General features: G+C 41.2%; 1 protein-coding gene and 1 pseudogene across 1 annotated transcript; both read right to left on the minus strand.

Annotated features, from left to right (window-relative positions):
- Positions 1 to 19,459: 19,459 nt before the first annotated feature.
- Positions 19,460 to 119,696, minus strand: LOC134575205 (gastrula zinc finger protein XlCGF26.1-like; annotated as a pseudogene).
- LOC134575268 (oocyte zinc finger protein XlCOF6.1-like) lies at positions 99,837 to 101,280 on the minus strand. Its single transcript, XM_063434530.1, has one exon. The coding sequence runs from the start codon at positions 101,231 to 101,233 to the stop codon at positions 100,040 to 100,042; it is 1,194 nt and encodes a 397-aa protein (XP_063290600.1). The 5' UTR covers positions 101,234 to 101,280; the 3' UTR covers positions 99,837 to 100,039.
- Positions 119,697 to 144,179: the final 24,483 nt, after the last annotated feature.

Genomic DNA, 144,179 nt, shown 5'->3' on the forward strand with positions numbered 1-144,179 from the left:
CTACCGCAGACCACGCCCCCAATCCCGTTTTTTTTTTTTTAAAAACCCCTGCCTACTCCACTACATTTAACTGACCCCCTAGTGACTCCCAAATGCCCCTAAGCCCTCCAATATTACCTCTTTTTTTTAATCTTTATTTTCTGCCCCGATCTATTTTCTGGGCACCGCCATCTTTGTGTGGGTAGATGATGTCCCTGTGGGACACGTCATCTGCCCACACTAGACAGACTGTGAGATTCCCGCACATGCCCAGTGAAACATTTGGACATGCGAACAGGAATTTCAACTATTCATTCATTCGTCAGAAAGATGAATGAATGAATAGAAATATCAGACGAACAAACAAACACTGTGTATCAGTGTTCGTTCAGTTTATTACAAGGAGGGAGCTACTGGCACGCAGCTCCCTCCTTGTAATATGTAAAGATAGAAACGGCAGGGAGCAGTGCTCCCCACCACTTCAAAAGCCCCCCAGGTCCTCCCCTCACTCTATGGGGGTCAATATGACCCCCATTATAGCATAAGGGAGATTAAAATCTCCCCAATGCCCCTACTCGCTATACCGCGAGGAGGGTCATGTCAACTAAACAGTGAGCAGCCTGTGGCTGCTCACTGTTTAAAAAATAACCTACGAAATAACAATAAGGAGGGGGGTACCTACTGTCCTCCCCCCCGGCCCCTACCCCTGAGCGGTGGGTGGGGGCCCTAAAAAACAATAAGGGGGGGGACATACTGTCCTTCCCCCGTGGCTCCCACCCCTGAGCGGTGGGTGGGGGCCCTAAAAAACACCCCTGAGCTCTGTGTCATTTTACACAGCGTGGGAAAATTCCAAAGAACTTTCCCACGCTGTGTAAAATGACAAAGAGCACTCTGATTGGCTTAAACCAACCAGAGTGTTCTTAGCCTAATTGCAGGACGGGGAAAGGCAGTAAGCAATAAGCCTTGCCCCGACCGGCAGAGCTCAGTCTGCGCGGAGCCCTCCATGGGTGAAGACGGATTATTTTTTTAGCGTCGGGTTTTTTCTTTTTCCGCTGGATTTTTTTTTGCGCTCGGGTTTTTATTTTAAGTTCGACGGGTATGATGGCTTTTTATTTTACCTTTTTTGGGGCTGGAAGATGAAGATTTTAGAAAAAAGATGTCAAATGGTAAGTTTAACTTTTGTTTACAGGTTAGTTATTTTATTCCCCCTCACTATTTTTAGCGTGAGGGGGGTAGGTAGGGGTAGTTTTATTTGGGTGGGGGGTGACTAGGGGCTTGGGACCTCTAGTCACCTTGATTGGGGGGAGGGGCGGAATTTTTATTTAGGGCCCCCACCCGCCGTGCAACCGTAAAGTTGGCTTAAAGACCAATTTAGGTCTTTCAGCCTTTTAGTAGATAGCTCCCTAATACCGTGGGAATTAGGGAGTTATCTACTAAGCGGCTGCAAGATGCAGCCACAGCACGAATAGGATCGGAGTTTCATTCATTCGAATGAAATTGCGATCCGAACAAAGTCCCGAATTGCATCCTAACACGAATGGAGAAACTCTTCTCATTCTGTTAGGATGCAATTCGGCAGTTTTGCTGGCGTTCTGTCTAAGTGACAGGACGTTCGGCAATACTGACAGGAAGCATTGTGGGAAGAGGGAGGAAAGGTAAGAATTATGTGAAAATTCCTCTGACCAGTGGAAATTAAGCACACTTTGCTCCTCCGCTGGTCAAGCGGAGGAAACCTCCATAAGGAAAAGAGTCCATATTTTGTCTTGTGATTTTAAAGAAAACTAAAGAAGACAGGAAGAAAAGAAGAACAGATCCTGAGAGAGGGGGAGAAGAGGAAGAGATTGAGGGAAGGTAAGTTCGGCATGACAGTACCGCTTTAACCAATCCTTCTATTCCAAAATGTAAGTACAGTATACTCACCTTATTGCATGTTTTTAGCTTTATTGATTATGGGGCCACATACAGGGGCCATCCTGATAGGACTCATACAGCACCTACAAAAATAATTAAACCAATGTATGTTATGGTGCAGCATGTTAAAATGGAAGTGAATGTGTATTTTGACATGTAGTGTTTTTGGAGTGAATTAATAATAAAACACAGGTTTCCGGTGCAATGATTTAATCAGTGTGGATTGAGTATGAAGACAATTTTTCAAGACAAAGCTTTCATGTATTGTGTGATAGACCTGACATTTATGCTGGAGTAGGGCACAAGCTATTTCCAGTCGTGCATCCGTTATATATTCCGCAGATGTCTTCACTTCAGAGATTGTTCTTGTCCGTAGGAACTCCTTGGCAAACTGTACAATAACAATTCACATTTGTTATCACTGGCTTTCACTATGTTTGAAAACTAAAAAATCATCCAGATTAAAACTCCACAGCTACTGGAACCCAGCTGGTTGCTGTAAAACATTATCCATGTGCTCCATTGTGCGGCCTGTTCTTCCGGCTTGTACATCCTCAAGAAGATACTATAAAAAAAAAATAATACATTCAAAAATATACATATAAAAAAATGGATCACTTTTTAATTGAAGCTTGTGCCAAGTTAAAAGTGTTTACAGAGGCACACTTACTTCCACTTCCGTTGCACTTTTGGAACATAGCGGTTTTCATTTCCCAACGGATCCATCAATGCAACGACCTTCTTGGACATCATGACTGTAACGGACCGTTTTGCACACAAGAGGTTAAAAGCCGTTTAGGCGATATTCCCCTTTCAGATGCACAGGCAGCTACTGCAATTACCAATCTCCCGAACTGCAAACACGAATTCTCCGACTCCCGAACACACAAATTCTCCGACTCCCTAACACACAAATGCTGTAAAACAGCCAAACAGGAAAAACTATACGAACACTCCTGGCAGTCGCACTGTAACAGCATGCAATCAAATCCCCCCAAAAACGAGACGACACTTCGTTTGAGGATCAAGCAGAACTGATTTATTGGGGCTACCTGCCCGGCTTTTATGCAGGTCTCCCACCTGGTGGACACTCCCCTAGGGGACCAGATGGGAAACTAGGACACAAAGGGTAAAAGGACCAATCACAAGTTTACACATTTAAACAAATCCCACAATGCATTGCAATCCCTCCACTCTGTCCTGAAGATAATTGGGAAGTAATCCAATTATCTCCAAGGACAGAGGCAAACTCCATTAAGCACATGTTCCCAAAAAGACATAAAAATATAGAGCCTTGCAAATATTACACAAAACATATACATTCAACATATCCCAAATTGCCATAATACAGACTATTGACTCGAGTATAAGCCGAGTTGGGTTTTTTTAGCACAAAAAATGTGCTAAAAAACTCGGCTTATACTCGAGTATATACGGTATGTGTATTTTATTGCAGTAAAAGCAAACAGTATTATGACATTGACAGTTAAAATGTCATGCAATGTAATTGCTGCCTATACAAGGCCACGCAACACTACAAGGGGTATTAATTCACGGGGGCTTGATTCCTGCCTTGCCTCGTCAGGCCACGGCTTCACCCGACTCGTAATACGTTTTCATCAATTTTGTTTCACAACAAACGTCCCAAATTCCATCAACATCGTTTTCATTCTTTCACCGTTTTTTCTTCTCTCTTTCTCTCTCTCTCCTTTTCCTTTACTATCAAGACCACGCTAAACACCAAAACTCAAGGTTCTCCTTATATAGGAATTAAGCATTTTTTTCTCTCTCTCTCTTGGTTCCTACACAACACTCAGGGCCTATGGTGTCATTCTTTCTACGTTGTCATTAAAAAGAATAAAAAACAACAACATTTTTTCCTCTCCCTCTGATCACTCTCTGACCCCTTCACCTTCTTCTCCCTCCTCTCTATCTTGGGTAATAGGTCTCTTACAGAATTTCCTCACTGGAACCTCGCTTCTGTTTCACTACGTACGCAATTCATTCATCAAGCCCCCGTACAGGGACACAGAACTGGCTGTATAGGGCTAGGTGCTGGCCTTAATTGTACAATAGCTGGTCCCGCGAGGACAACTCCCCAATCTCAACACGGAGATTTCGGCCCTCGGCCCAAACCATAGTTAGAGCCTCGCATTCACCCACGTATTGGGTTTATATTCAGGGCCTCACCTGTCACGGCCACACGTTTTAATCTTTTTACCGTCACCGAGAGGCCAACACCCCGCCACCACGCTAGTGGCTCGAGCCCCACGCCCAAATCATAGGTAGAGCCTCTCACCTGCCACTTGGCAATTAGCAGGGCCTCACCTATCACGGGGTAGACAGCTTTTCGCTTCGGCACTAGTTAGCCAGCCAGTTCTACAGGGAGTGCAGAATTATTAGGCAAGTTGTATTTTTGAGGATTAATTTTATTATTGAACAACAACCATGTTCTCAATGAACCCAAAAAACTCATTAATATCAAAGCTGAATATTTTTGGAAGTACGTAGTTTTTAGTTTGTTTTTAGTTTTAGCTATTTTAGGGGGATATCTGTGTGTGCAGGTGACTATTACTGTGCATAATTATTAGGCAACTTAACAAAACACAAATATATACCCATTTCAATTATTTATTTTTACCAGTGAAACCAATATAACATCTCAACATTCACAAATATACATTTCTGACATTCAAAAACAAAACAAAAACAAATCAGTGACCAATATAGCCACCTTTCTTTGCAAGGACACTCAAAAGCCTGCCATCCATGGATTCTGTCAGTGTTTTGATCTGTTCACCATCAACATTGCGTGCAGCAGCAACCACAGTCTCCCAGACACTGTTCAGAGAGGTGTACTGTTTTCCCTCCTTGTAAATCTCACATTTGATGATGGACCACAGTTTCTCAATGGGGTTCAGATCAGGTGAACAAGGAGGCCATGTCATTAGATTTTCTTCTTTTATACCCTTTCTTGCCAGCCACGCTGTGGAGTACTTGGACGCATGTGATGGAGCATTGTCCTGCATGAAAATCATGTTTTTCTTGAAGGATGCAGACTTCTTCCTGTACCACTGCTTGAAGAAGGTGTCTTCCAGAAACTGGCAGTAGGACTGGGAGCTGAGCTTGACTCCATCCTCAACCCGAAAAGGCCCCACAAGCTCATCTTTGATGATACCAGCCCAAACCAGTACTCCACCTCCACCTTGCTGGCGTCTGAGTCGGACTGGAGCTCTCTGCCCTTAACCAATCCAGCCACGGGCCCATCCATCTGGCCCATCAAGACTCACTCTCATTTCATCAGTCCATAAAACCTTAGAAAAATCAGTCTTGAGATATTTCTTGGCCCAGTCTTGACGTTTCAGCTTGTGTGTCTTGTTCAGTGGTGGTCGTCTTTCAGCCTTTCTTACCTTGGCCATGTCTCTGAGTATTGCACACCTTGTGCTTTTGGGCACTCCAGTGATGTTGCAGCTCTGAAATATGGCCAAACTGGTGGCAAGTGGCATCTTGGCAGCTGCACGCTTGACTTTTCTCAGTTCATGGGCAGTTATTTTGCGCCTTGATCTTTCCACACGCTTCTTGAGACCCTGTTGTCTATTTTGAATGAAACGCTTGATTGTTCGATGATCACGCTTCAGAAGCTTTGCAATTTTAAGAGTGCTGCATCCCTCTGCAAGATATCTCACTATTTTTGATTTTTCTGAGCCTGTCAAGTCCTTCTTTTGACCCATTTTGCCAAAGGAAAGGAAGTTGTCTAATAATTATGCACACCTGATATAGGGTGTTGATGTCATTAGACCACACCCCTTCTCATTACAGAGATGCACATCACCTAATATGCTTAATTGGTAGTAGGCTTTCGAGCCTATACAGCTTGGAGTAAGACAACATGCATAAAGAGGATGATGTGGTCAAAATACTCATTTGCCTAATAATTCTGCACTCCCTGTAATTATACTTAACAATATCTTATTAACCAGGCTATTGTTGTTGTTGTTGTTTGTTTTTCCCTTTCTCCCCAGTATGTCACAAGAAGCAAATACACGCGAAGAGTCTTTTCCCCCTAGCACAACAGCTAGGCCTACCACCCCTGTTAGAGTGGGAACCCCCGGGGAATTCCAAGAACCATCCACGCCAGGCTCTTTAAGGTCCCAAAGACAATCCCAAAGATATCAGCGGAATTACGCCGTAGGGGTATTCCTTTCCCAGCGACTGCAAGGAAAGCTGAACTTTTCAAGCTCCTCACAGCACACCCAGAGGATCCAGGGCTGGGTACCAGCTGGCAGGGGCATAGCCCAGACATACAAGGGACACTAAACACCATCCTGTCATCTTTGCAATCTATCAACGATAGACTAATCAAATTGGAGAACGCTAACTCCACTGTCACGGGCCCTCCTCCCATGGGTTCACTTCAAGCACCCACATCTGGCGTCTTACAGGGTAGGCCCCCAGTCTCGCCATTCTCCTCCCTCTCTAATACACAAGTCATAACCCCAGCACACATGGTCCCTCCAGCCCTCCGTAAGGACATTTTAGATGGGAAAGACGTGAATTTGGTGTCTTTGCTAATTGCCTCCCAGGACATGGTGGAAAACAAAGTATACAGCTATGGAGATTTGGCTGTCATTATGAAGGCTAGAGACCCTAGACTTAATAAAAAACTCACAATACCGGAATTTGTCCTAGCCGTCGGTATTTACAGAGATGTTGTATGCTCAGTTTATCCACAGCGCCGGGAGGAATTAGACTTGTATTTACATAAGGTGGTAGACTTAGGTCACAAGTACAGGGGGTTTATGTTCTATGATTTTCACAAATCTGTGTCAGCAATGGCAGCCGCTACCTTCGCCCAGTTTAATATCCGCACTGACTCGAGTCTCTTGGACACGGAACTATTTTGCAGGCATTTTACGGGCTTAGTGCCTCCATCTTGTGCAGTATGCTCTTCCACCTCTCATACCTCCAACTTATGCCCCTCAGAGGCCATACCCTCCAATCTCAGGTGCAGCTAGCAAGACCGATCAGCACAGTCAAAAAGACAAGATCGGTCGTCCTATCATCTATTTAGGCAAAGCTCAAATATGTAACAATTTTAATGCATGACCGTCTTCCAAAGCCATGACCGTCTTCCAAAGATTCTTGGTAGAATTCGACTTGCACGACTTTTCAATTCAAACAATGGTCGCGTTTGCTGCCTTTTGCCACTTTCAACTCAAACTCTCATACAATATGATTAAACTTTACCTGTCTGGTATACAACACCACGTCCTGACCACCATTCCCAACCATTCTCCTTTTCTCAGCACTTACCTGATCAAAAATATATTAAAAAGGCATAAATAAACTTGATCGACATACTATAATCAAACGCTTACCCATGGGATGGGGAGAAATTCCAGGCATTGTCTTATATGCTAGACACACTACCGTTTGAACCTCACACAAATATGGTTATAAAAACCTCCATGCATATAGCATTTTATGGGTTCCTGAAACCTGGGGAATTTACAATCACAAAACAATCAGACAGTCATTTATGTCTCGTTAAAAAGGACTTAAAAAGGGTAAATGACCATTACATCCTATCACTCCGGCATTCAAAGACCAGACAAACAGGCCCTCCAGTTGAGATACCTTTCTACCCGACAAAGAATAACTGGTGCCCGGTTAAAGTCTTAGACACTTACTTAACACAGATTAAAGATAATCCCAGCAACTCTCCGCTTTTTACACTACTAGGCAATCCCCTAACAACTACCAAGTTCATGTTGTACATTCGTACTCTATGCATTAAATTAGGCTGGGACCCTTCATCTCATTCAGGACATTCCTTCAGGATAGTGGCCGCATCAGCCGCATCCAGCACTAACACGCCAGTTCACATAATTAAGAAATTAGGACGTTGGGAATCTGCAATATACAACAGATATATACCACACCCAGAAAAAGAGTTGAGACAAGCATTCAAGAATCTTGTATCATAAAAATGTTAAGAATAAAGTGTGTTTTTTTTGCAATCTCCTTTTGCCCTATTTTTTACAGGCCTACCCCCTACGTCGGTTCTGGCACACCTCACCGACTTTTAACCAAATCTTGTAATATATCAGTCTATAATTAACCGACCACAAATAATATATATATATATATTTAATTTATTTTTACACTTTTTTTTTTTACTTTCCTACCAGCAGGGGGACTGTCTGATATTTCAAACAGTCCCCCTGCTGGCAGATCCATAGCCAGCTATAGGGGGCCATGTGATCGCTCTTTGAGAGCGATCACATGGCCCCCGGGGGCCTCATTTGCCGGAGGGGGGCTGCCTGGGCTGTCAGGCAGCCCCCCAGAAGAGGATCGCGGCGGAGGTGAGTACACCTCTCCAACAGGGGCTTAAAGCCGTTACGACGTACCATGCCGCCGCAACGGCTTTAAAGCCCACTTAAAGCGGGACGGCATGGTACGTCGTAACGGCGTTAAAGGGTTAACTCATGGATGGCATTGTGTCTCAGGGCTCTTTTGATCACTGAAAACAATCTCTGACACCTGTGATAATTAGATTGCCAGGTGAGCCCAATTTAAGGAAAAACTACTAAAGGAAGGTGTTCCACATTATTAAGCAGAGCACCATTTTCATGCAATATGGGGAAGAAAAAGGATCTCTCTGCTGCCGAAAAGAGTGAAATAGTACAATGTCTTGTACATTAGATATTTCACGAAAACGTAAGCGTGATCATCACACTATTAAGAGATTTGAGGCCGATTCAGAGCACAGACGGGTTCGGGCAGATAAAGGCACATTTAGGAAGATTTCTGCCAGATCCATGCATCAAATCAAGAGAGCAGCTGCTAAAATACTATTACATACCATTGCAGCAAACAGATATTTGAAGCTGCTGGTGCCTCTGGAGTCCCACAGACATAAACCTTCTATTCGGCCACCACTAACCAATGCTCACAAACAGAAACAGCTGCATTGGGCAGAAAAATACATGGAGACTAATTTTCAAACCGTCCTTTTCACTGATGAGTGCCGTGCAACCCTGGATGGTCCAGATGGATGGAGTAGTGGATGGTTGGTGGACGGCCACCCTGTTCCAACAAGGCTGCTGTAAGGGTAATATACCCCAACTCGCAGGATTCAGCTCAACAATGACAACACAGAGCAGAGATACGTCTACCGGACCTTAGAATGGCCAGACTCAACGTAAAGGAGAGAAATACAGAGTCAGGAACGATCCGAGGTCAAGAGCACAAAGAGACAGCATAAACTAGGACTAGCCGAGGTCTGGTACACAGTAATCAGCAAGCCGGCAAACAGAACAGATAAGGATCAGGAGATAACGGAGTCAGAAACAAAGCCAAGGTCAAGTACGAAGAAACACAACTGAACACAACAAGCGCTTTAGGGAACTGTAGCAGAAACCACGATAGGGCAAGGTACTAAGGGAAAAAAGTGAGTATAAATACCCTAGCATTTAATTCGATTGGCCCCTGTCATATCCACGCCCCCAAAACGTGAGTGTATGGGGAATGTGGCATGACAGGGGCCAATGGGAGACCGTTTCCAATTTTGGCTCCCACTGTCTCTTTAAGAGCGCGCCCGAGACAAGCGGCACGCTCTTAGAGTCAGGCGGGACACGTGACTGCTTCTCGCGGTCACTGCCCGCCTTTCCAGTATTGCCGTCAGATGAGCCGCGTGCGGCTCGAACAGCAGCAGGACCGCGCGCGGCGCGAACAGAGGACCTCAGCCGGCCCCTGGAGAGGGTAAGTACCACTACAGCTGCAACGTCAGCAAGGCGGTGGTGGAGTCATGTTTTGGGCCGGAATCATGGGAAGAGAGCTGGTCGGCCCCTTTAGGGTCCCCGAAGGTGTAAAGATGACCTCTGTAAAGTATGTGGAGTTTCTGACTGACCACTTTCTTCCCTGGTACGGAAGGAAGAACTATGCTTTCCGTAATAAAATGATCTTCATGCATGACAATGCACCATCTCATGCTGCAAAGAATACCTCTGCATCAATGGCTGCTATGGGGATAAAAGGAGAGAAAGTCATGGTGTGGCCTCCATCCTCCCCTGACCTCAATCCTATTGAGAACCTTTGGAGCATCCTCAAGCAAAAGATCTATGAGGGTGGGAGGCAGTTTACACCCAAGCAGCAACTCTGGGAGGCTATTCTGACATCTTGCAAACAAATTCAAGCAGAAACTGTCCAAAAACTCACAAGTTCAATGGATGCAAGACTTGTGAAGCTGCTATCAAATAAGGGGTCCTATGTTAAAATGTAACGTTATCTGTTAACATGTTTAAAAAGTTAATGTTGTTATAAGTTTGATTGAAATAGCTTTTGATTTCAGTAAATATGCTGCAAACACAACAAATGACAATTTTCAGTTCTTTACAACCTATAAAGTGTTTTGAAACTTACTGTGCATAATAATTTGGAACAGTGCATTGTACATTTTTTATGTTTAAAAAAAATACTGTTATCATTATGAGGTTTGTTCAATAAAATTTGAATTGTATTCTTAATAGTTAACCCCTTAAGGACGCTGGACGGAAATTTTCCATCATTGCAGCACTCCCCTTAAGGACGCTGGATGGAAAATTTCCGTCCAAAATGAAAATTAACCCCCGATTGCCACAATCGCGGGGTTAATCTTCCTGTAGTGTGTCTCCATATCGGAGGCACACTACCATGGGCAGTTTCACTGATTCAGCCCATGTGATCGCTCTGACCGGGAGTCAGAGTGATCACACGTGCTGCAGTGAAACCCGATCTGTTTCCCTGCAGCTCCATGTGAGCTGTGAACAGCAGAGAGACAGATCGGTGCTGATCTGTCTCTGGCTGTAAGAAAGTTAGTTACAAAATCCCACTCCCCTCACCTCTTTCAAATAAACTTTAACCCCTTCCCTGCCCTTTGATCACGGCCTGCAGTGATCAAAATACAGATCACAATAGTTCACTGTGATCTGATTTTTTTTTTCCTTTTAACCCCTGAGGGTTAACTTTTATTTTTTTTTTAATCCTAAGGTGTTAAATGTATTTAATTAATTATTTTAAAATATTTATTTATTTAGCTAAGGTGGGTAGAAGTTATGGGGAAATTGGGGGATTTACGGTTAGGCTAGTTAGGGGTTAAAAGTTAAAAAAACAATAAAAAGTGAAAAAAAACTTTTGAAAAGTTTAAACAAAGTTTTAAAATAGTAAAATTAGTTGTTAAAAGCTAAATAAAACTTTTTAAAAGTTAAAAAAAACTTTTAAAAAGTAAAAAAAATGTTTTAAAAAGGGGGGAAATGCGTATTACCGCTACACTTGGTACAGGCTAACGGAAAAATTATCCCACGCTAAGGTTCAAAATTTGCCATTTGAAATACCCTTGGGCGTCTTCTTTAAGAAATAATATGCCTTTTTGGGGTAATTGGAAAAAGCAGCCTGCTAACATATTTAAAAATAGAATACGGATCCATTAAAACTCTCCATGTAAATTCACACTTAAAAACCTGAACTTATCACATCTCTTTCACAGCACTGTAACTTCACAAAATGTCTGGGTCATACATTGGGCATATTGTTTTACTCAGAAGAGGTAACTGAGCATACTTTGGGGGAATTTATGACAGTGGCACTTATCAAATGTAAGAAATACCCAGCGAAAATGCAACATGTATGTAAAAAAAAATAATTATTTTTTCTCACCACAAAATTTGAAATAAATTGGTGTAAACATGGTGGCAAGTTAAGGTATAATATATGCCTAATAACATACCCTGGAGTGTCTGCTTTCTCAAATGGAAGGCCTTTATGGGGTTATTTGAACAGTCAAATGGCTATAATGCCACAAATTCAGACATATGACCATCTATGAAAATTCCAACTATAGAAACTGAAATAGCATGGTCTCCTATATGGCACTGTAGCTTCACAGAATAGGGGCAAAGGTATACAATGGGGGCATCGTTGTACTCAGCAGATGTAGCTGAACACAACATGGGGTTCTGTACAGGGATAGCACACACTAGGTTTTGCGAAATACACATTACAAAAACCTTGTGATATGTGAATATGCCAAAATAGAGAAAAAAAACACAATTTTACTCCAATATTTAGCAGAGATTGGCGGTGAAATGGCTACGCAAAAAGTGTCAAACTAACCTTAGGTAAATAGCCTGTGATGTCTACTTTATATAAATATATACTTTTGTGTGGCAATTTTGTTTCCTGTAATGGGTATTAAACTTCCAAGACAAACATACCAACTTCTAAAATTGTTTCACATTGAAATTTTATTTTAGACCTTGTAGCTTGTGACCTGTAACTTTCAAAATAAACTGAAATCCTACACATATTATGTACTTTGTAAATCAAGACACATAAATGAATTGATTTTGAATTACTTTTCCTAAGCTGGACATATTATGCACACATTATTATTGCCAAAACGTGGGGGAAAAAGCGTTGGACAGCAGTGGCTTCCTCTGTGGTATCCTCCCATGAAATCCATTCTTGCTTAGTGTTCTACGTATTGTAGATTCGCTAACAGGGATGTTAGCATTTGCCAGTGACTTTTGTAAGTCTTTCGCTGACACCTCATTGAGCAGTCTGCGCTGTGCTCTTGCAGTCATCTTTACAGGACAGCCACTTCTAGGGAGAGTAGCAGCAGTGCTGAACTTTCTCCATTTATACACAATTTGCCTTACCGTGGACTGATGAACAGCAAGGCTTTTGGAGATACTTTTATAACCCTTTCCAGCTTTATGCAAGTCAACAATTCTTAATCGTAGGTCTTCTGAGAGCTCTTTTGTGCGAGGCATCATTCACATCAGGCAATGCTTCTTGTGAAAAGCAAACCCAGAACTGGTGTGTGTTTTTTATAGGGCAGGGCAGCTGTAACCAACACCTCCAATCTCATCTCATTGATTGGACTCTAGTTGGCTGACATCTCACTCCAATTAGCTCTTGGAGATGTTATTAGTCTAGGGGTCCACATACTTTTTCCACCTGCACTGTGAATGTTTACATGGTATGTTCAATAAAAACATGGCAACATTTCATTCTTTGTGTGTTATTAGTTTAAGCAGACTGTGATTGTCTATTGTTGTGACTTAGATGATGATCAGATCACATTTTATGACCAATGTGTGCAGAAATCCATATCATTCCAAAGGGTTCACATAATTTTTCTTGCAACTGTGTATATATATATATATATATATATATATATATATATATATATATATATATATATATATATATATATATATATATATATATATATAAGCCGTCTTCACAGCAACTCGTCATAGCATATAGTGGGTACATATACTGCTCACAGCCACTTTTCATAGAGCATATAGAGGGTACATATACTTTTTTTATTACCACTCTCTACAAGGTTATAAACTTCTTTCTTCATAGTCTTTATCTTTTCCTTGTAACTTACGAGTATAAACTTTACAGAAATAATTTGAAAGTAAAGATGAGTTAATCTTACCTTAAAATACCTCTGAGTCGTGTGGGGTTGGTGACACGGAGTAACTCTTCTGACAAGCATCCCTGCTGTCAGTGGGTAACTGCACAGCTTGGACAAGAAAGGAAACTGGGGTAGGTTTTGCCGGATAGCCCTTAGGGCAAGGGGTAGGGGTTTGTTGATTTAATTAATCCTATTAGATGCTTGTCCACAGGAAAGGAGCAAAACCCACATGTACTGCCACCATATGACAGAAAAATACCCTATTTGGAATACCCTGGGTTGTCTACATTTAAAAATGGTATGCCATGATGGGGTTATTTCACATTCCTGGGCTACCATATGGTCTCAAAAGGCAACAAAGGTCCAGCAAACAAATCTGGCAAACTAGATCGGGCAAGCCCTATATTGACCCTGTAACTTTCCAAAACACCATAAAACCTGTACATGGGGGGTATTGTTATACTCGGGAGACTTTGTTGAACACAAATATGAGTGTTCTAAATCAGTAAAACTTATTCCGATGATGAAATCACCAGTAAAAGTGCAGTTTGTGTGTAAAGAAAAAAAACGAAACAAACTAAGAAAAATGCTAACTTTGGCCAGCGTTTGTGACTAAGTGGCTACTACAAAAGACTGGACATACCCCATTTTTAATACCCTGGGTTGTCTACTTTTACAAATGGTATGCCATGATGGAGTTAATTCGAATTCCTGGGCTGCTATATGGTCTCAAAGGCAACATAAGCCCAGCAAACCAATCTGGCAAATTTAAATGTGCAAACATGGAATAGGAGAAAGCCCTACATTTGACCCCTGTAAGTTTGCAAAAGCCCATAAAATCTGTACATTGGGGGCACTATTGTACTCGGGAGATGTTGCTGAACACATATTGCATTTTTAAACATATATGGTTTGATGGGGGTAAATTATATTGTCCGGCTTCAAAAATTTCCCAAATGGGACATGGGTGCATGATGACTAACTTAAATTTCCAAGTTGGAAAACTGGAATGCGCACCCTCCAAATAAGGTCTTTTAGTCCCCATAGAACACAACACACCTATACATGGGTGGTATCACTGTACTCAGGAGATGTTGCTGAACACATATTGGGGTGTTCTTTGGCAGAAACCCTTAAAGTTCTCAGTACATATATTCTTAAATTCCTATGTGTCTCAAAAAAAATCTCCAATTATTATTTTTATTTTTTTATTTGGCATAGATTGTGGTAAAATGGCTGCATGAGAAGATTCAAAATACCCCAGGTTTAATACCTTAGGTTGTCTTCTTTTAAAAAATATATACATGTGAAGGGTTATTTGGGGATTCCTGACAGATAGTGTTACAATAGAACGCGTTAATTTTGAAAAAAAATTGGTTTGGAAATAGCAAAGTGCTACTTCTCCTTATAGCCCTATAACTTTCCAAAAAAAGCTAAGAACATGTTAGAAAAATGTTCTGATTCTATTACACCCAAATTCAGTAGGCCTATCCACAGAAGAATAGGTAAATTTATAGTCATTTATACTTAGGGCTACCTTCCTATTCGATTTTAATCCATGAATAAGGGGTACTTAAGCTAAGAACATGCTAACATTGGGCATTTCTAAACTCAGGACACATTTTAGAAACTATTTAGCACGGGTATTTTTTGGCAGTTGTAGATGCGTAACAGATTTTGGGGGTCAAAGTACGAAAAAGTGTGGTTTTTTTTTTCAATTTTTTCATCATATTTTATAATTTTTTTATAGTAAATTATATGAAATGATGAAAATAATGGTAACTTTAGAAAGACCATTTAATGGCGAGAAAAACAGTATACAATATGTGTGGGTACAGTAAATGAGTAAGAGGAAAATTACAGCTAAACACAAACAGCACAGAAATGTAAAAACAGCCTTGGTCCCAACGGCAAGAATTTTGAAAAACAGCCTGGTCACTAAGGGGTTAAAGGTAGATAGCGCTCCATTGATTTTTATTGAAATAACAATAGAAAGTGTCTGCTGACTGCAGCTTTATACCATACAATACATCATATAACAGGGAGCCTGAGAGAGCCTTTTTGGGAGAAAGGAAAGTGTAACCGCGGCTGGTTCCCTATTTACCACTATAACGTCTTAAAGCATAGAACTTGGCAGGGCTAACCATACAGATATCTTAGCCATAATTTTATATAGTTAGTAACGAGATCCTCTATTTAACATATATAAATAATTGAGAATACAATATAAAATAAGGATTGGCTTGGAAGCAATAAAGTTTTGCCTTTTAGATATTTATTAAATATAAATATAGACATATAAAATCCATTATAGCAGAGTTTATAAGATTAAACTAAATGCTTGAAAATATCATTAAAGGGACACTATAGTTTACATATAAAAACAAGAAAGACAGGTCCCCCAGCCTTCCTTCTTGCTTTTATATGAACTTTATTTAAAACTAATTTTCGAGGCTTTTATATAATAAAAACTAACCTCCGTTCCAGCGCCGAGCTCCCAGCCATGCCGCGCCCCCTTTTTTGCCAAAATGACGAAATCGCGGGGCTCAGACGCGTCTCTCAAAGAAGCGTCACCGCGATCTGGTGCGCATGCATTGGATGCCGCCCTACGAATAAACTCAGCGCCTCTACCACGCATGTGCGCGTTCGCAAGCTGAGCCGTCTGACTGACAGCTCAGCTCGCTTTCTATACCCGCCCCCCTCCTCAGCCAAACTGTGTATTTGCATAGAAACACTATATATAAAGATCTCTCTATATATAGTGTTTCTATGCAGACACACAAGTAGTAAAAAAATTTAAGACATACACACACTCTCCTTCCAATCCCAATCCATATCCATCCACTCCCATCATCCATATCCATCCCCAAATCCATATTCACCTTCAGCTCCCTGGGATACACACTGCCGCTGGGGAGGAAGGACGGCACCTTCAGCTCCCTGGGACACACACTGCCGCTGGGGATGAAGGACGGCACCTTCAGCTCCCTGGGATATACACTGCCGCTGGGGAGGAAGGACGGCACCTTCAGCTCCCTGTAACTCCTTTTTGGCCAAATCTGCTAGGAATTGCAGGTACTCTCCTACTAGTGTCCTGGCGAGCTGCACGTCCCTTTCCATGGGGTTGGGTCCATAGACAGACAGCACCGCATTAACCTCTCTGTCAAACTCCTCCTGAGTGTAGCCAGGCGCCATGCTTGCTCTGCTGAAATTGGTTCCTTTTGTAGATAGGGTCGCTGTACGGGTACCAACGTTGCCCTCAATTTGTAAATCTAGGGAATGGTGTTACCTTGTAGCTGTCCTTCTGGGCTGTGGGAATGATCCCGCCGCTTGCCACCAATTGTAACGGACCGTTTTGCTCACCAGAGGTTAAATAACCGTTTAGGCGATATTCCCCTTTCCAGATGCACAGGCAGCAACTGTAAGCACCCATCTCCCGAACTGCAAACTACACGAATCCTGGAAACAGCTTAACAGGAAAAACCATACGAAAGGTTTACACTCCTGGCAGTCAGCATACAATCCAATTCCCCAATAACGAGACGACACTTCGTTTTGAGGGTTAAGCAGAATCTGGCTGTACTGGCACATATAGTCTCTTTTATTCCCAATCCACAAACATAGTACAGCCCACAGGGTTTTACAGAACAACCAATCAATCCGTACAATGCACACAGACACTCCCACACAAATTCCTCCCCTCTGCCTGTGATATGATTACTGAACACAATGGGTAATCTCATTATCACAGGAAGAGGAATACAGTTTTTACACATTACTTATTACATAACTTTGAAAGTATGCATCGCATTCACATAAAACTTACATTTTCCGAATCAGCATACTCCAAATACAAATATGTCAAAATCATCCAAATTGGTCCATTGGTTCAAAAGATAGATCGAAGTCCTTTGTGACCAAATGAAGCATGGCTTTTCTGCCCAAAACCAGTTCCACAGAGTCTTCTATCCTGGAGATAATTGAGAAGTAATCCAATTATCTCCAAGGACAGAGGCAAAACTCCATTAAGCACATGGCTGTAAAAAGACAGTAAAATACAATAAAATACACACGGTTACATTTATTACATAAAATACAGACATTCTACCTATCCCCAGATAGCTTAGATCTGAGCGCACATTATTACCGGATGGCGCTCAGATCACATACATACAGTTCAATCGCCATGGAGACAAAGTCTTTCATACAGTCTTTAAGTATACGGCTGGGCTCCATGGCATAGCTATCTGGGGTAGCATGGCTTTAACAGTCCGCAGAAAGGTACAAACCAGCCTTTCTGCAGGGAAAAAGAACAAGGGCCATAGTCTAAAGGCAAGAGGGGGGCCAGAAGCCCCCTCCAAGGACACATGGCGAGGTCGGTTTCGCCACACATATACATATTGCACTAGTGGATATTCCAATTGTTGTCTTCACAAATTCGAGACACAGATAAAGTCTGCCACCACTGAAGCTGAAAATATATCCAGTGATGGGGATTGTACCGTCTACGCCCTACACAGCAGAGCTCTTTGTAGCTCTATAAATTGTGAGTTTTTGCTATAGCACTCTACTTCACTGTGTTAAAGACATACTGAACTATTATTGTGTCTTTTTCCTTTTTCTATGAGATACCATGCACTGTATATCAACTGAAGACTTCATAGACTTATCAAAAAAGTATGTACATATGATTTATATTTGACTTCATTTTTGTACATTACTGTGCTTTAAGGCGCGGTTATTTGTTTTATGTATTTGTACACTGGGAGAATGAGACATATAGGGACCATTGAAGGTATGAGAAACATACACACACTAGGGGTATGAGACACATGAGAAAACTGGGGGGCTGTATCATGCATAGACATGCTTGCCTAACCGGTTTATTATAAAAATGAGGCTGCCTATGCAAGAGTATACCTCAGTACTCCAACTACTGCATTAGTGACATATGTACTATTGCTGTGACTCCTTTATTTATGCATTGTATTCCACTATTATAGAACAAACTGAAATCAACAAAACAAAATTAATAAGTGAGAACAAAAGCAATAAATGAATAATCACAATGCCTCAAAAGAAAGATTGGCAAAAATACAATAAAAAAAAATATATATACGTTTAGTGATTTTATTCTCACTTATTAATTTCTCTTGATTTTTTTTTTGTATATTGTATATACTCGAGTATAAGCAGAGTTTTTCGGCACATTTTTTGTGATGAAAAAGCCCCCCTCGACTTATACTCGAGTCAGTGTGTCTGTATTATGGCAACTTACATTGCCATAATACTGATCAGGACCGCCGGGCTCATTATAAGCCCGGTGGTCCTGTTGGGGGCCAAAGCAAGCTGTTACTTACCTTTGTAGCAGCTCCGGTCAGCTCACAGTGTAAGTCTTGCGACACCCGCGGCCGTCAGAGGGTTTCCACGGCTTACCGTGGCAACGCTCCGCGCGGCACGCATACCGTAAGACTTACACTGTGAGTTGAACAGGGGAATGGTAAGTAACAGCTTGCTGCCAGCCCCCCTGCACAAGCCCATGCCACTGGACCACCAGGGAATGTTACAGCCCCCCTCCCTGGCCAGGTATCAAGCAGGGAGGGGGGACTAAAAAAAAATACCAAATAATAAACATATTCAAATAAAAAAAAAAAAAAATGCCCTCCCCCCACCCAGTTTACACACACTACACAAACACACACTCTGCATTACATACACACACTGCATTCACACAAACTATATACACACACACACTCTGCATTCATTACATACACACACTACACAAACACACACTGCATTCATTATATTTACACTGTAAATAAATATTCAATTAATGTAATTTTATTGGGATCTAATTTTATTTAGAAATTTACCAGTAGCTGCTGCATTTCCCACCCTAGGCTTATACTCACGTCAATACGTTTTCCCAGTTATTTGTGGTAAAATTAGGAGCCTCGGCTTTTATTCGGGTCAACTTATACTCAAGTATATACGGTAATTAATAAATCATATAAAAAAAAATTTAATTCAAATATAATTTTTATGTGGAATAATCCATTAAACTTTCTATGTGACTCTTGAATATTTCTAAATTTTACCATGAGGCTCTTACAGGTATGAAGTTTGGCCACCCCTGGTATTTTGTTTTACCCCCTGCTCTTCTGAAGGCAAATTTATAGGTGGACGGGCACACGGCGCAGTAGTGCAGGGTAGAATTCAATGGCTCTTATTTCCAAATAATGTATTAATTGGAGTGTTTCATTGAACAATGAAACATTTCAGACATTCTTAACAAGAAAATGGTTTCTCTCCTGTGTGAATCCTCATATGTGTCTTTAGCTCTGCCTTTTGAGTGAAGCGTTTCCCACATTCAGAACATGAAAATGGTTTCTCTCCTGTGTGAATCCTTTGATGTTTGTTAAGAGCGGAAGAGTCACTGAAACATTTCCCACATTCAGAACATGAATATGATTTCTCTCCTGTGTGAGACCTTTGATGTGTCTTAAGAGCTGACAAGTGAGCAAAACATTTCCCACATTCAGAACATGAATATGATTTCTCTCCTGTGTGAGTCCTTTGATGTCTCTTAAGAGTTGACAAGTGAGCAAAACATTTCCCACATTCAGAACATGAATATGGTTTCTCTCCTGTGTGAATCCTTTGATGTCTGTTAAGAGCGGAAGAGTCACTGAAACATTTCCCACATTCAGAACATGAATATGATTTCTCTCCTGTGTGAGACCTTTGATGTGTCTTAAGAGCTGACAAGTGAGCAAAACATTTCCCACATTCAGAACATGAATATGATTTCTCTCCTGTGTGAGTCCTTTGATGTCTCTTAAGAGTTGACAAGTGAGCAAAACATTTCCCACATTCAGAACATGAATATGGTTTCTCTCCTGTGTGAATCCTTTGATGTCTGTTAAGAGCGGAAGAGTCACTGAAACTTTTTCCACATTCTGCACATGAAAATAATTTCTCTCCTGTGTGAATCCTGTGATGTGACTTAAGATGTACCATTTGAGAAAAACATTTCCCACATTCAGAACATGAATATGATTTCTCTCCGGTGTGAATCCTTTGATGTCTCTTAAGAGTTGACAAGCGAGCAAAACATTTCCCACATTCAGAACATGAATATGATTTGTCTCCGGTGTGAATCTTTAGATGAAACTTAAGACTATAAGAGCGACTGAAACTTTTTCCGCATTCTGAACAGGAAAACGATTTATCTCCCGTGTGAATCTTCATAAGTTTATTGTGATTTGATGTTTCTTCTCCTGTATGAATCCTTACATGTTTCTTCATATCTGAAGTTTCAGTGAAGACTTTTCTACATTCAAAAGAGTTTTGTATTTCAGTATGACAAGTGGGGGTGAGAAGGTCTAAGGTGGTGAAATGTCCATCCTCATATGATGCTGATTCCTCCTTAATAAGAGTGGATGGATATTCTGTCTGTGTATGTTCTGTGGGTGCATAAATGTCTATGTCTCCGGGAATTTCTTCTTTGTTTGATACGGATTCATTATTTGATGTATAGTCCATCTGTTTATCTCCTGTGGGTGTATAAACCTTGATACTGGAGAGAGTGCCGATTTCACATGAGGCTGATTCTACCTTAATAAGGTCAGGTGGATATTCTGTCTGTCTATGGTCTGTGCCTGTATAAATATCAGTGTTTATAGGAATTTGTTTTTCATTTGATGCAGATTCACATTTTGTTGTATAGTTCATTTGTGCATCTCCCTTGGTTGTGCAAATGGAAGCTTCAACAAGATTTCCATCTTGCCATGGGACCGATTCCTCCTTAATATGAGTAGATGGATCTTCAGTCTGTATATGTTCTATGGGGGTATTACTGTCTCGGAGATTTACTTCCTCGGATTCTGTAGTTTCACGACTCAAAGATTTACTGCTTGGTGTACTGACTGCCACACAGTTTATTTTTCGATTACTTGTGATTTCGTTATCTTTGATTACATAATCCGGAGAAGAAACTGAAGTGTACAATCCACTGATTTCATTTCTGTTTATGGGACCATCTACTGGAAAGAAAACACTTAAAATTAGAACATTTTCTTAATTGCAGTAGACTTACCAGGCTAGCTATAGATGACTCAGGTGGTTACTTAAGCAGTGATCTCTTTTCCTGTTTTGTTTTATAAATGTTATTTTAATGAGACAATATAATGCATCACAATGGCATTGTGAATGAAAAGCAGGTACAATAACATGCAATAAGGACATTACGCATGTGTAACGTAACTTTCTAATCTAAGACTGGATATATAGAAAAGGGAACTGCATCGGGGGTCTCTACACTGGAAAAAGGAGAACTTTTTTTTTCCTAACAATTTTTATTGCAGGTGGGGTGCCGTACAATTTAAATATGATCTAGGGCATCCATGACGGAATACATAGGACATCCATGATGGAATAATTCCGTCATAAATGGTTAAGGAATAATAAAGTTGTCATTGTTATCCCAGGTCCTGTTTCTGTAACGTATTGTTAAGTTATGCAATGTTTTGCTCTCCACTTGTGTTTTACTATATCAACTGATGGACTTATATAAACTGAAGACATGCATAGCCCTGGATCATGCAGATGCACAGGTTAGATATGTAACGGAATTCTCCGATACATTGGTACTTGGAGAGGTCAGCCTTCTTCCCACAGACTAGAGGCCTGGTCTGGAATGGGGTTCTTCTTTGGGGAGGCAGGTACATGGGGGCCATTTGGGCTACTTCCTCCCTGGTTTGTGTTTTCAAGTAAGGACATCCTCGTTTTAAAAGGTGATTCTTTCAGACTCTCCATTGCCCTCTGTTGGTGGAAACTGGGAAATGAAATGATTGTAGAATTACAATATGCAAATAGGAAAGTGCAAAAAAAAATTTTTGTCCCCCTCCTCCCCCCCAGTAATTTGGAAATTTGTAATTGTTATATATTTGAGAAATTATGTTGTTTGTTCTTCACTTTATGTATGTTTATATGTTTATGGTTGTCATCACATGTTTAAGGACCAATTCCAGTAGGCTATTCCTAGTTCAAAATAAATTATTGTATGTTCGTTCCAAAAGGAAGAGAGTGTCCCATGTGGATTTTTAGGGATTCCAGTAACAGAGTCTTCGGACCTGTTGGCTGGCTGCACGATCCCTCTAGCCTGGGACAAGTCAAAAAGAGAACTAGACCTGAGGACCGCAAGTATCTTTGTAAAGTCAGGAGCAATCACTATAAGCAGAGCTGTTGATACCGGCTTGTGGAACTAAAGAAGCAGAGGGGACAATACCTGCCTGGAAGAAGAGAGCTGCAGTCTGGTTGTGTGGAAGAGAGCTCAATCAAGCTTCAGCAACAGGGGCTGAAACGTTCCAGGCAGCAAGGAAGTGAACCTGGCAAAGGTATTGGTCAGATTAGGGGAGCTCCAGCTCAAGATACATTTTCAGCAGAACCCCAGTTTGAAGTGTGATAGAATTTATCTTGATTCCAAGCCTCAAGCTTATAGGTGTCATATAATGATATCCTGTATTAAAATTGGCTAATTTGGACTGAGGAAATGCTTGATGCTTAACATGACACTTAAGACCAGATATGTCTAGTTCCGGGAGCAGAGAGCCCCCACCTGAGATGTCTCTTCTCTAATCTTTTGTCTCTTTCTTACCTTGGAACTTATTTGTTATGTGTACATGACGTTCATCCCTATGTCTTATCTGTACTCCCTTCCTATTACTGTTCTATGAGTATTTGCACATAAGCACTTAATTTTTAATGTATAAAACCAAGCTGATGAATAAAACGGCAGAGGCTTATTTTGAATACCAACAGGTGCCTGGTGTCTAATTCTCGCTTCTCCAAGTGCACTTGTAATAATAATTTGGGCTTCCTGTGAAAATAACAAAGATCATTATTTGGATCCACAACAAAGGTATGAAGGAAGGTACATGACAAGAAGGTACATGACCCTATTTGTATGTTACATTTTATGTTTTTATAGGGTCACAACCTTTCATGTACCTTCGTGCTTCAAACTGGGTTTCTGCTTTAAATATATCTAACCTGTGCGTCTGCATGATCCAGGGCTATGCTTTAGTCTTCCCACTGTTTATTTTCTATAACTTTGCAGCCTGTAAATACTTTTGTGAATTAATGTAATTATATTAAATGAATGATTTATGATATAAAATAAAGCATAATGAGGTTAATGCTTTAGAGGCACCACTAGGGGCAGAGTGTAGGCCATTCTACGGTTTCCTTAAGCCATGTGCTTCTGGCAGTGACGTCACAGGCCAGCCTACTTTAGGAATACAATGAATAAAAACCAGATGTAGGAGGGATTCAGTCTCTCTTTTGCTCTCCCCATGACTGCCTAAGAATGTAGTAGCGGAATGTTTAGCCCCAGCCCCACAGGCCGGAGCCTGTGTAAGTTTGTTCAGGTTCTGTATTGTGCACACAATGTTATAGTGAATGCACTACTGTCATGGGCTAGTTTGGGGAGGCATGCAGTTTCAGAAAAATAGGGTGCTAGCAGGGAAAAACCTGTTTCCCCCACCAGGTATATATGACATAAAGTAATATCCAAGCACACCAATAGTTAGTGCAGAAAAAGGATTTTAATGCTGTTATATGCTTGATAACAAAGTGCAAAACATAGACACAAGAAAGTATCAATAGACATGTTTTGCATTGTACCATATTAATCCATTGTTACATCTAGCATTATAGCCTTTTGTAAGCAATTTGTTGTTTTGTATAATTATTGTAGTAAATTGATATCCTCTAAGTCACGGCCCCAATATTTAACGTTAGCACTTCATGTGGATTATTTCTGCATTTCACTCAGGGGTTCACTAGCTCTGTCTAGCTATCCCTGGGGTTATCTGAATACACTTCCCTTCCGGCTATCTCTGCCCTATTTCTCTAACCATTTTAGCAATATTTAGTGAATCAGACACTATTCAGGTGTTGCGCATAATTTTATGCAATTAGTTGCATGATCACTTCCTGTTTTACACCCTATATAATTTGCTTTATGTTTATGTATGGCTGTCTTGAAAAAAAGTCCATGAGGGACTGAAACGTTGTCCTTAACGTGTGCCACTGTTACACAATTAATGACACCTTTTCACAATAAAAGAATATTGATTGCACACATTAGTTCAGTATTGAGTGCACTTTTCTGGGAAAGTATATATATTCCTCCTTTCACAACAACTCCTGGCGTAAATGCTGACGTACCCACCAATAGTCCATCAGAGAATATGCAGCCGTTACTGCAGAATAATATTTTAGGTGAGTGTGGCAAAACCAACTTCGCCACTGTGAACTGGAGAAGCCTGGTTGCCCACCTGCTGCCTTTGGACTATGGACCAGACTTCATGGGAATGTGATACCCCAGATAGCTATACCATGGAGCCTATTCATATAATGAAAGACTATGGGAAAGACTTTAGCTCCATGGCAATTGTACTGTGTGAATAGGATCTGCGCGCTATTCGGTAGTTTTGTGCGCTCAGATCCCAGCTATCTGGGGATATGTGAAATGTCTGTGGGTTATGGATAAAAAGTAACTTTCTGTATTTTAAAGTGTTTTATGTCTTTCTGTAACCATGTGGTTAATGGAGTCTGTCTCTGTGCTGGGAGGTAATTGGATTACTTCTCCAGCACAGAGAAGGAAGCTGGAAAGCTAGGGGTTTTAAAAGATACTTTACTAACTTTTGAACCCCTGGTCTGATCCATGCCATTTTTTAATATGTTGTTCCCCTGAATGGATTGATTGTGGATATGTATTTTTATGTGAATGTGATGTATGGTTTTAAAGTTATGAAAGTTGTGTAAAAGTATATTTTAAACTGTATGCATAATGGGATTATGTGTCACACTAAGGGGAGGGGATGTGTGGGAGGTAACATCTATGTCATTGGTTCTTTTATGCCTCCCCCTGGGTGTGGCCTGTATGTGTGAGTTGGAAATAAAAGCCAGGCTGGATGAGCCAGTCCTGAGTTCCTGTTTAACCCTCAAAATGAAGTGTCGTCTCGTTCTTGGGGGGAATTGGATTGTAAGCTGACTGCCAAGAGTGTAAGCGGATTGTATGCTTTTCTTGTTCAGCTGTTCCAGTTCGGAGTGTTATCTTGTATCCAGTTCGGGAGTTTGGTGTTCTGCAGTAGCTGTGCTTGTCTCTCAAAAAGGGGATTATCGCCTAAACGGAGTTTATTCCCTTTTATGCTGAAACGGTCCGTTACAGTGAGACTGTCAACCAGACAATCGATTAGACGGAGCAATATCTCAGCCAATATCCAGAGTGTTTTATAACCAGAAAAGAGACATGGTATCCCACCAGGTGTCCCTGAATTAAAACAATTCTGCCCATTTATAATTCGAATGAGGATTATAAAGAAGACGAATATTAGTCAATAAAATCCTATATGCAATACCCTAATTAATCCAATGGAGAGTCCTAATTAATCCATAACAATGAAACGACCCAGATAGGAAATGCTGCTATAGTTTATGGACTTCAATGACAACACTAAGTGCCTGTAGGAAGGTCATCCGCAGTATGATATTTAAAAAGGAACACTATAGCATTAGGTATACAAACCTAACGATAAAGTGCCCCCGTTTTTGGTATATATAGGTCTCCCCCTTTTTCCAATAAATGTAATAAAATAAAGCTTTTCTCCAGCGATTAAACTACCTCTGCGCTGCACTAGAAGAAATAGGGGAAGGCTTAACCCATTCACAAACATAGCAGTTTCTCTGAAACTGCTATGTTTATGAAAAAATGGGTTAACCCTAGAAGGACCTGGCAGGGCCGGACTGGGAATTAAAAGCAGCCCTGGAAAAAAATTATTTACCAGCCCCATAATGCGTCGCGCCAGCATAGTGTGCAGATACAGAGTTAGAAAAGATAACTTAAAATTAAAATTATTACTCCAACGTGAAAAAAAGCACATATAGGCTTAAAAAAAAAAGAGTGCAGATTTATTTTAAGCAGACGTGCCTTTGCATATAGCCAATGTTTCAGTCCAACTACCATGACATATTAAGGAAAGCTTGGTAATGGGACTGAAATGGTGAATGTATGTAGGGCACAACTGTAAAAAATGACGTTATCTTGTTTATTTTGAGGTCCTGTGGGTGCACTCTTCACTTTAAATATGTTATTGTGCTGGATTATGCACCTAGCAACAAGACTGGGCCAATATCTGCTTATTACATATTGTACATATCAATGAAATTTCTTAGTGTATTATGCATATATAAATGTACATTAATATATGTGTAAATATAATAGGCATAATTATATATATATATACACACATTGCACCCCTCACACATTGCACCACTGCTCCTATACCCTACTACAGCCCCATATCCCAGCAGACCCCAGGTAAGTTGTCAAACTGTACTTAAACGGTTTGACTACTTACTCTGGGAGCGGGTCCCGGCACTCCTGGCACCATACCCACTACACAGAGCAGTAGTGGTTATTGTGCATGGATTATTTCTTTAAATAAATAATCTATAGGTGCCCCTCCTGAGATCAGGCTCTGGATCCGCCACTGATTTATATTATAAATATATATATATTATAAATATATATATTATATATTATAAATATATAATATAATATAATATATATATTATATATTATATATTAAATATATAATATATATAATATATATTATATATTATACTATAAATCAGTGGCAGATCCAGAGCCTGATCTCAGGAGGGGCACCTATAGATTATTTAAAGAAATAATCCATGCACAATAACCACTACTGCTCTGTGTAGTGGGTATGGTGCCAGGAGTGCCGGGACCCGCTCCCAGAGTAAGTAGTCAAACCGTTTAAGTACAGTTTGACAACTTACCTGGGGTCTGCTGGGATATGGGGCTGTAGTAGGGTATAGGAGCAGTGGTGCAATGTGTGAGGGGTGCAATGTGTGTGAAAGGTTCAGTGTGTAGGGTGCGTGGGGCAATGTGTGTATGGGTGGCTGTGTGTGTAGGGGAATGTGTGTATGGGGGTCTGTGTGTGTGTATGGGGGGGCAGTGTGTGAATGTGTATGGTGTGTGTGGGCAGTGTTTGTATGGGGCTAGAGTTCACTCTCACCACTTGGACCACCAGGAATCCCTGGTGGTCGCAGTGGTGAGAGTGAACTCTAGCCCGTAGCTCCAGGGCTAGAGTTTCCCTGTGGCACTCTCCCTCCCCCTCTGTCTCTCTCTATTTACGCCTCTTTCTCCCCTTGTGTCTCACTCTCCCCCCTCTGTCTCTTTCTCCCTCCTTTCCCTGTGGCACTCTCCCTCCCCCTCTGTCTCTCTCTATTCGCCCCTCTCTCCCCCCTTGTGTCTCACTCTCCCCCCTCTCCCTGTGGCACTCTCCCCCCCTCTGTCTCTCTCTCTATTCACCCCCCCTGTCTCTCTCTCTCTCTCTATTCACCCCCCCACTGTCTCTCTCTATTCACCCCCCCACTGTCTCTCTCTATTCACCCCCCCACTGTCTCTCTCTCTATTCACCCCCTCTGTCTCTCTCTCTATTCACCCCCCCCTGTCTCTCTCTCTATTCACCCCCCCTGTCTCTCTCTCTCTATTCCCCCCCCTCTGTCACTCTCTCTCTATTCACCCCCTCTGCCTCTCTCTCTCTCCACCTACCTCTGTCTCTCTCTCTATTCACCCCACCTCTGTCTCGCTCTCTCTTTTCACCCCCCCCGTCTCTCTTTTCACCCCCCCCCCCTCTGTCTCTCTTTTCACCCCCCCTCTGTCTCTCTTTTCACCCCCCCCTCTATCTCTCTTTTCAACCCCCCCTCTGTCTCTCTTTTCATCCCCCCCCTTGTCTCTCTTTTCACCCCCCCCCCTTGTCTCTCTTTTCACCCCCCCCCCCCTTTGTCTCTCTCTCTATTCACCCCCCCCCACCCACCTGAGAGGAGTCAGGGGGCCGGCCGCATTGCACGCTGCAGCCTCGCCGGTCCGGCAGCACTGTTAACGCTGAGGGCTGAAGGAGGAGGGAGGAGCATATCTCTACCATGCTCCCTCGCGGTTCCCACAATCCCCAGCACGGATGCTGCTGGGGATTGTGGGAACCGCGAGGGAGCATGGTAGAGAGACATGCTCCTCCCTCAGCCCTCAGCATTAGGTGTGCCGCCGGACCGGTGAGGCTGCAGCGTGCAATGCGGCCGCCTGCCTGCCGGCCGGCCGGCCGGCCCCCTCAAAGTGTGTGCCACCGGACCGGCCACCCGGTGGCACATATTGCCAGAGCAGCCCCCAGGAGCCGCGGCCCACCGGGAAATTTCCCGGTATCCCGGTGGGCCAGTCCGGCCCTGGGACCTGGCACCCAGACCACTTCATTAAGCTGAAGTGGTCTGGGTGCCTAGAGTGGTCCTTTAACTTTATTCCTGAATATGTGGAACCACACAATAGTAGTAAGTGATTAATTGAGTATCCAATAGCTATGTTTAACTAGGATGGCAGACAAGTGTTTTAAATCCACTAATTGTATTTGTAATTGGATCACCAGTTATTTGCACTTGACGTTGTGATTTTTTTCACTGGTTTTATTTGGATGTGATTATATAAATATGAACTACTCACTTGTTATTTAGACTTGACAAAGGCACATAAGAGTGCTGAGACACGGTCTGTTTTGGGCTCCTTCAATAAAGACTGCCTTATGAGAAAACCATGGGTGGGCCCAGACATTGTATACTTTGTTCGTATTCAGTGTCCTGTTGCTGTTGTGTTATTTGTTTTGAGCGCTTTGCCTTTCTACACCTCTCTGGTTGTCCTTTCAGCCATTTTTCCCTACTTTAAAAAAAAAAATAAAAATTTTAACTTTCTTTTCTGCCTTGTCACCTGGTGTTATGGAACACCCCCTCCCGCGGGGCTGCCCCCACCCTCAGGGACCCCCTCCCGCCGGGCTCTGGAGAGAGGAAGGGGTTAAACTTACCTCTTTTTCCAGCGCCGGGTGGGGAGCTTTCCTCCTCCTCTCCTTCTTCCTTGCGACGTCATCGGCTGAATGCGCATGCTCGGCAGGAGCCGCGCGCGCATTCAGCCTGTCGCATAGGAAAGCATTTACAATGTTTCCCTATGGACGCTTGCGTGCTCTCACTGTGATTTTCACAGTGAGAATCACGCAAGCGTCTCTAGCGGCTGTCAATGAGACAGCCACTAGAGGTTTTGGAGGCTGGATTAACCCTCAGTATAAACATAGCAGTTTCTCTGAAACTGCTATGTTTATAAAAAAAAAGGGTTAATCCTAGAGGGACCTGGCACCCAGACCACCTAATTAAGCTGAAGTGGTTTGGGTGCCTAGAGTGGTCCTTTAAGGCGTACCTACAGAAATAATAACGGACCACCTCCTTTGTTCCAGACCCACATCAATCCAAATGGAAACATTTGGTTCTATCTTCTTTTTTGTACCTGCCACAGAAATAATAATTGCATCTACAAATTTGTTATTATTTTCCCATTCCATAGACATGTTGCACGTCCCACCCACGATCCAATAGGATGGACATCACAATTCCTTTCCCTAGGGTCAATTTAGGCCACCCATGTTTGGACTTGGTTAGAAGATGACGCTTGTCACATTCCAAATATAACAAAAATGAGGCTTTATTATTATTCTTTGGGGGTAAATATGAATGTTTTTGTAATTCCTTTGGATATGATACTGGAACAAAGCTGATGGCATTTACATATCAAAGAGATTTACTCATCACTTACAATGTACATGCCAAATGGATGAAGAGACATTCAGACTTTTTCCAAGTGTAGAACCTCACACCTTACAGAGCCTTGATTACTTCACATCCCTATAGTAAAATCATTTTCACATTGCTATGCCATTCACACTACCCCTTTTGTCATCTGACATCTGTGGGGGTCCCAGCTTCAAAAGATGTAACTCCCCTTTTGACCTCAGCAATACCATCTCTGTAATTTGTGCCATTTACTACACAAATGACATCACAGGATAATATTCCATAGTGTAATAATAAAGTATGCACCCTTGCTGTGACAGGGTGTTTTTATATTTTGTGTTGGGCTCTCTGTTCCTGGGAGATAATTAGCTTACATGTCTTTAACGCAATTATCTCTCAGCCCCAGAGATTCGCGGGAGGGGATTGTGTTTAATACAATGGAGACCCCTGCTGGGGTCTGTGCATAAAAGGCTGAGTTTGGCCCATTAAAAAACAGTTGACTCCCAGAACTATGTGTCGTCTAGTTGCTGGGGGGAAAGGGTCTTTATTAATACAATGCTTCTTTCAGCTTCGAGGAAGGAATAGCGGAGATACCTAGTCGTGGTATCTCCCTCTACAAATACTGCTACTCACTGGCATTATTTTACAGTTTTATTTAGCTCTGTCACACAGCCATTGAATACAGGGGTGAGCCACCTTTTGTTTCTGACAATTTGCTCTGTAATTTAAGGATATGAGTGACCCCCCTGGTGTAAAACTTTAGTTTGCCCTCAAGTTACTACTGCACAGTTATCCATACTATAAATATCCTGGGTATTTGGGTTGAGCTCCCTAAATCACAAATAGCTTAATCCAGCCCCAGGCTAAGTTAAGTAAAACTTATTTTAAAATGTGCTTTTGAGTGTCGTTTAGCATGTGGGTAGGAAAGGGGGTTAAAGAATAATGTCAATAGTACATTATTCAAAGGGAAAAAAGGGTTGGAGAAACCCTTTATATTCATGCATTTTGGAATAAGGATACACCAAGCAACTTATACATTAAATGGTGATGAGTTAGGGATAACATTAAATGAAAAAGACTTGGGAACCATTATAGATCACAAGCTAGCAATGCATGTCTGCCATTGCATAAGCTACTAAGGTGCTTTCGTACAAAAAAAAAAAAAAAAAAAACTAGTAAGGGGGATGGAAAACATTAGTTATGGAATTCTCAGCCTAAAGAAGTTGTTGATGATTAATGATTAAGTTCTATAATACTGCTGTATTTAACCTTACTATTTCCATTTTTTCCCTTATGAATTTTATATTATGGAAACTCTTGTGTAATGAATGTTACTTATGACTGATTTGTATGATGGACTACTAATATGCTTATTTTGCACAAACAAAAATCCATATAATTTACCAGTTACTGTGTAGGATTATGATCAATGTGTATGATGGATATTTAATGTGCTTATTTTAGCACAAACAATACTGGATGAAATTTACCAGCTATTTATGAGCGGTTTAATAACGGTTATTAGAGTTGCAACAGAATGGACTGTATATATAATGACATTATGGAAAAAGCCCTACGCAATACGTACCCAGGTGGGCGGAGCTTAAACAGCTGTGGCAGCCGGGAAAGACGAACAGTACCGTGCGAGAGCTGGTAGAGCTGGGAGCGCAACCTGACTGCACATGAGAAGGCAGACCGCAGAGACGCCAACACTTTGATGGGAGATTCCTCATTGATTAAGCGTGGGGTTGTGAGTAGCGGGTACATGTACCATAGTACTCACCACTTTATCTTGTAAGCTGCTGTGCATCTCTATTGTGTCTTACATGAACATGATTGTTTTTACTTTTTAAAGATTTGTTTAATAAATGCATTAACTCTTTGCTAAAAATACTGGTATAGTTATACTTCTATGTGTGACATAAAGCAAGTCTTCATTGATCTGCGAAGTGTATTTCTACCTAACACACAGAAGAACTTGCCGAGGCTGGATAAACCAGGATGGCTTCTAGTCCAGTAGGCCTCAACTTTCCTGAAACGGGCAGCACTGTCCAGGAAGAATACCACATGACTGAACTAGTAGCTAAATCCATCAGAATTCCCAGTGTCTTCAGAGAACAGCCTAACTGGAGCGGAGGAATTGCAAACATTCAGTGGCCACCACATGCGACTTGTAGAACATCATCTCTGTGATCCATATAAAAGATAATAAACCAAATCATTTTGTCCTTTCAGCTTACAAAATAATAACTGTAATAGCTACAGATCTCACACTGTGTACCAGGTGTTTGATGATATAAGTGAATGATATCTGCTCTATAACCAAACACATTGCTGATTAAACATCGTCTCACCCAAGGAGATGAGGGGGTGGTGACTCTCCATCATCACTTCCTTGTAAGTTTGCTTTTTCCCTTTTAAATGCTTCCAAACCTACAAGAAATAACAGACAGTAAGATCCCAACATCTTTATCCAGTCACCATCCAGACACACCCTTGGTTTTACTCTATGATGTCCCATTCCCAGCAGCCTCACCTCTCCAGTCAGCAGGTGAATGATCTGACTGGTCAGTTCCAAGATCTTCTGCTCATTGTTTCCCTCATGTATCAGTGAGTGAGGTGGACACACCGTGTTGGGGCTCTGGGTCTGGCAGGATCCTCTAAACACACCGGGACTGCTTCTCTGTATTGTAGGATCATCAGATCTCTTCACAACAATGTAATCCTGCACATAAAGAAACATGTATCAAAATCTCTCTCCTATAAGCCTATACTTCACTGGTTACACAGAACGTCACTTTGCTACCTTGGAGTTATTTATAATGTTGTTTTATTATCTTTTTCCTGGAAGGGGAATCACCTTAATCCTGCTAGTATGTGCTTCTACCACCCACCTCTGTCACTGCTACCCCTGTCTGTGTGTGCGATGCCGGCCTTCTCCATCATAAAGTCCTGTATAGTGCACAGGGCTGAGAAATGCTGTGCTAGGGCTACCTGTTTATAATCATGTCTTATAATCATCACAATCCCCACATTTATACCGTGACCAAACTTTAACACCAACAGAAAAAAATTCCACAAATCTCAGTAAGGCAATCCATCACCGCTAATGACCCACAATCCTATATGTTTTATTTCTACATTCACACAGGGTCTACCTGACTACTGTAACCTCAGCTGGTTCCCTTATTTACCACTATAATGTCTTGAAGCATAGAACTTAGTAGGGCTAACCATACAGATAATTTAATATAGTTAGTGTAAGAGATCCTCTATTTAACATATATAAATAATTGAGAATACAATATAAAATAAGGATTGTCTTGGAAGCAATAGTTTTGTCTTTTAGATATTTATTTTATAAAAAATATAAATATAGACATATAAAATCCATTATAGCAGAGTTTAAACGATGAAATTAAATGCTTGCAAATATCATTAGTAGGTTAACATACCCTTCTGAACATGTCATCATGTCAGCCTCTCTGTCATTTTAAGATGGACCAGCGTCTGTCTCCAAGTCTCCCCTCTGTCCCTTAACATTTAAAAGTACACCTATTTAAACCTTAGGTGTCTCCATTTTAGGGTCACCATAGTTTATATATGAAAAAGTAACTTGTCTACTTTAAATCAATTTAGGACCTCCCTTTATTTGGCAAAGATACAAGGCCATAAACAAAGGCAAGTGCCTTCCACCAACTTGAGACAAGATGGCTTCCCAAAGTCTGAATAGCTTATCTGTTGTTTATACTAAGACGTAAGTGCACAGTCGTGGGAGATTCCCGGATTTGGGGAAGTTCTATTAACTTGGGGTTACCACAGTATATTGTGAACTGAAAGAGTCATAGGATAGCCTTGAAGCTTGTATATGCATTATTGTTATTGTAATTCGTCTGGGACAAAATGTCGTAAACCTAATATGCACTGAGGTTATTGCTTAAAGAAACATCTATGAAAAACAATATGTTCCATTTCTAACACCTTGTCTGTTTGCAATATCTCTTAAAGACAAAGTACACAGTTTAAGAAATACAACATTTCATTCTAAAACGTGTAATATTTGCATTTGCCCATAACACCCTCTCCATTAAACTGTGGGCATTGTAGAGCATTTCTTCCTTAAATTAGTAAACCAAAAGTTCTCCTACAGTCTTTCGTTTTTTGTGTTTGTGGCAGCAGCAGCAGCTCTTTTAAAACTGTATTTTCTTTAATATGTATGTACCACTTTAAGAACCAAGTGTACGCGGGTGTAATGTATTGCAGGTCTATAGCGTTCGTATGCTGGCGGCATAAAAATCCGTCGGCATTCAGGTAATAGTTCCACGAACAGTGATTTTCATCTCTGTTCATGAAACGAACAAACTGCCGAATGGAGACCACCCTCAGGAGGTCGTGTGGCTCTTGTTAAAGATTGCAACATTGTTGCAAACGGTAAATTAAGAGGATTCAGGGTGGCCGTCGTTCGGCTACCGACCACGCGGCGGTCGGCCATCTTGGATCCTTTGTTAGCCTAGCGGTATTTGGTCGTCGAGCGCCTGGAACTAAAATCGGCTACTCGGCGGCACGAATACCGCTGGACTTCCAAGCCATTCGGGAGCCCCGGTCCTTCGGTAATAGGTTTCTATGGAATCCTTCGGTAGTTTGAGGGGAACTTAGAAAATAAGTTTCATGCGGCGTTCGGCGATTTAAGCTGGGATCGGAGCGGCACTTCCACGAAATGTGCGCTCCGACCCCAGCTATCTACCGAACGCCCGTTCGTCTAAATCTGACGAACAATATTCAACTTATGCATTTTAATGTAAAATATTGTTTCTGCTGCACGAGGGGATAATCCACTTAACGGTATATGCTGGTGGGAGTGTCCCTCTCGTGCAGCAGTGTATTATGGGAGAAATGTCCCTCTTATTCAGTTTCCCACGTAGTCCCCTATTGCCTAACCCCTGAATTGTCTGTAGGGAAGCCCCTTGCATGGGAAATCGCATAAATACTGTAAGTTTGTGAATAAAACCTCAGTTGACCTCCAAGCTATGTGTCGTCTAGTTCTTGGAGGGAAGGGATTGTAACTACGCTACCTGTCTTGTACCTGTCTTGGATTACCTTTCCTGTCTACCAGCAGAGATACCTTGGATAATACCTCTACTCCGCTACAGTGTTCCCAGCATCTTTGATCATTGTTGTAACAGTAAAATATCTGTAGTGTGATCTTTCAATGTAAAGGTGGTTGATTAAAATGAGCAAAGCCTTTGTCTGGGAAAGAATTGAACAGAACACCAAGTTCCAGAGTAAGATATTCTTGGATGGATCCGGATACAAATTGTAATCCAAAGTTAAAAGTAGTAATTGTATTTGTAATCCAAAGTCTTTAAAGGCCTGTAGAAGTTTACATTCCTTAGATACATTGCTGGAGGTTGTGTTTGTAGAATACCCGGGTATTTGTTGTAGAGTATAGGTTGTAGAGTCCAGCTTTCCAAATATTTGGCTAGAATTGGTTGCAGATATTGAATCAGCATCATCTGTTATCACTGTGGTGATGGCGTTGGTATTTGTCTTTTGTCTTTTTTTTAATTTTGTTTTTTCCATGGAACAGTTTTACACCGTTTATGATGTGTATAGATTGGATACTCTCCGATATTCTTTTACGGAATAAATTAATTGACAGCATTTCCAAGACATTGTCTTAAGTGACATGGATCCCATTATAGTAAATGTTATGTTGATACAGCAATCGAAGTGGATTCTCAAGAACGCCTTTTTTTGCGGTAATGGTATCTTTGTAACATTTCTACATCTCAATGACATAACGACATCAGGTGCTGTTGTGCTAAAAATGTTAACAGGTAAAATCTGTGGAAAAATCTTTACATTTGCTATACTTTGTATAATAATGATAGATGAAATAGTAACATAGTTAATCTTTCTAGTGTTTTGTATTAAAGACAAACACCCTTGATTTAGCTATATAAGGATAATTTGAAGCAGCAAAGTATTTACCGCCTTTGTTCACAATGATATGTAAAATTACATTCTCTTTAAATGTTAAAAATACTCCTTTATTCAAAATCTATCAATATATTTAGAATAGTTGCTTATTGGAAATTATTACATTATTCATCTTTCTTTGTCCTGTTATGGAGAAGACAACTTATTCCCTAAGTTATAATTAGTAAATATAATAACTACAGCTATTAGTGGCTTAAAATACCAGAAACACCCAAAAATAGTCTTAAAAACATTTTTTACCGGGGCGGAGCTTGACCGCTGAGCCGTGGAGAGGCGTCTGCCATGAGCTCCGATCCGGCGGGCTGAAACCGGGGTGACAGCGACGAATCCTAAGCCCAAAAGTAACGGAGGGTGCACTACCCACGTTGGGTGTGCCCCACTGAGCCTACAGACACCACCCCGGTGCCTGTCAATGACGGGAACACGGAGTTCCTCATGCGGCCTACTGGGGCTGAAACAGGGGGGAGGCGGCCGCTCCCCTCAGCGGAAGACCCCACAAGCTACTACACCGCAGCAGACCCCCCCCCCAGGACCGGTGGGGGACATCCCGGTCTCCAAAGCACATACGGACCAGCATGGAACAAGTCCACACCAACTACCAGAAATGGCGGGACATAAGACCACAGAGGTACAGCCAAAATGGCCGACCAGCCTGAGCTGTGCAGGCGGAATACCCGCTCAGGGACGCACACATCCCCCTTGACAATACTGGACCGGACCTGCGCTGGTCTCAGGGCAGCACTGCGAAACCGGGGAGCAACTCACCGCCAAGCTGAGCAGATGGTGGCCTCATGGTTGCGACCAACAACGCGACGCAGGCACTATGTACAGGCACCCCTCGCATCCAAGATGGCTGTCAGACACAGTAGATACCGAAGGGCATCGAGACGGGACCCAGCGCCAGGCCTATCGGACACACTCTCTCACCCACAAGCCAACAGAGCCAAGACCTCCAATCCAACAACGGTGCCCAATACTAAAATACACTACCTGAATCTCGGCTTCCAACGCAGTAACGTGCGCCACCCCATAACCAACACTGTGATACAAGGGAAGGGGACACTGCTCAACGTAATGCGACGGCCTGGAACTAACCCCCGAAGTGGAGACACCGAGCCCGGCGACCACTACGACAAAAAGAACAGCGACATCCTGCGGATCCTACCAGCGCTGGGCATAGGATGAAGTGCCTACCACACTGCTTCACACGGGTGACAAATGCTAGACTGTTCAGAGCACATGATCCAGCTGAGTACCCGGACCCTGAAGCATAACTCAAGCCACGACTGGACTCTAAATCTGATGACAACCGTTCCTGAGGGTGCTATGAACACTGAAACTTGACAAAGCAGTTAATCTGGAGAGAATAGTGTTCTTTATTATTATTATAGGCAAGTTATATTAGTTATTATTATAGGCATATTATGGGCAAGTTATTAGCAATGTTAAAGATACTAAGAAGCCTCCTCAGGTAAATACCCATAGCATAACGTCCAGCCCTTAACTATCACACAAGCCGAATAATAACTTGTGAAAAGCCTGTATTTGATACCATGAAAAGTTATGCATGTCTGCCAAACCTTCGCACAACAAAAATGTATATGTTATACCTTTCTCCCACACAATGTCACAGAAGCACACTTAACACTTAACATATCTCACACGTATCCATGACAATCACATACTTACACCAGCTCGCAATCACGCATGTTCCAACCACAACGTTATTTCAAGATACGAAATGTCTAACTTTGAATCGCATGTATACCCAGGGGTCCCACAGCCCACTGGTATACAGCTGTTATTTAGCTTGTTCCTAACACTGCAAACATTAACGGGTACTATTAGCCTAACTTAAAATGCCTCTGCTATGAATCTTTGTTTAAAGCTGTTAAACCTTATAAGTTTGACTTTACCTAAAATGCTTAGCCTACCCTCACGTAACTATAAGCCTGATTGAAACTACTGTTTAAGACGATTATATCTAGTCTGATTCCTTTTAAAAAAAAAAAATTGTGCTGTCAATGTTCGCCATGAAAATGTTAATTCTTTGTTATACCATTAACTTGTATCTGCTGTCGTGGCGATATAAGCATGTCTGTTACTCTAAGCACTACAAAAATAAAGAATTAAAAAAAAAAAAAAAAATCATTTTTTACCAAGATCTGGCAGCCATTGTGGAAAGTTACGTTCGTGAGATTGGATGCTTAACAATGAGAATCTTAATTGTTTAAGTATATTTTTCAGTGGCTGTTGGGTGTAGCTTAAGATGATTTGAATTTTTTTATTATTTCGAAAAGTGAGTTAAGAAAGCACTCAGATACAATATTGAAGGTATTTATATATATATTTTTTTGACAATCTTTATTTAGTTACATTTCCATGTCAAAGGTGGGTAATAACAATAGGGGTATAACGTTTGCTTTCATCCACACGCAGGTGGTATAATTGGTGAACAAAGTGGGAGGATCAGAACAACAACTGTAACTGTCTGGTATATTCCAGAGTGGTGTCATGCATCGTTGCTTAGCAGAAAGACAGTCATCGGCCCGCTAAACAGTCTACATGTATTTGTATTATAAACTATTATTATTGTTATACATTTTATATATATATATATTTTTTTTTTTTCTAAATTATTTTCTGTCGTACAAAAGGTAGTGTGAGTTTCGTCAGTCACGGAAAATTCATTTTGCATGAGCAGGTAGCACAACCCGTACAAGGCTGAACCCCTGACATAGCCCCGACCCGGCGGCAAGAGCCTTCCCGTTGGGTCCCCAAGCTTGTGAGGTGTGTGCCCGCATTTTCTCAGCCCTCTAACGAAGTCCGGGTAGTGTCCCAGGTCTGTGCGGTGGTTATCCGTCAGGGGCTATCCCTCCGGTGGTCTGAGCTGTTTGGGGTGTCCAGTTAACGTTTGGGCCAGGTTATCTAGTTTCCCGGCGTCCCTATAAGGATCTGTCGTCTTAAAGTGTACCTTCCCCTCAGCAGACTTCTGAGAAACGTGTCAAGGTAGGCTTATGGGAGGTCATCTGAGTAACCCAATGTCTGGGGAGAGCTTCAGTTTTACGCAGTGTCATTCTGCCTGCTGTGCATGCGCTATGTAGGGCAAGTCACGGGAGCATCGGGATCCGGCTACGTGCCGGGGACCTAGTGGTTCTGTTTCTCAAAGCCTGTGCTGTGCTACCGGTTGATTCAGGTTGTCAGTCCTGGACAGTTCCAGGTCTCTGCAATATGGGTGAGTAGGTCAGGTGGGAGTTAAGTCGTCTCGTTATCAGTCTAGGTCGTGGGGAGGACTGTCGGTTGTCAGACAGGGATTGGTGGTGGGTGTCTATGTCCTTGAAAGGCAGGGTGGGTGTTGTGGTGTACTGCAGGTTTCAACTAAGTTGGTGTGAGGGCCACCGTTCTGTCAGCCACGTACGTGGTCCATGGATACCAGGTCAATGCACACTGCTCCGGTCTCCCGTGTAGGTCATCTGTCAGGGACTCCATTGTGTGTATGTCTTCTACAGTCGCTACCCACTGCCTCAGGGTGGGCGCAGTTGGCTGTTTCCACATCCTAGGGATGAGGGATTTGGAGGCGTTGAGGAGGGGCAATTCCAGGGATTTTTTGTATGCTTTTAGTGGGCTACGGGTGTGATGCAAGAGCATCGGTAAGGGTGCCAGGGGAATGTCGGAGCCTGTGATGTTGTTGATCTCCCTTCTAATTTGTTCCCAGTAGGGGGCGATTACTGGGCATGACCACCACAAATGGATGTAGGTGCCAGGGTGTGTACCGGGTATTTATATTTTAACTCTACCTTTGTATAGGTGGCTTTATGTACCTTTAACCATCACAAACCAAATAAAATTTTCTTGGTATTTGAAAAACCGATAAAATATTTGATTACGTGTATTTTAATATATATACATAGAGTGGTATGGATGTTGAATTTATATCTTTGACATCTTTTCACCAGTTTGCAATAGGTGACCTAAATGATCAATTTCCAAAATCATCATGTATATCACCTGGACGGGTTAATCCATAATACTCTTACTTTCCATTGACTGGCCTTAGCTATGGCAGACTGAATATGTTGATCATTGTAAATAAACTTTATGATAGGTGAAGTAAAGTTTCTGCCTGTCTTTCAGTTACATTTTAACTGTTGAAGTACTTCACTTATATTAATTAGATTATATTAATTATACCACTCTGCAAACTTAAACGAATATCGAGTAGTTTCTGATTTAATAAAAACCGTTCACATTTTATTTTAAGGTTAAAACATTCATTATTGCAGTTGTTATTGTAATCATATGATCTTTAACGATCATGGTTCAATTATTCATTTGGGTAATTTAGCTGTTATACTCTTATACTTTATGTCTAATATATTTGTTTGTAGGCCAGACTGCAGCTGCATATGGCATTTTAGCAATAATCTTTAATTACGTTTCAGATATTCACAAAGTCTATCCACCTTTGTAATTAACACATTATGTGTTTATTTTATACCATTAATTATAGTATCTGTATTATATTACGCATTGTCACTGACACATTTCTGATACAGGGGAAAAAAATACCATGATTGCTTTAGTAATTTTATTTTTTCTGTCCATGCACCACATTCCTGGAAGTCCAGAATATAGCAAGAATCCTTTGTCGTTTGATTCTATGGAGCCATTTAACGTTTTGATTGGTATAGTTATACCAAATGAGCAAGGAGTACATCGGTAGATCACATCTGCAACAGAACCGTTACAGATTCCTTGTTGTATCAATGTCTCTGTGTTTATGCTTACAGGAGTTCCTTGCTTTGCAGGTATGTACATAATATGTAGAGTTTAGGAAAAGCTGCAAATCGTTCTTTAGTACAAGTGTCCCGTGATGTCAGGTTTCTGAAAGATTTTGCTGGCCTTTTATATTCCATTCTCTTGGCAGGGCATCTGCTCTTAGTAGGCCGGTATGGTTATTATTTATTAATTGCGGTGTTTCTTCCGAATTCAAATTCATATGCCACCAAATGTCATTGTAAAGTTCATTGTTACAGAATATTGTTCCAGGATGGTTTTTCAGGAAATCTAGATTCCTTTTCTTCTGCTCCTTCCTATTAACCACTTTTTCTGAGTTGTAGTTAACCTGTGTCTTGTACTGTGAGGCGCTTTGATAGTCAATCAGATTTTCTCAGTAGCATGTTTCATCTTGAGAAATAGCTGGGTGTTGACAGTTATCAGCCTTTATTTCTTTTCCGGTCATCTTCTGTCTGGATAATAGCAATGTCCAGAATTAGCATAGCACTTCTTTTCAGCATAAGAAGGCTGTTTGCGGTAGTCATTCAATGATAAACTATATGGCTTAGTCTTTTCTTACATCACCTTCATAGGTGCATCCAAAGTCTTTCACAAGCATCTGTCTCGTCTTTTTCTGATTTCAGCATGCTTTGCCATCATCGTTGAGTCCATTATTAGGATTTGTAATAGTCCAATCACATCTTTCCCATGTATAATCGGTTTTTGGAATGATCTCAATAGGTTCCTTGTGAAATACCAGTGTAGGAATCATTTCACTGTGAGCTGTGTCTCGCCTTTTGAGATGGTTCTTGGAGGTAGTCCTCACGATCAAAGAACTTGTATAGTGTGCAGTCCAATTCAGTTCAGGTGCTTCCTGCTTGTTAACATAATCCCAATGCAGTTTTAAAACGACAGCTAGTGTTGATGTTATGATAATGCTGCAGATTGTAAGAAGGAGACACCATAACCAATTTTCTCACATCCTTTTGCTTCCATCTTTGCATTTATTTCTTACTGTACAAGATAATTCAGGTTCAGTCTGTTTTCTCCAGAGTATTTCTTATAATGATGTTGTGGCGGAACCAACCTCGCCACTGGGCATTGGAGAAGCCTGTTTGCCCGCCTCCTGCCTGCTGACTATGGCCCCTGTGAGATTTGACCCTTTAAATACAGGATATGGGCATGTTGTATTGTATTATGCTGCTACTGGCCCTTTAAGAACCATCTGAGGACATACTGTGGAGTTACTGGGTGGCCACCATTTCATGTATCAGAGGCACATGGTGAGAACAATGGATGAAGCACATGGTGAGAACAATGGATGGCGGCCATTTTAACTCACAGACATTGTTGTGACTTTTCTACACGGTGCCATCTCGCCGGTATTTGGTGCACAAAGACATTGTGCAGTAGTTTTAAACTATACAACAGGGGACACATTATACAGTAATTATTTTTTATATAATCTGTATATGTTCTGCGGAATCTGCATTAAACTGTATCTTCCAAACTACTGAACGGATATGGGTGAATTTTGGATATGTGGTTCACCCAGATCCCCCTGTTCTGAGGATATACTTTATATGGGGTTATTGCATGTTTTGGGGTCCCTGCAGGGGCGTATTAGCCGCGAGGCAAACAAGGCATTTGCCTTGGGCGGCATTTTCCAGGGGGCGGCAAAAAAGCCGCCCCCAAATGCCCAAGGCAAATGTCTTGTTAGCCTTGCGGCTAACAGACCTGCTGGGCTGCTGCTGGGCGATCGGGCGGTACTGCCGGGCGGGCGGCCGGCGAGGGAGCACTTCCCCTGAGCTGTCTGCTCAGCTCCCTCGCCAGCCGCAGAGTGAGGCTGGGAGGCGGAGCCGGAATATGACGTCATATTCCGGCTCCCAGCCTCACTCTGAGGCGCGCGAGGGAGCTGAGCAGACAGCTCAGGGGAAGTGCTCCCTCGCCGGCCGCCCGCCCGCCCGCCAGGCAGTACCGCCCGATCGCCCAGCAGCCACTGGACCACCAGGGAGGAAGAGACACCCCCCCTCCCCAGCATTCCCAAAGGTAAGGAGGCTGGGGGGGGGGGTGTTAAATTAAAAAAAAAAAAAAATGTGTTAAAAATAAATTTTAAAAAAAAGTGTTACAAATAAATTTAAAAAAAAAAACGTGTTAAAAAAATAAATAAAAAAAAAGTGTTAAAAAAAATAAAAAAAAAATTAAAACAAATGTGTTAAAAATAAATTTAAAAAAATGTGTTAATGTGGGTGGGTGAGTGTGTGTCTGTGTCTGTTAGTGTGTGTGTGTGTGTGTGTCAGTGTTTGTGTCTGTTAGTGTGTGTGTGTGTCAGTGTGTGTGTGTCTGTTAGTGTTTGTGTCTGTTAGTGTGTGTGTGTTTCTGTTAGCGAGTGTGTGTGTATTTAGAATGCGGGGCGGGGGGAAAGGTTGGCTGTGGGTGGCGCGGGGGGAAGGGGGGGCGCCTGAGTTTTGTCCTGCCTAGGGTAGCACAAAACCAGGATACACCACTGGGTCCCTGTGATATGTTTTATAAAACTGTATTTCTCTGTCTGTGATAATTATATTTCCCATTGTGTTCAGTAATCATATCACAGGCAGAGGGGAGGATTTTGTGTAGGAGTGTCTGTGTGTATTGTACGTATTGATTGGTTGTTCTGTAAAACCCTGTGGGCAGTACTATGTTTGTGGATTGGGAATAAAAGAGGCTGTATGTGCCAGTACAGTTAGTTCTGCTTGACCTCAAAACTAAGTGTCGTCTCATTATTGGGGGAATTGGATTGTATGCTGATTGCCAGGAGTGTAAGCTGATTGTATGCTTTTCCTGTTCAGCTGTTTACAGCATTCATATGCTTGAGAGCATTTGTATGCTGCTCCGGTTCGGTGGTTGTGGCGTCTGCTGCAGTGCTTGCAGTCCTCAGGAAGCGCTAGGAGCATCCTTCAACAGATGTACCCAGTCGGGGTGCCCGTCGATCCGTTACAGATGTTGATTCATTTTTCATACATTTCATGTTAACTGTGAATGTATCACGTCTGTCTGTTCATCCTTCTTCACATTTGCAGGTTCAGATGTCAGATCATGATTCAGTCTGTTACGTGGCTAGGATTCTGGTGGCTGTGTTCTGGTGGCATTTCTGTCGTCCTCTGTTTGTTTTATCTTGTCATCTTTAACAGCATCCATTGTATCAGTCAGTGGTTCTGTAAACGTCCTGGAAGTATTTAGCAGGTTGTAAAATATCAAAACTCACTGTTCTCTGTTGGCTCTGATTGTTCTCTGTAGTAAAAGTTCTCAGAGTCACCCTCTCCAGGACAAGCTGGCCAACAGTAGGAAATAGGTGGTGGTGCAATGCGAGGTGGGCTGGGAAAAAAAAATCCCTAAATTTCTCCAATAGAACCAATGGTTCTAAGCTCTCCCTGGTGCAGAAATATGATTGTCAGTGGAAAATGTGTAACATTTCATATGGTGTCTCACCATTTGTATCATCAGGTATGTTGTGAATGCTCATCTGTACCATAGGAATAAATAGATACCACTGCGTGGGGCAAGCAACTAGTAACTTGGTTAATAATCATTTAACCTCAGCATTTTCCTAGACCACACTTTAGGGTGGTTGACGCATTAAACTCCAAAAGTAACCCAAATGTGATTGCCCAGTTTTAGGTTTCCTTTGCAGTAACTGCAGGACCACCATCCAAAGGATGGTCCTGGGATTATCAAATGCATACTAAGGAAGTGAGACTTGCAAACGTGGTATCAGAGGTTGCACTTCGCACAGGATATATCCAAGTAAACCTGGTACATGCATCAACACATACAAAAACATATTTATAACCATGAGATGTTGGCAAACTTCCAATATATAGTAATTCAAAAAGTACGTTGGATATTAATATTTCAATGAACAGTACATCAGTAATGTGGCAATAAGCAAATGCTTATGATTACTAAACACATGCATTACAGTATTTCCCATATTGGACCACCAATATTCCTTTTCAGGAGTCAGAAGTACATTACCTCTCTCTATAAGAGCTTGTCCTAGCCATGAAAAAGCTTTTGGGCAAGTCTATCTTTCCTCTATAGGAAGAACAACCAACATATTACCTTCAATGGTTATTATGTAATTAACCCCTCTAAACGATAGGAGTATTTATGCGGATACCAGGTGGATAAGGTCTGGATATCCTTGCAAGCATAAACTCTGCATCGTGGCTGAGAGATAGGGTATGCTTTTGTGATCCAGTGACCACAGAAAAGCGTTGGTCAAAGTGCCTGTTAATAACCAACTACATGCAGAGAGGGACCATGCTTTGTTATAAGCATGTCCATACACATATTACAATGCCAGGCTTTCAATTTGTTACCACAAAGCAAAATGCAGTTGTGGATATAAACTCACGACGTATCGTAAGAAAAACTGTTTGAACACCAGACTGAGACTCGAGATCAGTGGACCAAAATAGATAAATTAAATCCTATCAATTAATATACTTTCAATATATTTTCTTTAAATTACTTTATCCTCTGTATTAACTATGAAATATTAAAGTTAAAACAATAACATTTAAAAGCCAACTTTTAGTGTGCATAGGAATTACAAGGCCGTTCATAATGTGAGATAAAGAACAGCTTTTTTAAAATCCGAACAGTCTGAACACAAAATGACTTTGCGCTGAAAATTCACTTGCAGGGGGAAAAAAACAAAAACCTTTTTTTTTTCTTTAGTAATGAATTCATTAAACATAGTTAGAACCCCCCTCCCTTAAATACTGGGTAAGTCTATTAAAAAGTGAAATAGTATTTTTACCCTGTATATCATGTCACGGCTATAATGTGCAGTATAACAAACTATTTTATAAGTGTTGTGCAAAATGTTCATTAAAAGCCAGTGGTCTAGCGAGCTATAGAATATTTATTTATTTATTCTTTAAAGCTCTGACCTCAATCGGCAAAGCAATATTGTAATGGTGTCCATTGCAATCTGCTGTCTTACTTGCTGCTCTCAAAAATTCAGAATATATGTTCAGAGGTTTCTCGGGCAATAATAAATCCCCCACTTTGCATTTATGCTAAACCTGCCTGTTGTAAACGGATTCTGTATATTTCTTGACATAAGTACTAGTACTTAAATCTGTTTAACAAAGCTGTTTACATTGGGGTAAAAAATAAAAAATACATATATTGATTTACCTTTAAGTTAAGTTTAGATAACTGCATTTTAATTAAATAGCCTTTATATGTCTTTAAGGAATAAAATATCTGCAAATTAAGGGGCGTGGTTCCGGCTCTGACCAACATGGCCACTTGAACGGAGAGCTCCGCTCCGCAACACCCCAAATAAGCTTCCACAAAGCTCTGCACTCTGCTTCATGGGGCGCACTAAACGCCCGGAGCAACCCCAGACCCCAAAGAACCCCCAGCAGGGCCCGCTGGACGGGTTCCTGCAACCCCAGCCAGGATCGAGCGGTGACCCGGCCGACCCTAAGATGGCACCGCCACTCACGCCAGGGCCGGAGAAAACGGCCCTGGAAAGGATTGACCGCAAGCTACAAGACCTGACCACCAACATGGTCACGACATCCGACCTCCAAACCTTGACAGCCTCCATCCAGGAGACACTGCGGTCGGAGGTGGCAGGGATCCACGCAGACATCACGGCGCAGGCAGGCCGCATCACCGCGACTGAGGCCCTCGCCACCCGTGTGGCGTCTAACGACACGGCGGTGTCACGCCAGGGCGAAATGCTGCTTTCCATTCGCCGCCACCTGGAAGATGTGGATAATAGGGGCAGGAGATGCAACATCCGCGTGCGCGGAATCCCTGAAGCTGAAGGAACCTAAAACGCAGAAGAGGTACTCAAAGAGCTTTTTCAATGCCTCTTACAATCCCCTCAGCCACGTCAAATTGAGTTTGAAAGGGCACACAGGGCCCTGAGGCCCCGAGCGCTGGAAGACGGGCCGCGGGACCTCATATGCCACTTGCACTCCTTCCCAATGAAGAACGCTATTATGGCCAAAACACGTGAACGCCCAACATGGCCCTTCAGGGGGGCCCAGGTCTCACTATACAATGACCTGACACGCACTCAGCCCTGTGACAGCCTTACTGAGAGAACACAACATATCCTATAAATGGGGATTCCCTTTTGCCCTAGTGGCACGGCGACACAACACCTGGTTCACCTTGAGATGGCCAGAGGAGGTACCACGGTTCATCGGGGACCTGGGACTCCCCTCACCAACAGTCACCAACTGGATCCTGGGAACCCTGGGTCCACCACCGAGACCGCAAAGAGGGCCCAGGCGACAACTTCTGGACCCACCTTCACCACGACACCCTGGGCGCCGCGATGACCTGGCATCCCCAGAAGAATAATTACTAAGATTCACGCGCAACAACGACCTCCACCCTAAGCTCCGTGCCGATGCCATCACCCCGGCTCCAAGCGGATCAACTGTTGACCCCTGATCCCCGCGGCTGGTCGCCCGCCTGAGTACACTGCATATCTCTACCCCCTGTGATGGACGCTCTGACCACCCTACGCACCAACAGGTACTTTGGGACAGCATAAGGGGGACTTGGGAGGGGGGAACATGGGTCCCACAATTGCCTGGGGGGGGGGGGCTGCACACCTATGGAACTGTCCCAACTTGTACTCCCTCCTATCCGTACCCCGGCCCTCAATACCACAAGGGGTGGGCGAAAAACCACTTTGGGTGGGGGCACCAGGGAATCAGCAGGAGGAGAGTCCATCAGCACCCTCGGTCCCTCTAGATTTCCCCAGAGGCATCTGTCTTCACCCCCTCTATTTGAAATTTTTATATTCATTCCTAAAGTGAACTTTCAGCCATACCAGATTGGCAGGGACGCACTGACCATCCTATGCACCACTAGGCACTCTAGGACAGCTTAAGGGGGACTTTGGAGGGGGGAAAACGGGTCCCATTGCTACCTGGGGAGGGCTGCACACCAGTGGAACTGCCATATTATATATTCCATACTGCCCGCGCCCCGGGCCTTCAACGCTACAAGGGATGGGAGGCAACCCCCCTTTGGGAGGCGGCACCAGGGGATCAACGCGAGGGGAGTTCATCAGCACCCTTGGTCCCTCTGTATCTCCCCAGAGACACCTGGCTTCACCCCCACTATCTGGACTCTTTATACCTGTTACTAACGTGAACTCTCAATCACACTGGTCTATTGTGGTGGGGCTCGTGGATATCATACCACTGTGGGTGAGAGGAGGGAGGAGGGGGGGGGAATGAGGGGGCAGCCATGTCTCTTAAGATCAGGGTTCCATCGCCAGACACCTCCCAACGGCACACTATGACTATCGACCCCTGAATAGGACTCCAGACCTGATAGCCTTACACGCTTACACACCTTGATTCCCATGCTCCGTCATGTGATGGCGATCCCCACTAACGAATCCAGCGGCAGGCCTCCCTACGACACACTGCACCGCATCATTGACCAACAGTTACAGATCTATTGCCTTAGAGCGCTAAAATTGCAACACTAGCCAACCCTGAATTATTTTTTTTGGCGCCAAATTCAAACTAGTTATGCTCTTATATAACACTTATTAGCCAGGTAATTCTTGTTATTCCATTTGAAAAAGTCTTTGACGAAACGCGTTATGGAAATCTAACTCTTGTGTTTTTATAATATATTAAAGTATTTTTTGGACATTTGTTTGTGCCAAATTATCTTTTTTTTATAGAAACTAAATTATTTTACCCTGGCTTTTTAATCCTTATTGGTTTTATTAACACCTGGGAAAAAAAAACCTGGAAGTTTCCTGCACTTAAAGAAATCCTAGGTGGGGATCAATCCACCAAAGCTGTCTACATAGAGCAGTCGGTCTGCTCTTGGTTTGTAAGTACACTCTTTTATTATTTTATCCACTTTGCTATACAGTGAGCACTATCGGATGTTTCTTTTATCTTTTTGAGAATTGGACACCAAGAACACAGAGAGGAACCCATTTAAATCCCACAAGCGGGGATCAAACCGCTGTATGCGCTTTATTCCAGAGCTAGGACATTAGCTCTGGTAAATGTGAGTTCTATATTATTACTATTATTTTCGTTCACATCAGTATTGTGCATACTACACTATTGGTTGTCCGTCTCTTCCCTTCTGTCTTTCATATGAGAGGAACCACTACATTGGTAGAGGACATCACCAACAAAGACCTCCTGTAAGGATACACCAGTTGGACTTCTCCTCCCTTTGGACTTTAAATTGAGTCTGTTTTTATTGTAAGCGCAGCCTTTTTCTTATTATTTTTATTTAACTAGCCAACCCTGACCTCATCGACAGCCATCACTAGCGCACATAGGCCTACTCACGAAACGGGACCGGCACGAGACGAATTATCCCATGGCCACCTTATTACCCGGTGTTATCCCTATTCACCACACCACTGCCCGCCCCACCGCGACATACATACCCACGACCTCACGTTAGCCCACCTACGAGGGACGGAAGGGGTAATGAGGCTGAACAAATACACACTTGACGGTACCGACGGTACAAACAGATGACAAACGGACCCCAGGTAAAAGGGACTGTATAAACTTTGGCCTCAGGGCCGTTTAGCTAATCACACTTTTAGGGATACCGGACCCCGGTTCTCCGAGTCAGACTCACTGCCATTCACCCTCTTCTCTCATCCCCCTCTCTCTCTTTTTCTCCTTCTTCTCCCCCCTCACCGTACCGCTCTCCCCGCCCGGTACCATTAGGTACCGTAGATACGGGACCCCCTCCCGAAACCACAGGAGCGCAGAGCGCACTCCAGACTCCGCCTGAATTCGGAGCTTTATACCACATACGAACACGACATGGCATACCAGAAGACACCCCTGAAGATCATCACGCAAAATTGCAGAGGTCTTAACATTCCTGAACGCAGGACACACTTGCTAAGGGAACTCAAGAAAAAACATGTTGCCGTAGCTCTGCTACAGGAGACGCATTTCCAGGAAGGGAAATCTCCCACACTACACAACCGACATTACCCCAACAACTATTTCTGCAATCATCCGACGGCCCATAAAGCTGGAGTGGCCATACTACTAGCAGCTGACCTGGAATTCAGAGAACTAGACCATGTGCAGGACTCACAAGGAAGATATTTATTCCTCAAAGGCACCATCGCGGACAGATTATATACCATAGCATCTATTTACGTGCCCAACCGGCGGCAAGCTCCCTTCCTCCGAAACGCTCTACACCAACTGGAAGATTTCACGGAAGGGGTACTATTGGTAGGGGGTGACTTCAACGCCCCACTCTTGATTCGTCCACGGGCCATAGTTGCCTTCCGCAGCATAGCATCAGATCTACCCGGCAGATGATCGAATCCTTGAGACTGGTGGACTGCTGGAGAACACTTAATCCCGCGGTAAAGGACTTCACTTATTACTCTGCCCTCCATAATCGCTACTCTCGCATCGATTACCTCTTCATAACACAGGAGGGCCTCTCCTACCTACTCAAAGCCGGGATCACTCCGGCCACGTGGTCGGACCATGGTTCGGTCGAGATGGAACTGAAGTCCCCACTATTGAGACCCACGGTTTGGACCTGGAGGCTTAACGAAGCTCTGCTACTGGATCCGGACACCAAAGAACAAGTTACCCAGGCGCTGGAACATTACTTCTCCATCTGAAACGTCTCCAATCTCTATCTGGGAAGCCCACAAAAGTTTTATTCGAGGCACACTCATACACATTGCCTCACAGAAACGGAAGATGCTCATGAGTGAGATGGCCACTTTATACCATTCGATCTGGACCCTTGAACAACAACACAAACGTTCCCAACTGAATGAAGTTTACGGGGAACTAATGGAACAAAGAAGAAAACTCAGGGACCTCTTCACGAAGCGACATCTCCGTGCCATTCAACGTACGAGAGGCTTTTACTCCACACACGCTAACAAGGGAGGCAAATACCTGGCGAGGCTACTGAGGGGTCCTACGCCCCGCAGGCAAATACGTCAAATTTGCCTGGCCTCGGGGGAAGTGACCCCCTTCCCACAGAAGATCGCGGAGGAGTTTAGAAGTTTCTATGAGAAACTCTATAACATTCATATACGGGCGGGAGATGCTAGAACCACGGGTGTCCACACGATGACACAGACATACTTGTCCGACACAATCACCTGTCGGATAGATCACTCTTGGACACCCCTATCAGTGTAGAGGACCTAGCAGCGGCCCTTAAAGTAACAAAAACTGGCAAGGCACCGGGCCCAGATGGCTTTACCACGGGCTACTATAAAAAATTCTCAGAAACTTTACTACCGTGGCTGACTAAAGCACTCAACGCTGTGGGCGAGGGTGGAACCCTGGGACCGGAATCTCTAGCTGCCACCATTACGGATCTACTTAAACCGGGGAAGGACTCGCTGCAATGCAGAAGCTACAGGCCAATTTCACTACTGAATGTTGATACCAAGTTGTTCACGAAAGTCCTCGCGACCAGGCTTAACCAACTCCTCCCCGACCTAATCCACGAAGACCAGACGGGATTTATCCCAGGTCGAGAGGCCAGGGACAGTACCTTGCGGCTCTTCTCCATTCAACACCATGCGAGGAAAACAGGGACCAGGTTATTATTGCTTTCCACCGATGCGGAGAAGGCATTTGACCGAGTCAACTGGGCATATATGCCAACAGCATTGGGGCACATGGGATGCGGTCAGAGACTCCTCAGGTGGATAACCACTCTGTATACTAGATCACGTGCTAACGTGAGGGTTAACGGGGCCACGACTTCCGACTTTGCGATCAGCAACGGAACACGACAGGGCTGCCCCCTCTCGCCGTTGCTGTTCGCAATAACCTTAGAACCATTGCTACAAGCAATTCGGCAGAATCCAGACATTCAGGGATTCGAAAGCCAAGGGGAACATCATAAAGTTGCAGCCTATGCAGATGACCTCCTCTTCTTTGTTCGCAACCCCAGGACCACATTGCCATGCCTCCTCTCGGAATTCGAAAAATTTGGACGACTATCCGGATTTAAACTTAACATCTCTAAATGCGAGGTTCTGAATGTCACTCTACCCACGGAGGAATTCCTATCTCTAGAATCGCAATTCGCGTTCCACTGGTGCCACGGCAAGATGAAATATCTGGGCGTGTGGGTAACCACGAATCCGAGGGACCTACTACGACACAACTTCATGCCCCTGCTGAATACTATCCTAGCCGACTTATCCAGATGGTCCTACCCGCACGTGACTTGGAATTGTAGAATCGCAGTGATCAAGATGAACGTACTCCCACGGATTCTGTATCTCATGCAGTACCAATCGCCATACCAGCGACCTTTTTCTACATCTTGAAAACAGCGATAACTAGATTTGTTTGGCAGGAGAACGAGCCAGGATCCGACATGATGTCCTCTGCCGACCAAAGAACTATGGAGGGCTGGCACTGCCGGACTGCGGAGCGTGGCCTATCCCTAGTACCGGTACATATATACCCATACGTAAAGTTCTGACGAATGGGAGCCTGCGAGATTTCCCGTCATTCCAGGGGGAAAAACCCCGGACCCCTCTCCTCCTGCTCAGATACTTACAACGAAAACATTTCTACGACACCTTAACGCATAAAGATCGCTTACATAGAGACCTCACGTGGTTTGAAAATCTCTGCGATCAGGGTGCGCCAATTGAACATGCTATCTCAGCGTTCTATCAACACCTGATGATAGGGGATATACCTACAGCCACCACGTTTAAGCGCCAATGGGAGGACCAACTGGGTAGACCGCCAACGAACCAGCAATGGGACAAAGCAATGGTGTGGCATCACAAGAGTTCCATGTGCTCCTCATACCAGGAGATGAACTACAAACTGCTCTAACTATGGTACAGAACACCTTCCTTACTGCACTGCATCTTCCCTTCGATCCCCCCGGTGTGCTGGAGGTGCCAGGAGGCACGCGGTACAGTGCTACACATCTGGTGGGAATGTAAGGACATCGTCCCGTACTGGGAAACGATCAGAGATACGGTGACACATATCTTGGGAGATATACCGGAGTGGAACGCGGAATTGGCACTATTACACATCTCGTCACAACCCATACCGTCATATAAGAAATCTATACTGCGACACCTGCTCAACGCGGCTAAACCTAATATACCAGCTCTCTGGAAAAAACGTGAAATACCCACTAAAAAGGAATGGATCCGCAGAGTAGAGGATATTCAGAGAGCGGAAGAAACACATGCCTTTCTATCAGGTAGAGGAACCAGACACACTGAAATGTGGACACCGTGGATCCTGTACATTGCCCGCTACCGGCAGGAGGGGGATACCACTGTTGCCGGGACGAGGACAGTAGGGAACACACACCCCACTTAATCTTCCATACTCTTAACCCCCACCTTACCCTCTCTGGCTGGATCGCCGAAACTCGGGGAAACGGGTTACGGATTCATAAAGACTCTAAGCAGGATCATTACCTGTCACTAAATAAATAGGGGAGACATACACAACCACACCAACAGAAGGGGAGGGGACCCGACTCAAAGTCAGGGACACCCACCGGATACCACGGGGTACCTGGGACGTCCCAGGACCTGGAACCCGGGCACCTAGGAAGTCGAAAGGAACACACACAATTAAGCACACTCTAGATAAACACACACCCCCAATGCGTTCACACACAATGTTAGATCATTTGACTTGATCTCACACATAGCGACCGATATAGAGATGGCACACCTTGGGGACAATGTATTGAGACCTAAGCAACGCTCGAGCTCTGTCGTAAGTAATTCTAGTGGTGATAGCACCCATATAAAAACACAAAGCGGCAACCCGCCGACCCCCACGAAATAGAGTTAGAACGTAACAGAGCACTAACGTATGATCCCTAATTTAGAAGGTAACCGCGTCCTATGCCTCCTCATGCTGACGTAACCAGACTTACGAACCCTACCCCTGAATAGGTATGCTTGCCGTTGATCCTATATTCCATACACTACAAATGTCTCCTATTGAAGTACTTCCTTTTTATCTTGTTGCTTTACACATGCTACACTAATCATCTGGATCTGCGCATCCACCAATGCTTTTTCATACTCTACGAACGTTGTTTTAGGGGCCTGCGAGCCTCATACTCTGATTTCTACATTTCTACCTCTAAATAAAAAGAGATTTACAAAAAAAAAAAAATATATATATATATATATATATATATATATATATATATATATCTGCAAATTAAGATTATATACAAAAATGCATGTTCTGGGTGTTCCCATGATTCCTTTTCTATAATTTAATTTATTTATTGATTTATTTTTCTTAAGTCTGGAATCTGATTCCTTTTGAGATAAGCCCCCCAGTTTTAGAGGCTTCTTTGGAGGTGACCACAGAAAAGTATAGATTCTATAAAATAGATGTGAGGGGGCTTTGGACAGTAAAGTTACCTTAATTATACTTTTCATATAGCAGATATGTGATATGCAATGTGATTTAATATAACACAGTATTATCACTTTAATTGACACTGCATTTTTTTATGCATTATTCTTTATGCATTATTATTTTTCTTTCTTTCTTAAATTTTAATGTCTGTTTAGAATATTGCAGGCTTTGCAATATCACATTAATTTTGCAGTATATATATTCACAATGCTCTTACAACATATTATTATTAATAATAAAATCAGCCTCTTTCAGCATTAGCACTATCTACCACTGGAATTCGTGTAGGATACACCAATATTTGGGGTACGGTAGAATATGTAGTGGAACTGAATCCCCATATATGAGATTTGAAACTGTATTTATATTTCTATGCTGTGCCCTAATCTGTATTGATATACAAAATTATGGCAGCATTTAGCTTTTAAAGAAGCCATTATTTCACCCTGCATGTGTGGTTGACTGTGGACTTTTTAAAACTTTTTTTTTTTTATAAATCCGTTTCTGGCTCTGAGAGAGCAGGCTGTTGAATGCTCTGATTGCTGGTCTATATACATTTATTTATAAACAACATTGATATATTTATATATAAACAAGTTTGATATCTAATCTTATTTTATGTTATTTTATGAAAACCTAGTTTATGACATTCACTGAGATTACATGTCTGATCTGATTACAGTCAGTAGTTGTGGCGGAACCTACCTCGCCACTGGGCATTGGAGGGGCCTGGCTGCCTGCCTCTTACCTGCTGACTATGGCCCCTGGAAAATTGGTACACTTAAAGATTTATATTTGGGCATATTGTACTGTATATTGCTGCTACTGGCCCTTTTAACAGCATCTATGGACACATTGGGACTTTTGGGACTACTGTCCCTTTAAGACTGTGAAGCATGTTCTAGTGTGCTGCCTGTAATATTGTATATGTATTCATGTGTTAAGTTTAGCCTGGGTGATATGTATGCAGCATTCATCTGATTGTTCGGTAGAATCACTCCATTCATTATATTGAGTGAAACTACCGAACAACCAGACCACCCAGGAATAAGTGTGCCTCCAATTACAGTTTGCAACAATGTTGCAAACGGGTAATTGGCAATCAGTGTAATGTATCCTTTGTCCTCTGGGTGGCCGCCATTCGGGAAACAAACACGTGGCGGCGGCCATCTTAAACTACCGAACAGCGGTGTTTTGCCATCGAGTGTCTGGAACTAAAATCGGACACTTGACTAGGCAAACACCGCTGAGACCTCCAGACTTCCAGGATTTCGTATAGAAACTACCGAATGGCCCGCCGTTCGGTAGAAAGAACCCCTCAAACAAGGGAATTCATTCAAACCCTCTCCAGGCTCTATAACACAGGCAATTCGCCTGTTTTCATTCCCTTGTTTGTGACCGACCGCAGGGCCAAAATGCATGGAACTGTTTTCGGATACTTTACCCATGCGGTCGGTCAAAACTTTGCCTGCTCATAACTCCCGAACCCCTGGTCCAATCTGGGTGATTTTCGAGTATGTTGCTCACCCAGATCAGGGCTATCAGGGGATACCTGTTTTAGGGGTGTATCATATGTATTTGGGGTACATCCAGGAATTGGGGAAAAGTGTGTACTATATAATTGGATTAAGTGTTAATCTAAGGGGAGGAAAGGTGTGGGAGGTACATCCATGTGATTGGTCAATTTCATCCTCCCCCTGGGAGTGTCCTGTATGTACCTGTTTGTGAATAAAAGCCGGGCTGGATGAGCCAGTCCAGAGTTCCTGTTTTAACCTCAAAGTGATGTGTCGTCTCATTATTGGGGGAAGGATTTATTGTATGCTGTTCCAGTTGACTGCTAGGGGTACAAGCCTATTCGTATGGTTCCTATTCAATGGTCTACAGCATTCATACGCTTGGGAGAATTTAAAGGTTTCTCGGATTCGGTGATTGTGGTGTCTGCCAGAGTGCTTGGAGTCCTCAGGAAGCGCTAGGAGCATCTTTCAACGGAGGTACCCGGTAGGGGTGCCAGGCGATCCGTTACAGTAGTACAATATCATTGTTCTAATTTCCTTACTGCTAGCACTACAGGTACAGTGGGATAGTAACAATGATTTAAGTAAGCTTTCCCTTTTAAAATTGGTGGATTTTAATCCTGCCATTGCAATAGACTAAAGACTGTACCTGAGTAAGCAAAGTCATTATGTGCAGGAATTGTGCACTTTAAATAGTAGAATACTTATGCTATTCTAGTGAATTGATCTGGCTGCTTAACACATCATTTAGTATCTTTTGGTCACATTTAAAGCTGTAAATGTATATAACATTTTATTTAAATACGCTTTTATTAATTTCAGTTTAAAAGTTATCAGAGATCCTGTATAGTTACAATTTTATTTTGCCCTGATTTATTTTACATATATTATTTTTAATCATTTTATAAATATTTATTTTTGCAGAGCAAAGGATGTATAACCACTTGTTGCCCTTATTTCTAGGAGGGTAGTATAATTTCAACTCTGTTAAGGAAAAAATATGAGCTAGTTATCATATATTATATAATATATATGCTGCAGTGTACTCATTGTACTGCACTGAATGTATTTAAAAGCCATGACTTTCTTTTTATGGCTGTATGTAATAATGTTGTTCATAATTTGGAATATAAAACGACTTCTCAATTCCTTGGAATGTTTACATGTCTCATATCTCCCCAACCTTGGCTGGAAACTCCAGACTCCAAAAATAGTTATGCTGTTATAATTCCTGATTTTCAATCAACAGCTAGCGTAACTGACAATATGGAAATTATCACGGTTTTATAAAGCTTTTCATATATAGTGGACATTAGAATCCAGAATGCAGTAATTCAATAATTAAACATTCTGTCTGTTGCATGAATGTTTTCATTAAGCCATATCGCAATTTTCTTTGCATTCTTGGAATTAGACTTGGAATTCTATTAGTAATATAATAGCAAGTATTGCTATCATCGCTCTGTCTTATCACTTTTCTTTTGACAACATTTGGCATTAATCTTTTTCCTGCGCATGCATACTAAGCAGCTACAAAGAGAACATATCCACCTGCCTGCAATCCACTGTCCTGGAACTAATGGACCATGCTGTGCTGGTGTATTAGGCATATCAGGGAGTTTACCAAATATGTATATTTGTTCTCTTATGATATTAATTAAGATCCACAATTTCAGCATTGTATGCTAATGACAATGTACCTGGCACCTGAACTCAAAGTGCCTTGTACAAGTTCACATTAAAATCATCTCTCCATGATTAAGATCTCTCTCTGAGTCTGGGCTACAAATAGCTTAATAGATTCTTGATATTTCAAGACTTGTGCCATGACAAAGTATTGTGTCTTCTCTTACGTATAAGAGGTTACGTAGGTATTTATTATTTTATAATTAAAGCTTCCAAGTACGGGGGGCGGCGCCTGACTTCCGGTGCGGATGGCTGCTTTCTGCTAGAGCTCCGTACCGGCAGGCTTCTTAAGCACAATTAACCGCGAGTATACCCGACGAAATTCCCCCACACTCGGTCCACAACATCCCCACAACGCCCCTGACCGACCTAACATGGGTGGAGGACGAAAATCGAAACACGGCGCGGAGGTGGCGCCGATATTCCGCGCCCGCAGGGCAGAGAGCTCCACACGCGGGGAAGATGGCCGCGATGAGGACTCTGACTCCGCGGCAAGTGATACAAGCCGCACAGCAGCCGCAAAACCCCTCACAAAGGACGACCTCCGGCACCTGCTACAGGAGATCAAAACTAACATGGCCGCTGAGTTCACCAGGCACCTGGCACCTATCACTGCGAGCCTCAATGACTTGACACACAGAACCACAGCCATTGAAGATCAAATGGACCGCACATCCTCGCGGACCCAGGCGAACGAGACCGCCATTGCTGCACTACAAGAGCAGGTACACCAATTAGAAGAGGCCCAAGAAGACCTTAATAACCGCTCCCGCCGTAATAACATACGGATTAGAGGGGTGCCAGAGTCAGTGGGAATTGACACGCTAGCATCCACGCTACGGGAACTATTCTGCGGCCTACTACCCGAAGCCTCACCAGCCGAACTCCTGCTAGACAGGGCACACAGGGCCCTCAAAGCCCCCCTCCCCAATGCAACCCAGCCCAGGGACATTATTATCCGCATGCATTACTTCCACATCAAGGAAGCACTCATGAGGGCGGCTAGAGACAACCCACTGCAGATAGAGGGGCATCAGATATCCTTCTACCAAGATCTAGCCCCGAGCACTCTACGCAAAAGGCGGGAACTGCGGCCCCTCACCCTGGAACTGGCCAGAAGACATATTAGGTATACCTGGGGACACCCCTTCAAGCTGCAGGTCAGGCGGAATGACAGAACCCACACCTTGCACAACATTTCGGAGGCCGCTGAATTCGCAGAACGTCTGGGCCTACCCGCCATTGACTTCTCTGCGGAACCGACAGACAGGCGACCCTCTGGAAGGCCAGCAGCCAGAGGCCCACACCCAAATCTAGCAGGAAACCCAGCGCCCGGAGGACCTCGTCCCCCAACCACCAACTAACCACGATTATATGCGAGAGACATCAAGGACTAGACAACCACTTCCTCCACAAACCTCACCATAAATAAGCCACCAGGACTATAAGGACTGTATCCGTGAGATTGCCGAACCCACGGACACGCTCACCAGAAGACAACATTTTCCCGGCCAATTGTCGACAAGAACCAGATAAGATATAACTTTATCCTGAACATGTACACCTAGCCCTTGCCCCTATGACAGGCTAGAGGGGCACGATAAAACACCAGCCTCGACCTTAGCCGCTGGCCCTGAGCGCAACCCGCTACACTCCCCCCCCCCCCCACATTTAGAAACCGGAAAAAAAACAAAGGGAAAAGATAAAAAAAAAAAAAAAAAAAAAAAAATGCTAAAATACTAATAAGATATAAAAAACAAAAAAAACAAACAAAAAAAAAAAGTATTCATGATTGCCTAACCCTATAGCTTAGATCCTCACCTATAGCCGCTCGCGCTGACTTTAAACCCCTCTGACAGCATCACAGGGAATAGGTGATGTAGGGGATGCTCAAGAAAGGATAGGCAAGCAACTTTCCATTGCCCCTGGGGGGGGACATACGAGCAATCCAAGACCCATGGCCACCCCGCTTTATCCCACGCTCACTGGATGCCACCTCGCCTGACCTCGGAGGCGCGAAATACAGGGAAACCGTCACCAAATGAATGGCATCCCCTTCTCACCATACCTGCAACCCCCGCGCAGGGTCTCATAGAGATCAGGACTTCGTGTATATGAAGCTAAACCGCATTAGGGAACATTCAAGCTGTTTATGTTATGCATGCCATGTTTTCAATGTTTTAAATGTTTTGATTGTTATATGTCTTATTCACTGTGATGCTGCCTCCCCTCTAGACTTAGCGTAAGCAACATGGAAGACTGGACCCACCGACGCACAAAGGACGACACGGACAGCTACCTGATCGACAACTCCAAGATACTGTACCAACTTCCCAACGACCTGACAGCACTGACCTACGACACTTACGCCTTGGCATAAGGTAAGACATTACAGACCATACGGAACCACCAGTGACACGGACCGACCACCACACACTAAGGTATACGCATCACCAGCTTACATGCCTGCCGGCGACTCTGTTAGAGAGACCGCCAACCCCAGACGACACAACACCACCAGGGTAAGAATACCCACGGAGCGGCTAGACGCTCACCCCCATTCCCTACTGGCCACACTATAAGCCCAGTAGCTCACCCCCCCCGACTTTTCGCTTACCCTTTACCGTCCCTTCCTCCCCGGCTTCCCCCCCTCTACCTTTTCCCCTTTCGGGAACCGAGGACTAGAGTCCCCCCCCATCTTTCCCTCTCTCCCTTCCCCTCAGCCCCACAGCCTTGGACCGCCTTGGACCGCCCACGCCCGTTCACACTCCACACCTAGCTACCGTTCACGAGCACCACTAGCACAATGCCCACACACCTACGCTGCGTATCCATTAACGCAAAAGGCCTAAACTCACCCACCAAACGCCACAGCATACTCAGATGGGCACATAAACAAAACATAGACATCCTGCTTATTCAAGAAACTCATTTCACAACCCAACGAGCCTTCCCCTTAACAAATAGATACTACACGAAAAGCTATATGGCTACGTCCCCAGACTCCAAAACAAAAGGAGTTGCCATTTTACTAAAAGCCAATTGCCCCCTCTCTGATATAGTATGCAACAGGGACCCACAGGGACGCTACGTCACGATACAAGGGAGGGTGGGCACCACGGCCTATGCCTTCTCTTCAGTTTATGCACCTACAATACCAGATACATCATTTTGGCAACAATTAACGACACACTTCAACACCTATTCCACTGCACGCCTCATCGTGGGAGGAGACTGCAATGCAGTCCATACTCCGGCCATCGACAGGACGCATCCCCATAACACGCGCACCCGCCCATCACAAAATGACGCTTTATTCCACCAATTCCTAACGTCACAAAACCTGATCGACATATGGAGGGCACAACACCCAACAATCAGGGACTACACATTTTACTCCCACCCACATGGCACGTATTCCCGTATAGACCACTTCTTAGTGACCCCTAACCTAGTACCCCAGGTCACTAGATCGGAAATAGGCTCCATATCATGGTCAGACCATGCTGAGATCGCTATTACTTTGACCCTGCCGACCATCCACAAACATTGGACATGGAGGCTAAACCCTCTCCTCTTACACGACGACCTAATCAAAGACAAAATCACAAAGGAATTAAAGGACTACTTCGACCTCAATACACGGGCAGACACCACTCCCGCGATGATATGGGCCGCGCACAAAACGGTCATTAGAGGCACCCTTATTAGCTTAGCTTCACATAAGAAAAAACGATCGCAACAACAAATCACCGACGCAATGACGGAGCTCCGTCACCTAGAAACCATACACAAAAAGAACCCACACCCCAACACGCTAACTAAATTAACAGCACTTCGGGACTTACTCAAAAGCCTTACGCAGAAAGACACCGCCAAAGCCTTGATGTGGCTAAAACGCACTTTTTACGAAAAAGGGAACAAGGCGGACACAATGCTGGCCCGCCGCCTTAAGCAACGAATCGAAGCTAAACGGATTTCCGCTATACGCACTGAAAAAGGTGATACAAGCGATTGCCCGACACACATAGGTCGTATCTTCCAGGACTACTACACTGACCTCTATAACCACTCCCGACATTCCCAGAACAACCTAGACTCCTTACACGCCCGTATAGATAAATTCCTGAACGACGTGTCCCTACCCACGATGACCCAGGAGGCAAAGGCCTCAATGGGGCAAGATGTGACGGTGGAAGAGATGGCGTTAGCCCTAGGCTCCTTCAAGCCCAACAAAAGCCCGGGCCCAGATGGCTACTCTGCCTTATATTATAAGGAATTTAGCCCACTACTGCTCCCCCACCTGTGCAGGGTATTTAACGCTACACTTAGGGGAGAAACCCTCCCACCGGATATGACTAGCGCGAACATCTGCCTCCTGCCCAAACCCGGTAAGGACCACCTAGAGCCCTCTCACTATAGGCCAATATCTCTACTTAACGTGGACCTCAAACTCATGACTAAGGTCATGGCAAATAGACTGAACCCGTACCTAGAATCCCTGATCCACCCATATCAAGTGGGATTTATCCCCCACAGACAGGCCGCGGACAACACTCGACGAGCGGTGGACCTTATATGGCTCGCTAACCATAGACAGATTCCAACTGCAGTAATATCACTCGACGCCGAAAAGGCCTTTGACCGCCTGACATGGCCCTTTTTACACCACACCCTAACGCACATAGGACTACCACCGGAATTCACCTCATTCTTGCAGGCGGTATACCACGATCCTCAAGGGGCACTCCTACTGCCCCACATACCGCCCCCGCGCTTTCCCATCACCAACGGCACACGCCAGGGGTGCCCTCTATCACCCCTGTTGTTTGCCCTCTCCCTGGAACCCTTACTCCAGGCGGTGCGAGCCAGCGGGGAGGTGGAGGGGATCACTGTAAGGGGGGAGACATTCAAGATCTCGGCGTACGCCGACGACATTCTCCTGACGCTGACCAACCCGGAACACTCCCTAGGGCACTTTCTAAGCATCGTACAGGAATACTCCGACATCTCGGGCTACAAGCTCAATTTAAACAAATCTGAACTCCTTCCCGTGCAGTTAGACCCCGCGAGCCTAGAAAGGTTACGCCAAACATTCCCACTTAGGATCTGCCACCTGGCTATTTCCTACCTCGGAATCCAATTGCCAGCTGACGTCTCCTCCCTATATGCCAAGAACTACACCCCCATACTCCTTAAAGCACATGAGGACCTCATCAAATGGAGACCCCTGGGGATATCATGGATAGGGCGCGTGACCTCCATTAAAATGAATCTCCTCCCTAGGTTCCTCTACCTCTTCCAAACCCTACCCATCCCGCTACATAAACCAGACTTCAAAGCCCTCCAATCAGCTATTGACACGTTCATATGGAACGGACGTAGACCAAGGGTGCGAAGGAGCACACTATACGTGCCAAAGAAAACAGGAGGTCTGGGCCTACCTAACTTTTTACACTACCATACGGCAGCACATTTAGCCCAGATCCAGCAATGGCATATCCCGCCTGGAAAGAAAAGATGGGTGGACCTGGAACACCTGATCTTTGGACGCGACCACCCGTCCCTATACATGTGGACACCCAGACCTCATAGACCCCTACCACCGCCAACAGCACCCGCGATTAACCACGCACTGGACCTGTGGGACAAGACGAGGGACAAATATGACCTCTCCTCTTTCCTATCCCCGATGACCCCCATCTGGAGGAACAAACTGTTCCCCCCAGGTCTCACCCCCAAACACTTTGCCAACTTTGAGCAAAGAGATATATCCAGAATAGGACACCTCTATCAGGGCACCGAAACCATCCAATTCGCGGACATCCCAGAATCTTCTTCCCTAACAACATTTGACCACTTCAGGTATATCCAACTGCGAAGCTTCGCGGCTACACCGAGCATCAAGCAAGCGGGGACAGCTCCGCTCACCAAATTCGAACGTGACTGCACAACCCGCCCAAACAGAAAAGGCCAAATATCAGACCTATACATGACCATCGCCAACCACCCCACACAACGCTCCCTCCCATACATTTTAGCATGGGAAAGAGACCTAGGCCCACCAACTGAGTCGACGGACTGGCCCGACATCTGGGAGGCAATAGCCTCAGTGTCCATATGCGTAACCCACTCAGAACAAGCATATAAAATGCTATTCCGGTGGTACCTCACACCACAACGCCTAGCCACCATGCACCAGACGCCGACTAACACATGCTGGAAACAGTGCGGGGAAACGGGGACATTCCTACACTGCTGGTGGACGTGCCCGAAACTCCGCCCGCTGTGGCAAAGCGCCACCCAATTAATCACCAAACTGTTACACAAACCGTGCCCGGTGGACCCTTGGGCCCTGTTGCTATCCAAACCCATAGAACCATTCACAAGATCAGAAAACAAACTAATTGCCCGTATCGCACTGGCCATCCGCAGATCCATTGCAGAACTCTGGTCCACGCCCCGTATCCCACCACAAGACATGATCACACGAAAAATAGTAGAGTGCTCGCAAATGGACAAATTGACGGCACTAATTCGAGACACCCCTAAACAGTTCCACAAAATATGGGACCCATGGCTGGAGGGGGACACGACTATCCCCTGGTGACTCGCACACACAGACAGGGACACGATCAACATCATCAGTAAAGACTGAACCGCCAACACTCCACCACAACACTGGCTCACCACAAAACTCATACTCCACATTACACACTCTAGGCCCTCCCGGGGCCCGGGCGGGGGGGCCCGACGCCCCGGGCGGTCCACAGGCTGTAACCCCTTCCTATATCCCAACTCACCCATATAAGACCACCTGCAGGGATATCAACCCACCTATCTAAACCCACCGTCATGACGTCCCCTAACACAACACAAACAGACACACAGCACACCCACGCATCAGAGGGACGCACAGACGACCACCCCACCAACATACACATTACCGAACCCGACAAATACAGACCATTACTGTGACCCTACAGAGGGGGCACTGTAGAGACCACGCACAGCCTATCACAAACGACAAGAGATGGACAAACCCGACATCTAGATCTACAGCAGGACTACCCAACACCCTCACCACCCAATACCAACTGGGCGATCAACCAGGCAAGCCCCCTGACGAAACCCTAAACGAATCACCCCCGACGGACACGACAGATAGGAACCAAAAAACGTCCCCGACGGGACTAGACACTCTAACCCTGGCTAGACTCACGACCTGACCAGACCCCCACCCCCCCCCCCCCTTAACCTAAAGGCAACCCCCCACCGCGACGATATTGGTATACACAATTACTGGCTCCCAAAAGAGCGAGAATGAACGCATGGATTCCTGACCACCAATCAATACCGATACATCACTGTATACCATTGCTTGCTTTATAATATTCTTATGCGTACCCTGCGATGGTACAAATCTGAACGGATGCAAATGTTATACCCCCACCCCAACCCTTTCCCCGCTTTTCTTTTCTGTACCCCCTCTCCCGAATATTGATATGTTTACTTAAATACACAAAAAATCCGACAAATAAAGAATGATTAAAAAAAAAAAAAAAAAAAAAAAAAAAGCTTCCAAGTACAATGTCCCTTCGTGGTCGCCAATTGTAACCGCGGCTGGTTCCCTTATTAACCACTATAATGTCTTAAAGCATAGAACTTAGTAGGGCTAACCATACAGATATTTTAGCCATAATTTTATATAGTTGGTATAAGAGATCCTCTATTTAACATATATAAATAATTGAGAATACAATATAAAATAAGGATTGTCTTGGAAGCAATAGTTTTGTCTTTTAGATATTGTATAGAAATATAAATATAGACATATAAAATCCATTATAGCAGAGTTTATAAGATTAAACTAAATACTTGCAAATATCATTAATAGGTTAACATACCCTTCTGAACATGTCATCATGTCAGCCTCTGTGTCATTTTAAGATGGAGCCGCGTCTGTCTCAACATTTAAAAGTACACCTATTTATACCTTAGGTGTCTTCATTTTAGGGTCACCATAGTTCATTATTGAAAAAGTAACTTGTCTACTTTAAATCAATTTAGGACCTCCCTTAGATTGGCAAAGATACAAGGCCATAACTAAAAGCAGGTGCACACGTCATGGGAAACTCCCGGACCTGGGGAACTTCCACACACTTGGGACAAGATGGCTTCCCAAAGTCTGAATAGCTTATCTGTTGTTTATACTAAGACGTAAGTGCACAGTCGTGGGAGATTCGCGGATTTGGGGAAGTTCCATTAACTTGGGGTTACCCCAGTATATTGTGTACTGAAAGAGTCGTAGTATAGCCTTGAAGCTTGTTTATGCATTATTGTTATTGTAATTCGTCTGGGACAAAATGGCGTAAACATATTTTGCACTGAAGGTACGTAAGAGGTTATTGCTTAAAGAAACATCTATGAAAAACAATATGTTCCATTTCTAACACCTTGTCAGTTTGCAATATCTCTTAAAGACAAAGTACACAGTTTAAGAAATACAACATTTCATTCTAAAACTTGTAATATTTGCATTTGCCCATAAGACTACTATAATAGATTTATTAAATCACATGTGTATTAAATATCTACCCAGTATCTACTTTACAAATTTCTCCATAATAAGTCTCAGAATATCCATGTTAAAGCACAGGATAAAAGTGTGTAGTTGCTGTGACACTCACAGAATCCCTCACCTCTCCAGTCAGCAGGTAGTTGACCTCCAGGGTCAGATCCAGGAACCTCTCGGTCATCGGATTCCTTTTTGTGTTTGTCATCATTAAGCCAATCAGGCAGCCCGAGAACAGGAATTAGAATATTCTGTAATTACAGGTACATAGTGTATTTCAATGGATACAATAAATACAATATATACACAGCATATACCTGGGGCTGTATATTTACCTATACATTTTATATACATCATAATTTATTATTTATAAAGCGCCAGCATATTCAGCAGCCTTGCACAATGGGTGGACTAACAAACAGGATTTTATAACCAGGTGAATTGGATGCACAGGAAGACGTGCTCCAGCGATCTTACATTCTACAGGGAGTGGGATAACGTGACACAAAGTAATGGTAGGATATATAAGTAGGTTGTTAGAATAGTTTATGATGAATGTCTAATTATTATTATATTTTTTGGATGACTTGCAGGAGACCAAGGTGGGTTACCAGGGGGCCGGGAGGGAAAGCTTTTATGATTCTCTTGTTTAATTTGCTTTTTATTGATCGAGATTTAACAGAAAGTAAAGAGAGAAGAAATACATGCCACAGCAAAATATAGCATGTTCATACCAATAATAATTGGAGAAAAAGAGAGTATACCGCGCCTAGAGGTATTGGTATAAAAAATTATACATACATATATTTGATGGATAATTCAACAGTAGATGGTAACCTCAAAATAAAAAGTAAAACATAATAGTGCAGTACAGTAAGTAAATGCAAAGGACAAATAAAGCTATACACAGTCCACTCACATAGGGATGAGCTATAACAGAGCTCAGCTGTGATGCGCCTGGACGGTATAATCCCCGTCTCGGGATGTATGGTGGTGTTGCTTCAGGGTTTTCCAAGGTGCAGTAGTACGTAGATCATAAAATAAAAATATAGCAGCAAATGGTGAAGTAAGTACTAATAGGAGGATAAAAGTATAAATAGTATTGTACTTACAATTTCTAGAGCATAAAACCTGCTCTAGTGTGAACAGCCTAGGTGGTATAATCCCCACCAGGGATATGCAGGATCCAGGGAGTAAAAAATAATAATAATTGAATATAAAAAAGTATACTATAAAAAGTACTTTAATATATATAACAATCAAATATAATAACAGGTATAAAAAGTCCACTTTACGCGTTTCGCCTCACAGGGCTTCTTCAGAAGTGTGGATCATCTCCCTCATGGATCCGTTTATATAAGGCTGTAGATTGGAAGATTCGTTAATGGTGTGGTGGTTCCAATTTCCGGGTTGTTTGTGTTTCTCTTTCCGGGTAGTCTGTATGGAACGCAAATGTCGCCAAACTGATGACGCGGCACTCTCGTCGCACCGGAAGTGACGTGATATGCGCGTCATTCCGGAACGGCATCTTGGCGTAATTGATAATGACGACGCTCAGGTGGAACGCACGTATCGCTAGGGAAACAGCGTGCGTTGCGTTCCAAAAGCGTGTATGCTAGTTCATAGCTGAAATAGATAAATATAAGTGAGCTTGGTTCTTTGAGTGCATAACCACCATCTTCGATGTGGGCACCGAATATGCTTAGCCTAAGGTCATATTAGTAGCACTTCGATATATATATATATATTACACTTTGCTTTGAAAAGATATAGGTATAACATAAGGATGGTATATAATTAAATTTAGGGGTGATATATTAAAAACGATATGTACATAGCAATATATGGGTAACATAAGCATATGAAGCAATATATCTTACAATAAATATAGTGAGGGAGTTTAGATTATAAACATTGTGCATATGTAGTACATAAGTAAGTAAAACATTATATCTTACAGAAAATATCGTGCATAGCGTTACATGGAGGTCAAGGCTATCCCATAATGTATTACTCCAGGTGTAACAAGGCAGAGAGAGGTATATAAAACCAATAAAAACATTCAAAACAAGTGAATTATAAGAGGGGGGCTAATAAATGTAAAAAAGATCGGAAGAAATGAAAAATAAAAAATACGTAAAAATAATAAGCAGATCTGTAAAAAATCTATAAAAAAAAACTTTACAATAAATATGATAAAAAAAAGGGTAAAAAACTCTAAAAGTCTTAGGCTCATAGAAAATTAAAAAGGTCGAAATCTGCATTCAGCCCATTAGGGTGTAGGGTGTCTAGCTGGTACACCCACTTCATTTCTATCTGACCGATCGTTTTGACGATATCTCCTCCCCTCCAGTTGTTTTTCACTACAGCTATCCCAGTAAATGAAAGGTGCTTGGGGTCGTTATTGTGCAAGCAAAAATGTGTAGGTATAGAGTGAGTTTTTAAACCTTTTTCGACATTTCTACAATGCTCCGCTATTCTTGTTTTTAGGGATCTAATGGTTCTGCCCACATACTGGAGGCCGCATGGGCACTCCAGTAGATAAATAACATTCTTGCTGTTGCAGGTGATGACATCCTTTATATTGTATAACTTGCCTGTGTTGTTAGATTTAAATTCTGTCACCATTCTTTTTGTCTGTTTGGTCAATCGTGATAAATATGATTATGCACATAAGCAAGTCCGCTCTTATAATATAAAAAAACCTAATACACAGAATAGATGGAAAAATGCTGAAATGCACACTAACACTAATACACGTGTAGGTCATCAATTTAGACCCAAAAGATTTCAAAGTAAAGAATTTCACGAGAGAAAATACTCTCACAATTATCGCCACAGATCACCAATTAAATCCCCTGTAAGATACAACACTAGATATGAAAAATTTCACACTAAACACCACCAAAACACCTATAAAATATGTGATACTAAACCCACTCACCACTTAGAAAAAACTGAAGATTTAGCCAAACATAAATATGCCACACATCACGATGCCCTTGATTCCCCTCTCATAGTGAGACCCAAAACACACAGGTATACCAGATTCTCCCAAACCTCAACGCATTAACAAACACTCCTGGGAAAATCCAAAGAAATTTTATAAAAGACAAGAAGAAACTAAACAACCATCCCCACATGACCTAACTAGAAATAACAGATATCACGCCTTATCCTTTTGCGAACAGTTTGATGAAACCTCTTTTTTAGAGATCGCATCCAACAGAGAGAGACAAACCCACCGCCTCAGCATCTCCCCTATAAAAAATTGCAAGAGAGACTTAGAGGAAGGAGGTCAGGAAAAAGACAACAAAAAAGGAAGATTAGAAAGCTTTTAAACATTGAACCACCATCACCCCCTACAGGTATTTTTAACCTGTCTGATAAAATATTAAATACTACAGAGATAAACATTTTAAAACGAGGCCTCAAATTTGCCCCAACCTGACACTACAATTCATTTCTTACTTATATAGATGTAAATAAGTTTGTAAGAAATGCAACCCTAAAACGTTTTTATTTAAGCAAACCTAATGACCACCAAGTAATGACTGCAAAAGATACAAATACAAAAGAATATAGATGCAGCGATCTTAAGAATAAATCCACATTTTACCCCGCTTACTTTAAGTCTAGCGCTTTAGACATATTTGAAAAAAAGGTATGCAAAGACATAAAAATCCTAGACACTAGACACAAAGATAACACATCGAATTTGAATAGAAGAGAAATGAAAGTCATAAGAGACCTATATAATGACACTTCCATTGTAATTAAACCCGCCGATAAAGGCGGAGGTCTTGTAATACAATCGAAAGAAAAATATGAAACAGAAGCCTTGAGACAATTAAATGATTATAATACATACGTTAAACTTAACAGAGACCCCACAACAGATATAAAGAATAAATTAAACGTGTTTCTAAATAAAGGTAAAGATATGGGGATTCTAAATAATAAGGAATACAACTACATAAACAATCCGTCTCCTAAGATTCCGGTCATATATTTCTTGCCTAAAATTCACAAAAACTTAAATAATCCCCCTGGCCGCCCAATTGTATCCGGTGTAGGATCACCCCTCTCTAAACCTTTCCGAATACATTGATATTATGCTACAACCATATGTGAAACAAACAAAATCATATTTAAAAGACACAATAGACCTTTTAAAAAAACTGGAAAATGTTGTCTGGGATACAGACTATATACTGATCACCTGTGATGTACAGTCTTTGTATACAATTATAAAACATGATAGAGGTTGCAAAGCAATTAGATCCATCCTGGAAAGGGATGACTCTATGCCCCAAGAACATACTGAATTTTTAATAGAGGGCATAGACTTAATTTTAAAGCACTATTACTTCTGGTTTAAAGATGGTTTTTATTTACAAAAAACAGGAACAACTATGGGTACCAGGTTTGCACCCAGTTATGCCAATCTCTACATGGCGGAGTGGGAAGACCAGTCCATCTGGAGAGGGCATGACTGGGTGGACTGCCTGGTATCCTATTCCCGATACATAGATGATTTATTTTTTATCTGGAAGGGATCTGAAAGTTCAGCTAAAGATTTTATTTCTCTTTTAAACAGGAATGAAGATGGTATTATTTTAACTGCAGATTTTAGCAATTCGATGGTAACTTTTTTAGATTTAAATATTTACATTAAGAACAATAAAATACACACCAAAACTCATTTTAAAGATGTAAATGTGAACAATTATATAAGTACAGACAGTTGTCACAACAAGATATGGTTAGACAGCATCCCCAAGAGCCAAATTATGCGACTTAAAAGGAACTGTTCAGATACATCAACTTTTCTCAAACAAGCAAATACATTAAAAGACAGCTTTACACAAAAAGGATACGATGCAAAAAACATAGATTTAACAATTAAACAAACAGCTACAATAGATAGAAATCAGCTAATACATAAAACAAAACTTCGACCAAGCCAAGGAAACCCAGATTTTACTTTACCCATTGTTTTAGACTATAACAATAAAAATAAACAACTGAAAATTTTTTTAACTAAGCACTGGCACTTACTAAAGGAAGACGAGATTCTGGGAAAAGTAATCCCAGAGAAACCGAAAATAGTATTTAGAGGTGCTCCAAATTTAAAGATGCATCTAACTAAGAATTTTACAAAGAATAGCCCTAATAAAACCAATAACTTTATGGATAAAAAAGGTTTTTATAAATGCAATTGTTGCATAGCGTGCAAAAAAACCAAACAGACAAAAAGAATGGTGACAGAATTTAAATCTAACAACACAGGCAAGTTATACAATATAAAGGATGTCATCACCTGCAACAGCAAGAATGTTATTTATCTACTGGAGTGCCCATGCGGCCTCCAGTATGTGGGCAGAACCATTAGATCCCTAAAAACAAGAATAGCGGAGCATTGTAGAAATGTCGAAAAAGGTTTAAAAACTCACTCTATACCTACACATTTTTGCTTGCACAATAACGACCCCAAGCACCTTTCATTTACTGGGATAGCTGTAGTGAAAAACAACTGGAGGGGAGGAGATATCGTCAAAACGATCGGTCAGATAGAAATGAAGTGGGTGTACCAGCTAGACACCCTACACCCTAATGGGCTGAATGCAGATTTCGACCTTTTTAATTTTCTATGAGCCTAAGACTTTTAGAGTTTTTTACCCTTTTTTTTATCATATTTATTGTAAAGTTTTTTTTTTATAGATTTTTTACAGATCTGCTTATTATTTTTACGTATTTTTTTTTTTCATTTCTTCCGATCTTTTTTACATTTATTAGCCCCCCTCTTATAATTCACTTGTTTTGAATGTTTTTATTGGTTTTATATACCTCTCTCTGCCTTGTTACACCTGGAGTAATACATTATGGGATAGCCTTGACCTCCATGTAACGCTATGCACGATATTTTCTGTAAGATATAATGTTTTACTTACTTATGTACTACATATGCACAATGTTTATAATCTAAACTCCCTCACTATATTTATTGTAAGATATATTGCTTCATATGCTTATGTTACCCATATATTGCTATGTACATATCGTTTTTAATATATCACCCCTAAATTTAATTATATACCATCCTTATGTTATACCTATATCTTTTCAAAGCAAAGTGTAATATATATATATATATCGAAGTGCTACTAATATGACCTTAGGCTAAGCATATTCGGTGCCCACATCGAAGATGGTGGTTATGCACTCAAAGAACCAAGCTCACTTATATTTATCTATTTCAGCTATGAACTAGCATACACGCTTTTGGAACGCAACGCACGCTGTTTCCCTAGCGATACGTGCGTTCCACCTGAGCGTCGTCATTATCAATTACGCCAAGATGCCGTTCCGGAATGACGCGCATATCACGTCACTTCCGGTGCGACGAGAGTGCCGCGTCATCAGTTTGGCGACATTTGCGTTCCATACAGACTACCCGGAAAGAGAAACACAAACAACCCGGAAATTGGAACCACCACACCATTAACGAATCTTCCAATCTACAGCCTTATATAAACGGATCCATGAGGGAGATGATCCACACTTCTGAAGAAGCCCTGTGAGGCGAAACGCGTAAAGTGGACTTTTTATACCTGTTATTATATTTGATTGTTATATATATTAAAGTACTTTTTATAGTATACTTTTTTATATTCAATTATTATTATTTTTTACTCCCTGGATCCATGCATATCCCGGGTGGGATTATACCACCTAGGCTGTTCACACTAGAGCAGGTTTTATGCTCTAGAAATTGTAAGTACAATACTATTTATACTTTTATCCTCCTATTAGTACTTACTTCACCATTTGCTGCTATATTTTTATTTTATGATCTACGTACTACTGCACCTTGGAAAACCCCTGAAGCAACACCACCATACATCCCGAGACGGGGATTATACCGCCCAGGCGCATCACAGCTGAGCTCTGTTATAGCTCATCCCTATGTGAGTGGACTGTGTATAGCTTTGTCCTTTGCATTTACTTACTGTACTGCACTATTATGTTTTACTTTTTATTTTGAGGTTACCATCTACTGTTGAATTATCCATCAAATATATGTATGTATAATTTTTTATACCAATACCTCTAGGCGCGGTATACTCTCTTTTTCTCCAATTTCTATTCACATACAAGGTTTTGGGAATCCTTGTTTTGTACACTGCTGCCTGCTCACCATTTACTATAGCGAGCGCCTATTACCCTCTTGTTTTGTCATACCAATAATAGAAGTATACAGTTATTGTAGATATTACACGGTATTTCACTAAATCCAATGGTATTTGAATGTAGTATGGTAGGAATGCTACAAATGAATATTATGACTCATACAAGTAATGCAAAGCAATAACATGATGGAAAAAGACAGAGTAAGATAACATTAGGTACCAGTGGTGTTGGTTCAGTAATCTCCTAGAAGGTGCATCTCATAGAACGTTGCATAATATAAGGCCTAGGATGAGACCGACAGTAGCGCTGTAGATAGGGCAGAAGCGTCTTGTTTGAGTGGTAGTACGTTGGGTGCTGTCAGAGTATGGTTGACTCAGTGTGGGTGTAGCAGATTGAAATAGACATGGGGACCTATGATGGGTTATTATTACGATTAGGTGACCAATGATCTAAACAGGGTTTCCATGGCCACAGCCACCCACACGTCCAGTGCAGTTCTGCTAGATTGTCAGAGAAAAGGCAGTGTCTACATTGCTGCCTAGTAACACCTCTAGCGACAGTCACAGACGGCCACTAGAGAGATCGGTGTCAGTGCTCTGCATGGAGGCGCTGAATGTGACCCATAGAGAACATACGCCATATCCTCCCAATGCATTCCTATGGGAAAGCATTGGTTTAGCGGAGATCATAAAGAATGATACATTATATACACAGTATATACAGGGGGTGTATATTTACCCCATACATTATATACACAGTATATACAGGGGGTGTATATTTACCCCATACATTATATACACAGTATATACAGGGGGTGTATATTTACCCCATACATTATATACACAGTATATACAGGGGGTGTATATTTACCCCCCCATACATTATATACACAGTATATACAGGGGGTGTATATTTACCCCCCCCATACATTATATACACAGTATATACAGGGGGTGTATATTTACCCCCCCATACATTATATACAGGGGGGGTATATTTACCCCCCATACATTATATACACAGTATATACAGGGGGTGTATATTTACCCCCCCCCCCATACATTATATACACAGTATATACATGGGGGGTGTATATTTACCCCCCCATACATTATATACACAGTATATACAGGGGGTGTATATTTACCCCCCCATACATTATATACACAGTATATACAGGGGGTGTATATTTACCCCCCCATACATTATATACACAGTATATACAGGGGGTGTATATTTACCCCCCCCATACATTATATACAGGGGGTGTATATTTACCCCCCCCCCCCATACATTATATACACAGTATATACAGGGGGTGTATATTTACCCCCCCCCCATACATTATATACACAGTATATACAGGGGGTGTATATTTACCCCCCCCCCCCATACATTATATACACAGTATATACAGGGGGTGTATATTTACCCCCCCCCCCCCCGTACATTATATACACAGTATATACAGGGGGTGTATATTTACCCCCCATACATTATATACACAGTATATACAGGGGGTGTATATTTACCCCCCCATACATTATATACACAGTATATACAGGGGGTGAATATTTACCCCCCCATACATTATATACAGGGGGTGTATATTTACCCCCCCATACATTATATACACAGTATATACAGGGGGTGTATATTTACCCACCCATACATTATATACACAGTATATACAGGGGGTGTATATTTACCCACCCATACATTATATACACAGTATATACAGGGGGTGTATATTTACCCCCCCATACATTATATACACAGTATATACAGGGGGTGTATATTTACCCCCCCCCCATACATTATATACACAGTATATACAGGGGGTGTATATTTACCCCCCCATACATTATATACAGGGGGGGTATATTTACCCCCCCATACATTATATACACAGTATATACAGGGGGTGTATATTTACCCCCCCCCCATACATTATATACACAGTATATACATGGGGGGTGTATATTCCCCCCCCCCATACATTATATACACAGTATATACAGGGGGTGTATATTTACCCCCCCATACATTATATACACAGTATATACAGGGGGTGTATATTTACCCCCCCCAAAACATTATATACACAGTATATACATGGGGTGTATATTTACCCCCCCATACATTATATACACAGTATATACAGGGGGTGTATATTTACCCCCCCCCCATACATTATATACAGGGGGTGTATATTTACCCCCCCCCCATACATTATATACACAGTATATACAGGGGGTGTATATTTACCCCCCTATACATTATATACAGGGGGTGTATATTTACCCCCCCCCCCATACATTATATACACAGTATATACAGGGGGTGTATATTTACCCCCCATACATTATATACACAGTATATACAGGGGGTGTATATTTACCCCCCCCATACATTATATACACAGTATATACAGGGGGTGAATATTTACCCCCCCATACATTATATACAGGGGGTGTATATTTACCCCCCCATACATTATATACAGGGGGTGTATATTTACCCCCCCATACATTATATACACAGTATATACAGGGGTGTATATTTACCCCCCCATACATTATATACACAGTATATACAGGGGTGTATATTTACCCCCCCCATACATTATATACACAGTATATACAGGGGGTGTATATTTACCCCCCCATACATTATATACACAGTATATACAGGGGGTGTATATTTACCCACCCATACATTATATACACAGTATATACAGGGGGTGTATATTTACCCACCCATACATTATATATACATTATATACAGGGGGTGTATATTTACCCTTCCCATACATTATATACACAGTATATACAGGGGGTGTATATTTACCCTCCCCATACATTATATACAGGGGGTGTATATTTACCCCCCATACATTATATACACAGTATATACAGGGGGTGTATATTTACCCCCCCATACATTATATACAGAGTATATACAGGGGGTGTATATTTACCCTCCCCCCCATACATTATACACACAGTATATACAGGGGGTGTATATTTACCCCCCCATACATTATATACAGGGGGTGTATATTTACCCCCCATACATTATATACAGGGGGTGTATATTTACCCCCCCATACATTATATACAGGGGGTGTATATTTACCCCCCCCATACATTATATACAGGGGGTGTATATTTACCCCCCCATACATTATATACACAGTATATACAGGGGGTGTATATTTACCCCCCCATACATTATATACATAGTATATACAGGGGGTGTATATTTACCCCCCATACATTATATACATAGTATATACAGGGGGTGTATATTTACCCCCCATACATTATATACATAGTATATACAGGGGGTGTATATTTACCCCCCATACATTATATACATAGTATATACAGGGGGTGTATATTTACCCCCCACCATACATTATATACAGGGGGTGTATATTTACCCCCCATACATTATATACACAGTATATACAGGGGGTGTATATTTACCCCCCATACATTATATACACAGTATATACAGGGGGTGTATATTTACCCCCCCCATACATTATATACACAGTATATACAGGGGGTGTATATTTACCCCCCCCATACATTATATACACAGTATATACAGGGGGTGTATATTTACCCCCCATACATTATATACAGGGGGTGTATATTTACCCCCCCCCCCATACATTATATACACAGTATATACAGGGGGTGTATATTTACCCTCCCCATACATTATATACAGGGGGTGTATATTTACCCCCCCATACATTATATACACAGTATATACAGGGGGTGTATATTTACCCCCCCCCCCCATACATTATATACACAGTATATACAGGGGGTGTATATTTACCCCCCCCCCCATACATTATATACAGGGGGTGTATATTTACCCCCCCCCCATACATTATATACAGGGGGTGTATATTTACCCCCCCCCATACATTATATACAGGGGGTGTATATTTACCCCCCCATACATTATATACACAGTATATACAGGGGGTGTAAATTTACCCTCCCCATACATTATATACAGGGGGTGTATATTTACCCCCCCCCCCCATACATTATATACACAGTATATACAGGAGGTGTATATTTACCCCCCATACATTATATACACAGTATATACAGGGGTGTATATTTACCCCCCATACATTATATAAACAGTATATACAGTATATACAGGGGGTGTAAATATACACCCCCCCATACATTATATACACAGTATATACAGGGGGTGTATATTTACCCCATACATTATATATATATTTCCCACATACATTACAGGTAGTTCCCATTGATCTCACATTAGATACATAGAACATTATATTTGAACATTTCCTTTGTGTAACTGTATAGGAAGCTCATCATATAACAATAGTCACCTGACTGGCAGCTCCTCCCTGTGTTTCCCAGCACTATATCCACTACCCATACATTATATACACAGTATATACAGGGGGGTGTATATTTACCCCATACATTATATACACAGTATATACAGGGGGTGTATATTTACCCCCATACATTATATACACAGTATATACAGGGGGTGTATATTTACCCCCATACGTTATATACACAGTATATACAGGGGGTGTATATTTACCCCATACGTTATATACACAGTATATACAGGGGGTGTATATTTACCCCATACGTTATATACACAGTATATACAGGGGGTGTATATTTACCCCATACATTATATACACAGTATATGCAGGGGGTGTATATTTACCCCATACATTATATACACAGTATATGCAGGGGGTGTATATCTACCCCATACATTATATACACAGTATATGCAGGGGGGTGTATATTTACCCCATACATTATATACACAGTATATGCAGGGGGGTGTATATTTACCCCATACATTATATACACAGTATATGCAGGGGGGTGTATATTTACCCCATACATTATATACACAGTATATGCAGGGGGGTGTATATTTACCCCATACATTATATACACAGTATATGCAGGGGGGTGTATATTTACCCCATACATTATATACACAGTATATACAGGGGGTGTATATTTACCCCATACATTATATACACAGTATATACAGGGGGGTGTATATTTACCCCATACATTATATACACAGTATATACAGGGGGGTGTATATTTACCCCATACATTATATACACAGTATATACAGGGGGGTGTATATTTACCCCATACATTATATACACAGTATATACAGGGGGGTGTATATTTACCCCATACATTATATACACAGTATATACAGGGGGGTGTATATTTACCCCATACATTATATACACAGTATATACAGGGGGGTGTATATTTACCCCATACATTATATACACAGTATATACAGGGGGGTGTATATTTACCCCATACATTATATACACAGTATATACAGGGGGGTGTATATTTACCCCATACATTATATACACAGTATATACAGGGGGGTGTATATTTACCCCATACATTATATACACAGTATATACAGGGGGGTGTATATTTACCCCATACATTATATACACAGTATATACAGGGGGGTGTATATTTACCCCATACATTATATACACAGTATATACAGGGGGGTGTATATTTACCCCATACATTATATACACAGTATATACAGGGGGGTGTATATTTACCCCATACATTATATACACAGTATATACAGGGGGGTGTATATTTACCCCATACATTATATACACAGTATATACAGGGGGGTGTATATTTACCCCATACATTATATACACAGTATATACAGGGGGGTGTATATTTACCCCATACATTATATACACAGTATATACAGGGGGGTGTATATTTACCCCATACATTATATACACAGTATATACAGGGGGGTGTATATTTACCCCATACATTATATACACAGTATATACAGGGGGGTGTATATTTACCCCATACATTATATACACAGTATATACAGGGGGGTGTATATTTACCCCATACATTATATACACAGTATATACAGGGGGGTGTATATTTACCCCATACATTATATACACAGTATATACAGGGGGGTGTATATTTACCCCATACATTATATACACAGTATATACAGGGGGGTGTATATTTACCCCATACATTATATACACAGTATATACAGGGGGGTGTATATTTACCCCATACATTATATACACAGTATATACAGGGGGTGTATATTTACCCCATACATTATATACACAGTATATACAGGGGGGTGTATATTTACCCCATACATTATATACACAGTATATACAGGGGGGTGTATATTTACCCCATACATTATATACACAGTATATACAGGGGGGTGTATATTTACCCCATACATTATATACACAGTATATACAGGGGGGTGTATATTTACCCCATACATTATATACACAGTATATACAGGGGGGTGTATATTTACCCCATACATTATATACACAGTATATACAGGGGGGTGTATATTTACCCCATACATTATATACACAGTATATACAGGGGGGTGTATATTTACCCCATACATTATATACACAGTATATACAGGGGGGTGTATATTTACCCCATACATTATATACACAGTATATACAGGGGGGTGTATATTTACCCCATACATTATATACACAGTATATACAGGGGGGTGTATATTTACCCCATACATTATATACACAGTATATACAGGGGGGTGTATATTTACCCCATACATTATATACACAGTATATACAGGGGGGTGTATATTTACCCCATACATTATATACACAGTATATACAGGGGGTGTATATTTACCCCATACATTATATACACAGTATATACAGGGGGTGTATATTTACCCCATACATTATATACACAGTATATACAGGGGGTGTATATTTACCCCATACATTATATACACAGTATATACAGGGGGTGTATATTTACCCCATACATTATATACACAGTATATACAGGGGGTGTATATTTACCCCATACATTATATACACAGTATATACAGGGGGTGTATATTTACCCCATACATTATATACACATTATATACAGGGGGTGTATATTTACCCCATACATTATATACACAGTATATACAGGGGGTGTATATTTACCCCATACATTATATACACAGTATATACAGGGGGTGTATATTTACCCCATACATTATATACACAGTATATACAGGGGGTGTATATTTACCCCATACATTATATACACAGTATATACAGGGGGTGTATATTTACCCCATACATTATATACACAGTATATGCAGGGGGTGTATATTTACCCCATACATTATATACACAGTATATGCAGGGGGTGTATATTTACCCCATACATTATATACACAGTATATGCAGGGGGTGTATATTTACCCCATACATTATATACACAGTATATGCAGGGGGTGTATATTTACCCCATACATTATATACACAGTATATGCAGGGGGTGTATATTTACCCCATACATTATATACACAGTATATACAGGGGGGTGTATATTTACCCCATGCATTATATACACAGTATATACAGGGGGGTGTATATTTACCCCATGCATTATATACACAGTATATACAGGGGGTGTATATTTACCCCATACATTATATACACAGTATATACAGGGGGGTGTGTATTTACCCCCATACATTATATACACAGTATATGCAGGGGGTGTATATTTACCCCATACATTATATACACAGTATATGCAGGGGGTGTATATTTACCCCATACATTATATACACAGTATATGCAGGGGGTGTATATTTACCCCATACATTATATACACAGTATATACAGGGGGTGTATATTTATCCCCCATACATTATATACACAGTATATACAGGGGGTGTATATTTACCCCATACATTATATACACAGTATATACAGGGGGTGTATATTTACCCCATACATTATATACACAGTATATACAGGGGGTGTATATTTACCCCCCATACATTATATATATATATTTCCCACATACATTACAGGCAGTTCCCATTGATCTCACATTAGATACATAGAACATTATATTTGAACATTTCCTTTGTGTAACTGTATAGGAAGCTCATCATATAACAATAGTCACCTGACTGGCAGCTCCTCCCTGTGTCTCCCAGCACTGTATCCACTACCTCTGCACGATCTCACAGTAATGGGGCTTCTCAGGATAAACACACAGCAGCTGCTCAAACCTCCAAACACAGATACTGGGAGCTAGAATGTAATGGGCGCTCTAATATGACGTCACTGGGAAACACACTACTGTGCGGCCATCTTTGTTTAGGGCAAATCTCCTATTAATCCTGATACAAAGTGAGGGCAGAGCCATGTGTCATGGGATTATTAGAGGGAAAAGTAATGAGATAATTTAGGACATAATGTGTGAGAATAATTCCCTGTGTATATGTGAATATAATATGTAAATAGTGTAAGAGGAGCATATTAATGACTATACTGTCTCCCAGGTTGGATGTGGGATTAGCTTTCTGCATTGAGTTGGACATGGCTTTAGAGTGTACCTGCCATCCCCAATCTATGCATGTTCCTTTCAAAGAGCATTCATTATTACCCTTGGCGAGGGATATGATAGTAAAAAAAATTAATGAAAGAAATTAATGAAAGAAAATAAATAAACACAAATAAGCACGCTAGGAACCCCTGACGCGCACGTTTCGCCTGACCTGGCTCATCAGAAGGGACCCTGTTTCTATAATTCAGTAACAAGCACTAGAATTTGCGACCGAGCTATTTGATTTATTCGTTTATTTATTTTCTTTCATTAATTCATCTTTATTGTTTTTTTTCTACTATCATATCGGCACTTGCTTAGTGGGAATAGTGGCAGGTGCCCTTGAAGGCACAGGGGGAGCGCTAGCTGTAGGATTTGAAGTATAGCTAGTTGATTGAGCAGCTATCAGCATCCTGACACGTCTCCGTTTATATCTTGAAGAGTTAGCACGAACAGATATTCTATACACGGAGTACTTAGAGATCTGCTATAGGACCCATTAGCAACTTCAACCCCCCCCTCCCCCCCACTTATGAGTCTTTAGACTGCCTGGTGGCAACTAGTCTAGTATCTCTCAGATTTGACAGTCAGTCATAATTTCTGATTTCTATTTCAGACTGTGTAGGTACACTATTTTTCTTTTTTGATAATTTCTACCTGGGGTTACCCCCCATTTTCTTAGTGTACCTAATTGTTGGCTCTACCTCTGCTCTTTTTCTTATGAATACAGTAAGATTTTTACTATATTTATGGAGGCATGAGGGGCCCAGGGGGGCTAGATGGTGGTGTTAACACTATAGGGTCAGGAATACATGTAGTTGCACTGGTGACTATAGTGTCCCTTTAAATACCCTTTTGATAATTTTTATGAAAACATTTTTTATATTTTTCACTCCATAAATATCCTCACAACCCAATTAGAACGTTCACAACTGCAACTCAAGTGCGAAACCACAAGGGAAGTAATTAATTGTTTCCCCTGGGTTGCAGCCATTTCGTAAAACTGAATGCATGTGGTCGACAAAGGAGTGGCGGCCATTTTGTCTCCCGAACGTGGGCAGCTGCACTTGGTAGTACTTGTTACATAGTTACATAGCTGAAAAGAGACTTGCGTCCATCAAGTTCAGACTTCCTCACATTTGTTTTTTGCTGTTGATCCAAAAGAAGGCAAAAAAAAAAAAAAAAAACAGTTTGAAGCACTTCCAATTTTGCAACAAACTAGGAAAAAAAATTCCTTCTTGACCCCAGAATGGCAGTCAGATTAATCCCTGGATCAAGAAGCTATTACCCTACATTGAAAGATTATATCCTTGAATATTCTGTTTTTTCAAGTATGTATCTAGTTGCTGTTTGAACATGTGTACGGACTCTGATAAAACCACTTCATCAGGCAGATAATTCAACATCTTTATTGTTCTTACGGTTAAAAAAACAACAACTTTTCTTTACCCTAGACGAAATCCTCTTTCTTCCAGTCTAAATGCCGATGTAAAGTCCAGTTTGTGAATAGATTTCCACACAATGGTTTGTATTGACCCCGAATAGATTTGTATAATGTTATCATATACCCTCTGAGGTGACGTTTTTCTAAACTAAATAGGTTTACATTTGTTAATATTTTTTCATAGCTGATATGTTCTATTCCTTTTATTAATTTTGTAGCCCGCCTCTGCACTTTTTCTAGTGCCATAATATCCTTCTTTAGAACAGGTGCCCAGAATTGCAAAGCATATTCAATATGTGGTCTTACCAGCTATTTATAAAGAGGCAAACAGATATAACAGAGTTTTGTGTCATCTGCAAACACTGAAACATGACTTTCAATGCTTTTTTCAAGATCATTTATAAACATGTTAAATAGAAGGAGACCCAGAACAGAACCCTGAGGGACACCACTTGCCACCACTGTCCAGCTTGAAAATTTACCATTAATGACAACTCTCTGTAATCTATTTTTAAGCCTGTGTTCTACCCAAGAACAAGAATTTTCATCTAGACTGAGTTTGAACATTAATCTATTGTGTGGAACTGAATCAAACTCCTTGGCAAAATCCAAATAGATCACATCCACTGCAACACCCTGATCTATATTCTACTTACTTCTTTCTTGGAATGCAATCAAGTTAGTTTGACATGACCTGTGATTCATAAAATCATGCTGATTTTTGCTGATAACTACGTTCTTCTCAAGGAATTCTTGAATATTATCCCTTAATAACCTTTCAAATACGTTTCCAGCCACAAAAATTAAGCTCACGGGTCTATAATTTCCAGACATGGATTTTGAACCCTTTTTGAATATAGGAACCACATCTGCCTTCCTCCATTCCTCTGGAACACTTCCTGAAAGTGTACCTGGAACTTGTTTCGATTAGGCATTGCACAAAACCCGGTAAAGCTTAGACCGCTGCCCTTCTACTTCCTGACAAACTGTGCGGACAACGTTCGGGAGCATGGGCGTCCGTAGGAATTTTTCCAGGTGGGGGGGGGGGGGGCATAATTGTAATGACATCCATGCTTGGCCCCTTTTTGGCAGTGTCATGAAAGGGAAGGAGCATAGTCATTATCACATAAAGCCATAATGTTGGTGAATAGCGTTTTCACAACTCTAGTGTCAGGAATACATGTTTGTTTTCCTGACACTACAGTGTTCCTTTAATCAAATTAAAGGAACATTCTGGTCACCATACCAACTTAATCTAAATGAAAATGCTATGATGCCAGGAAGCCCCTGGGTGCTCTTTCCTTTAAGGGGTGAAACCGCTCTCAAATGGTTTAACCCCAAAGGCTTCCTCCAGCTCCAGATCGCTCACTGGTATTCGGCTTCTGAAACTGAGTGTCAGGAAGTGCAGATTGATGTCACACATGGGTGACGCTGATTGGCTAGAGTGGTCAGCTGATGCTCTAGGCCAGTCGCTAGTTCCCAATTCATAAAAATGTTTTACGTTTTTATGAATGGGAAGCTACTAATAGCTTAGAGTGCCAGCTGACCCTCTAGTCAATCAGTGGCACCCCAGTGGTCCTCTGTGTTTCCTGACACTCAGTAAATAAAATTTAACACATTAACACTGATTTTTTTTATCTGGGGAGATGAGAAGGTTCACAGTTTCCCTGCCAAGCCCAGGTACCAACGCCTTATGATGGGGTGTCCAGAATGAAGTGGAGGGATCACTTCACTTGTCTTTCCTGCTCCTTCATTTGACTCAGTCTTCTTTTTCTGCTGACATTGTCTTCTCTCCTCCTTTGCTTTTTTACCTTTATGCTAATTTCTGTTTATTTTGCGCCCTTCTGCTCCTTTCTCTTCCGGATCGCTTTCTGCTCCTTGCAGACCCTTCCTGCTCCTTGTTGCACCTTTCTGCTCCTTGCCGCTCCCTTCTGCTTCTTGCCGACCCTTCCTGCTCCTTGCTGCTCATTTCTGTTCCTTTTCCTGCTTTACCTTTGTGCTCCTTCTGCCCCTTCCAGATCATTGTTGACCCTTTCTGCTCCTTGAGTTCCCTTCCTGCTTGTAACGGACCGTTTCAGCAGACAAGGGGTAAAAATCCGTTTAGGCGATAATCCCCTTTTCACAGACAGGCACAGCTACACCAAACCTCACAAATTGGATATAGGTGAATGCATCAAACTCCCGAACTGCATACAAGGGAATAAGGTAGCACTCCAAACTGGAACCTCACGAATAGCTGCTAGCAGACGAACAGGAAAAGCATACATCAGCTTACACTCCTAGCAATCAATCTCCAACAGCATACAGTGAATCCCCCCAAGAACGAGACAAGGCTCCGTGTTGAGGGTCAAGCAGTGGTCTGTTTATTGAGGGCTACCTGCCCCTGTATTTATGCAGGTCTCCCACCTGGTGGACACTCCCCTAGGGGACCAAATGGAAGACTGTAACTAAAGACAGACATTTAGCATTTCAGGACAAACAGAAGTAAAACATCCCCACAATGCATCCTGGCTTCCTCCCTTCTGCCCTGGAGATAATTGAAGAAGTAATCCAATTATCTCCCAGGACAAAGACAAGACTCCATTACACATGTGGGGACCCAAATACAGTATTATGCTTTAAAATATATAAAGTTACTGGTTATAAATTAAACATAGACATTTCACATATCCCCAGATAGCTCAGGTCTGAGTGCACATTATTAGGTGAATGGCACTCAGACCAACCGAATACAGTTTAATCGCCATGGAGCCAAAGTCTTTAATCACACGAATAGGCTCCATGGCATAGCTATCTGGGTTACCACAGTTCACATGAAACAACTACCGTATGAACGGCTGTTCGGCTACATCCCCACGAATAGGAACCAGGAGACGGACGGCTCAGCGGTGTTCGTGCAAATAAGTGTCCGTTTATAGTTCCATAGTTTAGGTGCCGAACACCGCTGGCCGTACGGTACTTGTAAAATGGCCGCCGCCACGTGTTCGGTCGCCGAACAAAGACCACCATGCCTTCGTCAATTAAGCTGCGGTTAACCGCAGCTTCAGGGTGGTCAATTGGCGGCACACTCCAGCTCCCAGGGGGTCGTGCAATCGGTAGTTTGTTCGGTAGATAAATTCTACCGAACACCCCGGCAGAAAAGGCACGAATAAGCCTTTCTGCAGGGAAAATAAGTCTATTAATGTCTGGTCCAAAGGCAGCAGGCGGACAACCAGGCTCCTCCAATGCAATGTGGCGAGATTGGTCTCGTCACACTGCTCATTTCTGTACCTTCTCCTTTCTGCTCCTTCTGATTATTTCTGCTCCTCTACTTTTGTGCTCCTCCTGTCCCTTCCTGTTCCTTGCTGACGTCTTCCTGCTCCTTGCAGACCCTTCCTACTCCTTGCAGACCCCTCCTGCTCCTTGCAGACCCCTCCTGCTCCTTCCTGCTTCTTGCTGCCCCTTCGTACTCCTTGCTGACCCCTCCTGCCCCTTGCAGACCATTGCTACTCCTTGCTGACCCCTCCTGCTTCTTGCTGACCCTTCTGCTCCTTGCTGCCCCTTCTGCTCCTTGCTGCCCCTTCTTGCTCATTTCTGCTCCTTCTACTTAACCCTCCTGCTCCTTGCAAACCTTTCCTACCCCTTCCTGCTTCTTGCTGCCCCTTCCTATTCCTTGCTGACCCCTCCTGCCCCTTGCAGAACATTTCTGCTCCTTCTACTTTACCTTCCTCTATGCTGTCCCCCCCACCCCTCACTTACCTGATCTGTAGGCTGCCCCACCCACCCTCACTTACCTGATCTGTAGTCTTCACCCCATGCCTCACTTACTTGATCTGTAGTCTTCCCCCCATGCCTCACTTACCTGATCTGTAGTCTTCCCCCCATGCCTCACTTACCTGATCTGTAGTCTTCCCCCCATGCCTCACTTACCTGATCTGTAGTCTTCCCCCCCATGCCTCACTTACCTGATCTGTAGTCTTCCCCCCATGCCTCACTTACCTGATCTGTAGCCTGCCCCTCCATCCCTCACTTATCTGATCTTTGCAGGCTAGGGGTTGCTGGTTGTACTCTATGCTGTTCCCCTGCGGTTTCAGTCATGAGAGAGAAGCAGGGATAAAGCTGTAGCTTCCTATCCCTGCCTTTCTCCATTCACCAGCGCCAGTATTGCAGTTTATTATCACACAAACGGAAATATAGCAGCACAAGCTGAAAAATCCAGGGGGGTGCAAGTGTCCCCCTTGCCTCCCCCCGTAGATGCCCATGTTCGGGAGATTGAAACTACCGAACATGGGGAGCATTCGTACATTGATATTAAGACAATCCCTTCACTGGTGTTTGCACAGGAACCCCCAAACAGAGACCGGCCAGGACCCTGGAACTGTTTTGGGCTAGCGCCTCGTGTCCGGATCTGAGTGACGGGAGGGGAGAGAACCAAGGGATGGGAGAGCACCAAGGGACAGTGGGTAGGGGAGAGCACCATGGGCCAGTGGGGCAGGGAAGATAACTAAGGGACAGCAGGCAGGGGAGAGCCCTTAGGAGCCGGGGCGCAGGGGAGATCACTAAGGGACAGGAGAGCAGGGAAGAGCACTAAGGGACAGGCGAGCAGGGAAGAGCACTAAGTGACAGGGAAGCAGGGAAGAGCACTAAGGGACAGGGGAGCAGGGAAGAGCACTAAGCGACAGGGGAGAGATCACTAAGAGACAAGGGGCAGGGGAGAGCACTAAGTGACAGGGGAGAAGAGGAGACCGCTAAGGGACAGGGGATGGAGTGAATGAAATCATTAAGGGATGGGGGGGTGGAAGAGACACACAAAGAGGGTGAATGAGAAACATTGAGGGGGTTGGTAGGGGAGAAAGAGACACACAGAGTCGCTTGTGAGGGAGACACACAGAAGGGCCTGGGGAGGAGAAAGACACACAGATGAGCCTGGGGTTAAAAAAGACACACACATAGGAGTTTGGAAGAGTAAAAGACACAAAAGGGCTAGGGGGAGTAAGACATGCAAAGAAGTTGTTAAGATGTAGGAGACATGCAAAGAGGAGGGATAAGAGACACACAAGGGGCTTTTACACTAAAGACACAAAACTTAAAAAAAATACAAAACAAATTATTTTAACAAAATAAATATAATATTAAAAATAAAGAGTTGCTCTCCTCTACGCGCCGGGAAGACTCAGTTCTATTCTACCCCACAAACTCTCTCTTTCACACTACACACACACACATACACAATGCATCCCAACACAGAAACAAACAATGCATCCCTATACACTCACAGAGAAACACCCAATGCATCCATCCCTACAAACACAGACACACAAACATAAACATACAATGCATCCCTACACACACACACACACACACGAAAAGAAACATACAATGCATCTCTACACACAGAAAAACACAATCGCTACACACACACACACACACAAAGAAACATACAATGCATCTCTACACACACACATAAACAAACGCACAGAAACATACAACACAATCCTATTCACACACAGAAACTCACCATGCTTCCCTTACACACACAGAAACAAACAATGCATCCCTATACATACACAGAGAAACACCCAATGCATCCATCCCTACAAACACAGACACACAAACATAAACATACAATGCATCCTTACACACACACACACAGACGAAAAGAAACACCCAATGCATCTCTACACACAGAAAAACACAATCGCTACACACAAACACAGAAATCCATTACACACTGTAGAGGACCCTGGGTAACCCGGACTGGTTACCTCCGCTATCAGCAAATGAAGATACCCATTTCCACCACCCCTCCCCCCAACTGGACAACACACAGTTCCAGGGGTACAACAACACTTTATTGGCCACACTCGGCTTTATACTTTCCCCATCCAAGGGGTGGATCACACATTAAGACAATGTCCCCTCCCCAGGTACTCCCAGGGGTTCATATAACGGATCTGGAACCCAAGGATGTACCCACCAATCTCAGGGATCCCCCAGAACGGCAACTGCCATGAACAGTCTCCATTTGTGGGGTCCCTATGTGAAACTAGGCAAGGGAAGCATCTCCTTTCAGGACACGAATGCTCCCCCTGGCCGGTGCCCGTCTATATGAATGGCGGCCACCCGGGGAAGCACTCAATTGTTTCCCTTGCGGTTTCACACTTATGAATTGATTGGTGTGAACATTCCAGTGGGCGCTGGGGAGGTCCTCTTTCAGGAACCGAACAAGGTGGGAAGCAATCCGCGTATGCCCTCCCTGGATGGCGTTCGTCTAATGAGCAGGCTGCAACCCAGGGGATGCATGTGCCAAGGCTTCCCCTGCGGTTTGCGCTTTTGACACCTCATTATGAGGTGTGAACGTTCTAGATCAACATTCTAAATGAGATTTCGTGGGATACCTTTCGTGGTGGCACTCCCAAACAGGGAGGAGGCCATTATACGAACACAAAGAATGAAACACAGGGTCAAGATAGGGAAAACACACGAAAGGGATGTCAGGACAGTAACACACATTGCAGGATAACCGGGGCAAGTCACAGTTTAGCGGGGGTCCCACTACACACACACTAAAAGCATCCTTTGCACACAGAAACACACAATGCATTCCTTGCCCAGACACAGAAACACAATCCATCTTTTACAAACACTCAATACACCCCTTACAGACACACACTGCATCCCTTACAAACACAGAAAGACAGATTGCATTCCTTAAACATACAAACAGAATCACACAATGCATCACTTACACATACAGAAACACACTAATTCGATAATTTCGGAACCTCGGTAATTCGGCACTTCGGCTATTCGGAAGTGTCCGAATTGCCCGAAATTCGTCTGAATACATATTCGGCCCGAAACGAATTGCACATCTCTAATTTTTATATAATTCTATACTGGTATAATTATCAACCCATAGCTTGTAACCATTATTTAACAAGGGAAGGATGAGATTCCACATAATCTTGCTATTTGTACCCACATAATCAGAGAATCCTGCAGGGTCATGATTGTTATCCTTCCCCTTGATAAATGTAAAACGCATATGTGTAACTAGTACAGGACTTACATGAATTGTAAAATTTTATGCCATATCGGGACCACTTATATGTTATATATTGCTTAAAAAGAAGCCTACCTTTGAATTTTATTAGGGTAAAAAAATTTCTGACAGTAGTTGGATACAGGGCTGAATTTTATAGAGCCTGTCAAACAATGGGTCATTTTTAGGGGTGGACAGTTCGTTAAAATTAAGGAATTGTCAACATAGAGGAGGCTATGAAATTACATGACCCCAAAGGAGTGTACCAATGGGAGAACGCAAAATCCACCAACACACCCCTGGTGGCAAATCAGTCTTTGGACCCATCCAATCGCCTACGTCAACATTAACCAAAGAAATGGGGCGATAGTTACTCACTTCATAGGGGATTTTACCTTGTTTCAAAATCGGAGTGACATGTGCCCTTAATAGGTCTAAAGAGGCAGACCCTTTAGTCGCCATTTCATTAAAGGTGTTTGTTAACAACGGGAGGAGTTGTTTTTTAAAAACCTTGTAAAACAAGTTCGTATACCCGTCCGGACCAGGGGCTTTTCTATTAACAAGCTTATCAATTGCTGATTCAACTTCAACTTTCCTTTTGGTCATACGATATTTTTAACAAATTAGATTTTTCTAAGTATTTCTCCAACAAACCTATATCAGGAGACTTATTCAGATTATACAATTTTTCATAAAAATACCCAAATTTACTGGCAATTTCATCTGGTTTATGGATAAAGTTTGTTCCATCTCCTAATTTGGAGATCTTTTGCTCAGTCCTTTTTTTCTTTAATTTATTTGTTAACATTAAGTCAACACGATTATTCTTATAATAATATTTAATATTAAGTTTATTTAGATTACGTTCTATCCTGTTTTTGATCTGTGCATTTATTTTTCTTGGCAGATTTTAATAGCTGATGCTCTCATCTCAGAAAAAAATTGCTTATTGGCTTTAGCAAGATTGTAAAATTCTATATAAAGATCGGACAGACTCTTGTCTACATTCTTTTTTTGATGGCTTGCTAATTTTATCCAGTGTCCCCTAATAACTACTTTACAAGAACACCATAGACATTCCTTAGATAACTCCTCAGAAGTGTTCTCCTTAATAAAAAAAACAAATTAACTTCTCTATATGTTCTACATTTGTTTTATCTTTTAACAGATAATCTGCCAATCTCCAAATCATGGGGGGGTCTTCTAGTTCCCACCAGATCTGCAATTACCATATCGTGGTCTGACCAAGTGTTTTCAACAATAGAAATTGTAGACATCGCCTGTACTAAATTTAGGTTACCCATGATCATATCTATCCTAACTGCTGAGTTATGAGGGATTGATCTATGCGTAACATTATTTTCATTAGGATGGAATAATCTCCAGCAGTCAAACAAATCCGCTTTCTTTATCACTCTATTTAATGATGCTGCCTGTCTTTTCAGGGATTTGTCTATTTTTTTTATTTTTAGCCAGTTGTTTGTCCAATAAAGTATCAAAAATACAGTTAAAATCACCCGCAATCATAACTGTGCCTTTTTTTAACTTGCTCCACCAGATCCAAAATTTTAACCAATGTTTTAATTGGCTTTGTTAGGTAGATACACATTGACCAAAGTGTAATCCACCCCCATTCAATTGACCAACCATGATGATAAACCTCCCGTCTGGGTCTAAATAATTAAAACAACAATCAAAGGTAACTTCTCTAGAGAAAATTATTGAGACACCACACTTCTTTTTTCCTTGTAAGGAAGCAGAATAGATCAGAGGATATTTTTTATAGAACCAAAATTTCTTAGAGTCCGCCATACAGTGGGTTTCCTGAATAAACCCTACTTGTATATGTTGATTAACAAGGGCATTATATAAATAGCCTCGTTTAACAGGAGAATTAAGACCTTGAGCATTAATAGTTAAAACTCTAACCATATCTCAATCTAATCTTCTTCTTCGGGTTCCCTGACCATATGTACAATATATCTGACCAGTTAAACATGTTACAAGACTGACAAAACAACATTAAAACATTCATATTTACATATAAACCTGGAATACAGAAAAGTATTCCACGTACTGGGAATCCCATAGAGTCCCACAGGGAGGGGTATATAGATTCAGAGTATCTTATTGGGAGAGAGAGAGAAAGAGAGAGAGAAAAGATAAAAAAAAAAATCATAATAACCCAGGCAAACCAGTATGTCGTTAAATTTTCAAAAGCACTATAACACTCCAAATCATTTACTATTTTACTTGTTATTTTTCCCATTATCCTATTTAGAACTTTGTGAGTAAACTCTCAACGTATCCGCTATATAAGTGTAGGGTTAATTATATCATAATTACTAAGGATATTAAGTGTGCGATTGATTATCGTGTCATAATTAATAGGAATAAGAAGTGATTTGACTGAAAATCTTAAGTCAATGCATCAATTTAGTTATAGAGTAAAGTGACAAAATGAAACTGAACTAATAAAACTACAAATATTTTATAATATCTCGAGCCAGCCCATATATCCTTAACTTCTCAAAAACGAAGCACCCATCTGAATCGTTTGCTATTGAAATTCTAATTCCCTTACTTATTACAAAAAAATAAATAAATGGCATAACACCCCGCTAGCTAAAGTGATAATAAAATGGCTACATATCATTATCTTTCAGCCAGGCATGGACAAGCTCCGCTGTCTTAAAAGACTTCCATATGTCTTTGTAACAAATTAGTAAAGCTGTTTGCGAGTTCCATTTGAACTTTAAATTATATTTCTTCAGGCATGGAAAAATCGTAGAAAAGAGGTTTCTTCTTTGCCTCGTTATAAAAGAAACGTCTGTTAGGACTCTTATTTCTTTATATTTTTCATCATTTATCCTTGTCTTCCTTGCTGCTTGGAGAATCTGTGCCCTGAATTCAAACGTTGTAAACGCCGCAATTACATCTCGTGGGTATAATTGATCCTGCTTTCTATGGGAAAGACGATGATAACGTAACATCTTGAGATCTTGCTGTGTAATAGGAATCCCCAAGCAATTAATATATTTTATTAAAAAGTCATGTAATTGGACATCTGATATTTCCTCTGATATATTTCTAAATCTCAAGTTCATTCTTCTTGATCTGTCTTCGAGATCACATACTTTAATAATCTTCCAATTCTTTCAATTTCAATGCCATCTTAGTTTGGGTCTCCTTCGTCTCTTGAAGCTGAAATTCTAAAGCCTCTTCCTTTTCTTCTATTTTTTGGATACGTCCATTTAGCGTAGCTAAATCCGTTTTTAGATCTAAAAATGTGTCACTCAGCTCCATTTTGATATCAGAGATATCTTCCAAGCATTTCTTTAACCCCTTAAGGACTGGACTTTTTTTGCGATGTTGTACATTTGCGACCAGGCATCTTTTTGACACTTTTGTGGTGTTTGTGTTTAGCTGTAATTTTCCGCTCTCTCATTTACTGTTCCCATACAAATTATATATTGTTTTTTTCAGGACAAAAGGGGCTTTCTTTACATACCATTATTTATATAATCTCATCTAATTTAATTTAAAAAAAATGAAAAAATATGATGAAAAATTGAAAAAAATACACGTTTTTTGAATTTTATGTGAAAAATATTTTACTCATCTACAAAAGCGAATGAAAAAAACTGCTAAATAGATTCAAAATGTTGTCCTGAGTTCAAAAATACCCAGTGTTTACATGCTTTTTGCTTTTTTTTTTGCATGTTATAGGGGTATAAGTACAAGTAGGATATTGCGGTTTCAAAACATACATTTTTAAAATGTATCAATAGTGACATTGTAACACTGTTATCTGTCATAAATTGCTAAATAACACCCCACATGTACATATTTTTTTAAAAGAAGACAACCCAGGGTATTCAATATGGGGTATGTCCAGACTTTTTTAGTAGCCACTTAGTCGCAAACACTGGCCAAAGTTAGCGTTCATATTTGTTTGTGTGTGAAAAAAGTAAAAAACTAAATTGAACGCTAATTTTGGCCAGTGTTTGTGACTAAGTGGTTACTAAAAACGACTGGACTTACCCCATTTGCAATACCTTGGGTTGTCTTCTTTTGCAAATGGTATGCCATCATGGGGGTAATTCTCATTCCTGGGCTACCATACGCTCTCAAAGGCAACGTAACCAACCTGGCCATTTTCAATGTAAAAATATTTGACCTATATATTTGACCCTGTAACTTTCAAAAACGCTATAAAACCTGTACATGGGGGGTCCTGTTCTACTCAGGAGACTTTGCTGAACACAAATATTAGTGTTTCAAAACTGGAAAATGTATCACAACAATTATATCATCAGTAAAAGTGCTGTTTGTGTGTGAAAAATGCAAAAAAAGTCACTTTCACTGACAATATCATCGCTGTGATATGTTTTACTGTTTTGAATCACTAATATTTGTGTTCAGCGAAGTCTCCCGAGTAAAACAGTACCCCCCATGTACATGTTTTAGGGTGTCGTAGAACGTTACAGGGTAAAATACAGTGATAGCAAATTAAATTCTCTGGTCTTTCGGCCTGGGTTTGCAGGCAGGTCCCTTAAATTGCAATCAATAAAATAACTTAATTATGTAAAAATATTACCTAAATACGCACGTATAATTTAAATATATATGCATATTTATATATTTGAAGTCTACGTGTATATTTATATAATTATTTATGCAATTTTGTATATCGACATATGATTAGTTCGCATTCTTTTTATTTATTTAAATATACATAGATATATATACAATTTCATTCTAAGTGTATTTTGATATAAATATATATATATTAATATCAAAATACAGTTAGAATAAAATTTCGTATAGATATATAATTTTTTTTCAATTTTTTATTATTATTTTTACTTTTTTTAATTTAATTTAAATTATTTATTATTCGTATTTTATAATAATATATATATATACAATATATATAGTTATTATATATATTATATATATACGTGTGCAAATTAATTATAAGTGTATTTTTATATTAATATATGTACATATTAATATAAAAATACACTTAGCATGACATTATATATATGATATATAGACATATATTATATAGGTATAATATATGTCTATATATCATATATATACACATATATAATAATATATTTTTTTTTTATTAACTATAACTTTATTTTTTTTTATGATTTTACACATGCAGGGAGACTGCCTGTCAGCACAGACAGTCCCCCTGCAGGCAGAGACTAGGACACCTATTGTGACCATGTGGTCGCCCTGTTGGGCGATCACATGGCCCCAGGGGTCCTAAACCGCCATGGGGAGACTGTCTGGGCTGCAGGCAGTCTCCCCACACCCGGAGCACCGCCGATCACCGCCGGGGGAATGACGGCGATCGGGTAAGTACATTTTAAATTTAGGACGGTTCAGGACCGTCGTCGGTCGGCAACGCAAAAATGCCGATGACGGTCCTGAACCGTCCTGCGTCCTCAAGGGGTTAAAAGAATAGGAGTAACTTCCTCTTTATCTAAAGTCTTGGTGGGGGAGGGTAAAACCCCTGTATGTAAAGACTCCAAAGAGGATTGTTCCAAACCTTCTTGATTGTCTTGTGGAACAAAAAAAGCCGAGTCTCTTTTCATGTTTCTGGCCTTTTTTATCTGACCTTGTTGAGGTTTTATCTGGTATTTTTTTAGATTACATTTCTCTTTGAGAAATAGATATATATTCTAATGGTAAATAATTTTTCAGAGTAACTAGATTGAGTTAAATTAATTTAGAGCATAGGGAAATGTCTGGATCCCTTCAGTGAAAGCAGGTATTCCAAGGCACACATGGAAGTTTAACATATGATCCACTAATTGCGGTCACCTCCATATTTATATTCAAAAGTAACTGAGTCTAGAGAATGTCTAAAAAAATGTCTGCAAAACGTCTTGAGAGTTAGTTGAGAGGAAAATAAGTCAAAATCCGGACTTGGTTTAGTTCTTTGTGCTATGTCCCATTCCATTAATCAGAATTTTTTTTTTATAAAATAATAAGACCAACTTGCTCCTTTCTTTCTCTTTTCCTCTCCCCCTCCTCTCTCTTCCTTTCCCTCCAATAGTTATTGTCTCAGTGTCGTTAAGGGAAAAGGGAACAACTCCTTTTTCTTTTTCTTCCCCTCTCTTTTTCTCTTTCCCACTATCTTGCCCCTTGGGAGAATGCTTCACCAGAAGGTTTAAACATCCTCATAATCTTCAGGAGCTTCAGAAGCTTATCAGCTATTATCCCAGGTATCAGGCTGGTTCAGGCTGACTCATCCCAACAGAGGAAGGAATAATCCGGTACAGATCCGGTAAAATAGTATCGTTACTCTCGCTATCTTAGCGTCTCAACACATCCTCCTGATGCTCCGTGCCTGTCTGGATTGTGCACATGCGGATACATTCAAGGTCTCTCCTCAGTCTCCTCGATCTCTCTCGTCTCCTCGCGGCAATGGCGGCATCGGCGTCTCAGCTTCTCTCCAATCACAGCCCCTCCCCTCCCGGCGTGAGCGTCATTACGTTATCACGCCAAAAACCATTTAATGGAAAGACCATTTAATGGCGAGAAAAACAGTATACAATATGTGTGGGTACAGTAAATGAGTAAGAGGAAAATTACAGCTAAACACAAACACCACAGAAATGTAAAAAGAGCCTTGGTCCCAGCAGCAAGAATTTTTAAAAACAGCCTGGTCACTAAGGGGTTAAAGGTAGATAGCGCTCCATTGATTTTTATTGAAATAACAATAGAAAGTGTCTGCTGACTGCAGCTTTATACCATACAATACATCATATAACAGGGAGCCTGAGAGAGCCTTTTTGGGAGAAAGGAAAGCGTATATAATTATTACAAGGACAGTCAGACCTCACTATTCATCCATACTACACACATCCTGCAGTCATTCTTCACATCAATTCTCTTAGTAATATTATTAACCTGTTATTTTTCTTTCTGTAATATTCATTCATTACACGTGTTTTTATATTAATTTTGGGGCATCATTTTATTTAGTACAATATTTTTATATTTATTTTGGGCACTGAATTATATTAGTGATAGTCAAGTTATCAACAAAAATAATTTATCAAAACAGTTTCTAATAATTAACTTGCAAATGGGATCTCTGCTTCCTTAACGCTATAATCCCGTTAAGAGAAAAATGATCGGAAACAGATGTCTGTCGACAAATTAAATCAAATTTTAATTGAGCCATTCTGACCAGTATCAAATGGTCATAGTAGACGGACATGAGAAATATGGACACACTGGGGGTATTAGACACATGAATGGAGGTGGTGGGGGAATGAGAGACATGGAAGAAGGTGCTAGAGGGAAACACATGGGAACACTGGGGGAATGAGACATAGGGGGACCCTGGAAGGTATGAGAAACATGCGCACACTGGGGGGCATGAGACACATGAATGGAGGTGGTGGGGGAAGGAGAGACATGGAAGAAGGTGCTAGAGGGAAACACATGGGAACACTGGGGGAATGAGACATAGGGGGACCCTGGAAGGTATGAGAAACATGCGCACACTGGGGGGCATGAGACACATGAATGGAGGTGGTGGGGGAAGGAGAGACATGGAAGAAGGTGCTAGAGGGAATGAAACACATGGGGACACTGGGGGAATGATCTTATAATAAAAACACAAAAATTAGGTGCTCACTATGTAAGAAATTACAGTATACCCTTCCACACAGGATCCCTGTTCTTTGAGGAAGTTGCAACAAATAAAACACACGAACAAGTGTAATAAAAGAAATGTATTAGGTGTAAAGATAATAAATTCACTGATAATACATCAGGTTTAATAAAAGAGTATTAAACATAGAAACATCAACAATTGATAACATACAAGTCACAGTGTATCACAGAAGGATGGAATAATCACAACACTTGCTAGAAATAAAATCTCAAATATCAATCAATTAAAGCATATGGTGATGCAAGTGATTAATCAATATGCATATATTGATTAATCACTTGCATCAACCAAGTATCACAGTCAAATATAGTTACCAACAGAGTGTAGATCTGTATATTGAAGTCTCCTCTGGACCTCTGCTTGGTAGTCACTCCTTGAAGTTCCTACCAGAACTGCCGTGTCACTAGCCATTTTGTGCCTACATTTATACAGCCTCTCTTTGAAGTTTTTCCCTCCATTTACGACTATTTGCCGTCTAAATATAAGTTGGGAAAACTCAAACACATTATTGATAAAACGAAACTCAGGATGAAAAAACTGGTCCAATATCCTGTTCTAAGGTATGCTTTGTTAACAGTTAGACAAAAGGCCTTTGATTTTGGAATAACCCCAACTGCCCCATCTACATTAACAGTTAGATCAAAGACGGTTTGTCCTGGAAATTACACCACCGTGTTTTCCCTGATTTACATGGCACTTGTAACATCTCCTTTTGATATGAAAGGCCCAAAGGTCAATCATACAGATCTACATTCTATTTCTTACATTTTATTTACCTTCTAATTTGATTTATATTCTACTATTTCTTACATTTAATTTGTCATTTCTTACAACTATATACTTTAAGCAGCAGTAAATCGTACAAGGATTCCCCAAAACCTTGTAGGAATAGAGAGACAGAAGACAAATACAAAAAATAGATAACCGCGCCTTAAAACACAGTAATGTACAAAAATGAAGTCAAATATAAATCATATGTACAGACATTTTTGTTACAAGTCTATGCAGTCTTTGGCTGTTATACATATACATATTGCACTACTGGATATTCCAATTGTTATCTTCACATATTCGAGACACAGATAAAGTCTACCACCACTGTAGCGGAAAATATATCCAGTGATGGGGATTGTACCGTCTACGCCCTACACAGCAGAGCTCATTGTAGCTCTATAAATTGTGAGTGAGTTTTTGCTATATCACTCTACTTCACTGTGTTAAAAAGACATACTGCACTATTATTGTCTCTTTTTCCTTTTTCTATGAGATACCATGCACTGTATATCAACTGAAGACTTCATAGACTTATCAAAAAAGTATGTACATATGATTTATATTTGACTTCATTTTTGTACATTACTGTGTTTTAAGGCGTGGTTATCTGTTTTATGTATTTGTACACTGGGAGAATGAGACATATAGGGACCATTGAAGGTATGAGAAACATGCACATACTAGGGGTAGGAGACACATGAGGACACTGGAGCTGAGACACATGGGAACCCTGGGGGGCTGTATTATGCTTAGACATGCTTGCCTAACCTGTATATTATAAAAATGAGGTTGCCTATGCAAGAGTATACCTCAGTACTCCAACTACTGCATTAGTGACATATGTACTATTGCTGTGACTCCTTTTTTCTGCAATATATTCCACTATTAGAGAACAAACTGAAATCAACAAAACAAAATTAATAAGTGAGAACAAAAGCAATAAATGAATAATCAATGTGCCTCAATAAAAGATTGGCAAAAATACAGTAAAAAAAAAAAAAAAATCACGTTTAATGATTTTATTCTCACTAATTTATTCTCTTTATTTTTTTGTATAATTAACAAATCATATTTATAAAAATTATAATTCAAATATATTTTTTAAGTGAAATAATCCATTAAACTTTCTATCTGGCTCTTGAATATTTCTAAATGTTACCATGAGGCTCTAACAAGTATGAAGTTTGGCCACCCCTGGTATTTTGTTTTACCCCCTTCTCTTCCGAAGGCAAATTTGTAGGTGGACGGGCACACGGCGCAGTAGTGCAGGGTAGCATTCAATGGTTCTTATTTCTAAATAATGTATTAATTGGAGTGTAGCATTGAACAATGAAACATTTCAGACATTCTTAACAAGAAATAGTTTTTTCTCTTGTGTGAATCATCTGATGGGTCTTAAGATTTGCCATTTGTCTAAAACATTTCCCACATTCTGAACATGAAAATGGTTTCTCTCCAGTGTGAATCATTTGATGTGTGTTACGAGAGGAAGAGTCACTGAAACGTTTTCCACATTCTGAACATGAAAATGGTTTCTCTCCTGTGTGAGTCCTTTGATGTGTCTTAAGACTGGAAGGGTCACTGAAACATTTTCCACATTCTGAACATGAAAATGATTTCTCTCCTGTGTGAATCCTTTGATGTTTGTTACGAGCGGAAGAGACACTGAAACGTTTTCCACATTCTGAACATGAAAATGGTTTCTCTCCTGTGTGAGTCCTTTGATGTGTCTTAAGATTAGAAGGGTCACTGAAACATTTTCCACATTCTGAACATGAAAATGATTTCTCTCCTGTGTGAATCCTTTGATGTTTGTTACGAGCGGAAGAGTAACTGAAACATTTCCCACATTCTGAACATGAATATGGTTTCTCTCCTGTGTGAGTCATTTGATGTTTCTTAAGATTTGACATGCGAGCAAAACATTTCCCACATACAGAACATGAAAACGGTTTCTCTCCTGTGTGAATCTTTAGATGAGCCTTAAGATTATAAGAGTGATTGAAACTTTTTCCGCATTCTGAACAGGAAAATGATTTATCTCCCATGTGAATATTCATAAGTTTATTGTGATTTGATGTTTCTTCTCCTGTATGAATCCTTACATGTTTATTAATATCTGAAGTTTCAGTGAAGCATTTTCTACATTCAGAATAGTTTTGTATTTCAGTATGACAAGTGGGGGTAAGAAGGTCTAAGGTGGTGAAATTTCCATCCTCATATGATGTCAAATCCTCCTTAATAAGAGTGGATGAATATTCTGTCTGCGTATGTTCTCTGGGTGCATAAATGTCTATGTCTCCTGAATTTTCTTCTTTGTTTAATACGGATTCATTATTTGATGTATAGTCCATCTGTTGATTTCCTGTAGGTGTATAAACCTTGATACTGGAGAGAGTGCCGATTTCACATGAGTCTGATTCTACCTTAATAAGGTCAGGTACATATTCTGTCTGTGTATGGTCTGTGCTTGTACAACTATCAGTGTTTATAGGAATTTGTTTTTCATTTGATGTAGATTCACATTTTGTTGTATAGTTCATTTGTGCATCTCCCTTGGTTGTGCAAATGGAAGCTTCAACAAGATGTCCTTCTTCACATGAGACAGATTCCTCCTTAATATTAGTAGATGTATATTCTATCTCTGCATCTTCTGTGGGTGTATAGACGACTGTGTGAGTTACTTCTTCCCATGAGACGGATTCCTCCGTAATATGAGTAGATGGATCTTCAGTCTGTATATGTTCTATGGGGATATTAATGTCTCTGAGATTTACTTTCTCGGATTCTGTAGTTTCATGACTCAAAGATTTACTGCTTGGTGTACTGACTGCCACACAGTTTATTTTTTGATCACTTGTGATTTCGTTATCTTTGGTTACATAATCCGGAGAAGAAACTGAAGTGTACAATGCACTGATTTCATTTCTGTTTATGGAACCATCTACTGGAAAGAAAACACTTAAAATTAGAACATTTACTGAATTGCAGTGGACTTACCAGGCTAGCTATAGATGTCTCAGGTGGTTACTAAAGCAGTGATCTCTCTTCCGGTTTTGTTTTATTACTGTTATTTTACGGAGATGATATAAAGCATCACAATGGCATTGTGAATGAAAAGCAGGAACAATAACATCCAATAATAACATAACACATGTGTAACGTTACTATGGCTTTATAATTTAAAACTAGATATATAGGGTACTGCATAGGTAGTCTCTACACTGGATAAAAAGAGAAATATTACTTTTTTTCCTTACAATTTTTATTGCAGGTTGGGTGCCGTACAATTTAAATAGGATCCTGGGCATCCATGACGGAATACATAGGACAATCATGATGGAAAAATTCCGTCATAAATGGTTAAGGATTTAATAAAGTTGTCATTGTTATCCCAGGTCCTGTTTCTGTAACGGGTTGTTATGTTTTGCTCTCAATTTGTGTTTTAATATATCAACTGATGGACTTCTATAAACTGAAGACAGACATAGCCCTGGATCATGCAGAGGCACAGGTTAGATATGTAACGGAATCCTCCGATACATTGGTACTTGGAGAGGTCAGCCTTCTTCCCAACGACTAGAGGCCTGGTCTGGACTATGGTTCTGCTTTGGGGAAGCAGGCACATGGGGGCCATTTGGGCTACTTCCTCCCTGGTTTGGGTTTTCAAGTTGGGATATCCTTGTTTTAAAAGGTGATTATTTCAGACTCTCCATTGCCCTCTGTTGGTGGAAACTGGGAAATTAAATGATTTGTAGAATTACAATATGCAAATTAGGAAAGTGCAAAGAAGTTTTTGTCCACTTCCCCCCCCCCCCCTCCCCAGTAATTTGGAAAATTATAATTTTTTTAAATATTTGAGAAATTATTATGTTGCTTGTTCTTCATTTTATGTATGCTTATATTTTCATGGTTGTCATCACATGTTTAAGGACAACTTCCCAAAGGCTATTCCTAGTTCCAAATAAATTATTGTATGTTCGTTCCAAAAGGAAGAGTGTCCCGTGTGGATTTTTAGGGATTTCAGTAACAGAGTCTTCGGACCTGTTGGCTGGCTGCACGATCCCTCTAGCCTGGGACAAGTCAAAAAGAGAACTAGACCTGAGGACCGCAAGTGTCTTTGTAAAGTCAGGAGCAATCACTATAAGCAGAGCTGTTGATACCGGCTTGTGGAACTGAAAAGGGCAGAGGGGATAATACCTGCCTGGAAGAAGAGAGCTGCAGTCTGGTCGTGTGGAACAGTTTTAGAGAGACCATAGTCAAGCTTCAGCAACAAGGGCTGAAACGTTCCAGGGTCCCCTGCGGCAGAACCGAAGCAAACTTGGCGAAGGTATTGTTCAGAGTAGGGGAGCTCCATCACAAGATACATTTGAAGCAGAACCCCAGTTTGAAGTATGAAGGAAGGTACATGAAAATTTGTGAAGTTATTTGTATGTAACATTTTATGTTTTTATAGGGTCACAACTTGTACCATGTACCTTCGTGATTCGAACTGGGTTTCTGCTTCAAATATATCTAACCTGTGCGTCTGCATGATCCAGGGCTATGCTTTAGTCTTCCCACTGTTTATTTTCTATAACTTTGCAGCCTGTAAATACTTTTGTGAATTAATGTAATTATATTAAATGAATGATTTATGATATAAAATAAAGCATAATGAGGTTAATGCTTTAGAGGCAACACCAGGGGCAGTGTGTAGGCCATTCTATGGTTTCCTTAAGCCATGTGCTTCTGGCAGTGACGTCACAGGCCAGCCTACTTTAGGAATACAATGAATAAAAACCAGATGTAGGAGGGATTCAGTCTCTATTTTGCTCTCCCCATGACTGCCTAAGAATGTAGTAGCGGAATGTTTAGCTCCAGCCCCACAGGCCGCAGCCTGTGTAAGTTTGTTCAGGTTCTGTATTGTGCACACAATGTTATAGTGAATGCTTCACTGCCATGGGCTAGTTTGATGAGGCATGCAGTTTTAGAAAAATAGGGTGCTACCAGAGAAAAACCTGTTTCCCCCACCAGGTATATATGACATTGTAACGGACCGTTTATCTTACAAGAGGATAAAAACCATTTAGGCGATAATCCCCTTTAGATAGACCAGCAGCTACTGCAATCACTAACCTCCCGAACTCCAAACTGCACGTATTCACCAACTCTCGAACAGCAGACACACGAACCCTGGAAGCAGCCAAACAGGAAAAGCAATACGAACAGCTTACACTTCTGGCAATCGGCATATAGTCAAATTCCCCCCAAAGAAAGAGACAACACTTCAGCTTCAGGGTTAAACAGCAACAACACTGATTTATTCACACAACAGGCTTATAAAGGCTTCTCCCATGCAAGGGAGGGGTTTACAACAATTACACAATACACCAATCACACATGAGTTACCTCCCACAATGCCTCACAATCCCTCCCCTCTGGCCTGGAGATAATTGGGGAAGGAATCTAATTATCTCCCAGGACAGAGGCAAAACTCCATTACCCACATGGCAGACAAAAAGACAGTAAAAGACATAAAATTACATACTGATACATTTAGTACATAAAACACACATTTCTACATATCCCCAGATGGCTTTGATCTGAGTGCACATTATTAGATGAATGGCACTCAGATCACACGAATAAGCCTTTCTGCAGGGCCATAGTCCAAAGGGAGCAGGCGAGCAACCAGGCTTCTCCAGTTCACAGTGGCGAGGTTGGTTTCGCCACAGACATAAAGTAACATCCAAGCACACCAATAGTTAGTGCAGAAAAAGGATTTTAATGCTGTGTTATATGCTTGATAACAAAGTGCAAAACAGAGACACAAGAAAATATCAATAGACATGTTTTGTATTGTACCATATTAATCCATTCTTACATCTAGCATTATAGCCTTTTGTAAGCAATTTGTTTTGTATAAATTATTGTAGTAAATTGATATCCGGATAGCATCTGCTTACTTGTTATTATATTAAATATACACTTAATATCACAACGTTTCGTGTATTTTCTATCCACATATTCAACTATAATACCAAGAACTTTAAAAAAAAATATTAGTGTTATTTATTGCTTAATTATATATTAATAAAAAGATTAATATTCATCTTTAAGTCACGGCCCCAATATTTAACGTTAGCACTTCATGTGGATTATTTCTGCATTTCACTCAGGGGTTCACTAGCTCTGTCTAGCTATCCCTGGGTTATCTGAATACACTTGCCTTCCAGCTATCTCTGCCCTATTTCTCTTACCATTTTAGCAATATTTAGTGAATCAGACACTATTCAGGTGTTGCGCAGAATTCATGCAATTAGTTATGCAAATCTATGAAACTTTGTTGCATGATCACTTCCTGTTTTACACCCTATATAATTTGCTTTATGTTTATGTATGGCTGTCTTGAAAAAAGTCCACGAGGGACTGAAACGTTGTCCTTAACGTGTGCCACTGTTACACAATAAATGACACCTTTTCCCAATAGAAGAATATTGATTGCACAAAATACAAAGTCATCTGAGTGCACTTTTGTGGGAAAGTATATATATTCCTCCTTTCACAACGACTCCTGGCGTAAATGCTGACGTGCCCACCTATAGTCCATCAGAGAATATGCAGCCGTTACTGCAGAATAATATTTTAGGTGAGACGGTCAACCAGAAAATCGATTAGACGGAGCAATATCTCAGCCAATATCCAGAGTGTTTTATAACCAGAAAAGAGACATGGTATCCCACCAGTGTCCCTGAATTAAAACAATTCTGTCCATTTATAATTCGAATGAGGATTATAAAGAAGCCAAGTATTAGTCAATAAAATCCTATATGCAATACCCTAATTAATTTCCCCAAACAATGAAACGACCCAGATAGGAAATGCTGCTATAGTTTATGGACTTCAATGACAACACTAAGTGTCTGTAGGAAGGTCATCCACAGTATGATATTTAAAAAGGAACACTTTAGCATTAGGTATACAAACCTAACGATAAAGTGCCCCCGTTTTTGGTATATATAGGTCTCCCCCATTTTTCCAATAAATGTAATAAAATAAAGCCTTTCTCCAGCGATTAAACTCACTCTGCGCTGCTCATCTCTCCACTTCGTCATCGAGGAGGCATGGCCTTCTCCAGCAATGACCCAGTACAATATTTCTAATAGAGGAGTATTGGAGACGCGATGCGCATGCACACACAGTTACACACAAGCATTTATTTCTTCATAGGACAAAAAAGTTCACAATTAACTTGATTAATTCAGTATCCAATAGCTATGTTTAACTAGGATGGCAGACAAGTGTTTTAAATCCACTAATTGTATTTGTAATTGGATCACCAGTTATTTGCACTTGACGTTGTGATTTTTTTCACTGGTTTTATTTGGATGTGATTATATAAATATGAACTACTCACTTGTTATTTAGACTTGACAAAGGCACATAAGAGTGCCGAAACACTGTCTGTTTTTTGCTCCTTCAATAAAGACTGCCTTATGAGAAAACCACGGGTGGGCCCAGACATTGTATACTTTGTTCGTATTTAGTGTCCCGTTGCTGTTGTGTTATTTGTTTTGAGCTCTTTGCCTTTCTACACCTCTCTGGTTGTCCTTTCAGAAGTTTTTCCCTACTTTTTATTTTTATTTTTATTTTTTTAAACTTTCTTTTCTGCCTTGTCACCTGGTGTCCCATTACTTCTACTTTGTGTCCGCGCGATTGGTTATTGCCATTCCGGTATTCTTTTCTTCCTGCCCAGGCTGTCTAGCGGAACAGGTAGAACCATTTGTTTCTATATTTTTCCATGCTGGTCAGTCTGCGTGAATTTATTTCGGCCAACTTGAACACGTTGCAGCTGCGACAAACTTACCAAACACAATGGGTAATCTCATTATCACAGGCAGAGGAATACAGTTTTTACACAATATTTATAACTTCTAAAATATACATGTCATAAACATAAAACATACATTTTCATAATCAGTATGCGAGAAATAAACACATACTCAAAAATCAGGGCAATCGGTTCAGGGGTTAAAAAAAAGTTAGATGGAAGTCCTTTATGACCGACCACAAGCACATTTTCCTGCCCAAAACAGTTCCATACATTTGGGCTGTGCGGTCGGTCTATTTCAGGCTGAAAAAATGACTAAGTCCCATTCGAACGAGCGTTTGAATCTTCGAACGGGACTTAGTCTCTGCGGCTGCAAAATCATTGTGGGAGAAGGTTATGCTCAGGGGTGTTCGCGGAACTGTGTAGCCAATTTCAGTTCCATGAATTTGGCTACACATACCGTTGACCGCATGGAATGAACCAAGATGGCCGCCGCCACGTGTTCATTTTTCGAATGGCGGCCACTTCGACGGCATTCGAAGTGCCAATTTAAAAGTACAAACCCTTTCTCTGGGAGTTAAAGGGCCAGCAGCAGCACAACAAAAATCCATTATGCCCAAATCTGCTGTTTCAAGGGCCAAACCTCCCAGGGACCATAAGCACAGGGCAAGAAGCTGGCAAGCAGTCCTCTCCAGACACAAGTGGCGGGGTTGGTTCCGCCACAGGCATTATTTTACAGTTTTATTTACCTCTGTCACACAGCCATTGAATACAGGGGTGAGCCACCTTTTTTTTTTATTATTTTTTTAGCATGCAAAGATTAGTACAGACATGCCTGAGGTACCCCAATGGTACATTTATCCGGCTTTGTATCATGAGTTACAATAGGGTAAAAAGTAGAACGTGCACATTTTATATATAATGACATGTTGACATCGTTAACTATACTAGGCTAGTAGGCATAAAATAAATCAGTAAGTATAAACTAGAGCCTATGCATCAAGATTGCGTTAGGTTAAATGGATTAGGTCAGTAGTTGGACATTTAGTTAAATGTGTTGCCCCGGTTTATACAGGTTAGCTAGGTACTGTGCTGCTATATATTAAGTATATGCTGTAACATCAGGTGACAATATCTAGACATTTTCAATCTAGTGAGAATGTCTGCAGGTAGGTTTCAGGGGGTGTTGTCTTGTCCAGCACCCTCTAAGGTGCAGAGTGTCTTAAGTAGGGTTGGTGCTTGTGGGTTGCGGTGATTCAAGCTCGCCCCTCCTATTGCTGCTCCAGTCTTTCAGCCGATGCCCCTGCGGTGTTCGCTATTTGCTCTTGGACTCAGTCCGTTGAGAGGCACAGCGTTGCGCGGTGTGTGTGTGGTGCTTCCCCCGCTTGGGGTCGCTGGGTAGCTGGTTGTCTACCACCTTGCGCCCGAGGTCTTGTGTCTTTCTGGGAGAGCTGGTGCTGTGGGCGCTGTGAGGTGACAGTGGTTTGCCCCCTGCAGCCTTCTGCTTATGTGGCTGAGGTGTTTGTTGTGGTGTGTGGCTGCATAGGGTCCCACTCCGGTGCTTCAGTTGGTGCTTTGTACGCTTTTGCCAGTGAGGGTGGCGTGTTTTGTTCACACCCCGTGTGGCTCTGGGCCCAGTTTGGGACCCCCTCAGTTGCACCCTGGTCTGTTGTTCTTTAGGGCGAGGGGCTCTGTCTGCTTGTCTTGTGTGGGTGAGTTAGCTGTGGTGCCGCCCGTTGGTGACTTTGGAGGCTGTTGTTTGATCTCTAGTCTAGAACCGCTTGCATATGGCCTCAAATCTGGTTTGAAAGTCAATTGCCCATTTGCTGGGGGTAAGTCGTGTATTTATGGTCTGGCCTTTTGTCTCGTGTTTGTCAGCAGTCTGTAGGTGAGTACCTGCTTGCATCTGGCCTCCATGCTGTGCTTGCGTTGGTGAGGTTCGTTCGGGTGCGTCCGCCATCTTGGGAGGCTCACCATCCCTACATCTTTTTCTTGGTAAACCAGCTGGGGCCTGCTTTGATTTCTGCTGCGGGGCGTAGTGGTCCGGGATGACCCCCACCGGTCTATAGGAGGGGGGGAACAGGGTCCCATGCTGAAAGGCACTGTGGCCGAGGGAGAGCGGCCGTCTCTCCCGCGTTATCCGCGTGCGTATCGCTTCAGATTAGGCCGTCGGGCCTATCCGCGGTTCCGTCAGGGTCAATTGCAAGATTTGGGTGTCGATGTGTGCCCCCTCGGAAGTGGACCGGCCCCCGGGTCTCGGTGGGTTATTCTCAGCAGGCAGATTTTCGCTTAGGCGATGTTTATGGGCCGGGATGTCAGAGCAGTGAGAGTGCACGTCCGACCATCTTGACGGTCAGGCCCCGCCCCGCTGAGCCACCTTTTGTTTCTGACAATTTGCTCTGTAATTTAAGGATATGAGTGACTCCCCTGGTGTAAAACTTTAGTTTTCCCTCAAGTTACTACTGCACAGTTATCCATACTATAAATATCCTTGGTATTTGGGTTGAGCCCCCTAAATCACAAATAGCTTAATCCAGCCCCTGGCTAAGCTAAGTAAAACTTATTTTAAAATGTGCTTTTGAGTGTCGTTTAGCATGTGTGTAGGAAAGGGGGTTAAAGAATAATGTCAATAGTACATTATTCAAAGGGAAAAAAGGGCTGGAGAAACCCTTTCTATTTATGCATTTTGGAATAAGGAACCACCAAGCAACTTATACATTAAATGGTGTTGAGTTAGGGATAACATTAAATGAACCATTATAGATCACAAACTAGCAATGCATGTCTGCCGTTGGAATAAGCTACTAAGATGCTTTCGTACAAAAAAAAACTAGTAAGGGGGATGGAAAACATTAGTTATGGGATTCTCAGCCTGAAGAGGTTGTGTTATCAGATTCTATAGATGGCTTGAATGCTTCCTTTTTATGAACAGAATATTCAAGGATATAATTGACATGTATGTACACAGGTTGTTGATCCAAGTAGAATTCTGATTGCCATTACGGAGTCAGGAAGGATTTTTTTCCCTCTGTGGCATAACTTGAAAAGGCTACACTTGTTTTGTTTTTGGATTAACAGCATAAAAGTATTGGCTTCAGGGTTGAACTTGATGGACTTTAGTCATTTTTTCAACCTAGACTGTGGTGGAATCTCGGTAAAAATAAATTTAGTAGGCCGAGATTACCACGTGGCATGTGTACGTGCATATGCTGACGTATCGATCAGTTGGTTGCACGAGGCAAGATACGATCAGTAGTGTACGGAGCATGTGCAAGAATACAGGATATAGTATTCCCCTCCTCCATTGTGCTGGACAGGCCATGCGGTCAAACAGGAAGTTAATTCTTATTTGTGTTGATTGGTTAAGAGAATGTGCGGGTGGAGCCTAATATGGGAGGAGTTATGTGCCTATATAAGGAGCCTGCACTATTGTCCGGGGCTCAGAACTAAAAAATAAAAAATAAACATTCTGTGAATGTGTCAAGGAGGCGGAGCATGACGTAGGTGCGTGCGCTCGCATCCACGGACCAGGAAGTGCTGCGGTGAGGCAAGCGAGGCAGCGCGGACGAGGACGCCAGGCAGAGCTCTGAAAATAGCGGAGAAGGAAGCGGCGAAGGTAGCGGTGTAAAGACCGCGACTCAGCATCTGAGCAGCCCAGCAGCTGACAGTCTTTCGGGGCCACCCGATCAGCTACACTGGCTGACGGGTTATATAACCGATATATGACCGTTACCGCTGCTACAACCGGCACAAAGCTGACAGCTGATATACAGAGCTGATACAAAGCCATAGCCACAGCCACAGCCACAGCCACAGTAAAGCTGCCATATGAACCGATGCTACAACTCTCAGTTCCACAGTTTATCAGAAAAAATCGATTTTGTACATGCTCAGCTGGAACAGCAGGCGAACCCAGAGCATACAGAAAAATACCTGTGAGTAATTACCAATTATTATATACCTATATTCCTCTCTTTGTCCGATCTGGACTATCTCTACACTTGACTAAATAAGGGATATTTAAAGTGACAGCTGTTTAAGAGAAAAGGGAGAGAAAATAAAAAAAAAGGGGAAAAGGAGAGAAAGGGGTGAAGGTGAGAGCTTCTGACCCCCTTTACAAAAAGAAAAAGGGGGAGAAAGGGGAAAAAAAAAAAGCTAGCGGAGTTAACACCAAGCCTTTCTAGCAAAAAGGGGCAAAGATTTGTGCCAAAGATATAGACAAGAGCCTATTACGGTGATAAATTTTAAATCTCCAATCAAAAGTTTTAACATCACATATGGCTCCTAAAAAAGAGAAAATACAAAACATGGAGAAAAAGAAGGCAACAATTGGCGCATTCTATTCACCTAAAGTGGCACCCACAGAATTAGAGCGACAACGAAAATCTCTACCCTTAGAAAATACACAGCTCTCCGTACAACAACAAAAATTAAATACATCAGAGGATGACTTTTTGCATCTACAAGAAAACGCAACAACTTCTATCGCAAATGTTGGACAACCTTTATAAAAATATCAAAATAGATATTGAAAATAACACCAAAGATATTAGAGCAGAAATTGTTATCCTCTCCGAGAAATTCTCAAACCAGGCAACCATATTACAAAAAGTACAAGAGGAACAAGATCAAATTAAATTATCTCACTTTCAACTAGAGAAGAGACTGCACGACATCGAGATCAAAGCAACAGACTTAGAAGACCGCTCCAGGAGGAAGAACATTAGAGTTAGAGGCATACCAGAATCAATTACACAGGAAGATCTACATGTATATCTGGATAGCCTCTTCTCAAAAATTTTATCCCGGCAGACGATGAGTCCAGAAACCTTCGAAAGATTCCACAGAATACCCAGACCAAAGGGAATTGATAAGTCCTACCCAAGAGAGGTTATGATCTGCTTCTCTAACTTCTGGATAAAAAACCAAATAATGCAGAAGATTAGAAAAGGGAGTTTAGACACGGAAGAATGGAGACACTTAAAAGTATTTCAGGACTTATCTCAAAAAACCAGACAAATAAGAAGAACTTTCTCTGAGGAAACAGCAATCCTCAGGAACTTAGAGATAAGATATAAGTGGCTATTCCCGACGGCAATCATGATCTTTTATAAAGATCAAACATACATCTTCAGAGACAATATGGCATTAAAACAGAAGATGATATCCCTGAAACTCACCCAGTAGTTTAAAAAGAAATGTGTTTTTTTTTTTTTTTTTTTTTTTTTCTCTGATATAGGAATCTGCATAGATAGAAATGTCTCCAGAGGGACACAAATACAGAGATTAAAACGATAATTTGCACATATTTAGTCACATAATCTAACGTAGAAGGACACGGTGAATAATTGGAGAAAAATTTTGTGGTTTATAGTATATACAAATATAAGAAATAACACCTAAATGTTTAAGGGGAAAGAGGAGGGAAAAGGAGAGAAGGAAGAAAGAGAAGGGGAGAAAAAATGTTGGTATACACTTGGAGTGAGTCAAAGTATAATTTATATAGATGCATAATTTAATGCGCACAAAATATAATACAGAGATTAAAAGGATAATCTGCACATATATAGCCACATAATTTAATATAGAAGTACACGGTATAGAATAGGCGAACAAACAACACTTAAATGTTTAAAAAGAAAAAAATGTTGATATACACCTGGAGAATGAGTGCAAAGTATAATTTATATAGATGTTTAACTTAATGTATGCGCACAAAATGAAATATAGATGCACAATTTAATGTATGCGCACAAAATGAAATTGATCCCTATAATAATTATAAACACAGTAAATATTGTATGAAGTGGCACTTATGGGACTCTATGAAATAATGATATGCAAGCTCACAATAAGTATAAGTTTAACAAATAATGTATGAAGACTGTATAAAAGGGAAGGTAAGGTAAAGAGAAAGGGGACTTTCAAAGGGAGGGTAAGGCAAGGTAAAGAGAAGGGAAAATATAAAAGGGTGGAAATAGACATTAATTTGATTATTAACATATGAGTTTAGAAGAGGCTGTTTTAGACAGAACAATAGTCATCCTGGAAGGAAACTGTATATGAAGGATAAGGGAAACAATATCGTAATTCCTAGGTAATAGGGAAGAAAAGAGAGAAGAGAGCTGAGAGGAAAGAAAAATATAGGACATTAACCGCACACTTTCCTGGTCCAGTGTCCTGCGACGGCAGCAGGGTCAAATATGAAGACTATATATAGAACTTCATATTACGGAATGAATGTTATAAGAGTAAGTTTGAGGATGAGCTTCTCCATGAGGCTTAAGTTCATGGAGCCGACTGGAGAAGGTATGAGAGAATCTGTGTGTTGGATGCTATCGGAAGGGGAGCTTAGAGGGGAAGAGGGTGTGGGGGGAGTTGTGGTAGGATGTCATTAAACATCCTATCTATTAACGCAAGGGGCTTAAATTCCGGACAGAAAAGAGGCTATCTGTATAAACTATTTACTGACAGTAAAACAGATATTGGGTTTGTTCAAGAGACACATTGGGTTAACTCTACGTCCAATTTATGGAAGTATAAAAAATTTTCAGTAGTCCATAGATCTAATTTGGCTGGGAAAAAAAAAAAAAAAAAGAGGGGTGGCAATCTTCTTTTCAAGTAGCTTGAAATACGAGCTGATACATGAGGAGACGGACCCTGGGGGCAGGTTTCTTATAGTGATAGTCCGAATTAATGACATTTTGTATACTTTAGTAAACGTTTATGCTCCAAATCAATCACCATATAGATTCTTGGGAAATTTGATTCAAAAGATTGATCGCGTATCGTCTGGTAGCCTAATCATCGGGGGGGACTTTAACTGCATCATAGATGATAAAATAGATAGGAATAGAATTAAGTCAGTTTACACAGAAGTTAAGCAAAGAAAAGGCCTATCAATGATGCAGACCATTTTGGCAAAAAATAGTTTATTTGATGCCTGGAGAACGTCTAATCCAGAAGCGAGAGATTACACTTTTTTTTCAAATGTCCACCAGACATATACCAGAATCGATTATTTTTTGGTGAAACCTGAAAGTTTGGAGCGAATTAAAAAAGTGTCAATTGGACCTATCACATGGTCCGACCATGCACCTGTAAGTTTAGCTATAAAAAATAACCCCGAATACAAAAGTAGAGATAAATGGAGACTTAATGAAAATCTATTAAAATCAGAAACAAATGTAGAGGTATTACGCACTCAGACCAGAGAATTTTTTGAAAGCAATGATACAGGGGATGTCTCCAATGCCATGCTATGGTGTACCTTTAAATCGTATATGAGAGGATGTCTCATAAAAATGGGTGCCATTATAAAAAAAACAAAAGGAAAGGAGCTTAACGAACTTTATATCGATTTGGCAAAACAAGAACGATTACATAAACTCACCATAGATTATAAGATTCTGGAGGATATCAAAGAGATTAGGGCAAAAATCTTAGTAAGAACCCAAGAAAAGATCAATAAAGCTATGTTAACTCTAAAACAGAGATGGTATTATGGAAATAATAAAACAGGGAAAAGCCTTTCAAACAAATTAAAAAATAAGAATAAACTTCAATCTATAAATTATATAACAGTTGGAAGTAAAAAAATGATTTCTCCAACTCAAATAGCTAAGGCATTTGAAGACTATTATAAAAGCTTATATAACATAAAATTTAACGAGCCATCTGAGGGGGAAACAAAACAGTTTCTGGATAAATTGACCCTACCAAAAATATCAGCGGAGAATTTGAGTCAACTAAACGCCCCCTTTTCTATTCAGGAGATCAGTAACACAATTAAAGCACTAACAGCAGGTAAAGCACCAGGTCCAGATGGCTTTTCTTCAATCTTCTATAAGAAATTAAGTGATATTATATCTCCATATATTTTAAGAACATTTGAAGATATTGCTAATCATAAAGCCATCCCAACTGAACTGTTTCAGGCCTCTATAATACCAATACCTAAGATAGGAAAGGATCCTATGTATACTTTGAATTATAGACCAATATCTCTTATCAATCTAGATATTAAAGTATACTCCAGAATTCTGGCCGATAGACTAAAACAAATCATACCCAACATTGTACATAAAGACCAGAGCGGGTTTGTAGAGGGTAGGGGCACATCTGATAATATCAGGAAATTACTGAATGTCCTATATCATGCAGACCAAAGCTTGTCTCCTTTTGCGGTGGTTGCCCTCGATGCCGAAAAAGCTTTCGATCGGGTTAACTGGAAATACATGGAGGAAGTACTGAGGGCCTTCGGCATCGAGGGTTACTTTAAGGAGTGTACAATGGCGCTATATAAGGATCCTCAAGCCAAAGTATCAGGATATATGTTTCAATCTAAGTGGTTCCCTATTAGAAACGGGACTCGACAGGGATGCCCTCTGGCACCCCTGCTATATATCCTTTCCATAGAACCATTGGCAGCCGCAATCAGACAGAATGAAGATATCAGCGGGCTAAAAGTGAATAAGATGGAGAACAAGATTGCATTATATGCAGACGATATTCTACTGACCCTAGCAGACCCTATTAGTTCTATCCCAGCCGTATTTCGGCTTATTAACGTGTTTGGTATACACTCAGGCTATAAAATAAATATAAATAAAACACAAATTCTGACAAAAGGTTTAAGTGGACCAGGTATAGATAAACTTAAAAAAGATTTCAATTGTGATTGGGAAACAAGAAACATAAAATATTTAGGGGTAAAATTTTCTCTAGATTACAGAGAAACGGGAGAACTTAACTATACGGATATTGCAACTCATTTTAGGAACACCTTAAAAAATTGGCAGGGATTGGAACTCTCTTGGTTGGGTAGGATCGAAGCAGTAAATTTCTATCTCCTTCCTAAGTTGACATTTTTATTTAGTAATCTCCCGCTGAGGGTGCCATGCCAGACGATACGCGGTTTTCAAAGGCAATTATCAAATTATATTTGGCAAGATAGGAGACCTAGAGTCTTATTGGAAATATTACAGAGAGACTGGAAAGAAGGGGGGATCTGTTTCCCAGATATACAGAAAATATATATGAACAATATGGTAGCCCACCTAATTAAGTGTGATAACTACACAACGGCCAGACCAAATTGGTTAGATATTGAAAAATCAGACCTTGGGGACATGGAACCATCTTTGCTCTGGTGGTGCGATAGTGAATTTTTAAAAAATATAAGATCCAGTAACCCAATGAATAACTTAATGATTTATATCGTTAAGTACTTGAAAAAGAAATATGGAACAAGATATATATCAACAAATGCCCCATTAACAATTCTAAAATTATATATAAAGGATATAAATATCCAAGAATGGGAAAATGGTGGAGTAAAAAGAATATCGGAACTTTTAAATAATAATAAAATGTTGCCATTTCCAACCTTACAACATAAATATAATCTCCCTTCGAAGGAAATATTTAACTATCTAAGAATAAAATCCTTTACTATGGGAAAAGACCTTTCGGAAAGTTCCCTAATGGACCAGTTTGTAGAATTTCAATATAAAAAAAAAATTGCCTCTAGATATAACAAATTCGTAAGAAGCCAAAGGCAGATAGATAAAGCGCCAGCAATGTATAAATGGGAGCAAGAACTTAACTTTTTATCCCCGCTGGAGGACTGGTTGACGGGAGTACAGGCAGTAAAAAGATATATACATGGGGTAAATATACAGGAAGTGTATTTCAAATTAGTATACCGTTGGTATCTGGTGCCAACTCGCCTTCATAGATTCCAACCCACACTCCTGCCAGATTGTTGGAGATGCGGTAGGGAGTTAGGTTCATTCTCCCACATCTGGTGGGACTGTGAGGAGTTGAAACCTATGAAAATAACTATCGAAACTGGCAGATTGTATGTTTGAAACTCGGACTGAGATCACACCTCAAATGTTCTTGTTTCATTTTGATATTCCAAGAAGTAATATAAAACTAAAAATTCTTTGGATTCATATCTGTATGGCAATAAAAATAGTGATGGCTAGAAACTGGAGAAATATGGGTGCGTTAAACTGGCAGGATATATGCACACAGATTGATTACCAATGTAACATGGAAGCCGGGATAGCTAAAATTTCAAAAGAAAAATATAAGGAAATCTGGGCCCCTTGGGTTAGATTTACTAACGAACTACTAACCCCCCCCCCCCCGGCCCCCCTCACAGAGATAGCTTTGCGTAGACAGTAGAGAGAATGGGAAGCATGTTTGGTCAGGATGCATTGTATGTATGGTATTTTTGTATGGCTGTAGATACAGTAGAACACTAGAGGCCTATCAGAGGCATGGTCCGTTTGTTATTTATAATCATCATCATTAATTTGATTACTATTATTAGTATCACTATGGTATTGTATTATTGTATTTTGTATTATTTTCAAAGTATCTTTTTGTACCATGCTAAATATAATATGTAAGCTATATCTGTATTTGAATGAACTTTTAAAAAAAAAAAAAAAGGGAAAAATGAAAATAAAGATTTATATATATAAAAATAAAAAAAAAACAAAAAACTTATTTTAAAATGTTTATTTGAGTGTCGTTTAGCATGTGGGTAGGAAAGGGGGTTAAAGAATAATGTCAATAGTACATTTTTCAAAGGAAAAAAAGGGTTGGAGAAACCCTTTCTATTTATGCATTTTGGAATAAGGAACCACCAAGCTACTTATACATTAAATGGTGATGAGTTAGGGATAACATTAGATGAAAAGGACTTGGGAACCATTATAGATCACAAGCTAACAATGCATGTCTGCCATTGGATAAGCTACTAAGGTGCTTTCGTACAAAAAAAAACTAGTAAGGGGGATGGAAAACATTAGTTATGGGATTCTCAGCCTGAAGAGGTTGTGTTATTAGATTCTATAGATGGCTTGAATGCTTCCTTTTTATAAACAGAATATTCAAGGATATAATTGACATGTATGTAAACAGGTTGTTGATCCAAGTAGAATTCTGATTGCCATTACGGAGTCAGGAAGGATTTTTTTCCCTCTTTGTTGCATAACTGGAAAAGGCTACACTTGTTTTGTTTTTTGCCTTAATTTGGATCAACAGCATAAAGGTATGGGCTTAAGTTGAACCTGATGGACGTTAGTCATTTTTTCAACCTAGACAACTATGTAAATGCCACCGAGCAGATGATCAGAAGGAGAGTTCTTATCACAGAGACAATATTTACAACATCAAGTGTCTCTGCATTTTAAGGAAGTCCAGAATTCAGATCCATCCCTATTAGAGTTCACAGGAATCCAGCAAGTTAAAAAGAATTGGAGAGGGGTTAGGAAAAACAGAGACTGAATAATGATTTTGAGATATGCCATTTTTTAAATTAATTTGTTTTTATTTTTTATACTTATATTTATTTACTTGTTGTGTATTTTTCAGCACTTTTGGCATATATTTTTTATAGATTTTATATGGAATTTTCACTGTAATGGCATATCCATTTGTCACAAATGTCCATCTCAGATCTGATTAGTAATTTTATACTGTATTTATTGAAGCCTTTTCTACACTTTTTAAGGGTGGGATTTTTGAATGGTGACACTTTATTATCCACGGGTGCTATTACTAAAGATTGTTATGATTTGATTATATGATTAAGTTCTATAATAATGCTGTATCTAACCTTACTATTTCCCCTATGAATTTTATATTATGGAAACTCTTGTGTAATGAATGTTACTTGTGACTGATTTGTATGATGGAATACTAATAGGCTTATTTTGCACAAACAAAACTCCAGATAATTTACCAGTTACTGTGTAGGATTATGATCAATGTGTATGATGGATATTTAATGTGCTTATTTTAGCACAAACAATACTGGATGAAATTTACCAGCTATTATTTAGGAGCGGTTTAATAACGGTTATTAGAGTTGCAACAGAATGGACTGTATATATAATGACATTATGGAAAAAGCACTACTGCTATAGAGACTCCGAGGTGAATATGCAAATTAAGGTTTCAAGAATTGACCAATTGAAAATTGTTAACTTTGCCCTAATATAGCCCCGCACAAGGAAGGGCTGAATTAGCTGCAAACGTCCTGACGAAGCCGACCTCTTTCGGCCAATAGCGTTGACGACGTGATGCAATACATACCCAGGTGAGCAGAGCTTAAACAGCTGTGGCAGCAGGGAAAGACGAACAGTACCGTGCGAGCGCTGGTAGAGCTGGGACCGCAACCTAACTGCACATGAGAAGGCAGACCGCAGAGACGCCAACACTTTGATGGGAGATTTCTCCGTGATTAAGCGTGGTTGTGAGTAGCGGGTACACGTACCGTAGTACTCACCACTTGATCTTGTAAGCGGCTGTGCATCTCTACTGAGTCTTACATGAACATGTGATTTGTTTTTACTTTTTAAGGATTTGTTTAATAAATTAACTGTTTTCTAAAAATGCTGGTATAGTTATACTTCTATGTGTGACATACTATTAAGCAAGTCTTCATTGATCTGCAAAGTGAATTTCTACCTATCACGCAGTAGAACTTGCCGAGGTTGGATAATCTAGAATGGCTTCTAGTCCAGTAGGCCTCAACTTTCCTGAAACGGGCAGCACTGTCCAGGAAGAATACCCCATGACTGAACTAGTAGCTAAATCCACCAGAAATCCCAGTGACTTCAGAGAACAGCCTAACTGGAGGGGAGGAATTGCAAACATTCAGTGGCCACCACATGTGACTTGTAGAACATCATCTCTGTGATCCATATAAAAGATAATAAACCAAATCATTTTGTTCCTGCAGCTTACAAAATAATAACCAATAACTACAGATCTCACACTGTGTACCGGGTGTTTGATGATATAAGTGAATGATATCTGCTCTATAACCAAACACATTGCTGATTAAACATCGTCTCACCCAAGGAGATGAGGGGGTGGTGACTCTCCATCAGTTTCTTGCAAGTTTCCTTTTTCCTTTTTAAATGCTTCCAAACCTACAAGAAATAACAGACAGTGAGATCCCAACATCTTAATACAGTATCCATCCGGACACATCCCTTGGTTTTACTCTATGATGTCCCATTCCCAGAAGCCTCACCTCTCCAGTCAGCAGGTGGATGATCTGATTGGTCAGTTCCAGGATGTTCTGCTCATTGTTTCCCTCATGTATCAGTGAGTGAGGTGGACACACCGGGCTGGAGCTCTGGGTCTTGCAGGATCCTCTTAACACACAGGGACTGCTTCTCTGCATTGTAGGATCCTCGGATCTCTTCACAACAATGTAATCCTGCATATAAATAAACATGTACTAAAGGATCTCTCCTATAAGCCTATACTTCACTCATTACACAGAACATCAGGAGCATCGATTGGCGGAGGTACTCAGTCGGAGTGCCAGCGGGTCCGTCACAACCACATATTTTTTTTTAAAGGTTACAGGCATTCTCACTTTGCCCCAACAGCGACAGTGAGTCAAGTATGAACATTAAACTGTACAATGGTGGCATGTATGCAAAACTGCGCACATTCTTTTTGTAACAGTCATAAATTATGTACGAGTAAAACTTAGTTGCATTATAAATGAAGAACACAACAAATTAATTAGAAAACTGCCAGCTTGTGCATGTATGTGATTAGCTTATTTGGCTTGGCTGGGTTAAGCAGTATATGTACCCTAAGTATGCAGGATGATCACTTAAGACACGATTAACCAGACAAGATAAAAATCATTAACTATGCTTGTATGTCATGGGTGCTGCTCTCATGAACGTTAAATGCTGATGAGCAGTGTGACACATATGTTATTGCGCCGGGTACTGTACGCCACATTTACGGTAACATATTCGGTATTGACAGCATCTAGGTACAAGCTAGCGTAGCAGAGACCTGCAGGCAAATGCACAGATATGAAATCACTCCGGGTGTTGCAACTTAAAACGAGGGAGCAGATGGGCCGAATGGTTCTTATCTGCCGTCGCACTCTATGTTTCTATGAGTACCCCCCATGTACAGGATTTATGGGGTTTTGGAAGATTACAGAGTTAAATCTGTATGGCAGCTTGGGTAATAACATTTCCACCATTATGGCATACCATTTCAAAAAGAAGGCAACCCAGAGTATTCCAAATGGTGCGATTTGAGATGTTTGGTCTAGCCACTTCATCAGATGCAGAGCCCATATAGTGGTTATAGTTTTATTTGTGCTTTCAAAGATGAACTCAATTTTCCCAGGACATTTCATATTCCTGATATGAATTTGTCCCTCAGTATTTTGATTTATCATTGTCTCGTGACTATAACAGTACCCCACATACCAGTTGTAGCGAAAGCCACTTCGCCACTGTGTTTTGGAGGGGGCTGCTTGCCCGCCTCTTACCCTGTGACTACGGTCCCTGGGCGATTTGGCCCTTTATGCACGGTATTTGGGCATACTGTGGGTTATTGGGCTGACCCAGGATTATGGGCCCTCTCATCAGCCCATACGAAACTTAAACCCCATGGCGTTTGAACTGTGTTTGTGGCATCTGAGCGCTGTTTGGATATGTTGAGCGCTCAGATCCAAGCCATCTGGGGATGGGTTGAATGTGGGGGTTCTGTTTAGTATAACAGGAGTTATGTATTTTTATGTATTTTGGTGGTTGCTGGTAACATGTGCTTAATGGAGGCTGTGTTTGTCCCTGGATATAATTAAATCAGCTTCTCCATTGTCTCCAGGATAGAGGATTCTGGGGAACTAGTTTGAGCTGGAAAAAACATGCTTCCAGAAGGTCAAATGCACATTTATACTAACTTTTGAACCCCTGGTCCAATTCGTATGATTTTTTAGTATGTTGTTCCCCCGAATGGATTGATTGTGAATATGTATTTTTATGCGAATGTGATGTATATTTTGGGAGTTATGAATGTTGTGTAAAAACTGTATTTTCTATGTAGCGAAAGCCACTTCGCCACTGTGTTTTGGAGGGGGCTGCTTGCCCGCCTCCCCGCCTCTTACCCTGTGACTACGGTCCCTGGGCGATTTGGCCCTTTATGCACGGTATTTGGGCATACTGTGGGTTATTGGGCTGACCCAGGATTATGTGCCCTCTCATCAGCCCATACGAAACTTAAACCCCATGGCGTTTGAACTGTGTTTGTGGCATCTGAGCGCTGTTTGGATATGTTGAGCGCTCAGATCCAAGCCATCTGGGGATGGGTTGAATGTGGGGGTTCTGTTTAGTATAACAGGAGTTATGTATTTTTATGTATTTTGGTGGTTGCTGGTAACATGTGCTTAATGGAGGCTGTGTTTGTCCCTGGATATAATTAAATCAGCTTCTCCATTGTCTCCAGGATAGAGGATTCTGGGGAACTAGTTTGAGCTGGAAAAAACATGCTTCCAGAAGGTCAAATGCACATTTATACTAACTTTTGAACCCCTGGTCCAATTCGTATGATTTTTTAGTATGTTGTTCCCCCGAATGGATTGATTGTGAATATGTATTTTTATGCGAATGTGATGTATATTTTGGGAGTTATGAATGTTGTGTAAAAACTGTATTTTCCCTACCTATGATAATTGTATTTTCCTGTGTGTACAGATAATTAGTTTACAGGTAGAGGGGAGGGCTATGTGTGGGATGTAACTATTGTGTGATTGGTTAATGTACGTTACTGTGTTTGTCCCTCCCCTTCATGGGAGCACCTAATAAAAAGGGCTGCAAGCTAGCAGCCAGGGAGTTCTATTTTTACCCTCAACTTGAGTCCTGTCTCTTATTGGGGAATCTGCTACAAGGGATTGCTATGCTAGGCATATTCCCTTGCTATAATCACCGAGCTCTTGTAAGAGCTTGTTCCTGCTTCGTTCTGAAGGGAGATAGCTGCAGCCTGCGGTGCTTATGGTGTCTGGTGGAGTGCTTGGAGTCCTCTGGAAGCGCTAGGAGCATCTTTCAACGGAGGTACCCAGTCGGGGTGCCAGTGGATCCGTTACACCAGTTTTTCAGTTTTTTTGGCCAGTCACTGGGCCAAATATATTAGATGCCCTTTCAGCTTGTAAAATTAACAAGTGAGTTTTTGGGGGGGCCTGTTGCCATTGAGATAGGTTGCCAGCCCAGGAAAGAAAATTGACCCCATGATGGTATATCATTTTCAAAAGAAGGCAACCCAGGGTATTCCAAATGGTGTATTTTGAGATGTTTGATCCAGAAGTGCAGGGTCCATATATCGGTTATACATTTATTTGTGCTTTTTAACACACATGAATTCCTTTTTCAGAAGAAATGTCATAATCATGATACGAGTTAGTGCAAGAAAGTCTCAGTATTTTTATTACACACATACCATGTTTTCATGTTTTTTTGGTAAGTCACAGGGTGAAATATATTAGATGATCTTTTCAATTTGTAAAATTGATAAGGTGATTTTCTGGCGTTGAGAGAGCATAGCACCCTAAGAAAGAAAATTGCCCCCAAGATAGCATACCATTTAACAAGTTGTGCATTGTCGACATGCTTCCTATCTGTGAACCGAAGGGCAAGCAACTCATCCTGGCGGAGAGCTGAAGAGGAACCTTTACTGCTCTTGTCAAGTTATGGGGGAACTTCCTGCAATTGTTACGCACCATGCCACAAGCTTGGTTTAAAAAAAAAAAAAAAAAAAAAAAAAAAACTTTTTTAAATAATTCTATACTTGTATAATTATCAACCGATAGCTTGTAACCCATGTTTAACAAGGGAAGGATCAGATCCCACACAATCTTGCCATTTGTACCCACATATTTAGAAAATCCTGGTGGGTTAAGATGGCTATCCTTCACCTTGATAAATGTGAAATGCCCCTGTGTAACCAGTACAGGATTCGCATAATTTATGACATTTAACACTATATCGAGACCGCTTACGTGGTATATATTGCTTAAAAAGCAGTCTACCTTTAAACTTCATTAGAGACTCATCAGTTGAAATATTTTGATCGGGAACATAATTTTCAGAACATTTGTCTGACAGGAGTTGAATACAGGGCAGAATTGTATAGAGTCTGTCGAACTGGGTTGTTTTTAGAGGGGGGGGACAGTACGTTGTCATTAAAATTAAGGAATAGCAGCAAGTGCACGTAGCGATCCCTCTTCGAAACCTCTGGCCAGGATGCGGTGCTTGTGCCAACAGGACCAGATACTGGGCCTTTTCACAATATAGAGCACTTGGGTTAAAACCCCAAATTGCTTCATCTCTACAACATCTCTGAGTTACCACATTCCCCTTCTATGATAATGTGACCCCGAATGTGCAGAGAGATACTGCCTGGCAAATAAATTTGTTTGTTGAACAATGAGTTCAAATATTACACCAGACGTAAAGAAATTAAAACTATTAATTGGCTCTCTGTCATAAACGGTCACCGTGAAGCCAGGTGTAGCAGTGAAAATTTGGGGTACCAAGTTTTCCTCTGACATTGGGCTTCCTGAGCGCTCCCCTCACATAGCTGGTGATGGGGCACTATCATTTGAGGGATCACTCAGGGGCTCAATATCTGAGGCAGTGATGGTGTCACTGTCTTGCGGAGTGTCACTATCACTGTATGCTAGAATGGCAAACGCCTCCTCCACTGTATAGCGATGCCATCCTAGGGGGATTAATAATTTAAAACTAAGAGGGGTTGAGGGAAACTTACTTTATTCCCTACCTGCCAAACACAGACTACCCACCCTCACCCACCAGTTCCCACTTCCACCCAAAAACCCATCCCAAAACTTAAAATAAAGTTCTATCAGTATTAAAGGAGTTATTTTCTTCTTTTTATAAAAATAACCAAAAATAGAAAGTCAGTCTGATCAGACAGCCCTCTGATCACAGTAATCACTGATCCGGTATTGTACAGTACATCGATTAAGAATTATTACAAGTAGTACCAAAGTACTAAAACACCCTAAACAGGCTGGTTACTGCTGTGATCAGCACTGATGGGGTTAATAAAAATGATTTTTTTATTAAAGTTGAAAACTTTTTTAAGACCCTTTCGATCATGGATATCTCTACCTCTTTCCCTCAGATCAAAGTGATGTGAGGAGAGGTGAAGAGGGAAACTGTCAGCCAATGTTACAATCAATTGGCTGACATACTGAAACAGTAATCGCAGTAACTGGCTGTCACTGCGATCACATGCTGCAGATCGCAGCTATTGGCCGCAGGGGGACTGCCTGAGTTGCCAGACAGGTCCCCCCTCTGCGTTCTAAAGCAGAGGAATGGCGGTGGCAGCCACGTGAGAGCAATGGATGGCGAGGACGTGCTATGCCGCCTGCTGACATTTAGGACAGGCTCCCTAAGGACAGCATAGCATGACCATCGTCCTTAAGGGGTTAAACACTGATTTTGTTGGAGGTACCATTAAATATAAGCTTCATTTTATTGGTCATTTACTGCTTTGCCCAGGGCCTATAATGCTGTGAAGACAGCCCTGACAACAGGCAGGCAGGTAGGCTTGCTTGCTTCCTTGATGACTGGCTGTTGTGTCTTTATGACATCTTCAGTGTTCTGTCAGCTGGAGTGTGGGTGGAAATTTTCCCTTATTGCCTGCCTGATGCTCGATGACATCCTCAGTGTTCCATCTGCCTTTGTGATGTCACTGTGCGAGCCTGTCCCCAGCCAGCATAGAGATGAGGTCACAAGCCCAGGCTAGACTGACAGAGCAAGGAAGCAGAGGGGCAGAGCTTAGCGCCAGGGAGGGATGGGAGCTTTTACTTTCCACTTGCAGCAGGACAAGTGCTCCTTCCCAGTGGGATACTTGACAGATGTGTCTGTGTCCCCAATGGTGGCTTCTGCATGGGAAACCAGCTGAAAATCTGCCTTGCATCCTCCACTTGCAGCTGGACAAGTCCTCCCAGCCGGAGGGAAGGCTGACAGACATGTCTGTGTCCCGGTGGTCGCTGGACAAGTTCTTCTGACACTTCTAAAGCTCTGAAAAGTAAGAGGTCGGATCTGCCCAGCCACTTTCATAGGGCCAGGTGCTTTTTCAGACCACTCCTCCTAAATGGCGCACGTGCACAAACTCGACATCTGCCTGCCGAGCACTCTTGAGGAGAGGCATGAGGAATCTGCCACGGCTGCTGGAAGGCCAATCTCCCCTCCCTCCTGTCAGTATATTTATACTGGCAGACATTTTGTGTTAAAGGAACACTCTAGGCACCCAGACCACTTCAGCTTAATGAAGTGGTCTGGGTGCCAGGTCCTTCTAGGGTTAACCCATTTTTTCATAAACATAGCAGTTTCAGAGAAACTGCTATGTTTGTGAATGGGTTAAGCCTTCCCCCTAATCCTCTAGTGGCTGTCTCATTGACAGCCGCTAGAGGCGCTTGCGTGATTCTCACTGTGAAAATCACAGTGAGAGCACGCAAGCGTCCATAGGAAAGCATTATGAATGCTTTCCTATGTGACCGGCTGAATGCGCGCGCAGCTCTTGCCGCGCGTGCGCATTCAGCCGACGGGGAGGAGAAGAGGAGGATCGGAGGAGGAGAGCTCTCCGCCCACCGCTGGAAAAAGGTAAGTTTTAACCCCTTACCCCTTTCCAGAGCCGGGCGGGAGGGGGTCCCTGAGGGTGGGGGCACCCTCAGGGCACTCTAGTGCCAGGAAAATTAGTATGCTTTCCTGGCACTAGAGTGGTCCTTTAAGATAGAAATTAAAAGTGTATAATGTAACTCACCAACAGAGGTGACTATTTTGTAACAGAATGCTAAGACAGACACAAGATTCTTCTCTGTCACTCTATTCATTCAAATCTGAGCTAAGAAATGCGACTTATGTAAACATTGGCAGAGATAAGGCATGAGGTTTGCAGCAGGGGGGTTGAATGTAACAACCCAGATACATATATAAAATGGTAACATGCCCATCATCTTGCTAAGGTCTATCTCCAGCATGCCCTGTACACTCTTGGTACTTTTTCCAACAAATGTATCTCCTCTATCAATCTTAATAGATGGGTTCAGATCCCTAGCTGGTAGGATATAGATTATTCACATCTTCTCCTAGAATAATATCCTTTAACTTCTCTATTCCTTATACATCCATTTACTCATTTTCTTTCTCAACACTGAGAACCCTATACTTCTGAGACTATTAGCCGATGAAACTAACATCTATTTAGTCACTATGTCTATAGCTCATGCTTAATTACTATTTTCAATATGTTTATTATGTTAGAAGTAAGGAACAGTGATATTTGCAAAGTGACTTTGTTCATGTTAATTTAATCCCTTACTTGGGACTAGTTTCGATCTTATCACCCCTTTTTTTCCAGTATGTACACTCTTCAGCACTTCGAGACCAAGTCTGGTCTTTTTTCATTCTTATCACTACATCAATGTGCGTCATTGCTGGCAGGGAGCTTTCCCAGCAAACAGCACTGTGTGCTGGCTGAGGTTTATTGCTCTAATAATCCTCCACCACATGATTAGCCAATCTGCACGACTGCAGTATGTTCCAGCCGCTGCCTAGCAACGCTGGAACGCAGACAGCGTGAGAACTGATCTGTGTATCGGCAGGGCTGTCAGATCTGCTATCCTCTTGGTGTTTTTTGTCAGAGACACACTTGGTGATGGTGAGCACTTAATTTCTATGTATATATATTTTGCCTGTTATGTTTGTAATGTTATATTTACCATCCTGAAGAAGGCTCTAGATGTGCACCGAAACGTTGATGTTAATTTTAGTATTTTGATATGAATTAAAAGTTATATTTAACTTATACTACAAAGACCCTGAAGTGCATTCCGTTTTTTGGACACCTACAATTTATGCTGGATCTGCACCGGGCAATACAGCTATCATGCACCTGGAGTGCATGCACCTTGGACATTTCTTTCTCTCTTTGAAGATGACAGCTTCTTTGACGAATAGTAGCCATAAAAATATAGCCAGATGACGACAGACACATCACGAAATACAGTTAACCCATTATACAAAAAGGTAAATAGAACCCCTGACAATTTTCTGTGATGTAATTGCGCCACCTACTGACCAATCTAGATGATGGTCTTTAGGGAAGACACACACACAGTTCCCTATTGGTCCTATCAACTAGTGACGTACAGAAAAGTAGTCCTTTAAACATTCTAATTCTTATATTTGTCAACTAACCCTTAACTTTGAAATTCTCTTAAATTCAGAACTCTGAAGTACTTTTCTGTTTTCATACAATTCTCTTTACATCATACTTGCATTCAAAATTCCTGGGACATATCTACACATCTGATAGAAACTCTACAACCTAACTGGTAATTATGCTGGTTGTATTTAATGGATTATATTAAATTAATTTAATTAATTTTGCTACTAGCAGGAATACCGTATATACTCGAGTATAAGCCGACCCGAATATAAGCCGAGGCCCCTAATTTTACCCAAAAAAACTGGGAAAACTTATTGACTCGAGTATAAGAATAGGGTGAGAAATGCAGCAGCTACTGGTAAATTTCTAAATAAAATTAGATCCTAAAAAAAATATATTAATTGAATATTTATTTACAGTGTGTGTATGAATTCAGTGTGTGTGTATGAATGCAGTGTGAGTGTGAGTGTATGAATGCAGCGTGTGTATGAGTGCAGCGTGTGTATGAGTGCAGCGTGTGTATGAGTGCAGCGTGTGTATGAGTGCAGCGTGTGTATGAGTGCAGCGTGTGTATGAGTGCAGCGTGTGTATGAGTGCAGCGTGTGTATGAGTACAGCGTGTGTATGAGTACAGCGTGTGTATGAGTACAGCGTGTGTATGAGTACAGCGTGTGTATGAGTACAGCGTGTGTATGAGTACAGCGTGTGTATGAGTACAGCGTGTGTATGAGTACAGCGTGTGTATGAGTGCAGTGTGTGTGTATGAGTGCAGTGTGTGTGTATGAGTGCAGTGTGTGTGTATGTGTGCAGTGTGTGTGTATGAATGCAGTGTGAGTGTATGAATGCAGCGTGTGTATGAGTGCAGTGTGTGTATGAATGCAGTGTGTGTGTATGAATGCAGTGTGTGTGTATGAATGCAGTGTGTGTGTATGAATGCAGTGTGTGTGTATGAATGCAGTGTGTGTGTATGAATGCAGTGTGTGTGTGTGTGTGTGTGTGTGTGTGTATGTGTGTGTTGCAGAGCCTTGGTGGGGGGTGGGAAATTTTTTTAATTATTATTTTAATTTTTTTTTATTTTATTTATTTAATTTAATTATTATTATTTTTGTATTCTTATTTATTAATTATTTTTTTTTCGGCCCCCCTCCCTGCTTGATATATGGCAGGGAGGGGGGCTCTCCTTCCCTGGTGGTCCAGCATTTGCAGTTCAGTGGGGGGAAGGGGGGGCTGGCAGAGCTGTAATTACCTTTCTTGCAGCTCCTGTCAGCTCTCTCCTCCTCCGTGCCGTCCGTGCAGCTCCCTCTGTCAGCTCCCAGTGTAAGTCTCGCGAGAGCCGCGGCTCTCGCGAGACTTACACTGGGAGCTGACCGAGGTGCTGAACGGACGGCGCGGAGGAGGAGAGAGCTGACAGGAGCTGCAGGAAAGGTAAGTACAGCTCTGCCAGCACCCCTCTCCCCCAGTCTGTATTATGGCAATGCAAATTGCCATAATACAGACTCTGACTCGAGTATAAGCCGAGTTGGTTTTTTTTAGCACAGAAAATGTGCTAAAAAACTCGGCTTATACTCGAGTATATACGGTATATATCTGGATAAATGTTGGTCAGATTTCAATTATTATAAATCATAATTAGCTATGGAATATATGGTTATAAATATTCCATTCCTGCAGGTGGAATAAAGATAACGATATAGTAATGGTAAATTTGCCAAATGTTAGCATACCAAATTTTATCCAGAGGTATTGACTGTTCAGGAATAAAGGATTATGAATCTTAATTAGGAAAGTTACAATTCTGCAAACGTAAAATCTGGTTGGAATTCTTATTGGATGGACATAGGAATGGTGAATGATCTGGTATGAGAATTATTGTAGTTGTAAAATTGCAATATAATAGGATATCTTCCCTATGAGGATTGTAGATAGTAGTGAAAGAGTTAATTCAGTGTGATTTGACGGTCAGACAAAGTTTTATTGCTTTACGCTGTGCTGTTGTGAGATGCTGTGTTCTGTGTTATGCTGATATCAAAGTAAATTGTCCTATTGTAAATCTTGATGTAAACTGCATACATAACTGTTGCTTTTAGCGGTCTATATTGTGTTAAACCACTGCCATATTGTATACTTATCTTATACCTAAATATTCACTGATTATTGTCACGCATGTTACATATTATTATTATTATTGTCACAATAAATTATATTTTTATAATTAATTTGTGATAAATGTGTGAAGTAAAATCTTCTAATGAAAACTTACTCTAGGATCTAGGAGAATTAAAATAGTGGGTAATTCTCAGCTTTGAATCAATCGGGGAAACTGTGCCAAGATATCAATTTTTGATATACTAAAAATTTAATTAATTTTGATCATTTTTATGAAAATATTATTTTTTATATTTATCACTCCATAAATATTTTCATACTCAGTGCTCTTCCGGACCAGGGCAACTTGGTCCCTGATGGGGGTGGGGGTAAGAAATCCGACTGCCTTTGAGACACCAAAGGAAGAGGCTCTTGAAGGACTAAAGTTGAGAGTGAGGGAGAGAGAGAGCTTAATTTGCTGAAAGACCCTAGCGATTAAATACCAGTAGGTGCTGCAGGAAGAAATTGTGGTATACCTGGTTAGAGGGTTAATAGAATAACGTTTGCTGACACTTTGCGCCAAAGTGTCTGCTTTTTGACTACTAACTGTGTGAGGAGAGGACTGATGTAACCCCTTAGTGACCAGACCGTTTTTCAATTTTCTTACCGTTAAAGGACCACTATAGTGCCAGGAAAACATACTTGTTTTCCTGGCACTATAGTGCCCCCACCCTCAGGGACCCCCTCCCGCCGGGCTGGATGGAGAGTAAATGGTAAAAAAACTTACTTTTATTCCAGCGTCGAGCTCTCCTCCTCCTCCGATCCTCCCTTTCGGTTGAATGCACATGCGCGGCAAGAGCTGCGCGCGCATTCAGCTGGTCTCATAGGAAAGCATTTACAATGCTTTCCTATGGACGCTTGCATGCTCTCACTGTGATTTTCACAGTGAGAATCACGCAAGCGCCTCTAGCGGCTGTCAGTGAGACAGCCACTAGAGGATTTGGAGGCTGGATTAACCCATTTATAAACATAGCAGTTTCTCTGAAACTGCTATGTTTATATAAAAAAAGGGTTAATCCTAGAGGGACCTGGCACCCAGAACACTTCATTAAGCTGAAGTGGTCTGGGTGCCTAGAGTGGTCCTTTAAGGACCAGGGCTATTTTTACATTTCTGAGCGGTTTATGTTTAGCTGTAATTTTCCTCTTACTCATTTACTGTACCCACACATATTATATACAGCTTTTCTGGCCATTAAATGGTCTTTCAAAAGATAATTATTTTTATCATATCATATAATTTACCATAAAAATTATAAACTATTATGAAAAAATATAAAAAAACCATACCTTTTCTAACTTTGACCCCCAAAATCTGTTACGCATCTACAACCGCCCTGTCCCCCCTCCTCAGCCCCTGTCCCCCCTCCTCAGTCCCTGTCCCCCCTCCTCAGTCCCTGTCCCCCCTCCTCAGTCCCTGTCCCCCCTCCCCAGTCCCTGTCCCCCCTCCCCAGTCCCTGTCCCCCCTCCCCAGTCCCTGTCCCCCCTCCTCAGTCCCTGTCCCCCCTCCTCAGTCCCTGTCCCCCCTCCTCAGTCCCTGTCCCCCCTCCTCAGTCCCTGTCCCCCCTCCTCAGTCCCTGTCCCCCCTCCTCAGTCCCTGTCCCCCCTCCTCAGTCCCTGTCCCCCCTCCTCAGTCCCTGTCCTCCCTACATTTCCTAAACCCTAAAAAGTTTGGGTGTATTTATGAGTATGTCTGTGTGTGTGTCAGCGCCAGTATGTCTGTGTGTGTGTGTGTGTGTGTCAGCCAGTATGCCTGTCTGAGTCACGATGCCTGTAACAGTGTGTCTTTCTGTGTGTGTGCGTGTGCCTGCCAGTGAGTGTGTGTTTTTTAGTGTGTGCCAAATCAGCAAGTATGTGTGTGCCTGTCAGTGAGTGTGTCTGTTTAGGTGACTGCCCCCACCCCCCCTTTCAATCACATGGGAAATGTGTTTTTACTATCCTCTTGGTGCAATGGGCCACTTGACTGGATTTGCCCCCCCCCCCCCCACGCCTAAGGCTGCCAGCCCTTCCTGGTTATCAAACACCTCTTGGTTTGTTCTTTTTCTATAAAAAATAAAATTAAAGGTTGACAACAAGTAATTCGTAGTGTCAGAAAGTTTCAAGGAAACCAGCGGGCCAGCTCTATGGGAGGTGGTGGAGAATCATAAGCTTACACCCAATATTTGACATTACAGTTACTATGTTAAAAACACTGTTATGTACCATGTATATTGAAATTCACTTGTGACACAAATTGTATCAACTTTATACATGTAATATTTGTCAACAAAAATAAAGAATAAAAAATAAAAAAAGTGTGTAGTTGCTGTGACATTCCCAGAATCCCTCACCTCTCCAGTCAGCAGGTAGTTGACCTCCAGGGTCAGATCCAGGATCTTCTCAGTCATCAGACTCCGGTTTGTGTTTGTCATCATTAAGCCAATCAGGCAGCCCGAGAACAGACTGGGGGTTGTGGACAGGAATTACAATATTCTGTAATTACAGATAAATAGTGTAATTCAATGGATACAATAAATACATTATATACATTGTATATACAGGGGTTGTATATTTACCCCCATACATTCTATACACAGTATATACACTGGGTGTATATTTACCCCATACATTATATACACAGTATATACAGGGGGTGTATATTTACCCCATACATTATATACACAGTATATACAGGGGGTGTATATTTACCCCATACATTATATACACAGTATATACAGGGGGTGTATATTTACCCCATACATTCTATACACGGTATATACAGGGGGTGTATATTTACCCCATACATTATATACACAGTATATACAGGGGGTGTACATTTACCCCATACATTATATACACAGTATATACAGGGGGTGTATATTTACCCCATACATTCTATACACAGTATATACAGGGGGTGTATATTTACCAAATACATTATATACACAGTATATACAGGGGGTGTATATTTACCCCATACATTATATACACAGTATATACAGGGGGTGTATATTTACCCCATACATTATATACACAGTATATACAGGGGGTGTATATTTACCCCATACATTATATACACAGTATATACAGGGGGTGTATATTTACCCCATACATTATATACACAGTATATACAGGGGGTGTATATTTACCCCATACATTATATACACAGTATATACAGGGGGTGTATATTTACCCCCATACATTATATACACAGTATATACAGGGGGTGTATATTTACCCCCATACATTATATACACAGGGGGTGTATATTTACCCCCATACATTATATACACAGTATATACAGGGGGTGTATATTTACCCCATACATTATATACACAGTATATACAGGGGGTGTATATTTACCCCATACATTATATACACAGTATATACAGGGGGGGGGTGTATATTTACTCCATACATTATATACACAGTATATGCAGGGGGTGTATATTTACCCCCATACATTATATACACAGTATATGCAGGGGGTGTATATTTACCCCCATACATTATTTACACAGTATATGCAGGAGGGGGAATATTTACCCCCATACATTATTTACACAGTATATGCAGGAGGGGGAATATTTACCCCCATACATTATATACACAGTATATGCAGGGGGTGTAAATTTACCCCCATACATTATATACACAGTATATGCAGGGGGTGTATATTTACCCCCATACATTATATACACAGTATATGCAGGGGGTGTATATTTACCCCATACATTATATACACAGTATATACAGGGGGTGTATATTTACCCCATACATTATATACACAGTATATACAGTGGGTGTATATTTACCCCATACATTATATACACAGTATATACAGGGGGTGTATATTTACCCCCATACATTATATACACAGGGGGTGTATATTTACCCCCATACATTATATACACAGTATATACAGGGGGTGTATATTTACCCCATACATTATATACACAGTATATACAGGGGGTGTATATTTACCCCATACATTATATACACAGTATATACAGGGGGGTGTATATTTACCCCATACATTATATACACAGTATATACAGGGGGGTGTATATTTACCCCCAGACATTATATACACAGTATATACAGGGGGTGTATATTTACCCCATACATTATATACACAGTATATACAGGGGGTGTATATTTACCCCATACATTATATACACAGTATATACAGGGGGTGTATATTTACCCCATACATTATATACACAGTATATACAGGGGGTGTATATTTACCCCATACATTATATATATATTTCCCACATACATTACAGGTAGTTCCCATTGATCTCACATTAGATACATAGAACATTATATTTGAACATTTCCTTTGTGTAACTGTATAGGAAGCTCATCATATAACAATAGTCACCTGACTGGCAGCTCCTCCCTGTGTTTCCCAGCACTGCATCCACTACCCCATACATTATATACAAAGTATATACAGGGGGTGTATATTTACCCCATACATTATATACACAGTATATACAGGGGGTGTATATTTACCCCATACATTATATACACAGTATATACAGGGGGTGTATATTTACCCCCATACATTATATACACAGTATATACAGGGGGTGTATATTTACCCCCATACATCATACGCACAGTATATACAGGGGGTGTATATTTACCCCCATACATCATACGCACAGTATATACAGGGGGTGTATATTTACCCCATACATTATACACACAGTATATACAGGGGGTGTATATTTACCCCCATACATTATACACACAGTATATACAGGGGGTGTATATTTCCCCCATACATTATATACACAGTATATACAGGGGGTGTATATTTCCCCCATACATTATATACACAGTATATACAGGGGGTGTATATTTCCCCCATACATTATATACACAGTATATACAGGGGGTGTATATTTCCCCCATACATTATATACACAGTATATACAGGGGGTGTATATTTCCCCCATACATTATATACACAGTATATACAGGGGGTGTATATTTACCCCATACATTATATACACAGTATATACAGGGGGTGTATATTTACCCCCCATACATTATATACACAGTATATACAGGGGGTGTATATTTACCCCATACATTATATACACAGTATATACAGGGGGTGTATATTTACCCCATACATTATATACACAGTATATACAGGGGGTGTATATTTACCCCATACATTATATACACAGTATATACAGGGGGTGTATATTTACCCCATACATTATATACACAGTATATACAGGGGGTGTATATTTACCCCATACATTATATACACAGTATATACAGGGGGTGTATATTTACCCCATACATTATATACACAGTATATACAGGGGGTGTATATTTACCCCATACATTATATACACAGTATATACAGGGGGTATATATTTACCCCATACATTATATACACAGTATATACAGGGGGTGTATATTTACCCCATACATTATATACACAGTATATACAGGGGGAGTATATTTACCCCATACATTATATATATATTTCCCACATACATTACAGGTAGTTCCCATTGATCTCACATTAGATACATAGAACATTATATTTGAACATTTCCTTTGTGTAACTGTATAGGAAGCTCATCATATAACAATAGTCACCTGACTGGCAGCTCCTCCCTGTGTTTCCCAGCACTGTATCCACTACCTCTGCACGATCTCACAGTAATGGGGCTTCTCAGGATAAACACACAGCAGCTGCTCAAACCCCAAACACAGATACTGGGAGCTAGAATGCAATGGGCGCTTTAATATGACGTCACTGGGAAACACACTACTGGGCTGCCATCTTTGTCTTGGGCAAATCTCTCATTTATCCTGATACACAGTGAGGGCAGAGCCATGTGTCATGGGATTATTAGAGGGAAAAGTAATGAGATAATTTAGGACATAATGTGTGAGAATAATTCCCTGTGTATATGTGAATATAATATGTAAATAGTGTAAGAGGAGCATATTAATGACTATACTGTCTCCCAGGTTGGATGTGGGATTAGCTTTCTGCATTGAGTTGGACATGGCTTTAGAGTGTACCTGCCATCCCCAATCTATGTATGTTCCTTTCAAAGAACATTAATTATTAGCCTTGGCAAGGAGCGGTTTCGCCTATAATGGCTTCATCAATATTGAATAAAAAGTTTTTATTCCATATTGATAAAGCCATTATAGGCGAAACGCGTTTATGGACATTTATATTGTGTATTTTAAATATTAAAGATTCTTTTGGTCACTTTTTTGCTTGTGCCAATAATCTTTATATACACTTTACTGTTACCTGGCATTTTCTTCTACTGGACTCCAAGCAATCCTTGGTGGGGATTATTCCACCTACGCTATCATCAAGGAGCAGTCAGCCTGACTGCACTTACCCCTGAAGAAAAGAAAACTGCATTGTATCCCATAAGCAGGGATCTATACCGCTGTACGCCTTTCCACACTAGAGCTAGTTATAGCTCTACCAAATGTGAGTGCTATATCATTCTTTTTTTATCCGTTATATTTTAGTGAACATATTACACTATTTTGGATATTTGTTTTATCTTTTCATATCATTGGACTAACCTGAGGAAGGACAACGAGGACACAGTCCCAAACTCATCATTATATAGATTATCCTATATAAAGAAGATCCACCCAGCTAAGACTTATCTATATTTTATTTGGACTTTCTCTTATTTGGACTATTTTATTTTGACTCTTAATTTCATTTGGTTTGTTTGGCGCAGGTTTTATTTTTATTTTATCTCATTGTGTTTTAAGGGTTTTGAGGGATTCCCCTTTTTAAAGTTGCTGCCCTGTTCTGTTTTAAAGCGCTAACCCTCTTTTTTTTTATGCTTACGTATGTACTCGTGGGAACAACCATGTTACCACGTTTGAGCCTACCAAACATGGGGATTGGCTCCCATTACGTTCGCATACACGTGTACCGTTCGTTTGTTTTCGCATAAACACTCCTGTGCTTATTACTCACGTTCAAGTGTTTCGCTTGTTCCCATACAGCCTGTTCGTTCACTTATCGATTGGCAACCAAGGAAAGGCAGAACTGTCCAGTGACCTCTATGGTGGTTAAAATTAACTTTTAATATATCAAAAATAAGGGCTAGAGAAATACCTAGCTCTAAATATATAGCACTACATTAACCAAAAAGGAAAGGGAGTGGAGACATATGGGGTACAAAGAAAATATATACACAAAGAACAGAAAAAGACTAGTATTGTCTCAGCTAGACTAATAAATGTGAGCAGGGAAACTTGGCTATTTATCCTGCTGCAATATGTGCTCTTACTGCTAAGATCGATAATGAAACAACTGTGTCTCTGAAACACTGATCGTGAAAACAAAGTATCAAATCAGTCCGTATCACCCCCCCCTGAAGAGCCGCTTACAGGCGAAATGCGCGTCGGGGCTCCTATGTGTAGCCGTACTTTGTAGTTTCTTTAGACAAGCAAGTTTTATTTTTGGCTGTTCAGATTAGTGTAATTGGAAATCCTGGCACCGGAAACTTAGGTCTTTGCAGCTCTAGTAGCTTAGCAACTCGTTAACCAGCAATTAGAGACTTAGGTTTCAGTAGCACTATCAGTTCAGCCACAGATAGGGAAAGACAGATATCCCTTCCTTATACTTAGCTTTATCAGATATCAGCAACGAGCTACATTAGTTTTTTTTAGTCCAGGACAGATCAGTAAATTATATGACAAGGCTATTTTTTTGTTGTATTTACTTACATCATTATCCTGACTACTCTGGGCTATCAGCTTACTCTATAACTTTTCCGGCTATGTATTCAGGTCTGACAGTTGACTTTGGTGCCCCTTAAAGGCACTGTTTAGATGTTAAGTGCGGGTTAGGCATTAGATTTTGTCAGGCTCTGTACTAGCCTACACTTCGACTACTGTCTCAGTTAGATCGTTATTTAAAGGAACACCATAGTCACCTAAATTACTTTAGCTAAATAAAGCAGTTTTAGTGTATAGATCATCCCCCTGCAATTTCGCTGCTCAATTCACTGTCATTTGGGAGTTAAATCACTTTGTTTCTGTTTATGTAGCCCTAGCCACACCTCCCCTGGCTATGATTGACAGAGCCTGCGTGAAAAAAAAAAGTGGTTTAACTTTCAAACAGATGTAATTTACCTTAAATAATTGTATCTCAATCTCTAAATTGAACTTTAATCACATACAGGAGGCTCTTGCAGGGTCTAGCAAGCTATTAACATAGCAGGGGATAAGAAAATCTTTTAAGCAAACAAAGAAGTTTGAATGACTATCTGTTCCTGTCCAAATTAGAGATGTTTAAATTGCGTATACGCAGAAGTAAATTCACACTGACACAGGGTTCAGATTAGATGAAAGAACTTCAGGAAATTTATTGGCATCTGTTAAAAAGCAGGCTCGCAGACCCTTTTAAAGGCAAAATTACATCATTGTAAGAAATCAAGATAGAAGCAAGAAAACATTGTCAATTGGCTAAGGTGTAAAGTGGTTAATTAAATGCCCTCCCTACTGGGCTTGCCATCTTATGTCATTACTGTCGTCATAAAGTTCTCCTCCAGATTTCAGCGTCATCTTGCTAGCACGAGGAGTTCACTCGATGGGAGGGGGGCTTTAGCAACCATTTTGAGTAACTGGCACGTTAGTTTCTTCAAGGTTAGTTCTCAAGGCCTTTTTAGCAATTATACATTCTATTAAGACTATCTGCTACAGTGTTTCATTTAATCAGAAGATTCTAGCATTTCCTGCTGACATGCTATTTCTACGAACAAAGCAATCTTGTAAGGTTTAAACTATGAGGCCTGAGAACTGAATATGAGAATATAGTATTAAAGGGGCCCAGTAAGGGTTATATAGTTTATAAGGGGCCTAATAATGGTTATAGGTTATAAGGGGCCTAATAATTCTACAACAAGGGGATAAGAAAATCTTAAAGGGACACTATAGTCACCTGAACAACTACAGCTTAATGTAGTTGTTCAGGTATGATTTATAGCTCCCTGCAGGCAATCTAATGTAAACACTGTATTTTCAGAGAAAATGCAGTGTTTACATTGATTGATAGGAATACCTCCAGTGGCCGTCACTCAGACGGCCACAAGAGGGACTTCCTATCACGCAGGGCCCTAAAAAGGCCCTGGACACGTCAGACGTATTAAAATACGTCTGATGTGTGCAGGAGAGAGAAGGCACTGTGTGCGCGCCTTCTCTCTCCAGCCTGTCAGCGGAGGAGGGGGGCGGGCAAAGACCGCGAGCTGAGCTGTCACTCAGCTCAGCTCGCGGCCGCGCAAACCGCGCGCATGCGCGGTAGTGCGCTCAGGACTTCAGAGGGCAGCATGAATGCCGCCCTCTGAAGTATGTGCGCATGTGCGGCGAAAACGCGCATGCGCACAAGGGAACAATGACGCTTCCAAATGGAAGCGTCTGATTGCTCTCTGCTCGCGCCCGCCTATTTAGTCATTTTGATGAAATAGGGGGCGCGGCTTCACGAGGCTCCCGGCGCTGGAACCAGGTAAGTAAACTTGCCTCCCTGGAGAGTCCCTTTAAAATCCCAGACACATTATATATTCTGTAAATCAGAACAACTAAATGAATTTATTTTTAATTACTTTCCTTAACCTGCACTAATTGTGCACACATTATTATTGCAAAAACTGTAAAAACCCCACAAATTTTTCCTTTTTTTTTTTTTGCATTTTTCTGTATTTTTTTTTTATAATACATAAGCATTTATATATAAATGTTACATAAAATTAAAGCCCTCCAAAGCGGGACCAAACAATGCACCCAATCGGTCTATCACACCAAGACCACGGGGACCTCAGACCACCCTGCCAAACACACCAACCCCCGAGCACCAGCCCACGACAGCGAGACTCACCGGAATGGAGAACAAAACACTTGGGCCTCGGGAAAGAACCAGTGAGATGCACAGCTGAAGGCCACAACCCTCGAAGCACAGGTACGCAGGGGAGACAGACACCCGTACGCCTACAGCTTCCCACTACAGGGCATAGGCTGAACGGCCTACAGGACTGCTCGCGACATGCGAAGAGTACAGGTGATATCCACAATGAATGGAGCCCCACGAACACCAAGAGGCAAGATCAGGGAGGTTTGTTTGGCTGGACCCGTTCGAATAACTGGACTTGGGATTAGCAGCGGGAACATAGTGGTAAGAGTGGGCATTTGGGTGACCCACAAATGCGGGACTCTGTCTAATATTGCCTGTATTCCACGACACACCCGATGACAGTCTGAAAGGCTTACTCACCACTGTGGATCCGACCAGGACCCTGCTACATAATCTTCACCCAGCTTGGTTGCCACGGGCATAGGCTTAGGATAGTATTCAACCGGTCCGAGACTGTACCCAGACTAATTACTTATACTCTGTTATTCAGCTTACTGTTATTGCCATGCTAATTACGTAGTTTCAGTTCTGTTGTTATTCTAACCACACGAGTACTCTGAGGTTCAAACTTAATTTTATAAACAATGCAGGGAATCAAATATATAATGCATGCTACTAGTTACCACTCCCTGTCAGCAAACGCATAACTTTCTACATGACGTAAACCACCACTTAGATACACGCCAGCCTGAGCTGACCTCCCACACCCAGGGACACCCTGTCTCTGATTATTCCACATACACCTAGACTCTGCACCAGCTGCAGTTATGTTTTGCTTGCATTTAATCATAACATTTCGCTAATCTTTAAGCTTGCACTCAACGCTGCAGTCAGCGCACCAGTTGAATGTATTGTTTAACTTTAACCTTGTGATCTGATCTAACTTAAATGCCAGCTATCACAGCACCCTCAAGCTTGTAAACCGAGTTAAATTACACTGCGATAGCGTAACAACCTGGCTTTTTGTAATAATAATTTTTAAAATGTGCCGTTATCTCAAAACCACATATGTGACCTTCTGTGTTCTTGCTTTACTTACCAATGCTGTTGTGGCAATGTAAGATGTTCTGTTATTTTATGCACACAGAAAATAAAGAATTAAAAAAAAAACGGTTCTGTCCTTTAAAAAACGGTATATAATATGCGTCGGTGCAATAAATTAGTAAAATGCAAATTGCAGTTGAACGCAAACAGCAAAAAAGTGAAAGACAAGCTTCCGAAGCTCTGTCCTTAAGGGGTTAATATGCTCCTCTTACACTATTTACATATTATATTCACATATACACAGGGAATTATTCTCACACATTATGTCCTAAATTATCTCATTACTTTCCCCTCTAATAATCCCATGACACATGGCTCTGCCCTCACTGTGTATCAGGATAAATGGGAGATTTGCCCTAAACAAAGATGGTCGCCAGTGGTCGGTCGTCTGGTGACGTCATATTAAAGGGTATGCTGACATTTTAGTTCCAAGCACTCGGTCCTAGAACTTTGAGCAGCTGCTGTGTGTTTATCCTGAGAAGCCCCATTACTGTGAGATCGTGCAGAGGTAGTGGATACAGTGCTGGGAAACACAGGGAGGAGCTGCCAGTCAGGTGACTATTGTTATATGATGAGCTTCCTATACAGTTACACAAAGGAAATGTTCAAATATAATGTTCTATGTATCTAATGTGAGATCAATGGGAACTGCCTGTAATGTATGTGGGATATATATATATATAATGTATGGGGTAAATATACACCCCCTGTATATACTGTGCATATAATGTATGGGGGGTAAATATACACCCCCTGTATATACTGTGTATATAATGTATGGGGTAAATATACACCCCCTGTATATACTGTGTATATAATGTATGGGGTAAATATACACCCCCTGTATATACTGTGTATATAATGTATGGGGTAAATATACACCCCCTGTATATACTGTGTATATAATGTATGGGGTAAATATACACCCCCTGTATATACTGTGTATATAATGTATGGGGTAAATATACACCCCCTGTATATACTGTGTGTATAATGTATGGGGTAAATATACACCCCCTGTATATACTGTGTGTATAATGTATGGGGTAAATATACACCCCCTGTATATACTGTGTGTATAATGTATGGGGTAAATATACACCCCCTGTATATACTGTGTATATAATGTATGGGGTAAATATACACCCCCTGTATATACTGTGTATATAATGTATGGGGTAAATATACACCCCCTGTATATACTGTGTATATAATGTATGGGGTAAATATACACCCCCTGTATATACTGTGTATATAATGTATGGGGTAAATATACACCCCCTGTATATACTGTGTATATAATGTATGGGGTAAATATACACCCCTGTATATACTGTGTATATAATGTATGGGGTAAATATACACCCCCTGTATATACTGTGTATATAATGTATGGGGTAAATATACACCCCCTGTATATACTGTGTATATAATGTATGGGGTAAATATACACACCCTGTATATACTGTGTATATAAAGTATGGGGTAAATATACACCCCCTGTATATACTGTGTATATAATGTATGGGGTAAATATACACACCCTGTATATACTGTGTATATAATGTATGGGGGCAAATATACACCCCCTGTATATACTGTGTGTATAATGTATGGAGGGTAAATATACACCCCCTGTATATACTGTGTATATAATGTATGGGGGTAAATATACACCCCCTGTATATACTGTGTATATAATGTATGGGGTAAATATACACCCCCTGCATATACTGTGTATAGACTGTATGGGGTAAATATACACCCCCTGTATATACTGTGTATATAATGTATGGGGGTAAATACACACCCCCTGTATATACTGTGTATATAATGTATGGGGGTAAATACACACCCCCTGTATATACTGTGTATATAATGTATGGGGGTAAATATACACCCCCTGTATATACTGTGTATATAATGTATGGGGGTAAATACACACCCCCTGTATATACTGTGTATATAATGTATGGGGTAAATATACACCCAGTGTATATACTGTGTATATAATGTATGGGGGTAAATATACACCCCCTGTATATACTGTGTATATAATGTATGGGGTAAATATACACCCCCTGTATATACTGTGTATATAATGTATGGGGTAAATATACACCCCCTGTATATACTGTGTATATAACGTATGGGGTAAATATACACCCCCTGTATATACTGTGTATATAACGTATGGGGTAAATATACACCCCCTGTATATACTGTGTATATAATGTATGGGGGTAAATATACACTCCCTGTATATACTGTGTGTATGATGTATGGGGGGTAAATATACACCCCCTGTGTATATAATGTATGGGGGGTAAATATACACCCCCTGTATATACTGTGTATATAATGTATGGGGTAAATATACACCCCCTGTATATACTGTGTATATAATGTATGGGGGTAAATATACACCCCCTGTATATACTGTGTATATAATGGATGGGGGTAAATATACACCCCCTGTATATACTGTGTATATAATGGATGGGGGTAAATATACACCCCCTGTATATACTGTGTATATAATGGATGGGGGTAAATATACACCCCCTGTATATACTGTGTATATAATGGATGGGGGTAAATATACACCCCCTGTATATACTGTGTATATAATGGATGGGGGTAAATATACACCCCCTGTATATACTGTGTATATAATGGATGGGGGTAAATATACACCCCCTGTATATACTGTGTATATAATGGATGGGGGTAAATATACACCCCCTGTATATACTGTGTATATAATGGATGGGGGTAAATATACACCCCCTGTATATACTGTGTATATAATGGATGGGGGTAAATATACACCCCCTGTATATACTGTGTATATAATGTATGGGGGTAAATATACACCCCCTGTATATACTGTGTATATAATGTATGGGGGGTAAATATACACCCCCTGTATATACTGTGTATATAATGTATGGGGGTAAATATACACCCCCTGTATATACTGTGTATATAATGTATGGCGGTAGATCAGGGCTCGACAAATCCCGGTCGACACGTCACCATGGTGACTAGAAATTCCGCCCTGGCACCTTGGATTTGCAGCCCTTTAGCTAAAGAGGGCGATGGGGGAACTTTAGAACCAGCCGGTTGCCGTGGAGGCATGCATGCGGCCGGTTCAGGGAGCATGTAGCCGACCGCCCTGGGCTGGATGAAGGTGGCCGCCCTGGACAGCATTGAGGCGGCCGCCTTGGGGAGAATGTAAGCGACAGGCAGGGGCAGCACGCGAGAAAGCATTGATCTCAGTGCAGCTCCTTTCTGCTCCCTCTCGCTGTCTAGTGATGCGTATGTCTTTCTGTGTGTATGTGTATGTCAAAGTATGTGAGAAAATGTTTGTCTGTTTAGGTATCTGCACCCCTCCGATCACATGAGAGGTGTTTCTACTCCCCCTTTTTCCTTACACTGTGCTGATTTCGCTGCGGCTTGTCCTGCCTCCATGGCTGAGATTATTAGTCTTTATGATCTCCGCTAAACCAATGCTTTCCCATAGGAATGCATTG

The sequence above is a fragment of the Pelobates fuscus genome, chromosome 10 (genome assembly GCF_036172605.1).
Source record: "Pelobates fuscus isolate aPelFus1 chromosome 10, aPelFus1.pri, whole genome shotgun sequence".
NCBI classification, from domain to species: Eukaryota; Metazoa; Chordata; class Amphibia; order Anura; family Pelobatidae; genus Pelobates; species Pelobates fuscus.

Coding starts and splice junctions, on each gene's coding strand:
- LOC134575268 (XM_063434530.1), bottom strand. CDS start 101,233: ATGAACTATACAACAAAATGTGAATCTACATCAAATGAAAAACAAATT.